The 131,422-nt window shown below is 45.6% G+C and overlaps 4 protein-coding genes and 1 pseudogene across 4 annotated transcripts; all 5 read left to right on the top strand.

The window, feature by feature from the left end:
• Nucleotides 1-47,798: 47,798 nt before the first annotated feature.
• LOC136295351 (IgGFc-binding protein-like) lies at nucleotides 47,799-98,779 on the top strand. Its single transcript, XM_066193851.1, has 67 exons — nucleotides 47,799-47,826; nucleotides 48,095-48,339; nucleotides 49,430-49,713; nucleotides 51,524-51,801; nucleotides 53,707-54,305; nucleotides 54,656-55,220; nucleotides 55,382-55,581; nucleotides 55,688-56,068; nucleotides 56,431-56,717; nucleotides 57,045-57,316; nucleotides 57,883-58,032; nucleotides 58,639-58,756; nucleotides 59,518-59,610; nucleotides 59,731-59,741; nucleotides 59,941-60,088; nucleotides 60,324-60,346; nucleotides 60,460-60,701; nucleotides 60,798-61,081; nucleotides 61,194-61,471; nucleotides 61,767-62,365; nucleotides 62,716-63,280; nucleotides 63,442-63,641; nucleotides 63,748-64,128; nucleotides 64,491-64,777; nucleotides 65,105-65,376; nucleotides 65,943-66,092; nucleotides 66,699-66,816; nucleotides 67,578-67,670; nucleotides 67,791-67,801; nucleotides 68,001-68,106; nucleotides 68,587-68,719; nucleotides 68,816-69,099; nucleotides 69,212-69,489; nucleotides 69,785-70,383; nucleotides 70,734-71,298; nucleotides 71,460-71,659; nucleotides 71,766-72,146; nucleotides 72,509-72,795; nucleotides 73,123-73,394; nucleotides 73,961-74,110; nucleotides 74,717-74,867; nucleotides 75,596-75,688; nucleotides 75,809-75,819; nucleotides 76,019-76,166; nucleotides 76,755-76,807; nucleotides 78,172-78,419; nucleotides 78,686-78,863; nucleotides 79,363-79,469; nucleotides 80,807-80,870; nucleotides 82,780-82,982; nucleotides 83,277-83,421; nucleotides 84,161-84,405; nucleotides 85,040-85,204; nucleotides 85,649-85,773; nucleotides 86,497-86,765; nucleotides 87,508-87,716; nucleotides 88,190-88,331; nucleotides 89,583-89,833; nucleotides 90,432-90,561; nucleotides 91,628-91,793; nucleotides 93,090-93,266; nucleotides 95,021-95,151; nucleotides 96,025-96,224; nucleotides 97,154-97,292; nucleotides 97,593-97,721; nucleotides 98,081-98,192; nucleotides 98,529-98,779. Exons 1-67 carry the CDS (start codon nucleotides 47,799-47,801, stop codon nucleotides 98,680-98,682), a joined length of 14,562 nt encoding a protein of 4,853 aa, XP_066049948.1. The 3' UTR covers nucleotides 98,683-98,779.
• A 2,919-nt stretch (nucleotides 98,780-101,698) lies between these two features.
• Nucleotides 101,699-103,728, top strand: LOC136295077 (phospholipase A and acyltransferase 1-like). Its single transcript, XM_066193340.1, has 4 exons — nucleotides 101,699-101,817; nucleotides 102,225-102,438; nucleotides 102,637-102,905; nucleotides 103,307-103,728. The coding sequence occupies exons 2-4, from the start codon at nucleotides 102,321-102,323 to the stop codon at nucleotides 103,427-103,429; spliced, it is 510 nt and encodes a 169-aa protein (XP_066049437.1). The 5' UTR covers nucleotides 101,699-101,817; nucleotides 102,225-102,320; the 3' UTR covers nucleotides 103,430-103,728.
• A 2,060-nt stretch (nucleotides 103,729-105,788) lies between these two features.
• On the top strand, nucleotides 105,789-108,141 carry LOC136295344 (phospholipase A and acyltransferase 1-like). Its single transcript, XM_066193842.1, has 4 exons — nucleotides 105,789-105,969; nucleotides 106,347-106,503; nucleotides 106,702-106,970; nucleotides 107,353-108,141. The coding sequence occupies exons 2-4, from the start codon at nucleotides 106,389-106,391 to the stop codon at nucleotides 107,404-107,406; spliced, it is 438 nt and encodes a 145-aa protein (XP_066049939.1). The 5' UTR covers nucleotides 105,789-105,969; nucleotides 106,347-106,388; the 3' UTR covers nucleotides 107,407-108,141.
• A 4,500-nt stretch (nucleotides 108,142-112,641) lies between these two features.
• On the top strand, nucleotides 112,642-114,416 carry LOC136295074 (phospholipase A and acyltransferase 1-like). The gene is given in 5 exon segments (XM_066193334.1): nucleotides 112,642-112,667; nucleotides 113,075-113,282; nucleotides 113,478-113,746; nucleotides 114,147-114,205; nucleotides 114,207-114,416. Coding segments are annotated over 4 exon segments (585 nt in total). The 5' UTR covers nucleotides 112,642-112,667; nucleotides 113,075-113,170; the 3' UTR covers nucleotides 114,352-114,416.
• A 2,694-nt stretch (nucleotides 114,417-117,110) lies between these two features.
• On the top strand, nucleotides 117,111-119,274 carry LOC136295073 (phospholipase A and acyltransferase 3-like; annotated as a pseudogene).
• The last annotated feature ends 12,148 nt before the right edge of the window (nucleotides 119,275-131,422 follow it).

Below are 131,422 nucleotides of genomic sequence, written 5' to 3'. Positions count from 1 at the left end.
CCCGCCCGCGCCGCGCCCGCGGCACCGCGGAGCCGCCCGCCCGCCCGCTGCCGCGCCGGGGGGAGCGCCGCGCAGCGCGGCGGGGGCTGCCCGCGCCGGCCGGGGCCGCGGGGGGGCTGCTCCGCTGCCGGCGTCACGGCGGGCGGGTGCTGAGGCTGCAGCCAGAGCGCTGGCTCGGGGTACAATCCTTTTCTCTTTTTTCCTTTCTTTTATTTTTCCTTTCTTTCTTTCTTTCTTTCTTTTTTTTTTTTTTTTTTAATTAAGTTAAATTGATTTTTAAACTTAAGCAAAAGCCTTGTCCTGAAAGCGGATTAATAACTGGCTGTGAACTCTGTTCCTCCCACATGTTCCCAAGGCATTCTGTGTTTATTCCTTTTTAGCTTCTTACACTATATCGAAGGTTGCTCTATATATACATATATGTATATAAATATAAGAAGTGATTTTATGATATGACTTAGTTGAAATAAAGTACAGTTACTCCTGCTCTTGAGACCAACCCTGCCTCGAAGCTCCTGGGAGCCACATAGACAAAGGGTAGGAAGGGAAATGGGATCTCGGAAGACTTGCCTGAGGTCAAGTAGCCTGTGGCAAGGAGCCCAGACCTCTGATCTTCATCCGTTTCTGCCATCGACAAGACTACACCTTTTTCTTCTCTATGTAATTGGAATGCCTTCTAACTTTTCAACCTGCAGTGGTTTTCTCCCTTTAGCCCGATCTTCTGTGCCTTGACCCATCATTCAACATATACAGCGCGATCCATTACATATCTTAGTGCATCCACTGGAAGAACTGTCTTCCTGCCCAGGGAATGTACAAATATATAGTGTTTGTCTTCTGTAGGGCATTTAGATGCTATGCCACTGATGCAAACTGCTTGGATAAGATTCTTGGCAGGAAACAAAGGTTTCAGCTCAGTCTCAGACTATGGTAAAATTTGTGTACCAAAATGGACGTAAGCATTCAGACAAATAATTGGAAGATGAAACTAAGCTCAGTGTGAAGAGGTTACGGGCTGTTTTGCCTGATACATTGTAAATACAGATGCCAGTCTTTAAACCTGAGCTTAGGGGTGTTGCTTTGTTCCTTTGAACCGTCACCTTGATCAGAAGTGGAAGTTCAGCAGAAGGGTGGGTTTGGACCCTGTAACAGAAACCACAAGCCATTCAAGCAGAATCCCTGGAGCCTCTGGCTTTGTCCTGTAGCCACTTACACCGTTTTGGGCACTGATATGCTCATTATCTAAGAAATGATGTCCCAGAGGTACAAGCAGGAGTGCGGTGTGTGTGTGTGTGTGTGTGTGTGTGTGTGTGTGTGTGTGTGTGTGTGTGTGTGCGTGCACATGCCCTCTGCTGGGTACACGGGCCCTGTTGTGTTCAGACACTGCTCACAGCCGACTGACACACATCGACTTCATTCACCATCGGAGCCTTGCTGATCAGCTGCCTTGTCACATGAACCTTTGACTAGCACCTTGCCTGACTTTCACCAAGCATTCTCCTTTCTCTCCCTCCCCAGCAAAGCCTACGGAAAAACAAAACAAAAAAAAAAACCCAATTAACTGATAGCACCAGCGCAATGCAGGACCTGACTTGCAGAAGAGCAATTAGCAGTGTGCGGTGTTGGTGGCCTGCCCTGGGGGCTTAGTTCTGCTAGCCCGGCTCAGCCCGTGCCCTCCCACGCTAGGCTGCTGTGGTCACTGCCCGGCTGAGCACTCGGGACCTTTTTGCCTCCTGCCCCTGCCAGGGTTTGAGAAACGCCTGAAGTGTTTCTGGCCGGGGTGACAATCTCGTACAGGCGGACAGCTCCCTCTTGTGATGATGCTGCTTCGACAGAAGTCACAGTAGCTCCTGAACCCCAACCCACCTCAAGACGTGCCCTGTCCATCTCTGAACACCTCTAAGTCTCCTGTGCGCCTGTCATAGCCATTTTTAGTTGTGTGGGCATCCTTGTTTCCCTTTCATGCAGTGCAAACCACCAGCAGCTCTGCTGCATGCACCACTGGCACCACTTAGGCAAAGCAGATGGATCTTTTTACACCAGTTAGTTTTCAACCCCAATTCTCTTGCCTTATCTTTTCCAAGCTGATGATCTCCACAAGCTTCATGGACCAGATAGCTTTCTTTCCTAACCATATCTTATTTGCTGCATCGTATTTCAGTACTGGAACTTCCAGTCATTTCTTTATGAGCATTTTGTCTCAGATTCAGTCTTTCAGTGGACCTCCAAATACTCCCATCAACTCTCCACCCACATCAACCATAGACTTATGTTATCATTTTCCTCCCTCTTCATTTAACAGATTTAAATCCCATTCAGTGCCAGCTTCATAGCTAGCTTTCATTGCATGAATTCACTAAGCACCTATTGGAAACATGAAGTACTTCAGAAACAGCTAACACCAGAAGCAGTGGCAATTTCAGTTTGTCTCTTTTAATGGCATCTCTGCTTGAAGATGTAATCACCTTCATATTTAGAGAAAATTTTCATTAGATCAGGGTCATAACTGCTCCATGCTTCTTGCTCATCTGAATTTTTTTTATTCCTGGTACCATGCATTTTTCAGAAATTGCTCAGATCCAAAAATTTGCTTCATTACGTGTCTGAGCTCAAACCAAGACTGTTCACCAAGAGCAGCATCAAGCAAGCAGTTTTAATTTTCTTCAAAAGTCTCTGACAGGTACTGCACCTCTCTACCTCACCTCAGTGCTAAGAGAAAAATTGCTTCATGAAAAGCAGTTACACTTGTAAAAGATCCCTCTTACGGCCTTCTCTAGAAGCCTTTGAATGGGCTTGGATTCCTCAGTGGCAAGGGGGATCTGCCTCATCGTCATGTGCTTGTTAACACCCTTGAAACTGCATCAGCTTGCAATTTTACCTCATCACATCAGTGTAATTTAAGATCTCTGAATAAATACACAGTTAATTCAAGTCTTACGTAAATCAAGCACTGGGGATTACTTGAGCAAATAAATGAGAATGAGATTGCAAATAGGGTTGGCCCAGAGTTTTCTACCAAATCTCTTTTCTTTCTGAAATTGAACTCTTCGTGGAAAAAATGCAGCATCCTCAAAGCTCCTCTTGTGAGCATTATTTGGGACCTGGAAGGAACTTATGGCCTCTGTTGTGCCAGCCCCAAGACTTGCCAATGAGGATATTCACCTTATTAAGGAGAGGGATTGAAAACCTGGATTACTAAACTGCTTCTCACCTGCACTAGAATCTGTGCTCTCCCTCTCACATTCACCCTTCCTTTCCCCCATGTATTCTCTCTTTCCTTCCAACAGCCTTCCTCCTTTCCTCATTCAAAATAAGACTTCCTTTTTTCTTGCAGAACAGATACCGTCTTTTCAGTACCATTTCCAGCATTCAGAAATAGAACAGGACACAGAGAAATTATGTGAAAGAGAAGAAATTCTCTGTCCTCACTTCTGTAGCAGGACCTGGGACCTCAAAAAGCTTTTCACACTTGAATAAGCTGTCTCAAAAACTGCTGGATAGCAAGTGAGTGTTAATACCATCATCCTAAGACTGGCAAAACAGTACTGCAGTAGCTATGAAGAGCAATTGGCCCAGGGTACCAAGGGAGAAAGACCAGGCAACTCATGGCCTGATGCTCAGTGTGTTTCATTTAGCTGATGTAAACTGGTAGAGGGAATTAATTGGAGCAAGATCCAGAAATAAGATGGAGCCTGAGACACATCATCTTAGAATATTTCACTGCAGTTGGTAATTAGAGTATGATGCAAAATGAGCTAAATTCATCCCTCATTTCATGGAAATTGTACCCAGTTTTTAAAATTTAAAAGTAGACTCCAGAAAGACCTCCCTTTTCGGTACTTAGCACTGCAGCAGCTGTAGCTCAAAGCTTCATGTGGCATGGGACTTCACCAGGAGCAAAATTGCTGACTGGAAGTGCTCTATTTTCTCCATCTGGTGGCTGCAATTTCTGCTTTGTATTATTGCAGTACCTTCTAAGATGTTCAAGGGTCCTTTGTGCCTTGTGTCACAGAAACCTGGTCCTGCCCAGTAGAACAGACTGTCTGTGCAGACAAGAGTGACAGGCAGGGAAGTGAGCTGCTCACATGGAGAGAGTTGCTCTATGGCAGACCAAGGATCCTGCTGTGCCATCCTCCTCCCTCTCCTTCACTGGCTTTGCACTCAGCTGTGCTCTTCCCATTGATTGCTGAATCCTGGCCAAGATTTCTCCCTTTTCTTCTGCCTGTACACTATCTCTGTGGGACCTCAATTTCCAGGTCTGCACCAGTCCCTGCAGGAAGGAGCCTAGAGAAGCACCAAACCTAGTTCTGCATTAATCAGGACCTCACTTTCATTAGGCTGGTGATATCCTAGTGTCCTTCAGCTGCATCACTGCTCTTCAGGTCTTTCCCTCCACTAGCAGTCCCTAGTTTTGCTCTGTAGCAAGGCATTTTGAGATTCCTGGACAGAACTGGAATGTCACAGAATGCCATGATGTCACCATGGCACTCCCTGTGCTTCTTTTCATCAGGTCTTACCTTCCTTCTGATGCCAGAAACTTTGCCTGTATTTCATACACCCCAAAAATATCTTCAAAACAGCACTTTCAGGTATCAGTCTTCAGGTTCCACACAGCTGGGAATTGCAAAGGCTGGGTTTAGTGCAGACTCAGGGTACACAAAGCCTTTCAGATGAGTCTGGACTCATGATGTTTCCCTGGCTGTACTAGTCAAGTTGCATGCTTCAAAGGGGCAAGACTTGGAGGAACTGCAGTCACAGAACCCCATCACAGCACTTCCAGACTCTGGAGATCAGGAACTGGCAAGGAATTGGGCTCCTGTTTTGTATTCACGGTTCCTTCTTGATTTCCCCCATTTTTTAGGGTAAAATCAACTCAATTCTGACCCATGAACTCCCTTGGTTTCACCACCTGGAACTGTGTCCACATGGGACAGGTGTGGTCACAACTATTAAATTTGCCAGCCAAAACAGCATGGATTATACTTGACTGTGTCCCTCCCTAAACACCTAGTGTCCCCCAGGTGTCTCCCAGAGACAATGACAAGCTCTGCTCCCTCCTTATTCCTCCTCCAGGCACCATAGATTTTGTGTCTGTATCTAAAAATCTGGATGATTTACAGGCACAATCTCAATATACCAAGGATTATGTCAGACCAATAGCATCTAGCACACACCACAATCTTCAGACAGTTTAAAAAGGTGTGTACTGCTTCCTTGACAGACCTAAACTTCTTCTCCATATTAAAAAAAAAAAAAAAAAAAAGCAAGCCTTACCCAGTGAAGAGTTGTGATCTGCATCCTGTCAGTAGAAAACAGCATCAAGACATCCACATGGCAGTGGAGCTGTGCTCATTAAAATTTTTAGAAACAATAACATTGCATCTGTCATAGCCAGCCTCAAAGTACTCATACTCAGAATGCTTAAAACATTTTCTAAAAGAAGAGCAGCTGCTTTCAAGTAAGGTTCTAAGAAGCAAACTCCTGATTCTCAACCAGTTCAGAAAACAACTATTGAAAGTCCCCAGGTGGATAATTTACTATTCTTGCCTCAGTGTCTTTTTTTTTTTCTTTTTTTTTTGTGTGTGTGTGTGTGTGTGTGTGTGTGTCTTCTTTTTGGTGAAAATATACTGGCGATGTGTTTATCTCATTATTGTAAAGTGTCATTAGATTGTAGCCAGGCACCTTTAAAGTTGATCTGATAAACTTCATAGTCTCTAAGTGGGCTGGGTCAGGGCCTCTGTAAGCAATGTTTGTATAGATTATTGCTGCTTATTTCCTGGATTTCTGTAAATTTTCTGTCATTAGATTTATTTTGATATTGGGATTTTCTCAAGCAGTAAAATTTGGATTCATATCTGTGCAGTGCTGAGCACTGCAGTGCTGCACTGGAGTTAATGCTTTGGTACAGGGATATTAAACCAGAACTTTAAATCCCTCATCCATGTGCAAATTTCTCCTACACAGAGAGGATATAGATTTGATGTTTGTGTTTGGTTCCATATGTAATAAATAAATTTTGGTGGGGCAGTTTGGGGAACACAAACAGTTTGACGTGCTCCCTTACACATCTATATGCATTATGTATAGCTTGTCTACTCGTTGTTGTTCATTTGTAGCTAATTGCTTGTATTACAATAATATCAAAAGCCACAAATTATAATCAGGGCCCTATTGTACTGGGAACCAGATATAAACACAATGAAGAAGTGGTCATTAGCACTTCTGCTTCATTTCCTTGTATGCTCAGAGACCTCACTCAACAACTCTCTTCCCATCCAGGAGCTTAAAAACGTTACCAGTGGGTCTGTGCCTGCAGTGAAGTACAGACCCACAAGACCAAATTACACCACTTTTGAGTCACCCCTCTGCTCACAAGGTGACAGCCAGCAGCAGTTTAACTTTCACATTGTATTCTGCAGCTCTGAGCAGATTTCAACACAGCACTTTAAATGCAAACTCAGTAAAATAGCAACTGTGATTTAGATATACCTGCAACCTCTCTGGATCCTTGTAATGTACCAGCGTCAGCATCGCTTCTTACTTCAAATCTCACACTGAGTTCACAGGTGGCTAAGTTCTCCAGGCCACTGTGTAGTGGCCACAGCTGTAAAATGGCTGTAGCCGTAAAAGATGGATATTTTTTTCCGAGCTCGCAAACAAGAAACACTCCAACACCCAGACTCCTTCCTATGAAGAACACACTTCTTACTAGTTGCCATAAAGGTGTGGGAAAATGGAGGTTTGCAGGAAATGCTACAATTCCCTGTGGCAGCATCTACACAAAGAGGAAATAGTCCTTGGTCACATGTTTAAAGCCAATAGTTCCTTTTTTCTGCTTTTCCCAGCATTATGCTTCCTTTTAGAATACCTCAATCTGTAAATGATTTTCAAACCACACTGACTTATATATCAATTTACTTTTCATTAGTATGAAGATCTAAGAGATTTCTTCATGTCTTTCTATAAAAATACATTGGCATAAAATGAAATCCAGGAGGCCTGAGCTCTGTACTGTATTTAACTGCCCTGCTTCACTAAAAACCTCTATGCATCTGGCCACTGCAGACAGATTTTTAAGAGCTCATTTTTTGTATTGCTGAGAAGCAGCTCTCAGCACAGCTTTGGTTGGTGCATGGGTTCATATCTGAGAAAGGGAAAATCTGAGATGGATAAACAAAAAGCAGGAATAATCTTTTGTTATCTATAATAACAAAAAAATTCTCCTGTAATTCTTGTGACAGCCTGAAAATGTGTTAGATAAAACATTTTAGAGATCTATAGTAATGAGTAGGAGTTTTTGTCCTGAACACAGGACTTGTCTGTCTGCCAAGACAGACAATTGCAAACGAAAAATAATGAAAGAATGGGAGGGGAGGGAAGAAAAATGAAGGTAATTGTGCTTTTCATGAAAGGTATTAGTGAGCCAGGACTTGGTCAGAACTACAACACACATGAATGTTTTTTCTAGCTTTAGTTCAACTTACAAATCTAATAACTAACATTATCTGTTTTCTGCTTCCAGTACTGAGCATGCTATTTTCTGCTTTCTGGAATGATCTCTATTTACTCTTAAGTGTTTTGTGTTGGCAGCTGGCATATGAATATCTGCCATATAAGTGGGTCCCTGGAAAATGAAAAGCACCTTTTAGTCTGAGATTATCAAATACATTTTGTCAAGTGGACTTTCAATGCATGGGTGTACAGTGTTGGGATACCTTTGTAACGTTTTCCTAATTTTTCTCAAAAATACCCCTCAGTATCCTTCAGTGCCAAAATCCCTCTGTGACTCCTATGTGAAAGCTTGGCATGTTGTCACATGGAAAGTCACATAAAGTCACTGTGTTTCCTCTTCTATCCTCACCTTTTTTGCAGAAACAAGCAAATTCTGAAGTTGCTGTTGACATCCTTCTTCCATTTTCCCTGATGGGCATTTTTAAGGGGCAATTGAGGATAAATGCCAAGACTTTTTCTGTGACTTCTCTCGTTCCCAGATCTGCAAACACTTGCATGTGGCAGCCTTAGCTGCACTGCTTAAACCCAGGATAACTCTGGCAGCACAGGCCAGAGTCAGGCACCATTCAGCGTGTTTACCATCAGGTGGTGAAATAATAACTCTGTTGAAAAGCACACAACTACACTCAGCAAGGTCTTTTCCTTCAAGACCATAAAAGAACAGAGCAAAAGCAGTTAGCATAAACCAAAAAAGGAACAGAAATGCCCATCAGAAATGGAAAACTCCCAAAGCAGATATTGTGTAGCTCTTACTGCTGGCCAGGGGGATGGAAGAGGAGCTAAAAGCACAAAGCACCTGACAGTGCCCCACCACACTGCCATTGCAAGTATTCCTCAGATGCTTAAGCATGTTAAAAATGAGACCAGGTCTGTGTAGCAAACCACTGCACAACTAAGACCCATTTTTCCCTAGGTTACAGTATCAATGTCTGTGAGGTGGAAGTGAGGGTGCAGGGTTCAGGGAGTCCTTTTCTGTCAGTGCAACAAGTACTATGGGAGGAAGAAACAGGCTATGTATAGCACAGTCTGTTCAGGAGGGAGCTGTGATTGCAGCTGAAAGACCCAACTGCTGCTCAGAGGAAGGAAGCAAACGAGGAATGGATCAATTATTGCTATATTACACATGCAATCATGGATTCTTGCATGCAAGCTTCCAGGGTATGATCACATTCCTCTATCAGCTAACTGTGTTAGTTCATGGAGCTGTTATCCAAAGTAAAGCTCTTTGCAGCTCCCTGAAGCTGCAGAGTTCAGGTGAGAACAAAGGTCTGCCAGCAGTAACTCCATGCAGGATGAAAACCTTAGCTTTTTTTCTGCCTTCCTTGGCTATGTGATGCATTTTCACAGCATTACGAAGATGGTCTTCTGTGATTTCATGCTGTCCTTTTAACCAGAAACCACATCACTGGTCTCTGCTGTCTATTTTTGCTTTTCGTATTCTAATGAGCGTGAATTGTAAACAAAGGTGAACAGCATAATAGAACCCCCTGGAAATATTTGTAAATAAAAGGATTTTAGAAATCTTTTATGAGGAAGCCCTATAGACATTAATAGATAATGAATACTTTTCTAGAGGCATTGTTATTCCACTAGTCTATACAATTCAATAGCGAATTATATTCCTGTTATCAAATCCCAAAGGATGATTCAGAAAACCATTACAAAGGATCTAATTCTCTGTAATTTTCTGCAGTAATTAAGATAAAAGCCTTTCAGGATCTCCTCTATTACAGTGCATGGGATTTTTCCACAGCAAAACAAATGATCAGTTTAAATTCCCCCTGGTTACTTAAGCAAAGTAAAGCCAGTAAATACTGAAGGTTTATTAAGATAGAATTTCCTTGCATTTCTATGGGAAATTCACTTAATTTTGGGAGAAAACGAGGGCCAAGGATTAGGCTCCCTGTATGTGATTTTATAGCAGGACATCAAACTCCACCTTTTGCTAGAGTCAAAGAGTTTCAGTGATTTTGCCACATCTTCCCTTTAGGCTGGCAGGGAAGATGTGCTCTGTGGAGGCATTGCACACAACAGCAGGTGCCATTCCATTAACATTGGGAGGCTCAGTGTAGCAGTGAACTCAGGGCTCTGAGAACCCTGGCACATCTGGGCAGCTGCAGAGTGCTAGTTGAAACACCACTTGTGTTTTCCCCATCACGTGCTTGGGAAACTATCTGAGGACAGAGACAGTGTTTCTAGAATGTAGAACTGAGTTCCTCTGAAACCCATGTGGTTTTTTAGCCCTCCAATGTCTCCACATTTGCTGCCCTAGGAGAGGCACTAATGACCTCTGCAGGGTGCTCAATGCAGAGCCTTAGGAAGAGGTCACACATAGGAGGGAAGAATGAGACATAAAAGCCATGGTGACATATCGAAGAGCTTAAAAGCAAAAATCACTCCAGTGCCATGCTTTGTTGGAGCTCCCTTTGTGAGGCTGTGACCTATACTTTGGACTACATAAAGCTGAGGTCAGACCTGTATGAAATCCTGACCTTGATGAAAACAAGAGCCTTTTCACTGACTTTTCTGGGTTTCTGGTGTGGGAGATTTGTCCATAGCTCTATCATAAGCCTGCTCCAGGAAGTGCCCTCTCTTCCTATCCTAATGGCTTTGCTTCCAGCCTCCTCCACTCCACCCTTCTCGTCCACCAGTCTTTGAGGCTGACTGCCTCAAAGTGTGAACTGCCCACAGTAAAATGACAACACTAATAGCTTCTGTCATGTGGCATTTCTCATTCCCAGATCCTTTCAGAGCCAGATCCTTTAATAGCCCTGGCCTTTTACATGCAGCTTATAGCCAGCTCTTCCTTGGAGAAACCAGAGCCAAAGCTGGGTACAGAATATAGCACTTTGGATTTAGTTGTCTTCACTAAGTCTTATACCAGTATCTTTCCCTATCTCATTACCTGCCTCCCAGACACAGTGTGGAAAGAAGCTATTCCTGTTTCTAGGAGCGATGGCAGGCCCCAACTGATAATACAAAAAGGTCATTAGGGGCTAGTAGGTCTGTGAGAAATCATCCCTTACCTGAGCAAAGAATGAAAGCCTGCAGAAAATGGCTTATCAAAGATGTTCATCACCTCTGTTTCCCAGTGGGCATTTGGAGGTGTTGGATATACGCATCAGTTACAAGACTTCCTGCTGGAATTGCTGCATCAATTAGCCACATGAAAATTGTCATCCTGCTTACTCCACTTCAAACAGATCTTTCCTTTCAGGAAGTGGTACTCACTCACAGAGCCAAGGGAAATATAGGTTGGATAGAAGCAAAATGTTTTTTACAGAAAGAGTGACAAAGTACTGGGATTGTCTGCCTGGGGAGGTGGTGGAGTCACCATCCCTGGATGTGTTTAAAAGAAGACTGGATGTGGCACTCAGTGCCATGGTCTAGTGGAGGTGTTGGGGCATAGTTTGGATTCAGTGATCTTCAAGGTCTCTCCCAACCTACACATTCTGTGATTCTGTGATCAGTGCCAGTAATGCACAAGCAACTGAACCAGAAATCTTCAGAGAACCACTACAGAATGTCACTGTACTACTCCAGAGACCAAAGGAAATTGACCACTCTCTGAATTAGCCGATTCTTCTTTTGATAAATTTAATGGCTTTTGCTTGATATTTTATAAAATTGCTGTAATTCATGAATGGCCCTTCTTCTTCATTTGATACTGTGAGAGTGTGGAAAAGGATGTGACTGAAGAGGTTTTCCTTTCCTCCTGACTAAGTCGTTCTCTGACCTTAAGCAAGCCCCTACAGTGTGAGGGCTTGATCCCCCACTTGCCAAGCAGGAACATTTGTGATGAAGCTGAGTTAAGAGTCACTGACCTTCATTCATAAAGTCCCTTAATAGTCTGCCTATCTTTTGAGTTCTTGTGAAAATCCTGTGGGGAACCTTGGTGTGGCTTTTGACCACGGTGGACTTAAGGGTGCTCTGAACCTCTCTGCTAAACTGGAGGATTCAGACCATCAGAAAATTCAATGTGGCCAAAATCCACCACTAGTAATTTCATCTGTGCATTAATTTTGATTAGGAGTTTGCACAAGGCTACAAAGTCCTTATTTCACAATGAATATTTTTCCATGTTCAGAGTGACAGAAGTCAAAATATACCAGTGTGGTTTTTTCAAGAGTTTTCAGGGGACTTGTTTTATCTAGCTGTACAGATACCCATTCAGCTGTAGCCAAACGGTCATAAATAATTTCCTGCTATTTTTACAGACAGGTATTTTGTTCCTATATGACAGTGAGTCCCCACATTTTCAAAAGCCTTCTGCCCATAAGTGATGTTTGCCTTTGTGCACAGTGGAAGCATTCAAGAGCTCCCTCAGTACTTTTTGATGAGATTTTAGCTGCACAAGACTTGTAGCAGCCCCTTTGTATGAATGAATTTTATACAAACAAAATAGTTTCAAGATTCTGAGCTGAAAAGCACTGTGTAAGTGCCTAGGGTTATTTTCAATTAACAATATCTAATTCCAAGCACATAATGAATCACATTTTTCTTCTCTCTTTAGAGCCAGAATGTTAATCCTTTGAAACAAAAATGGCTGCATTTTAATGAGAGTTTAAAGGGGTGAAAGTTCTGCTCTAGTACACTGAGTATAATAGAATATTTTCATGATGTATATCTTCCATCCACTCACTTTAATTTTCAGAATAATATCTGGAGAGTGGCCTTTTTAACTCTGGGCTCTCCTCATTCACTCCACTTAGCTTACACTGCATGAATCATAGTTTATTTGAAGTTGATATTTGCTTTTCCTTATGGGCACTAGGTTACAATAACACTAAAAAGATTGCATGTGGGTTTCCACAACATATCTCAGAGAAGTATTAAATATAGCTGCGGTTTTACACTCTATTTCCTGGTGTTAGAACATAAGAATTCTTTGTTGGATTAAGTCCTGAGTTGAAGACATGAGATATTAGCACACAAAAGCATTCCAGTGACTTGCACAGACCCCATGTGGGTCTGTAGTAGGTTGGCTCATGTCGGTCCTTCAGTGGTGTCTCGAGTCATGTGATGTAGTTTGGAGAGGAAAGGATAAACTTGTCCACCTGTGAAGCACTGTAAAGCAGCAGGCAACACTACCAGAAAGGGTAGGAAAGAAGTTGCAAGCTAAGAGGGAAATTTCCTATCCCATTCATGCAAAGCAAATACCTTGTCCACAACTCCTTTCTAGTGTGATTTTGTGGCTTTCATAACCTGGTTCTCTGTTGCTTTAACCAGATGAGTTTTTCTTCAAGCTTTATTCAAGCCAGGAGTGTGGGGGAAAACGAGTTGTCTAAAAACACTTCTGTGTGCCCTTTTCCCCCTTTGTGCTCAGCTCTAGAGCTGAGAAGTCCAAGCAGGAGTTTATGTTGCAGATGTGGAGGGGGGAAGTGCTCATGCTGAAGGTTTGTCCAAAGACTTATTTCTTATCCCCAGAGCTCTGAACTAAAGTAGGTGAAGCAGGTGGCTGACACCAGATACTGGCTGTGAGCCCAGTGTGATCAATTCAGTGCAGAGGTTTGTGTTTCCCACTGATGTATGGACAGCTATGATCTGACTTCAAACAGCATTTTGAGCTGGGTAAAACTGGCTTCTTCATTTTATGGGGAAAAGATTTGGGGAAGCCTGTATAACATTACTTCAAGGCTTCAAGAAAAAGCCTACCTTTAGGCAGAAAGTCAAACTGCATGAATTGGGCATCTTACAACTTTCTTTGATTACTCTGATCAGGGCATGTAAACAACATGCTGCTAGCGGAGAAGAAAATAAAGAGTTTAAATAGGAAGAAGAAAGGCTCTAACAGCTGTTCAGGAATGAGTAGAATAGACACAAGAAACCAGCAAAATATTATGGGTAAAACTACAACAAATCATCCTTTCAGCCAACCCAGCCCAGGTACTGAGTTGCCACCCACTGCATTGTCTGTAAGAGACAAGCAGAGGTGGGCAGATCCATAATGCAAAGGTGTTATGGAACTGGATGGACAGCTGGCTGACCATGTTTTGGCTGCAATGCCAAAACACAGTGGCTGGTGTCTCTACCTATCCACGCTCTGCAGGTAATTTAACTCCTAACTCTGCAAGCTACCCTTTCTCAGTTACTGTCAATGGACTGCGACTTTTTAGTTTGCTTTTTTTTTAAGTATATTTATTCAGCTTCCAGCGGGAAGGGTGTAATAGAAGCTGTGTCTGCAGCATGCCAGGAACCTCACATGGTAGACTGTGTATTAAAGTCAAAAGGTTGGTCAGCTAGTCAGTCAGCTTCTGTCCATCTCTTCATACAGTACATTTTATTGTAAAATTTGGAGACCTGTCACCAGTTCTCCCCACATAGATCTCTGCAATGAAAATGTCATGGGTAAGTTAAATTTCATTTTCTTGCTGACAGATTTCCCTAACTACATAAGTTTGCCTTTTCTAATCAGCCTACAATATGTTGGGGCATTCCATGCAGTGTGGCTTCCTCAAACAGATCTATGTGAGCCTGCAAGAGTAAAAAAGTTTTAAAGTTGTTTATCTGTCTGCTTGAGGGTCCTCCATCCCAGAAGGAAACAGTCAGTAACTATGCGTTCTCCAGTGAAAGCAGAGGGCGAAAAGAGGCCTCCAAATTTAAAACACAATTTTGTGTGTGCAAACCCTTGCAAATGCAAGAATTTTTACTTGCCTAGTTACCAAAATTAGGGATAGGATGAACTGTAGCTATAATGATGAAGTAGACCATGACAACACAAGAGAACCTGTCAGTCTTACTCATACCCAGGAGCCGTCAGATATTCTGTAGTTAATGTGAGCATGGGATGTGAGCATGGGATAAGTGGACATATCCTCCATTAACAGTCTGCTGAAATTTTTAGTCCCTTTTGGATTATAGATGAATTTACAGCCTCTTGCATTACAAATGAAACCATAAAAATCACATGCCTTTCTGTAGATTTACAGATGGGCACAGTTGTCTCCTGGACTGGTTCATGGCAGTATCTCCCTGCTTCACTGCTGGGTCAGTACCTCTGCAATTTCCTTCCTCTGCCACATCCACTTGCACTGGCTGCAATCTCTCCAGATGTGACTGTTGTCACTTCTGTCCAAATCAACTCAGGACAGGAGAGAAGCAGTAGACAGAAAAAGAAAATGCTACCAGTGTTAGTATGTTGATTTGTAATGGTGGCTGGATTCTCATGGCTCATTTAGACAAAAGCAAAAGAAAATTAATTTGCTAATAGAAATTAACTCCATAGGCAAAACAGAGAGCTTGCAAGACCTGATCCTGTTATCACTGAAGGATTTCAGATGCAATTTACACTGAGTTCAATAAAATTTCCCTGGTTTTAGCAAGAAAAATCAGGCCTTACTTTCAGCATGATGTTTAAAATATACATGAGAATTTTCCTCTCCATTGTGGCAGAACAAAAACCACTCTCACAACTCTAGCTGGAGAGGCTTTGGGCCAAAATGCATGTTAGCATGTTACCTCAGCTGACTGATTTCTTTGCCGCACAGATGAGCAAACGGAGTCATCAGCTTCAGCACATCGCAGGAATCAGAGCACCTGTCCCCTTGCACTCCGTGCTCTGCATGAGATGAAAGAAAAAGCAAGTAGATCTGTGCTTGTGAAGCAGAGCAGCTAAGTGAGCACTGAAACAGCCTTGCAACAATCCCTGGCCTGGCCTTGCCTGGTTTGGCTTGACCACTCCCTCCAGACCCAGGCTCACATCTCTGCCAGTTCAGGTAATGAGCATCACTTCAGAGCTTCTACTCTCTTCTAACCAGCATCTTCCCTAACACCAGAGACAGCTTGCTCCTAATAAGCAGGCAGGAGATTTTATTACTTTGGTGGAGTGAAAGAGAAACTGGAAGAAAGACAAGAGTCCAAAGCATCACTTCCAGACCATGTTTCAGCGTTTTAAGTGTTTAACAGCCGTGATGGTTCCTATACTCCACCAGTACTACTGCTCATATTGTTTAGTGCTGGTTCACAACAGCTGGTCATGAATTCAAATTTTATCATGTCAGATGCTGTCCAAAAAAAGAAAAAAAACAGGTAGGAGCTCTTCCTCAGAGAGCTCTCACACAGGCATGAGGCTGCGAAGAAACACAGAAACAAGATATTACTGTCCAGCACAACAGATGGAGAGTTCAGCACCCACAATTACCCAGCATCACATTCCTGGTATTGCTGGAAAGGAGACTTTCAAAAAAGCGAAAATTACAGGTTTATTTTATTTTTCTCCTTTAATGTGGAAGGTCTATAGAAATAGGAGGTTTGTATCATCCATCCAGTGTGCTCACTGGCATGGTTTCACTGACCTTCAACATTTCCAAACATTTTGTTGTGAAACTCAAGGCATCAGGGACATGCTAGATATTGTCATGAAGCCTCACCATATTTGAGTCTGATTACCCTTGACCAAGCTGGGTAACTTTGCAGGACCTTTACTCATGTCTTCTCAGTGACAAGTACTGAAAAGTACAGAAACAGAGCCAGGCTTTGTCCACAGACAGTGAAAACATACACATACACACAGAGTGAAAGCCCTAGGAAGTTTTCCAGAGTCACAAAAGGCCAATGCTCACCTTGCCATATTTCTGTCATTAAATTCTCCACTTATATTGTAGAGCAGAAATAACAGTTGAGATTATGGACATTAATGATGTATTTATTCACAGGTCTGTAAACCATAAATAAGTACAACATTTCCATATATTACAGACAACAAACCTCATAGCCAAACTTCTGTTCCTGTGCAAACAAATTCGGACTGACAGTTTCCTGCTCCAAACAAAATGTGTATTTTGAAACTTGGAAACTTGGAGTTATGGCTGCAGTGCCACTAACATCAATCAGCTGAAGGTCTCAGAAAGCTCTGGTGCTTCAGCCACATGCCAAAAAGAGGGTTTAGAAGACTAGCTCTAACCAGAGAAACTTGGAAAAGTTGCCTGTCAAAGTTAAGACACGTGTTATTTAGGAAGAGCCACCAGTACCTTTTGGAGCTGATCCAACACCCACTGAAGATCTCAAGGTAAATTTGTTTATTGACTGCACTCTGCCATGGATGGATTCTCATGATAAAGAGACCAGGATGAAGTAACAGAAGGGGATACACAGGACTCCTGGAAATCACTGCAGGTGGGATAACCTTGAGAAATGGAGCAGCCATTTCTTTCAGCTTTGTGGCAAACAGTTTCACAGGACTTTTCCCTGCTCAGGGTCTTTGCCCTTATTATGGCAGTGATGTGATGTGAAAACTTAGGGCTTGCTGGTCAGTGAAATTTTGAAAGGCAGCCTGCAACACAGTAAGTTGCAGAGTGAAAATGGAAAAGCCATTCTTGATTCACTCAGTGAGGAAGTGCTAGTAATCCAAAAGCAGAATGTTTCCTTCTGAGCAGCCCTGAACCTTATGAAACCAAATCCAAAGTTGTTCATACTTGAATATCTACTTAAATCACCTGAATTTTCAGAGGTGGAGTTCTTATGGACAATCAAAGATTAATGGATGTGGAAAGATAAATATCAGTACATTTTCGATGAGGAGAATTGCCTAGAATCAGACACAGGCTATGGAGAAGTGTAAATTCAGCATTGAATCAATATTTCAGTCCATTAGCCATCAAGACAGCCCCACCTTCTCTTTCTCACTGATTTGACAATGAGGTGAAATGCTGGTATCAAGGGTAGCTGTTATTCACAGCTATATCTTGTGTGTCTTTGCATTCAGAAGCTTTTTTTTTTCATCTGTCAAGAGAAACAGGTCAAGATAAATTTCCAAGTTGTGTGGGAGGATGCAGTCATGAAGCTCACAGCAACAAGGCCCCAGCACAGCAGCCTTGTGCTGGCATAAGCAGATGGCAAATGGGGAGTTGTGAACTGGGGACTAGCTGGAAGGGAGCTCCACTTTTTCCCCTGCACTGAGATCTATGAGAGTCATGCTGCAACACTTACTACAGAAGGTTAATTTTGAGAATTTCCCCTACAAGTCTGACCTAATGAGAGGTAGAAGTGTCTGTGTGAGGCTTCTGCAGCTGCCTTGTCATTAGAGGTGCTCATTTCCTAGGTGGGCATATGATTTCCCATTTCCCTGGATTAGGAAAATAACATAATTATAGTCTGAATTCAAATCCGCTCTGGTTTAGAGAGAAGCAGGGTCTGATATGCATAATTTTTGTATGGATGTCACATTGCCACTGCACAGGAAACAGTATCAATTTCTCTTCTGTGTGAATATTTATTTCAACACATCAAGAGTCACTTTCATTTATACTTCACTTTGAGAATTAGTCAGTGTTAGCACAAACTTTGAAAAAAAAATAAAGGCATCCCCAGTAGAAATTAATAGATAGGTGACCATTTATCTTCCTAACTTCTGTTCAAGGGCTCAGACTAGTTGCACTGGTGACCACAGGAGCACAACTGTAAACTGTCAACAGGTTTTTACTTTTGTGCAGGGTGTTGTTTTTGTTTTGTTTTGTTTTTTTTTCATTTAATTTTCATTTTCTTTTCATTTCTTCGTTTACTCACTTTGTACTTGACTGAAATTTTGCACTGTGGATATCTCATATTTAAAACATAAGTCTGTTATTTTACTGTAAAACCATGCAGAACTCTCTTCTTTCTACAGCTCCCCCATTAAAATTTCACAGATGGGAAATTCAAGCACTAGACTCATGCAGACCTGAGCCATAAACAAACCCTCTGGATTGTAAAGACCCTAATTTTCACAGACACTTTACTCAGAAAGGCTTTGGGCTTAAAATGCTCATAGTTGAGAAATGGAAATTAGGTTGCAAGTTGTTGGTTGGGGATATGCCAGCTTTGTTCTGCTTTGCTTCCAATTTGCTCGGCTAGAAGATCATTGACCCAGTGTGGCCTTGACTTTGGACTGAGAGCTCTCTTCAGCACTTCACTGTGTCCTGCTGCTCATGTGAAAGGGCACCATGTTTTAGGGATGTGTAGTAGTCCATAGCCCAGGCAAAGGTTGAGGATAACCCACTTTTTAGGGAGCAGATCCCGTTTGAGATGGCAGGGGCAGCTTCACAACTTACACTCCTCTCCACATTCTGCTTATATCCCAGCCAAGCTGTTTTGTTTCCTACTCCCTCAGAGCAGCACTCGCTACTTCTCCTATCTCCAGAAAGCAGAGAGTGTCCTCTTTGCAGCAGCACTTCACACTCCTGCCCCATATGGATGTGCAAGGATGTTCTGACCGCCTCCTTCATTAGGAAGAAGTGAAAGTCTCCTCTCTGTGCCCTTGAAACAGTGGGTCCCTGCTGGCCTTACAGACTGCCAGGATACTGAGTGCCATCAGTCCTGCTGGTTCTGTGGGTGACAGAGATCTGCAGACATTCCCTCAGGCTGTCCTCTCCATGCTAATATGTTATCTGGACTTCTCTAGCTGCAAGTGGATCATTTCCTCTCTCATTTGTCTCATCTCATAGAACCCTGGAGGTTTGCTCACATTTATTTTTGGCTCTGGTTTGCCTGTTTCGTTTTGATTTACCTTCATTCACAGAGATTTATATTTTCTCCTTCTTAGAGAGGCCAATATTAAACCAACATGTTCTTACTGGTAGTACTTCTGTTATCAGCATTTTGCTCCTTACTCACAGGGAAGATGGATACCCTGTCTCCATCAGTAACCTACAAGTGGCTGGAGACGTACGCAAACCGTGCAGACACCTCTGCTGTGAAGACAGTCCCCTGTGCAACTCAGGTCTGAATTGTAGGCTCCCACAAAGCTAAAACTGGAGGATGGGTTTCAAGCATCAACAAAGCCAACAGTTCAGCTTTCAAGTAGGGAGCAGACACTGTGGCCACGGGCTGTTTGCCTTGGCACAGAAGGAGTGCCTGGAGAGCCACTGGGGGTTGTTCCCCTGGGAGTAAAGGGTGGTACAGAGGCACACTGCACATAGCACAATTTGAGCACTCCTGCAACTTGATCAGACACAGACATTATCCCTCACCCCATGAGATACATCTGGAGGATCCATGGGCTGGACTGACAAGGATTCTACAAGTTCCTTTTATGGGTAAGTGGCAACACTGCTCCCACAGCTGAAAGGCACAGCTCAGGCCTTCTAGGCAGAAATACTGAGCTGAATATTATTCCCCACATCCAGCTGTAACTTAAAAAGCAAGGGAGAGCTGCTCCCTCCCCTGCCCCATGCTTCAGTACAGGGATTATGGTGTCTAAGGAACCATGAAGGAGAAACTCTCCCAACAGTATTTCTAGTCTTCTCTGCAGCCTATTCTTGCCACTGTCCTGACAAGTGTAAATCATGTCTCAGTGCAAATATACCCAGGACATCTGTCACATCCAGGTGGCAATGTTGGCTATGCTGTTTGTAAATCCACTGAGAATAATGTATTTGTGCCATGGGATGACATTCCGTAATGAGATTGTGATATTCCATGGCCCAAGATTTGGTATTTGTGACAAAGACGGATTTCATGAACAGAAAGGCTGCTGGGAGATCCCCTTGACTTAGGGGACATTCATAAGCTGGGGATCCTTCTAAACTACTCAGCCATAACTCAGATACAAGCGAGATACTTTCTCTAGCTTTTGAAACCAACAAATAAACACCATTAGCTGCATATCTGGCCATATATTTGCATTCAAAACACGACAAAGAACAAAATAATGTAAAAAGGCACAGCCAAGAACTGCATATAGTTACAAGCCAGCCTATCACACTGATCCAATTACACTTAATGTAGCAAGTATAATAGTAAAAAAAATAATTTCCATGTCTAGAACAATTCCTTTTTTTCCCTTAGAGATTAAGAAAATTAATCCTTTTAATAATGAAATTCTGATTTTTTTCTTTGCTTTCAGTTTATTTATTGAAAGCTTAAACAAGTCTTCATCCTTTTTCGTGGAGATACACATATGCCACATCCTTCCCTCCTGTGTAGTGAGCAGAAGTTGTATATATATGTATTTATGCATATGTAGAAATCTACAAGTAAATTCACGTTTCTCTAAGCCTCTTAGCAGTAAAACAACTTATTTCTAAGTTGTTTCCTCTATCTCATTGGGAATTAATTATCCTAGACTTAGTAAAGTAGGTGAATTAATACATTTATTAATAGATTTTATAAAAGCAGCCTTGAAAATGCTGGATTGTTCGAGGCCAGACAGTAAGAGAAAAATTGTTAAAAACACAGCCTCTCTATAGATCTCAGCAGAATTAGGAACTCAGGCTAAGCCTCTTGAGTCGCAATCATATTTCTCTGTCTCTGAGACCAGCTGGCCTGTCTTTATTTAAATTATTAGTCCTTTGAAATTACTATTTTATGCTACTAGATTTCTTGCTCCTTACTTACATCATCACATGTACAAACATGGAATCAAATTCCATGTAAGTTAATAAAATAAAAGAGAAGCCAGGGTATAATGGGAACTCCAAACCCCCTCTCCATGCAGAGCCCAAGGCAAGGGAAGCGCATGGAGCAATGGAATTCCTGGAAGCTGAAGTACTTGCTCAAGTTGGTGTGAAGCTAATGCTGCCAGCTCTAAGAGGATCTGTACCCATTCACTCAGTGTGTGCTCTTAGCCCTAATTTCCCACAGCTGGAGGACAGTCACCCCATTTTACAGGTGGGCAAAAATATGAAAAAGCAAAGTGAAGCAATCTGTCTGTGGCCATACAATATGTCTGTGACCATGCAGAGCAGGTCTCAGTGTCCCACAAGCCTGTCCTGTCAGTCCCTGCAGCTGGAGCTGTGTGGACTCCTCCCATGCTGGGCACTGTATACTCGGATGTATAAGAAAATGTATTTCTGTTAGCTATTTGCTTTGATTCCCACCTCCACATGCCCCTTAGTATAACAGCTGATCAGGGCTGCAGACAGGTAAGAGACATGCTTACACATGAATTCGCACATATTTGAAAGCTGACACTTCCCAGGGCTGATCTGGACGCCTGGGGCCAAAACCAGCACTGGGGGGAGTGGACAGGGTTTCCCTTACGTCATCAGTGTTGTGTCTCCTGAGTCACAGTGCATGCTTGGCTCCCTCTCTATGGCCACAACCAGGCAAAGGGCTTGTAAAGTGATGTAAAAGAAGCATTGATGGGATTTAACATAAAAGGTAGAATCAGGCCACTGAAACTGACCATTTAAATCCAGCAGGTCACTGATTCTTTTGTGTTGATCTGAACTGGAATAATCAAACCTGGCTGGGTTCCCCTTGCAGTCTCTCCCTTACACCATCTGAATTTCCCTGCATTCAGAGAACACTCCCACCCCCTCTGTCCTGCTCTCTGAAGGAACAGCTAGTTTGAATTATAGGTTCCCTTTTTAACAACATTCTCTTAGAAATCTCAAATGCCAAAGACTGCACATCAGCCTGTACAATCTCAGCCATCCACATGTATGCATCAATGATTTGTCCCATCTGTGATATACCAATGCTGTTTACAAAGTAATACTTACATATGTATTTCTTGCCTTTAAAAAGCTGTAGCAGTGTGACTGCAGTGACAGCCCCACATAACTGCAGAGGTCCTATCCTAGATATACTGCTGCCAAGGAGTGAGCTTGCCTGTGAACAAGAGGCTCATGCAGCCCAAGGGTCTAGTTTCTAGCTTGTATTTGCATGAGAAGTCCCATAGGTTTTGTAAAGCAGGTAATGTAAGGGGTTTTTGCCATGTTTTGTGAGCCATATTTCAGGTTTATAATTACAAAAGGACAGAAACCCCTCCTTGCATTGCTAATCTTCAGGAAAATGCACGGCCATCACCACTGAAGATACTAAAACTAAATTTATCACTGGAATCTTGAAAAATGCCATTCCAGTGGCATCCCCATTTCTACCATGCCTGTCATTTTTACCATTTGCCTGGAGCTGGTTCCTGCTGCCCCAGAAGATGCAGTATAGTTGTGCTGGTACACATCAGACAACAGAGATCCTGCACCGAGGCTGGTTCTGCAGAATTTGCCTCAGCCAGTGTTTTGCAAAAGAGAAAAAAACCAGGGGAAAATCTTAGAAAATAATCTTGGAAGACAATTTCCAAAAACATGAGATGCTGCTGAGGAGCTCATAGAGTACTTTAAGCATCTATTTTTCCCAGTCCCTCTGATTTCTACATCTTATCAATGTACCAGCCTCAAAACTTAGTAGCAGCTATCTTTGAAAGCTGGAGGTTTCTCCTCTATAATGTATCACCACAAAGGATGTTTGGAAAAGTCCTTTGATAGGACAAGAGGAAATGGCCTCATGTTGCACCAGGAGAGGTTCAGGTTCAGGCTGGCCATCCAGAAGAATTTCTTCACTGAAGAATATTTATTTATTTATTTTAAATCAAATTTCACTGGTCTCTACCCCATTAATTCAGCTCCGTTTGCTCTGATCTCCATGCTGGTAGCTCAACATGGAGCTGCAGAAGCTGTTCCAGCTGGAGACAGTGGGAACAGTGGGAAGGGAAAGACAATGAGTACTAGCCAGGCTGCCACAGAATTTGGCATTTTGGGATGAGATAGGTAAATAAGCTGGATGGTTCTGTAATGTGATCAGTGGCAAAATGGACTCCTGTGGTAGTAACCGTAGTAACTTGGTTGTGATAAATGGATGTAGATGTCTCAAAACTGGTTTCCCACACTGTTTCTCATATCAGGAAAGTCATTCTTTTATCAACATAGCAATAAAAATATCACTATGTGATAATTTTTTTTTAATCAACATAGTGACATATTTCTGAGGTTTTCCCCACAGCTATGAGTACTTATGATACCTGTAATTAACAGTATCTCTCCCTGCAGAGGAATGTCATGAGGCAAAAAACACTGAAGGATTGTGCTGGTCCTAGAGCAGGGCAGCACTGAATAGACAGGCCTGAGTGTCTCCAAAGGCTGCTGCCAACTGCAGTGGGAGTGGTGCCTGCCTGCATCAGCACTCAATTCACCCAGAAAAAAAAGCCTAATGATGGGCTGGATTTGTTCTTAGTACAACTCTCTTGACTTCAGTGGAGTTTCCCTTGCAGTGAACTTGTTCTGACACACTCACATTGTGCAGTCTAGCAAAGTAGCAGAGCTCTGGCTGGCAGGCCATACACAAATTCCACTTCAAGAAACCCAGGCAGTCTGCTGCCAGGGGTTTGGAGCAAGGACAGAGGCAGTGTGCCAAAACCATCTCCTACAGAACCATGTTCTTCCCTATTATTGAGTTGTACTCATGCTTACAAATGTATTTAAACATAATAGTAGAAAGACTTGGGTTGGAAGTGACCTTAAAGATCATCGAGTTCCAATCCCCCTGCCATAGGCAGGGAAGTCAGCCCCTAGACCAGACTGTTCAGGGCCCCATCAAGCCTGGCCTTGAGCACCACCAGGGATGGGGTATCCACAGCTTCTCTAGGCAGCCTGGGCCAGTACCTCACTGCCCTATGAGTAAAGAATGAAAGAACTTAGTTCTAACATCTAATCTAAATTTCTCCTCTTTTATTATAAAACCATTTCCCCTCCCCAACACTATCTGCCTGTGTAAAAAGACATTCTTCCTCTTTTTAAAAGCCCTCTTCAGGTACTGGAAGGCTGGAATAAGGTCTCCCTGGAACCTTTTCTTCTCCAAGCAGAACTACCCCAGCTCTCTTATCTTGTTTTCATAGAAGAGGTGCTCAAGCCCTACATTTTTTACTCTTCCTGGCTACCTCACCACTGTTCAAAGCTCAGGGTGGCTTCCGATTTAAGTAGCCAGACCACCATCCATGGAGCTCAGCATCCAGTCTCCTGCAGTGTTTGCTCTGATCACGAGCAGCACCAGGACTTTGTGAGAAGGAGTTTGTGCTGGCTCCTCTCCAGGTGCTGTTTGCACCTCTGGCTTTGGGAGGCACTCTCGCTCTCCTCTACAGACACTTCTCTCCTCCCTGCTCCCGCTACTGACTGTGACAGTGCCTGCCTTAGTAATAGGAGGACAAGGCGATTCTGTTCCAGGTTGCCAAGGAGATGCTGAGTAAGATATGCGAAGTCAATTACTTCACCAGAAAATAGCAGCACGAGGAAAAAAACATCAGCTCTTCTGGGATGGGCATGCTTATTTCTCAGAGCATGAGACCAGAATGCTAGAATGACTAGAATCATCAGCCATTTGTACCTCAAATTCCAGTAGGATATTGTTGAGAAGAAATAAATGTACACTGTATTATGCCCTGTGACAGGAAATTTTATGTAGAAAGTGTTTGGAACAGATAGGCACAAGTCTACTGCAGGCCTAGTATGAACTACTCTTTCTTTTAAAATGCTGGAAGAAATCACCTTGCTGTGATTTGTAGGAGCTGAGGGATAAGAGCATTTCCCTTCACACGTTTTCACACAGAAATTCTCTTCAGAATTTCCCAAGAATAAGGTTCTTCCTTTCCTCTAACAAATTGTGATCAACTCTCTCCTTGTCCTTAAGAAAGGGAAGTTGGCTATTGCCAAAGTACTAAATGATGGACCACACTTGTGGATTTCAATGAAAATAAAAGGAATGCTTTTCGTGAGAAAATAAACACTTATATACATCAAAAATATTTGTGGAAGGTTTTACCTTCCTCTGGCCACGGAAGAAGCCCTCCCCTATTGCTTCTCCCTTCCTTGTCCCATTTAGTTCCAATCACAGAACTTGATAGCAAACTACCATGGCATTCTCTTAACAGTCAGAATGATGCCCAAGTTAGAGGAGGCTGACTTAGTTGAGTGAGATTCCTCTTTGATGAAAAAGTGATTTCTTTTTTTCTCTGTTTCCTAGCATAGGTGGACACAGACACTGGTATCTCAATGGTTGATTAGTTCCTGTGACTGCAGAGAGAGTGGGTTTGGTCACTTTGGGGCTCCCTGCACACCAGTGTTTCTTTTTCTGTTGCTGATAAAAAATGAGATTTGGAAAACTGAACCTAAACTTCCATAATTGAAGCAGTGGGTGTCCAAAACCTACTCCTGCATTCTTGGCAACATTCTGCAAATACTGTATCTTGTGTGAATCACGAGTCTTGACTGAGACGCCATTCAGTCTGCTCTGCTAAGTCTGATTTGCATTCAGAATTTTTGTGCTCTGTTTGTTTCTTATGAATGCATCAGAGTAGTCAGTGTGCATCCCAGGGTGGTGTACTGGAGGCTGTATCTTGGAGCCTGTGAGTTAAAAAAAGCCAGCAAAATACTTTTTTTCACTGGACTGAGCTCAGAATCCATTCTGCTCTATAAAAAGGTCCACAATTTTTTTCGAGCATTTTCATTTTTTATTATTATGTAAAATTAAATTTAGCTGTGGCCAAATAGACTGACTTTACAGCTGGTGAAAATGCCACTCTCTAGTATTGCAGGTGCAAAGGTGAAGCTGTAGAGTAGCTTAGTATTAGTGTTATCTTCCAGTTAAATGCAATTGTGATTAACAAGCTTGTAAAACTTGAAAGTTCTTACAAAAAAGGGTTGTTTGTCTGTTGTTGTGGGAGTGGCCTTTCAGAGGATATGAACTGCAGGGCTGCTATTTATCATGGCAACCCCATGGTCCCTGGTTCCCAGTCCCAGCCCAGTCAGCAGGGATTACACACCGTCACCTCCCAGTGCAGCTGAGCAGGCGCCATGGTTTGATTGCTCTTGGGAGTCTGGGGGAAAGACTTCAGTCCATCTTAAATTAAAATCATAGATAGTGGAGGCAAACAAGTACGTGCCAGAACATTAAAATCATCTTGGCTAAATCCCCTTCAGTGGAAAGGTCTTTTATTTGTCTAAAATTAAAATCAGAAGGAGATACGGTAACAGGTTTTGTAGGATAATTAATGTGTTTTGTTGCAGCCTGAGATAAATAAAAATTATTGCATCGGTCACAATCATTAGCACAGAATGGTTGAGATTGGAAGGGGCCATAAGAGGTCATCTAGTCCAACATCCCTGCTCAAGTAGGCTCTCCTGGAACATGCTAATGAGAGCTATATCCAGACAATTTTTTAATACCTCCAGAGAGTGAGACTCCCCAGCTTCACTGTGAAACCTGTGAGCAATCTATCTAGTGAAGGATCTCCCATAACTGGTCTCTGAGCATTATTGCAGGAAAATGTGCTGGCCTGCTACAGTCTGGAAACAGTTTAGACTCCTTCTTTCACCATGCTTCCATCAGCATTTTCAGGAGAAATTCCCACTGGGCCAGTTCAGGATATTGGGAGACCAGAGCCTAGTTGGAAGTGGGCTGAATCCCTTTCACACTATTATTATGAGAATTCATCTTACTTTCTTCTTCTCCTACTCTGAGACTATTCATCTCTACTGATGCAGTACTGATTGCTGGTTCAGTGTATCCCCGCTTCTCTGTGACTGAATGAATCTCACTGGCCTATCCTCTACAGAGTGATTGAGACAGTGCTATCCAACACCATATAACTTTACTGCAGCATCAGCAGGCGCAGCTGAGGCTGGGATAGTCATATGCCTTGTTAATATAGTGGTGTGCTTTTGTTGCCTTGTTATTACATAACAGTCATTAACTGGGAGGTTGTGGAACAGAGGTTGTTTAAGAGAGTTGACGTCTCCCATGAGGGACCCAAGAGAGAGATTTCCTGACTACACGAATGTCTTTAAAAGGCCTACCTCTGTCAAAGGCTTATACAGCCAGTATCTTCTTATGGTCACAAATTTCTTTTAGAGAAAAATATATTCTAAAAAACAGGTCTTAATCCTTGAACTACTGCTACAAAGAAGCCTTAGGATAAGAGTTCCTGCAGTATAACACTTTGGAAATGTATGTGCCAGCAGTGATAAAAGAACTCTTATACTTGGAAAACAAATCTGTTTCAGTTGTGTGCACTCAGACGTCACTTCTGATTTGTTTAACATGAATCTGCTGTCCAGTGCATCTGAAAAAAGACCAACTTAATGAAGCCCAAAGATGTAAGGCTTTTAGATCTTTTCATTATATTGTGGACAAAGGAAGAACAGTGGGGTGGTGATCATCAGACAACAGAAATAACATTGATATGTGTCTTGATTTATTGTAAAGCAGCCATATGGCAAAGTTTTTTGTTTCTGAACAGACAGCAGAATTCTTTCAGAAGCTGCCACACAGGAAATCCCTGAGAAATCCTTACAGCAAAGAGACAGGTGGCCACGAGCTGTCCCACCACACATGTTGCTGTCAGAATGGAAATACAACCATAACAGAGCTACAGCTCTCTGCCCCACAGTTGCAATCAATTCCTGCCTGCCTCATCTGGCATTGCTTTCTTTAGGAAGGAACTGCTCTTTCTGCTGTGCATTCCAGCTCTCTGGTTTGGCATGGCTCCAGGGCAAAGAGGAATTTGTGGAAGCTGGCAGCACCTTCAGCTGCAATCACTGAGTACCTTCCTCATCTTTAGTCAATGAATTCTGCCATCTCCTCCTTTCCTGTTGGCATAATTTCTTGATAGACAGTGGAAATTTCAGTCATCTTGTGGGTAAAACATTTTCCTGTTCATGAAACAAGCTAAACCAAATTTAAATATTAACATTTATTTGGCTGCAAAAATAAGCTCGCCACACCCAATGACCTGTGCTCTATCCCACCCACAGACAGAGGTCTCACCCAAAATATAATTCATATTCATTGTCTTGTCAATGTAGAGAGTCTTGTTTGATCAAGGAAGAATTTGACAGTCAAAGGCAGGGCTCTCAGTTAAATTCCTTTGGCTCCCAAATGGGCGGGTCTAGGGGAGACACTTGGCTTGATCTCTGTTCTGATGACACACTGGCAAATAGACGCTCTGTAAGGCAGAACGGGTCTGGACCTAAATGTTTCTGAGATCAAAGTCAGTGGGAAAACTGCTGGTGCATTTCACTGAGTCATGACAGGATACAGGAAAATTACATTAATTAGACAAGGTTTTACTGCTGCCCGTAGATTGCGTGTCCCTTTTAAGATCAGACTTCACATCAGAAATGGGGTAGTACAAAAGTGCATTGATAGATGGGCAGGGCCTGAAAGACCTAGAGTCCTGACAGATGAAAATGAGAGAAAGAAAGGATTTTTTTTCTCTGCGCTATAGGCTGAAAATGGAGGATCTCTAAAGTGCACACTGCTGCTCAGGGCCCTGAACCAGTGACACTTAGCATTACTAAAATCATAATTTGGACAGGCAGAGGCAGCACCCTTTGACATTACCTTGAGTATGCACACCTCTTCACAGAATCATGGAACAGTCTGAGTTGGAAGGGATTTTAAAGATGATCAAGTTCCAACCCTCCTGCCGTGGGTAGGGACATCTATCACTAGACCAGGTTGCTCAATGCGCCATACAGCCTGGCCTTGAACACTTCCAGGGACAAGGAGTCCACAGCTTCTCTGGGCAAGTTGTTCCAGTGCCTTGCCACCCTCACAGTAAAGAATTTGTTCCTAATATCTTCTCTCAATCTACCCTCTGTCAGTTTTAATTCATTCCCCCTTTTCTTGTCACTACATGGTCTTGTAAAAGTCTCTCTTCAGCTTTGTTGTAGACTCCCTTCAGGTACTGCAATGGCACAATTAGGTCAGCTCTAAGCCTTATCTTTTCCACATGGAGCAGACTTACCAGATCTGTACTCTGTGAGCACAGTTAGATTGTTTCCAGACTAGGCTGGTGATTCCACTCTGGCTCTCCATCTCCCAGGTTTTGTTAATTTCTTGGTATCAGATTTAGCATGGCAAAACCAACATCTGGATGTACACTGGAATATTCACCCTTCTCCATGTGAACAGGCTTCAAGGATTTAACCATGGGTCTTCTGTCCAGTACCTAAGTGCAATATCTAACTGAAAAGAAACTTTCAAGTAAGTAAAGAGCATATATTTCAAAGCTAAAGAGTTGGCAGAGGGCAGCTAGTTGCACACATTACACCATCCACTTGTTGCAGTCTGAGGAAGATTCAGGGCTCCTGCTGGCAATAGCTGGGCAATAAAACTGTGGCATTTCTTAAGTAACCACTGCAGTAACAATAGATAAATAGATTTCATTGCTCAGTGTCCTTCACCACCCCATAAGTCACTCAAAGAATCCTGATGTAGACAGATGATAAAACAACCTTGAAGAAAAAGTTAATTTTCTGTGAAGTTTAAAATGCTTTCAGAAATTTGAGGAAATTTCCTAATTGGCATTTTATAGATTCCTGTTTTACTTCTACAGAGTATTTTGGGTACTGTCTTTCCTCTGTATGTACCTCAGAGTATGTCTCTTCTGTATTGGGACTAATTTTTACTCACAGGTTTCGGGAAGGGTTTTTGATTTGTGGTGCTCCTTTCTAAGGTCCCTTCCTTGTTGTACCCGGAAATGTTAAAAATATTAAGCTGTCTAAGATGCACCATCCATCACTTTCAGATTGGAATGACTATAGGCCCCTGTTCAGCTTCTACTCTGCACCATTAACCTGAGAACCTGCCAACTCCTAAGATTTCGTTTACAGGACAGTCTCAGTCCTCCAATGTCAAAGGGCACCTGTTGGAGTATTCAACTCATCTTCGTACTTTTTACAGCTACAGTCTGAGGCAATTAAAGAACATGACTCAAGACATGTCTACACATGTAGTGCAATGCAGAGATTTTCAGCTACCACTGATTCATCCCATAGTGGAAATTCCTCTGACTCACAGGGGTCATTAAAAACAATGAGATTATGTACACCTTCCAGAGATGAAACTTCTGTTACAAGAGTTTGGATCTTTCAGCGTCTTCAAAGTCCCAGAGATTATGTTAGTTAGCTGTGAAGAGTTAAAATATTTTTATGCGTGGACAAACATTTAAAAGACACACATTTGTAGTTCCAGTAAAAGGTGGCCTTAAAGACCAACAGATAACTGGTAGAAATTGACAATCTTCCGTTTTACCGTGTTGAGTCTTCAGGATACTTCACTTCTCCTGCCTATCTTAATAATACCCTGAAGAAGCTTGGTTTTCAGAGACCATCAGCAACTCAGCAGCTGACAGTCCTGAAATGGAGGGTGTCAGAACAAACACCTACTTTTGAGAATTTGAGCAACTGAAACTAGAACTCTTCTGCTGTCTTTATTTATGAGTGGCATAGCCAAGATGAACAGTTTGGGAGAACCTAAGCCTCAGGTCTGGCTTTTCTGGGGTACTCCAAGCAAAACACCTATCATCTAAAAGTGCCTCCACCAAAATTAGTCAAAAGTTCTATTTGGCTTGTGTTTTAAAATTCTAGTGACCTTTTCCTTGTTAGAGGCTAGTATGTTCTCTCTTTAAAAAGTAATATGAATTTACTTGTAGAGAAGCGTATTTAATAGAACTGTGCTTTTTAACACGACATCTGTTCAACTTCACTACAGTTTTGTCTGATTCTTGCAAATGAATTTCCTCTTCTGGCTGCATTAAGTGCATTTAGCAACCTCCAGACCAGTTGAATGTGAGCAAAGTCTCATTTACCCAGCACCATAGTGCTGCTAAGGATTAAACAGGTTAATTATTAGGAACCAGATCTGGTATCCTCCTTCCTATCAAGCTGTTGCCTCAATACCCCTGGACACAGACATGTAGGAGGATGCCAACAGCCTGGTCAAAGTGACAGGAACAGCAGGGCAGCTCAGGCATATGGAAAATGGGACAAAGTGCTGTGCTCTGCTCCTAGAAAGCAGTGTCCAAAGCAGTGGCAGAACAAATAGACCATCTGCAAATACTAAAACAGTTAAAGTGTGAGGAACTAATAAAATAAAAGCCACTGTTAATGCCATGAGGCAAGAGAGCCAGTGAGTCTCATGTCACTGGTAACTTTAAGGTATCATTACAAAGCTGAGGAAATACTTCTCTTTTTAGGATAATTTACCAAGAGAGGAAATTATGACACACAAGAAAATTATTTCACCACACGCAAAACAGTATTAAAAAAAATCAAAAACAAACCAAGGAAACCTTTATACAACCTATAGAATCCAAGATTAAGTAATTTCATAATGACAGGATTTAAAACTACCCAGGCTGCTTCCTTCACTGTATTCTCATTCTCTGTAGGCATTATACCATTTAAGAACATTTTTGAATATTATTTGTCAAACAATATAATTTTTTCAATATTTTTTGCTTCTTCTACCTGTTCCCTTCCAAATTATTTCAATATTTTCAGCAGATTTCTTGAACCTTTGACTCCAGATTTAAATAGCATGCTTCAAATGAGCAAAAATGTTTAGTTAATTACAGATGCCACAGCTGACTGAGTAATCCCAGCCACAAATCAGATCAGCCCTTCCGTTTATGATATTGAATTCTGCTGATTTTACACCGTGAATATCCAGTCTGTTGGAAAACTTCTTTAGCCTTGTTTACTTCATTGAATTATAGCCTGTGTTTTGGTAACAGAGCTGTGTATTTCCCTTAAGGGAACATCCGTGTGTATTACAAGCACTATATACCTCTGTTGCACCATTCTATAGGTTGCCTTTTCTAATATATCCATAAATGTCTCATCCGAACACCCCATCAGTCATGATTTTATGGTTTCTTCTACATCATTGCTCAGACTATGAAACAGCATACACCCAAGAAATGGGCCTAAGCTCCACACCCAGACTGCAACAATCGCTTGTTTATAGTTACCCACTGGGGTTTAGCAAATAATTCAGCCAGGAAAGAAACTCCTCAAGAATTAAAACATTCTCACAAAAAAAATTATCACAGTGCATTGATTGTGGCTTTTCTAGAGAATTTCATTGACTTCCCACTGTACTGGCTGTCAGGTAGAGACCCTGTAAAAATATTTTTACTTATCAGATTTACTCAGGTATTCATAGCATGTGAATGGCCACACACAGGTATCTTAGATGTCAATTTTTCTCTTTGAAAACATCCTCAGACATCTCTACAGACTAAGGCATCAGCAAGTCTTTAGTTAAAGGACAACAACACAGTTGGTCCACAGCCATGATGTGGAGCACTGGGATTATTCAAGCATTAGTTCAAACTGGCCCTAATGGTTGCCTCCTCCTCAAACTTTTACCCTTGCTTCATTTTAGGCAGCCTTCTCAGTGTCTGGTGGTCTCTGGAGATAGCAGAGATAACAAAAATGAGCAGGAATAGCATCAAACTAGATTGGAGAAATTGCTGCCTTTCTTCTGTTATTGCCCACAATTTTGGTGCCAGGTTGTTTAACTCCATGAATTTTGCTTCAATCTAGTGCAGAGAGAGAATTATTTGTGAAATTCAGCCCTAAAGTTTAGAGGAACAGGAAGAAAGGAATATGCCTAAATATATATGCAAGTGCAGAAAAAAAAAAACGTTTGCCAAACAATGAGGAGGTTTAGCCTCAGTTTCATGGAATTCCAAGTCTGGAGTCTGCAAAATGTCCAAGAAAGCTCAAAAGCATCTGAGGCCTTGGCTAGGCTTACCAAGATCAATTGGGCAAATCATAGGCCTGCCAGAACATGTTCTTAAAACTCTTATTGAACTAGTCTGAAAGATGAATATGATCTTATCCAATCTCAGGAAATGAATCAAAAGCTAAAGGCCATGGTAGCTGGATATTCAACTTAACTAAAAAGCCCAAGGTTTTCACACCTGTGCAAATCTAATACCAACATTAAAATCTGGAGGGATAACTGAAAAACAATTCTTTCCTCATTTTCCTCATTTTTTCTGCAGATATTAAATCAGTTGACAGCTTTTTACAGCCATAAAGACAAAGTGGCTTGCAATTAAGAAGTAATTCCACGGGTCCACAAACAGGAACTGTTGCTGGACCCCAGCCAGTTACGTGCCAGGCTGTGCTGTCACGGTGCACATCAGAGCCCATTCCTTTAACACCTGGTATCGTGAAAATGAAGTTTGGACTCAAGGAAGAAATCAATGCCATCAGCTTACTCAACAATCGAATTTCACACTTATCAAAATTAGACCAGACACGAGAAACCAAACTAAAGAGCAACTCTGGCACGAAGAGAAAGTTGCTCTGGCATTACTGCAGGTGTCCCTAGCCGTGTAAGCCTCACAGGGGACTGTGTAAAAGGTAAAACCATCTCAGCCTGGAAAATTTCTTCCTGTGAGGAGACAGGTGGTGTGACACGCTGGGGACCTGCCCACCATGGCTTCCATCCATGTACTAGACTCTTCCTTTTCCCTGTCAGTGGGAGCACCACGCCACAGCCCCCAGTTGGCTGCAGCACAGGCCCCTCATGCACCAGCTGTGACCCCCGGGCCCAGGGGGGAGAGCCGGGCACAGGGGGGAGAGCTGGACCCAGGGGGGAGAGCTGGGCCTAGGGGGGAGAGCTGGGCCTGGGGGGGAGAGCTGGGCCCAGGGGGGAGAGCTGGGCCCAGGGAGGAGAGCTGGACCCAGGGAGGAGAGCTGGACCCAGGGGGGAGAGCTGGACCCAGGGGGGAGAGCTGGGCCCAGGGGGGAGAGCTGGACCCAGGGGGGAGAGCTGGGCCCAGGGAGGGGAGCCAGGCCCAGGGAGGAGAGCCGGGCCTGGACACAGCTGAGGCTCTGTGGGCAGCCAGGACTCAGCCTACAGCCCGGTAGGGCTGGGTTGCTGCACGGCCAGAGAGTGGCCTCAGACTGGTCTGCTTTTTAGTTCAAGTTTTGAGTACCAAAATCAACTCCTTGCGTCTGTTACCACCTGTAAACATCAGCTTCTGTTACCACATCTCTGGCACGTGTCTCAGCCCACTGGCAGGCAGAGGGGATGTCCTGAGCAAGGCCAGCTGTGCCAGGGGCTTACAGTGGTGGCTCTCAGTGATAGACCATTCTGTCTCCCAAAGCACATCGTCTCCTACCAGAACCAGGGAAGCCTGGCAGTGCCTCAGCCCCTTGCCTTGAGGAAAGAAGCCTCACCCTTCACTGCACTTTTTAATGCAAAGGTTTTTGTTTCCTCGATGGCTATCACAACGCAATTTGGTCGCCTTCATGCCTTAAGAGCTGTAGTCTGCTCGTGCTTCCACAGGCTCCATCTTTGCCACTGTTACACTTTGGTAAAACCTAGATGTTTTACAAATTGTGTGAGTGCTCCAATCTCTGGTAATTTCACTAACATTTTTCTTCTATAGACTTTCTCATTTCCTGTGAAGAATAAAGTGCCCCCAGCCCAGAAATCTAGGCTGACTCACACGGGAAGCAGGAGACCAAGGTACAAGAACTCACCGTGCAGACCAGGTATTTGAGATAAAGGAAAGGCCAGGTTTCCTTTCCAGTCTGTGACGTCTGGCAAGCCCTATCATCTCATACTGTTCCACCCTGAAAAACAGGAACAAAGCAGCACCTCTGACACCTAAGCTTGAGGAAGAAAAAATCAGAAATAAAGAGAAACCCCATGTGGTTTCACTGAGTGAAACCAGCTGCAGTAATTTATTACACCTAGTCCCTTGAGCACAGAGGTTTAGAGACCTGTTTCTGTATGTCAGCATGCAAAGATAGCCCAGAGCAACATTTTAAAGTCCACGGTTTCTTAAAAGATTTTTCTAAGTACATTACCGCATTATTTTCTTAATTTTATTTCTCTTCTGGATTTACATGCTAACATAAAGCAACAGAAGAACTGTGGGATAAAATGAAAGCTATTTTCCATAGTAAAATCCTAACTGATTTGTATGCTTAATTTTTATTTAAGGGGTTTTTTTCCATAAAGCTTTTCTCACAGATTATCCTCTCCTATGCTTCTATAGTAGGCCTGAAATAAAGAGAACCTGCCAGGACTTGAGGGTGTCATGCACTCCATCTCTAAAAGGATTATTAAAAACTACAAGGAAAATTTATGGATTTGCTTTTCTCCGAAGTTGTGTACTACCGACATTGTCGGTGAGAAGGAAATTCTCTTCTCTGCTTCTGTTTTTCAGCTTTACTTGGATGTTTCTCCAAGCTTGCTAATTCTCCCATTTTGATCCTAGTCTTAAGAAATTATTTTCACAAAGTGAAAATTGTGGAATGAAATGAGTGTTTTTGATTTACAGGCGCTGTTTTGCTTAAAAGCAAACAAAACAAAAAACCAAACAAACAAAAAGGGAGAGAATAATTCTAGTTCTTTGAAAATCTGATAATGTAACCCAATGGTGACATGGAAGCTCAGAGCTTCGGGCACTAAAGAAAAAGCAGAGTTGTGAGCTTTATGATTATTAAGCCACAATTACTTCTGAAGCCAAACACAAAATTTGGACGCTTACATTTATAGCACAATGTACTATCCAGGTAAATCTCAGGTCCTCTCTTGTCTGATTCAGCTATCAGAGAAAGGTCTGTCTGCTCTGTAATTTGTCATTCCTCACTAGAGCACATTTATAGACATTTCTGCGTGCATTGCTGAATGCAGGTGTGAAGATAAGCTCATTTCAAGATGGGTATCTACTCCTAATTATATTTTTTAATCTTTGTAATGGGAATGGTTAAACACAGGAATCAGAGAAGGACCCAGATACATTGTGGTATCTCCTTCTTGATTGGACAAGGGCCAGACCAACCTAATATAATTTTGGTGTTACTTAGACTTTAACCAGGGTGTGAACCAGGTAACTTTCAGAGCTTCCTTCTTTTTTTGATAATTCTGCAATTTATATACATTGCCATCGGCCTGCCCAACTGGGCATTACTGATATAATTCCAGATGAATCAAGACACTGCCATAAATATTACTCATACAATTACACACATGGGCATACTACCCTGAAATAAAGGTTTCATATTCTGATACTATTGATCTGCTTTGCAAACTGCAGTATTACTGTTCAATTTTCTTATGCACAAGAAAAGAGAGACAGAAGATTGTGGTAGATATATCTGTTCTCAATGAGGCTTCACTGCAGGTGTCTAGTGAAAGAGTTTTCCAGCTCTACATTTTAAAACATGTGGAATTTGCCTATTTCTATAAGAAGCTTCTAGATTTCTGAGGTCATATATGGTTTTGTTGTAAGGACAATTATTTTATCTTTCTGAATGATGTTAATAGCTGCTTATGTCCTTGCTCTTATAACACAGTGATGCTTATCAAGAACTAGGCGTATAATAAATCACTGGCTTGATTGCCATGGCTTTGGCATCCTTGTTTCCACGAACTATTTGTTTCCTGGGTTTGATGTTCATTTCCCAACCCACATCCTCCATTCAGGCTCTTTCTTTCAGCAGTGAGATGCTACTTTGCCAATCCCTTCTTTTCTGGTTTTTCTCTTGGGTCCATACCCACTGCTTTAGGCACTCTTTCTCCACAGATTATACTGTATTTAAAGGTTGAAAGATAATCTCTTAATCTAGTTCTTAAAAGCAATTTATGTGCTTTTTTTACATCACTAACATTGCAATTTACAGTATCATAGTAGTTGACATTCTTCATCTTTTATCTATATGTTTAATTTTAAGATTCAGTAGCAAACAGAGAAGATTAGAAGAAATGTGTAAAGCTTGAATTTTGACCAGCAGAACCCAAATTGAAACATTTTATCTTGATCAAAACACACCTATGTTATCTAGAACGTCACACTTTGAGTGGACTAAATATGTTAGAAAATGCTATCCAGCTGTCTTTGGTTTCTGAAAATGGAAATCACAGTCATTCACTTAAAAAAAAATCCTTTCCTGAGGTCTGCTATATATCCTAAACTTTGTTCACACAAGTCTTTATGAGCATGCAAACACACCCAGGTGTCACCTGGAGTACTAAATGCCTTGCTGGTAAGGAACCTTGTGTACTTCACGAGACATGAGCCTTGTTTTCCCTCATAGCTCAAATCTCAGGTATTCTTGTGTACATACAGTTCACTCCAAAGCAAACAACAGAATCACTCTGCTCTGAATCCGTCAATGACACAACTGAGTTCCATTTCAATTTTATTCATTTCTGGTGTAGAACTTGCAGAACAAAGTACAAGTAGCAATGCATTTCACAACCTTCATACTTTGCTGGGGTCCAGAGTGGGTTTGGTTCGTGATCTGTGGACAGGGTGAGCAACAGGTTGATTTTCCTGTTTCTCTGATTGTAAAAGTGACAGGAGCTGCTGGACTGAGACTTTTCTTAGCTGAACTCAGGCACCTCTCTGTCTTTCTCTGGAACGTGAGCAGGGAGTTATCTGTGATTTAGGTAATGGAGAGTACTGAATAGCTCCAGTAGTCATGGGAAGTGTAGGATTTAGATCAGAAAAGGCCATATGAATACTTTTTGACAAGTTTCTTAATTTTTAAGTAATTTATAATTTTACATCTCTATAAATTTACATAAAACTGAAATTGTATTAGAATTTTTTGTGAAGCAACTGTAGTAACAAGTAACCGTAGTAACAAGTAACAACATAACTTAATTGCAGGGAGCATTTGATATTCAGAGGGCTGTCTTGCAGAAGGGGCTGTAAGAAGTGACCATACCTTAGGACTGTAACTTGAGAGGAAGCAAATTTATCCAGAAGGAAAGGGATGGGAGAAGTCATCCTTTGTGAAATGACCAAAAAGAGTTAAGAGGCTTGCAGGATTACTCAGTTCATGAGGAGCTGGGTTGGAAGGCAAAGTTCCCAATTCATTTGGGATCTGTTGCAAAAATCATCAAATAGACACAGACAGCTGTTTAGAATCGTGTTCAAGTAAGTGAAAGGCTTGCTGAAGCCAGAGTGCTGAGGACAGGAGAGCTAAATGCAGGCTTCATCAGCACCAAAGCAGTATGCAGAGGTGAGCTGAAAATTCAGACCTCAGTATTCATTTAGCCAAACCTGAGATTGCTAATTTTAGACGCAGCTGCTGCTGAAATACAAGTTATATTTAAAGAATGAGCCATGAGCCCCATTTGTTTAGATCACAATGAACTAGGACCAGCACCACTAACATTAACAGTAGAATACTGAAGCTGAAAGAGTGCAATAGTGGAATCAGACCTCTGTCTCTGTAGGTAACTTGGATTTACAAACCCATGGACAGAAATAAAGAGCAGCCCTCTGCCTCTGAAAGCAAGTATTATTTGGGTATAGTCTCTGCTTACCACATGTTTGTTGTGTACTGTAGATGCAATAATAAATGTAAAATGTATAAACGTGCAGATATGAAATTACTCAACTCCAGTGAACCAGAAACAGTTGCTTAGATTATCATTGAACCAAAAAAACACCCAACCCTATATAAAGAAGGCAGTTAAAGAGATAAATATCATCTATTTCCTCCTGCCAGAGATCTACTCCCAAAACACACATTCAAAATTGTCTTTTAAATCTTACCTATTATTAAGAGACAGACTTGGAAAATTTCTGGGCTTTTATCAACTGATTTAGTAATCTTATGATTGTAAGTGTAGCCCCCCCAAAACTGAGAAGTGTTTTACCTATTACAGTCTTTTCTTTCTTCAAATATCCGCCGGAATACCAGGAAACCCTCTGTATTGCATTAATTGGGAGGAATGTTATGGTCTTTGCCTCAGTATGCTGTAAATAAAATATATTGAGATGTATTTCAGCTGAAAGATAAGAAAGACCATAATAATTACATATTTAATTATACATTATCCATATTATACACATTTTTAAGCACTGAATAAACTCATGAATGTTACTTTGAAAATGCATTTCTTTTAGATCACAGTATGAGAGCACTATTTGCCCTGAGAAATTTTGGCCCTAGGCAGTTGACAACAGAAAATACTATCAAAAAACTGCTATCATTTTATTTCTATTATCTCTGCGTTGTTCAAACCAGAAGAAAGAGAATGAAATTTGAATCTGGCATCTGTACTCTAGTAAGACTGCTATATTTCTTTTCCAAAATTATTAGATTTCAGACCAGGAAAGAGCTTGAATTTCAAATCAAAACTTCACTTTGGCGAGCCAGCAGTTAAAAAAACAGCCTCAGCTTGTGCTCAACAGAACACAAACACTCTACTCATCAAGCAAACATCCAGTTATAACACACATTTTTTTGTGTCTTATCAGCCTATCACCATATATTACTTAACAGTACAAAAGCGAGTTTAGTTACACTTCTATATATCCTGAATTTATCTGTTTATAGATTTATGGGTGCTGACTGTTTGCTTTATAACTCCTTGGTGGACATTTTTCAGAGCGGTGACTTGAGTGTAGCTCCAAGAGGAGTCCAGCATAGGGAGATCTGTAAAGGAATAGAACATCTATCAGTGCCTTCTCATCCATAACGTCAGTAGAGGCAGAATGGAGCCAGAGGTCAGTGAGAATTCCAGAAACAGTGAGAGAGGTAATATAGGCTTCAAAAACTGACTCAGTCATTTGTGAGGACAGAGGAAGAAATTATTAGCTGAATAAAAACAACAGGAAGATCCTTTTACTTACACAAATTGTATCAATTAAACAGAAATTGATGTAAAAAAAAAAACAGTGCAGCTAAATCTGTCCAAAGCCCCATGAGATACAGTTACACTGTCTGAAAACCAGATAAAGACCTTTCGTTTCTATGTGCAAGTTTACAGAACGTAATGTATTCTAAATTAAGGGAATCTGCACACAATTCTGCCATTTAAGAGCAGCCATTTGGTTAATTAATATAATTTTTTTTCTAGATATAGCCTCAGACAGAATAAGTCTTGAGATACACATGCTGGAAGTGCATGCCAACAAGACAGCAGCACCTTATATCAGGCAGTCACCTCTCTGCTTTGTGCTAAGTAGGAGTGTAGCAGCCTCCTATTGTGTCACTGTGAGGCTCAACTGGCCTCAAACTGATGCCTTAGGAGAAAGAGGTTTTGTGTAATTTCCCTCATTCTTTAAGCTTTTCAAACTTCCTAGCTTTCAAGTGATTAAAACACCACAGACTGAGCATTAGCTATACAGTGAATTGCAATTGCTATTCATCAGAGAGCACTTGGATTCAAGAAAATGGGAGGAACCAGATTTAGGTACTTGAGGACAATTACATGTATTGGAGTAACTGTGCAGCAAAAGTTGAACTAGAAGGCACTCACTAGAATGCTAGAATGGGTAAAGTGCTGAGTTTACTTCTTTTATTATTTGATTTATCTTGCTTGGGCTTTTTTTTGGGGGGGGGGGAAGATGTTTATTTTGAGGTTTGGTGGTTTTTTATACGTTGTTTTTGGTTTTGTTTGGTTTGGTTGGGTTTTTTGTTATTATCTTCATTGTGCTGTCCCCCTGCGTGCATATCAAGCTAATTCTGTCTCCTGGGAGACATAAAGTCATGCTACAAAAATTAAGACAGTCTCTTAAAGAGCCTCTTTCTGACCACCAGCCAGAAATAAAGTTGTATGCAGTATTATCTGACTTTTGAGGGTGTTGTATGTCACACTGATCATTGACAAGCCCTTTATGTGGGAAATGTCTTGTATCACCTAAAGGCAAATAGACCCCATGAGCAGCCCCAGTCAACAGGCAGCAGGTGAGGTATCTAATGCCAGCTGCAGATGGAGTGAAATCTGCTGCCAGAATGGGACACAGCAGTACAAAGCACTAGCAAGCCAGTCACAGGCATTAGCAACAGGTGTGCAGCACTTGTATCCTGGATTTAAGGCAGAAGGAGAACATAAACTGTTGGTGAGATTGCCTGCAAATGCCCTTCCTTGGAAACACTTTTAGCCTCACTGTACTAGCAATTAAGAACTGATGTTGTTTTTCTTCCTCAGGTTGCTGGGAAGTCCAGTACAGTGTTTCTATACCAATGGCATTGTCTCCCAGGCACCTTTCAGAACACAAAGCATGCAAGTAGAGGTGAGAAATAGTAGGCCAGTGAAGTGATCAGTTTGACTGTCAGGAGTGTGGGATGCTTTCACATCCCACTGGAATAAAATGACAAGACATTTCCTTGTCATCCTTTCCACATGGAAAAGAGGTTATTAATATTTATCCCTCACAGAAAAGCTTTAATCTGTACTTTAGTTCACCTTTCACAGAATACTTGAGATGGCAGTAAGTTGGAGTGATAGACCACTTTTATGAAAGGCCCACTCCCAGACACATCCTCCTTTTAGATAAAAAAGAGCCATAGTCTGGGATTTCCTGGTAGTGCAAGGAAACACTGTACACTTTATGATACTCCTTTGACTCTCATCACTCATGAAATCCAAATCGAGTAGAAATTTGTCTGCATTTGACCCATTTGTTACAGACTGCAGTGTAAGATATGCTGCAAAAGAACAGAACAGTAGAGGCCCAAGCACCAATGGGAATGATCCACCTGCTTTTTCTGGACTGCCAGCAACAAACAGAGACTTCATGGAAGCCCAGAAAATGAGCCTTTATTTTTAACAAGACTGATATGATATCAGGAATATTTCAGAAAGTTCCTAAATTATGCCCTTGACACCTTGACTGTTGTGAGTAAATTGAAATCTTGTTATCTGCTCTGCTGACTGCTAGTTTCAAAAAGGGAGAAAATTCAGTCAGAATGAGAAATCTCGCTTAGACTAGCAGTAAAAGCTGGGCAGGGGTTTTAAAATGGAAAAAAGTTGTCTTGCTATCCATGTCAGAAAAAAAATCTCTTTAAATTTCCAGACTCCACTAATATAAAGAGCAGAAAGAAAAATTTCCAAAATCACATCAATTTCTCTACCACACAGCTAAGGGTGTCAAAGAAAGTGAAACAGGGTATGAGTATTCAGTTCATAGGTGCCTTTCTCAAGGTAGACAGCCCAGGGAACATGATACATGGTTGGACAGATTTTTATAATCGCCTCCACCCTCTTGTCAATATATTCACCTGCTTCACTGTAAGTCATCCTCATTTTCTCCCTGCTCAGTACAGCTGGTGGATTACTATGCAAACTGCACTACACAGAAGAGTTAACTCTGTCTTCTAGTATGGGAACCCCCTGGCACTTACAATACAGTTTAATTTTACTCTGTATTTCAGTGCTGAATACCACAGGGTAAGTATCACACTACTGAATGTAGCTTAATTCAGGAAGCTTGGATGTTAATGATACATATTCATTCTTCCCTTTTAAAATGTGGACTGTTTCTTCCCTTTTTAAATGTAGAATGTTGTACAATTGAACCATGTCATTTTTTAAAATAAATAATTTAAATTTGTGGTACCTAATTCTGCTCTGGCTTCTGTCTGAGAGAGAAACCTGTAACAAGTGGATTTCTAATGCCTCATCTGAAGAGATCTGGACAAATAACCACAATACATATAAAACTCTCTTGACTCTGAATATACCTACAGTAACCTTTGCTTTAGGATTTGCCTGATGTGTAACTGTTTAAAGATAACACTGAATAGAGGCTGAATGGCAACTTGTCATGGCTTTCTCTTTCTCATGGAAGAAGAAATTCAAGAACAATGAAGAAAACTTTCTTACTTTATCTGTCTTTACATATTCTTTTTTCTCCTTAGCCTGAGCTCAGTCTGTTTTCCAGTTGTTTGCTGAATTTCATGGCATCACTTCACAATAAATTAATTGTGATATTTGCTCCTAATTTCCCTAGTTTTTTACATGTCACTGCTTGGATTTTGAGCAGCGCAGACATTTCTTGTGCTGCATTCCCTCAAGGACAGATTTTCTATATTGTGTCAAGTACAATAAGGATAACTAAAGAGGGAACACTACAGAGTTGGGAACAGAACTTTGCCTCCAGAAACTGGGGACCATCCCTTCCCTATGCAAACCACCCAAAGAGCAGAGCCATTTATGTTGTGATCTGTGGTGGGACTTTGGTCTTGTGTGAACTCATCTCTGCAGGACTTTGTAGCCCACAAGGACTGTGCATTTGTAACTGCTTTTGTTTTGCAGCATTTTCAGGGTAAATTAGAAAAACTGAATGATATAGAACCTAAATCATGAGAGATTTGCAGGGGTTAAAGGAAATATGTAGTCTTCCAACAAGTCACCGAGTTACACAGAGCACTAGGTTACTGAAATTCACATACTTTGCTTAGCAACAATGGGGATAATAACCATAAGCAAGTTCCTGGAAAGTCTTTGCTATTATCCTGATGCTGTCTGAGCTGAGATATAGCCATCCATCCCTCTGCAGCTCTCTGTGCCCAATTGAACTCCTATCATTCCAGTTCAGTAGCATACAGAGCAGAGGATCCTCCTCACCTTTGACTCAGTCTCAGAGCTTTGCCATGAACGAGTAACTTCCATATGGGAAGAGAAATTCAGACATAGGTGAAGCCCTGGGTCTATTCACTTATTCAATGAAACACCCAGAGGCGTAAATTGAGGTCCTAACATTCTTTCTTAAACAGTTTTTTAGTCACTAATTCCACAAGGGCTTCACTCAGTTTTTTTCTTGACAGGATCAAGCAAAGACCAAGAGGAGGCTTGAGGACATGGGATCCTGAAACAGGTAACTGCAAGGCATTCGTGCTGATAACCATCCAAAATAGACTTTGGACATGCTGGCTTCTCTCCCTCACTTTAATGTGTTGTATTTCAGCTTTCCTCACCAGATGTGATTTTAACAATAACTCAAGGCCATTCTGTGACTGGACCCAGCCTTGCAATGTCAACCAGGGAGTGTGGATACGAACCAAGCATGACACTCCAACTGATGGAACAGGTCCTGATGGAGACTATCCTGATGGAAGTAAGTGTTCATTTATGGCCTTTGATTTTCCTTTTCTGAAGGCAGCTGAACTACCTTTATTCTTCTTTCTTTGAAAGAGAAAAGAGATTCATGAAGCCCTTTGAAATGTGCTGGTTTGTCATATGCTGACACCTGACTTCAACTTTTTTTCATATCAGACAGGAGCGAATTAAACTTGCTTGCCCATCATAGATTGGATATCTTTATCAGTGCATGGAAGTAAAAGAAAGCTAATTGTATCATCCTTAAGACCTCATAGAGAATATAATGACATGGAACAGATCATTTTTCAAGAGATGGATTCTGGCCAAATTCCACTGATAACAGTTTATGGCAACGAATGTAATGATTACTCCACTGGTGCTAGATAAAGTTCACACCAGCTAGTTACGAAATCAAGTCTGAAACTTAAGAATATTTTTCAAAAACTCTCATACCTCTGATTTAAAAACTGGAGCCTAACATGGTCACAGTATCAAACAATCCATGGCTCCATCTCTATGTGTTTGAACCACCACCCTTGCCCCAGCAGATCCATTTAGAGAGATCAGTCTGTAGTCAAACGGCTTCTTGTCATTATCCTAATACAAAGGCCAGCTACTGTCAGAGTCAGTAAGCAGATAAGAACAGTTTTAGTTGGGATTGTTGCTAAATAATTTTCTGCATTTTAACTGTTTTGATAATAACAATTAAAATTTCCTGTTGGAAGAAGAAATGAAACATTTTTTATTAGGATAAGCATAAATAATAATGTTTTCCTTTTTGAATTGATACAGACTGTATCACTTTAAATGGGACGTAGATTTTTTTTTTTGCCAATTTAAATCTATGACTAAATGTTAGATGCTACGTGTGGATCCATACTTTACCATACAGAAATGGTCATTCATTTATTTTTGATTCTTTTCCATAGTCTGATGGGAGAGACTTGACTTTAGCTGCAGTGGGGAAAGGTAACTTTGATCTTAGCCCACGTGAAGCAAAAAACTTCAGCCCCAATAAAGCAAAATCTGATTTCATGTTGAACCAACAAGACTAAAGCATTCTAAATCCTAAAGAAGCACGGCAAGTCTCTGAATTTTGAAAAATTTCCTATGTTTTCATAATGTCAAATATATATTTTTTTCAAGGAAATATCAGCGTTGCTTTCTATTTCTTCTATTTTGAGACAAAAAAAAAAATCCTGACAGTTTAGAATTTTCCTTGTGGCAGGGATTCACTCATCTTGAGACCAAAATATTTATGAAAAAAAAATATCCCACAAAAGAAAGTGTGTAGAAGATTGCCTTATTTTCCTTTGGGGAAAGAGGAAAGTGAACATAGATCAGTGAGGCAGTCTGAGGATCAGTCTGGAGGTGCTATCTCTTGAAAGAGTCATACGTCTTTAATTGTGATCCTGAAATAACTGTTCTTGTGAGATGAAATTTATTTGCTTTGCTCTCAGGCTCACATTCTACTTTGTATAACTACACAGGTTAACAATTGCAGTGTGAAGTCCAAACACCCTTTGCTTTGCTTCTTTACACTGATAATGATGCCTTAATTTCTTCCAGATTTGGATTGTACTTCAGTTTTAAATGACACCTAATAAGTTATCAGAAGTTTCAACCATATTTTAATGTTTTTTCACTCTGCAGAAGGTTATTTCATCTACCAAGAAGCGAGTAATCTGATCCCCTTCGACACTAACAGGCTGGAGAGCCCAGATACTGTAGTTTCTGGAAAAATATGCATAGACTTCTGGTACTACATGTTTGGATCAGAAGAGATGAATGAACTGAGAGTGCTTGTCCAAGATGGCACAGGGGAGTCTGTGGTGTGGCAACGGAAGGGAAACCAGAGTTCCTTGTGGAAATATGGTGCCATCACTCACACTTTTCCAACACAGAGAAAGATAAAGGTAATATATTGCAGATTATATTTCTTTGTACAGTCTCAGCATTTGTTCTCCCCTGGCAAGCTGCAAAATGTGCACATAAGCTAGAAAATATAACCAAGATTTGCTTGGTTTATATTTTGTAAATAGAACGGCCTTATGATTTCTGTCAATGACCTAAGAGAAGAAACCACTAACCTCCTAGTTTCACTAGTGCTGTTAGTTAAGGGATAAAATTCCACTTAGTTTTCTTTCTTTTTTCTTCCTTTTTTCCTTAATTTTATCATGAAGTCAAGGACTTTGGATATCATCATTAAATCCGGGTTTGTCTGCTGTGAGTTTCAAGGTTTGAACTTTGGGATGCCAACTGCGTTGGACTCCTCTGAAGAGTCCAGACCACTAATTCTCATAAATCATTTACAAGTCAGTGAAATAGAGGATGATGTTTCCTGCAGTCTTCACCTTATTACAGGATATATATTCCTTAAGATGAAGGAAGCTAAGAGAACCTGTTATAACCTCATCTTACCAATTGCTATTTTTAGCAAAAAAGCAGAGAGATTAGTTTGAAAACATGCTAAGAGAAATGGTCTTGTGTTTGGCTAAACATCTCTGATGCAAGGATCACTTTGTGTCCTGTCTAGGTAATTTTTGAGGCTATCCGAGGACTGACAGAGTATGGGGATACAGCACTGGACAATGTGAGAGTAAGGGATGGACCCTGTGGTAAGTGTGTTTGCAACCAAGTCTGTTCTACTTCCTTCTCCCTGTTTAAGCTGACCACAAATTTTCATTACTCTAATTCATATACAATATAGCAACCCTTCAGAACTTTGAACTGTAAATGAGAAATGGCAAAAACTTTACACCTCACTTCATTTCAGTGTTATGTGTTTTGCTCTAATTTCTTCCTAAATCTTTCCTCATCACCTCCAACATCCAAGACAAGCTATCTCTTTCTCTGCAAATGTGACCTTTTTCACCAGGTCCAGCAAAATTTACCTTCACTTCTAAGTCTGAAGTACATCTCTAAACCCAGACAAGGCTATGCACATTGATCTTGGATTCCAGATTAAATGTTCTAATTGTCATTTTACAGCAAATATCAGTTCATGCAAGCTCATTAAATACACAGTACAACCATATGTCACAAAAAAAAAAAAAAAACAACAAAACAAAACAAAAAAACCGAGTCAATAACACCGAGTTGCACTACCAGCTTTGACTACAAATCAGCAATTTGATCTTGATCTCTGACCCTGTAACAGACCTGCCAAGAATAGCACAAGCTGTGCATGGCTGGGATCCATTTTTACTGACAAGCATGAAATACATACAGAATATGAATTGACCAAGAAATTTGCTGAAAAACTTATAGAAAGTTTCATTAGGTCTTAATAGGCATTGCTCTCTGTGAAATATTACTAAGGTAATGACATAGCATGTTTCAAATTCACACTACCTGTGACAAAGGTTTCCTTTCAGATCCACATCCTCTGATCATATGATTTTATTTAAAATTCTATGAAAAAGGCTTGGGGCCTTTTTTTGTTTGAGGGCTAGGGAGAGCCAGTTCTTTGTTTTTCCAGTTGTATTAGCACATGATTCAGCCACTGGATGGTGCACAAAGGTAACTCCGAGAGATAAGAGTTTCTTTGTTCATCTCACTCTCATACCTGCCAACACTCACTGACAGTAAAACCTTCATGTGTCTTAACACACACCAGAGGGAGTCACAGACCCAACGGTAACTATGCTTCCAGCTCCCGAGAGGACCCCAAGCTCAGCCACTGTGATCTAACTAACAATCCAATGAACTTTCGTAAGAGCTAAAAAGACCCACACATCCCTGATTTTAAACACAGGCAGTTCTACTTGCTTCACTGAAGAACTTCGAACTTTATGCTGGTGAAGAGCAAGTGAAAATTCCTGTATGTTGCTGTGTAGTGTTCACCCTTTAATGTTAAAGCTCATTGTATGGCTTTGTCTTTTTCACTAACAGAAGCAGTCCCTACACCTGTACCACCAACACCTACACCAATGGAACCTACACCACTTCCAGTGACAGGTAATTTTAGCCAATCACACATACTACCAACAGGTTGTAGGACACTTGCATTTTTTACTGGCAGTACTGCTTCTTTGCTTCAGTTAATTTCTGTGGGTATTTGGCTATGACGTTGCTTTATGCCATACAAATCAGCCTTTTCTGTTTCAGTTCTTCCAGGTGTAATCTACAAAATTAGGGTGATTGTGGAGGGGGAGGACAAAATAATATGGGCTTTTGGGATGTGTCTGTGTGTTAATGAGAACATATTCTTTTCTCCTGCCTTCAGAAGCTATTTGCAGTATACATGGGGATCCCCACTACAACACCTTTGACAAGCAGCGTCATGACTTCATGGGCACCTGCACCTACACCCTGTCCAAGCTGTGTGACAGCAACAGCTCCCTGCCTTACTTCAATGTGGAAGCAGCTAATGAGCACAGGGGAGGCAACACCCGTGTGTCCTATGTTCAGTATGTGGATATTGATGTCTATGGCTACAGGATCAACCTTGGTCAAAAAAGAGCTGTTAAGGTATGGTTGGAAGCCACAGTCTATCATTCATAACTCAAAGCATGAATGAAGATATTGTTGTACAGTGACTACAAATTCCCAGCATTTATACGATAATTTTTAGAGGGCACTCAGATATTTAGGAGCAGGAGTAACATGGAGTTCTTAAACATGGGAATTTCAAAACTAAAGCATAGGCTAAAAGTCTGTGCTGTGTTGTTGAAATGTGGGCTTACAACTGATATTTTGGATGGGGTTGGTGAGATGGACTACCTTTCTAACCTGCTCCCCATGCTCTAGTTTAGCATGCAACAGGGAGTACAGAGGCTCTGAATTAGCTGAGTTCATGCTGGTAGTCATTTCCCAATCCTCTGTGGTAGCCTGTAAGACTGAACACTTCTCCCTGACTTCTACTTATTCCCCCTCACTGTTAACTTCACACCTGGCCTTTGCCGTAAAGCAGGGTCAGGTGGCAGTCCTGGAGTGACAATCTGATGACAGTCCTTACACTGATCGTACACTTGGCCAACTATTGCATCCTAGGACTTCTTTATGGATCCTTTCTACAAAGGGCCAAGACAGTAGAAATGGTTGAGCCAACCCCCCAGGATATGAACAGGTCACTTTGTTTTATTATCACCCTGATAGGAAAATACAGAAGTGATTTAAAAGAAGCAGAAGTTTGAAGGTACACTGAAACTTCCACATCTGATCCTAGAGACATAGAGAACTGACATGCCCTCATTTGTCCAACAGCCTCTCTCTTATACCTTTCCCCTCTATTTACTGTTTTTATTATAAAAATGGGTAGGTCTGTAGGCAGTTGCTGCAGTCTTGGACTTTTCCAGCTGTGTCTGGCTCACCAAAACCATACTTGTAAGCTATGTTGTAGCCACACTGTTATGGCCTCAAGCCCTAGATTATGGAAACTTTTGGAGTACTTCTGTAACAAGAACTGGGACTGCATCAGCCATATACACATATACATACATATACTGGCACAGAGTGAGTTCTTACTGCTCACTGTGTCAATATAGGAACCTAAGAGGGTCACCATTAAAAACACTTCTTGTCAAGTGCTTAAAATACCTGTCCTTCTCTGTGCCTGCAGGTCAATGGAGTCAGCCAGGTGGTCCCTGTGACCTTGGTCCCAGGTGTCAGTATTTCCCTCAGCGGGCAGTATGTTGTGGTTACTACTGACTTCGGGCTGCAAGTCAGGTTTGATGGAAATCACAGAGCAGAAATCACTCTTCCCAGTACCTATATGTCTAAAGTCTGTGGAATATGTGGAAATTACAACGGGCTAAAAGCAGACGACTTTCTCAACCCAGATGGAGAGATGGAAGCAAACTCATCCAGCCTTGGCAACAGTTGGCAGGTTTACAACGACTCCAGGTAGGACTCCTACTGGATGTCAGGTCTTACCTGTTGGCTATGCAATGACCAGTTTCATGCAACTCTTCTTTGGAGGCCAAAAATGTCTGACATGTGGGATAAAATCTATCCTTGTCAGAGGTCATACTTTATGCATCTGGGTAAAGTTTCACAGAAAATTTAACTGTGCTTAAAAAGAGAAAATTTCTTAGACTCTTAGAACTGTTTAGGCTGGAAAAGACCTTTAATGTCATTGAGTCCAGCAGTTAATCCAGCACTATATCCACCAACAAACCATGTCCTCAAATGCCACACTTAGGCATCTTCTCAATTCTTCCAGGGATTGTGACTCCACCACTTCCCTGGGCAACCTGTTCCAATGCTCAACAACTCTTTTGGAGAAGAATTTTTTCCTAATATCTAATTTAAACCTCCCCTGGTGCAACTTGAGGCCACTTCCTCTCACCCTGTCACCTGAAAAAGAGACTGTTCCCCATCTCACTACAACCTCCTTTCAGGAAGCTGCAGAGAGTGAGGTGTCCCCTGAGCCTTTCCCCTAACAGCCTCAGTTCCTTCAGCCACTCCTCATAAGACTTGTGCTTCAGACCCTTCACCAGTTCTATTGCCCTTCTCTAGATACAGCCCAGCATCTCTATGTCTTTCTGGTAATGAGAGGCCCAAAACTGAAAATGGGAATCCGGGTGTGGCCTCAACAGTGCCAAGGAGAGGGGAGTTATCCCTTCCTTCTTTCCCCTTCAAATCTTACTCCACATATGCTTTGTGTCCCAAGAGAGTCCATCTGGGCTGGGGAGGAGGGAAGTGTTTTTGTTCTCTCAGATCATGATGATTCCTCAGGTAAAGCTCAGGCTTCTGCTGGGCCCAGGGAGCCAGTACCATCCCTGTAACCTCGTCATGGGGAAGGGCTTGGTCCCTATTGTTGAGGGCTGGATCTTGCCTGGTGCTGGGCACTGCACACACCGCACCCATATCTTCACATTTCATACCCCTGGGGGGACCCCTGGGCCTGAGGTTTGGGGTTAGTTACATATTGGGGTTTTCAGAAACAACAGCTAATTAAATCAGAAGAACATGTGTGTTTTGTAATGTCTCCATAAATGGTCTCTTTAGGCACCCTGATGTAACCCAGGCACACAGCTGCAAGCAAACAACATTCTCATAAAAGAGGCACTGCCTTTCTCATTTGCTTTGCCTTGCTGATAGGAGAGAAAGGCCACAGGGGCTTCTTTTTTCCCCTAGTGCTGTTTGAGCAAACACAAAGAAAGAGTATGTTAAATACAAACACAGGCCAGATAGGGAGAAAGATCTGTGAGTTTTAGCACTGACTTGGCTAAATTCCTTTTGTACATTTAAATGTACAGTTTAGCATTTGAATGAAACACTGAAGCTGCCCACTAAGATTTCAGTTGTTGTTTTGGTTTATGAATGCTAATACTCGAAGACATTATTTCAACTCTTCTGAGACACTTGTTACTTATTATTTCACAGTATGTTATTTAAGGAGAGTAGTTGAACTTTGAATGCTTTCACTTTCTAATTCCCCATCAATGTAAACAGCCTGACTTCCCAGAAACCCAAAAATAAACCTCTGGGTTTCGCCCAAGCCTCTGAAACATTATCAGGTTGAAATCATATTGAAATCTGAATTTCTATCCTAAGAATTTGAAATAGAGGGATTGGAAATACATCATGTTTAGTCTGGGATAAGACCTGTAGTTTTGGTAGATGTGATTTCCAAAGCATCTCAGGTACTAGTGAATCCAAAGTTGATCCAATAATTTTTCCACATCTTTTTTCTTTTTATCCACATTAGGTGCTCACCAGACGATGGCCATACTCCAAACTGCACTGATGACGAAAAACACATGATCCAAAGCAATGCATATTGTGGTGTGATCACAGATCCAAATGGTCCATTCCAGAAGTGCCACTCAGTAGTCGATCCACGGAGCTATTTTGAAGATTGCCAGTATGATCTCTGTGAACTTCACTTGAACAATGCAGCCCTCTGTGAAAGCCTACAGGCTTATGCAGACATGTGCCAAACTGCAGGAGTCCAGCTGGCACTGTGGAGAAATGCAACATTTTGCCGTATGTATCAAAGATTGCTAAAAATTACCACTTGTCAGGAGAATATAATGAGGATTTCCAGAAGACAGTGCCTTACAACCCTGTTTTGAATTCATGTAATGTAACGCTGAGAATCTTGCCTGATCAGGCTAAAGATTTCAGGGTTATATGTAGTTCCTCAGTTCGACTCCTTTGTGAAAATGCTAGTGAAAATAGCTCAGCTGCTTTGAACGAAAGGAAAAAATTCCATCTAATCCATCTTAAAATAGAATTGGAGGCCTTTCCCTTAAATTTCTCTCTGCAAAGAGAGCAGGATGAAGGAGAAACTCTTCTGACAAGCTGTGCAAGAGATCTGGGATAAAGGGAGGAGAGTAAGCACAATTAGTGGTGCAGACTCCAATATGTATAAGAGTAGGGAGTGCTGACTCTTCTTTCCTATAGGATGTGGAGAAAAGCATCAGTGTCCCATGCAGGCATAGTCATTCATGGTTTCAGATGGGAGAGGAGCCAAGAGAAGATAGGCAGCCTGGAATTAAAGACCAGGACTGAAGTCAAAAGTATTTGGAGATTGCAACAATGGAGGTTGTAACAATGGAGATTGTAACAATGCTACAGCATGGAGAAGTAAGGGAGAGTAGGGAAGAGATGGAAGAGACAGAAACACACCGAGGCACAAGACAAAAGGTGTCAAGTATTGAAGTAATAGATGTCTTTGCTAGGGAGTATAGGAATAATGATTTCTTTTTTTTTGTTTGAGTATTGGTAAAGAGTAAATAAAGAACGTTTCTCAAGCATTCAGCCAAGCATTATAGGTAAAACAACCCATATTATTTTTAGAACAGAATTTAAATACAAATTTAATGTCTGAAATGCCTGAACATGTCTGTTCCCACTAGAAACAATAAAAGGAACAGGAAATAGTAATTCAGTGACCCATGTGCCTTCTGGGGTGAAGGAGATGGGGAGACTAAAAAGCTTATCTCAAAACATTGGAATTACTGAAGCCTAATTTCTTGTCTGAATTTGTTTCCCATTTGACTTCAGCCTACATCTGGAGCATTTTCTAGGCCAGCAATGTTACTGAGGCTTTCTTTCCTAGAGGTTCTATGGTTTCTAAGCAGGAGTGAGCCGTCTCTGCATCTCTCTGCTGAAAGACCTTGCAGGATCCACCCTCCCTGCCTTGCACCTATTTCTTTAGTGAACCTGTAAATATTTTTGTCCTCTGCCAGCCTCACCAGCTTATTTGCTGTAGATCACCTGGGTGAAACTAAGTAGGAGGATGGGCAGAGAAAAGTACAAGGTCATTGTATTAACTCTGTCTCTGTAGAAAAGTAGGCAGAGAGAGTAAGAAAATATGTCATTATAAGTTGTCTCATATCAGATAAATATCTGGAAGCTGAAAAAAGATTGCTCAGGAAGCTACAGATCTCAGACCTTCTCGTCAAATTATGAGAGTGTTTAAAACAGCTAATTACAAAGGATAGTTATATGTCATGCATGCAACGAACTATAAAAATAGAATAGACCACATCGACATCCTGACTACTTAACAAATTTTAAAGACCTCTGTGAAGTTAAAAAATAAGAATAATGACATTACAACTTGTCTGGAATTAAATACCAGAATGATTCACTAAATATAGCATGTCTACGATAAATAGCTAACATGACATTGATATCCTGTGTCCAAAGCAAGAATTCAGAAATCATTTTCCAGTCCTTGGAAATGCTCTCTGAGTGACAGTTTACAGAGGCAAAACTCAAAAGAAATTCAAGTGTGGTAAGAAAACAAAGGCATATGAAAATGATAAGAATTCCAAGATGTTCACAAATATTTCAAAAGAGATCAGAATATGATATTAAACAAACATCAACACTTGAGTAATTGAAAAATATTCATACATATCATTATCTCTTCTTACACAGCATTGGCCTGTGAAGCCAACAGTCACTACGAGCCCTGTGCTGCAGCCTGCCCTGCCACCTGTGTTGACCCGGTGGCTCCCGATAGCTGCAGCCTGCCGTGCGTGGAGGGCTGCGTGTGCGACAGCGGGTACCTGCTCTACAACGACCGCTGCGTGCCCAACCAGCAATGCGGCTGCTGGCACAACGGGCAGCACTACCCCGTGGGCTCCGAGTTCTGGACGGACAACACCTGCTCCTCCAAGTGCACGTGTCCCGCACGGGGAAGCAAAGTCCAGTGCTTCAACGCCTCCTGCCCTGCGGGCCAGTACTGCGGGGTGCAGAACGGGAAACCTGTGTGCCTCGAACACTCCTACGGCATCTGCCACGTCCACGGTGACCCCCACTACCAAACCTTTGACAAGGTGACGCACAACTTCATGGGCAACTGCACCTACACCCTGGCCAAAGTGTGCTCCAACACCACCTCCCTGCCCTACTTCAACGTGGAGGCCAAGAACGAGCACCGCGGCAACACCCGAGTGTCCTACGTGCGCGAAGTCGCGGTTGAGGTGTACGGACAGCGCATTGTCATCCTCAAGCAGCAGACGAGCCATGTGCTGGTAGGCAGTGGGGCTGGAATGAGCATGGGGTGCGGCTGCAAGGTGGGACTGGCCATGTGCTGGGAGAGCCTGGCACGTACCAGCTGGGGGATGGTTCTGCTGAAGTCACTGGGTCACTTGCTTTTCCCTTTTGGGGGGGGCTGGAGGAGGAAGAGGCAAAAGGGGAACACGGGCCATGTCGAGCACGGTGCAGAACAGCACACAGCTGTGTCAGCCCCAGGACTGTTGGGCTCTGAGGACATCCCAGGCAGCTGTTTGTCACGCCCAGGCTGGCAGCTGCCTTCCCTGGGCAGGAGCAGCCAGGGTGGCCGGGGACAGACCCAAGGCCCACTGTGGTGTGTGTGCCGTAGGTGAACAACGTGCGGCAGACATTGCCGGTGAGTGCAGCGGGAGGGGCCATCACGGTGAGCAAGAGTGGTCGCTACATCATCCTGGACACAGACTTCAACCTCAGAGTGTCCTACGACGCTGACCACTCGGTGGAGGTGAAGGTGCCCACCACCTACTTCAACCTGACCTGTGGCATGTGTGGCAACTTCAACAACCGCAGAGACGACGAGTACATGATGCCCAATGGGCAGCAAGCCGCAGACTCCAATGCGCTGGGGGAGAGCTGGCAGGTCCCAGACAGTGACCCCTCCTGCGGTGTCCCCGACCCCTCCCCACCCTGCAGTGCAGAAGAGGAGAAGCTCTACCAGTCCGACCAGTTCTGTGGCATACTGACCACCAGGCCTAGCTCTTTTGAGAGGTGCCACGGCGTGATCAACCCCCAGGACTACTTTGACACCTGCTTGTATGACCTGTGTGCCCTGAACGGTGGCCAGGAGTTCCTGTGTGCTGCTCTGGAGGCCTACGCTGATGCGTGCCAGGCAGCTGGTGTGACTCTTCTTCCCTGGAGGAATGCTACCTTCTGCCGTGAGTACCCGCTTTGCCATTGCCACAAAGGGAAATGGGACACATCCCCTCTGCTCTGAACCGCTGGCCAAAGCGAGTCTTGAGTCTTTCCATTCCCATAAGGCTGTCCATGGTTGAAGTCTTGCACAATTAGGGTTCTAATTTTCCCCTTCCCATTGCAGCCCTGCAGTGTCCCCCCAACAGCTCCTATGACTCCTGCATGACCGGCTGTCCTGCCACCTGTGTTGATCCACAAGCCCCACAGAACTGCTCCAAGCCTTGTGTGGAGGGCTGCGCCTGTAGCTCTGGCTTCCTCCTGAGTGGAGACACCTGTGTGCCCGAGGCCAACTGCGGCTGCCTCTTTGAGGGCAACTACTACACTGTGAGTGAAAACCCTGCCCTGGTTTGCATCCCTGCCAGGCCGCTCCTCTGCCTGTACTTTCCTGACTGTACTCTTACACTGAGGTTTGGTGTTTCCCTGCCTGCAGGAAGGCGAATCCTCCGTGAATGAGAACTGCACTCGCCGGTGCCAGTGTGAAGCCAACGGCGAGATGGTTTGCTCTGCCCTGGCCTGTGGCGAGGACGAGGTCTGCAAGGTCCAGGACGGCCAGAGGGGCTGTTACCCAGCCAGCACTGCCATCTGCCACATCTACGGTGACCCGCACTACAGCACCTTTGATGGGAAGCTCCACCACTTCCAGGGCTCCTGCAACTACACCGTGGTGACGGGCTGTGACAGCTCCTCTGTTGGGTTCAGTGTCACCACCCGCAACGAACATCGCGGCAGCCAGAGCTGGACAGCTCTGAACTCTGTGGCACTGTCCCTCAACGGCCTCCACATTGCACTGCGCCAGCACAAGGCAGTTTACGTAAGCCTCTCCTTTTTATACCTGGGAACAACAGACAGCCCTGGACACCCTTAAAACACCCGACTGTCCCCAGGGAGAGCTTGCGACTCCCTGAGCCTGCTGCATGCTTGTGGAAGAGCATGGCAGGGCCCTGAGTGGGGCCATATATGACTGTTCATGCAGACACAGATTCTTGGTTACTTTCCTGAGCTTTCAGTGTCCCGTTGGTAAAGTTGCTGCTGCTCTCATAGGCCTGGGCAGGGATTCTCATGCCAGCAGTGCTTCTGGATCACTGACACCGGCCCTAGCCTAGTGAGGAACAGTGACCTCTTAGTGGAGCGCACCTCCTTATGCTTCTGTCTCTGTGTGTTCCCCTTCTCCAGATCAACGGTGCCCTGGTCTCCCTGCCTGCCTCTCCTGCCCCCGGTGTGACCGTTTCCCTGAGCGGCTCCTACGTGCGGGTTTCTACCGAGCTGGGCCTGCAGCTGCAGTTCAATGGGGACCATGAGCTGCTGGTGAAGGTGTCTGAGAAGTACAAGGGCAAACTCTGTGGGCTGTGTGGGACGTACACTGGCAGCCAGCAGGACGACTTCATGCGACCCGATGGCGTGGTTGTACCCGACTTCAACGACTTTGGAGCCAGCTGGATGGTGCCGGATGATGAGTGGCCGTGAGTCCTTGTTCCACCATGCAGAGGAAGGACAGAAGGGAGTGTGGGAGTGGGGAGCTCTGAGAGACATCCTGGGCAGGATGCTTTTCCGAAGCTCTTTGGATCGCAACTGCCTCGCTTGTTTGTTTCTGTGCACCCTTAACCAGGGAGGGCAATGGTGCCTCTGGGCCATGTGTTCCACCCTTCCAAGTGACAGCTGTGGGTGCCTGTCTTAGTGAGGGACCTGGAGTGCAGAAGCTGAGGTTATGGCTGGGGAGGAGGTCAGGAAATGCAGAGGCTGCTGGCCACAGGCTGCAGGGAACTCAGGGCTGCGTGTCTGCTTTGTAGGTGTGACCCAGCCATCAGCCCACCTGCATCCTGCTCCCCTGCTGAAGAGGAGGCAGCTAACAAACAGTGTTCAATCCTCACACACCTCGGTGGCCCCTTCCAGCCATGCCATGCAGTTCTGCCACCCAAGACATACTTTGAGAGCTGTGTCTATGACCAGTGTGCCACGGGTGGCAGCACGGAGCAGCTCTGCAATGACCTGGGGGCCTATGCTGCAGCCTGTGCTGAGGCGGGCATTGCTCTGGGAGACTGGAGTGCTGGCACTGTCTGTGGTAAGTCTCCTGTCGACTTCCTTTGATTTCTTTGACTCTCAGAGACAAGGGATGGGGCAGTTCTGGGGGCAGTACTTGGGGCAGAGATTTCCCCACGTAGCACATAACTAGCCACGCTGGTGGGCCAGCCCTTGCAGGAAGAGGCTTTTCCGGACAGGTGGAATCCCCGTCCTACATTTTGTTTGCAATGGTGTGCGGGTGTTTGGGAAGTGTGCAACATCGCCATTTGGGAACATATTATCTGTTATCACACATACCTTCTCCACTTCTGTTTCACTCTGTTTCATTCACCAGCTCCTACAGCCCTGCCCCCCTTGCCGGGCACTACTACACGGCCTCTACCTACAACAACATCACCATCACCTGGGACAAGCACAGGTACTGTTGTCTCTTATCCGTGATTTTTAGTGGCTGTGCTTAGCACTTCCCCTTGGCTGGCCACCCTCACCTGTCCACGGGCATCCCATGGATGTACATGGATGTGCCTGAGCCCTGCTGGACATGGGGGAAAAGGTGGCCCCAGCCTCACTCTACAACCTCTGCTTTCCTTTCTGCACCATGTTCAGCTCCACCAGCAGACTGCAATTTTGCCTGCACATTTGACAACGACTTCTGTGGCTGGGTCCAGGAAGATTACAGCAGCATTGACTGGATAAGGAACAAAGGCCCAACGCCCACGCCAAATACGGGCCCGTCCTCTGACCACACAACAGGAGGTAGGAACAGCAATCAGGACACAGGCAGAAGGTTGTCCCCACAAAGATGGCAACAAACATCTACCAGCCAACACAGAATAGGTCTTTCCCGGCCTTCCTCCAGAGCAGTTTGTCCAGTGTCCCTGAGGGCCAGAGGATTCCCTTGGAGGATTTCCAGCCCTGACAAAAAGTAGTTTGTGCTACCCCCAGAGCAGGCAGGGACCTGCCATGCAGGGGAGAATGTAATGCCCATCTTGATGACCTGTCAGTCTCTGGGGAAGACAAATGGGTCTGTGACTCTGTTACGAGATCCTGACTTTTCCAGAAGCCAAAGATGAGAGTTGTCCAAATCTGCGGAGCCATGTGCGGACTGTGGCAATGCTTTGGAGGCGTTGCCATGTCCCCAGTCCAAAGCATACATCTGCCGCGGCCCTGAGAGCACATTCATAGAGGCACTCGGGTCTGGGGAGGGTTGTGGCTTGTGAAGGAACTGTGTTTCCTCTCCCCTCCTTTTGCCTGCCTGAAACTGCAGCCCAGGTGCTCCCATGGTTGGGAGCTTGGGTTGTCTCTGGCTGCTTTGGGTAGCTCAGCTGCATCTGTGACAGTGTGACTCGTGCTTTGTTTCAGATGGCTACTACATCTTCCTGCAAGGGGATGAGGATACTCTCCCCGGCTTTGTGGCTCACCTGGTCAGTCCGGAGTGCAGCTGGGAAGGAACACTCTGCTTCCGCTTCTGGTACCACATGTACGGAACTGCTGAAACAATGGCCCTGCGGGTGTACGTGCGGAAGGATGATGGGGTGCTGCTGCTCTGGGAAGAACTGGGGAACCACGGGGACAGGTGGCACTTGGGAGAGGTGACGGTGAACACCACAGGAAACATGCAGGTAAGGCCGCAGGCTCTCACTGTCACCTCAGAGGAACCGTGCTTTCTAATGGCTCTTCACGCATGCAGCTGGAGCTAATGCTGGGAACCATTCCTTCCCTTAGATTTTGCTGGAGGGAGAATGGGGTGAGGATGTGCGGAGCAACGTAGCATTGGATGACTTCTCCGTTGTGAAGGGATCCTGTGCAGGTACAAGGCTTGGCTTAGGGAAGGGCAGCTTCCCAGAGACGTGTCACTGACTGAGGTGGCAGGCTGTGCTAGAGGCGGGAGCACAGGTCGTCTTTGGGCACGGATGCAGCCCGTGCCCAAGCAAACTCTCCCCTGGGAGGCTGGAGCATTGGCAATGCCTGCAGTCACTCTTTTAGTTCACATGTTACAAGGTCCACAGGCACGACACTGACCACAGGTACAGAAGTGCCTTATCTGCTGTTGTCACCCAGCTAAGCTGGTGGCAGAGCCCTTGAGTGGGACAGCTCTGCCTGAGATGACAGAGCTCTTCAACCCCTGTCCTGGGTATGCCTGGTCATGGTGTTGGGTACTTCAGAAGGGTGAGGGAACCAGCTGTCTGCAACAGAACTCCCCTGTTGGGCCACATCTCCTCTAACTCTCTCTTGTGCTAGGTCCATCGACACCAACACCCACGGTCCCCTTGCCAGGTACCACAACGCAGCCTGTGCTCACCACCTCACCAACCAGACCCACACCCAGCTCAGGTACTGCCACCTGCCATCCTCTTCTGATTCAGCTTGTTGGAACATTTTGCTTCCTCCAAGGCCCATGACATGCAATGGAGTGTCCGTAGTGAAGAGGGTGTGTCTCCTCCTGTCTCCCAGCTCTGCTGCTGGTGGGAGTGTTTTCGCAGAGACACAACAGCGCCACCCCTGCCCTGCGTCTCACGGATCAGCGTGTCGGGTTTTTCAGGAAGGCTGGGTTAGCTGCTTACAACAAAGGCCCATGTGGACACTTGCCACTTCTTCCTCTTTCCTTCCATAGGTCCACTTCCTACTACACCCCCTACTGCACTGCCTAACGTTACAACACAGACAACGCCAAGACCACCAACACTGACACCAAGACCACCAACACTGACACCAAGACCACCAACAACAACACCAAGACCACCAACACTGACACCAAGACCACCAACAACAACACCAAGACCACCAACAACACCACCTGGGATGACCTCAGGTACTGCTATTATTCGTGGACTTTTGAGTCCTCTTTAAAACCCATACTGGGAACCTGGTGCATTCTTGTCTAAGGGCTGTTATTTGATTTATTTCAGTCTCCCTCAATAATAAGACATGCGTTGAATCCTCCTTCCTTTCTAAGGGTTTCTGTGGGACAGCCGTGCTTCTAGAATTAGGGCGTTGGAGTAGCTTTGAACTGTATGTCTGTAAAAATTAATACTCTCACGATATAGATCTATAGTAACTCTGCTTGTGTGTAAAGCCAATAGACCAGTCGTGCCCTAGATACTGTTTGAGCAAAGTGAGCTGGGGAGAAGAGGCAGTAGGACGTGCGCAAGTGAAAGTTTTCTCTGGTCTTTCCACTGTCAGGCACCTGCGTGGTGGAAGGAGACCCTCACTACCACACATTTGACAAGCAGTTACACCATTTCATGGGCACCTGCACCTATACCCTGTCCAAGCTGTGTGACGACAACAGCTCCCTGCCCTACTTCAACGTGGAAGCGGCCAATGAGCACAGGGGAGGCAACACCCGTGTGTCCTATGTGCGATACGTGGATGTCGATGTGGCCGACCAGCGGATAAGGCTGGCACAGGGTGGAGTGGTGACGGTGAGCTGGACGGGGACATTCTGTGGGACTGTGTGAGAGGAGGGAAACTGTGCCAAATGGACTGCTCCAATTGTGTCTCGGTTCCTGTCCTTCCAGGTCAATGGAGTGGAAGAGATCCTGCCTTGCAGTCCATCCTCAGGCGTGCAGGTCTTGTCCAGCGGGTTCTACACCATGGTCATGACAGACTTTGGCTTGAGAGTCAAGTTTGATGGCAAGCATCGGGTGGAGGTGACACTTCCAGGCACTTTTGGCCAGAAGGTTTGTGGCATGTGTGGGAACTACAACGGGATTGCAGCAGATGACTTCCAGAACCCAGAAGGGGCAATGGAGCCAGACTCCACCAGCCTGGGCAACAGCTGGGAGGTGTCCAACAACAGCAGGTGGGTACGGTCCCCCAGCAGCCCTGGGGACGCACTGGGCAAGGGAAGGAGGAGGAGGCGCCGGGAGAAGTCCACAAATGACCCAGGGGCCTTTCTGCCTGTCTTCCCACAGCTGCTCAGTCGGACCTCTGCCCACCCCAGCCTGCAATGAGACCGACAAGCAACTCATCGGCAGCAGCCACTTCTGCGGGCTCCTCACTGACACCAGCGGCCCGTTTCAGGTGTGCCACGCTGTGCTGAGCCCCAGCAGCTACTTTGACACCTGCTCCTATGACCTGTGTGAGCTGGGGCTGGACCGCGAGACCCTGTGCAAGAGCTTGCAGTCCTACGCAGATGCCTGCCAGTCGCTCGGTGTCCAGATACCTGTGTGGAGGAACGCAACCTTCTGCCGTAAGTCCAGACATGGTACCACGGGCCGGTGCTCTCAGGAAAACACAGGAGAGGATTGGAAGAGTGAGCTGGGGAATAAGAACTGTTCTCCCTATGGGCTGTAGGGATATACAGGTAGCTAGCAGTATTAGAGGCACCGTTTTCTGTTTTGCTTTGATCGGGTAGGACTGTGAATACAAGCAGAGCCAAAGAGACTGCAGAGAAAATAGAGACAGTCAGGTTTTCAAAGGGGGATATTCAGCAGCAAGGTGTGTTCCAATCTCCAAGTAATTTGCCGGGTCGTCTGTCTTGGCAGCGATCGCTTGTCCAGCCAACAGTCACTACGAGCCCTGTGCTGCAGCCTGCCCTGCCACCTGTGTTGACCCGGTGGCTCCCGATAGCTGCAGCCTGCCGTGCGTGGAGGGCTGCGTGTGCGACAGCGGGTACCTGCTCTACAACGACCGCTGCGTGCCCAACCAGCAATGCGGCTGCTGGCACAACGGGCAGCACTACCCCGTGGGCTCCGAGTTCTGGACGGACAACACCTGCTCCTCCAAGTGCACGTGTCCCGCACGGGGAAGCAAAGTCCAGTGCTTCAACGCCTCCTGCCCTGCGGGCCAGTACTGCGGGGTGCAGAACGGGAAACCTGTGTGCCTCGAACACTCCTACGGCATCTGCCACGTCCACGGTGACCCCCACTACCAAACCTTTGACAAGGTGACGCACAACTTCATGGGCAACTGCACCTACACCCTGGCCAAAGTGTGCTCCAACACCACCTCCCTGCCCTACTTCAACGTGGAGGCCAAGAACGAGCACCGCGGCAACACCCGAGTGTCCTACGTGCGCGAAGTCGCGGTTGAGGTGTACGGACAGCGCATTGTCATCCTCAAGCAGCAGACGAGCCATGTGCTGGTAGGCAGTGGGGCTGGAATGAGCATGGGGTGCGGCTGCAAGGTGGGACTGGCCATGTGCTGGGAGAGCCTGGCACGTACCAGCTGGGGGATGGTTCTGCTGAAGTCACTGGGTCACTTGCTTTTCCCTTTTGGGGGGGGCTGGAGGAGGAAGAGGCAAAAGGGGAACACGGGCCATGTCGAGCACGGTGCAGAACAGCACACAGCTGTGTCAGCCCCAGGACTGTTGGGCTCTGAGGACATCCCAGGCAGCTGTTTGTCACGCCCAGGCTGGCAGCTGCCTTCCCTGGGCAGGAGCAGCCAGGGTGGCCGGGGACAGACCCAAGGCCCACTGTGGTGTGTGTGCCGTAGGTGAACAACGTGCGGCAGACATTGCCGGTGAGTGCAGCGGGAGGGGCCATCACGGTGAGCAAGAGTGGTCGCTACATCATCCTGGACACAGACTTCAACCTCAGAGTGTCCTACGACGCTGACCACTCGGTGGAGGTGAAGGTGCCCACCACCTACTTCAACCTGACCTGTGGCATGTGTGGCAACTTCAACAACCGCAGAGACGACGAGTACATGATGCCCAATGGGCAGCAAGCCGCAGACTCCAATGCGCTGGGGGAGAGCTGGCAGGTCCCAGACAGTGACCCCTCCTGCGGTGTCCCCGACCCCTCCCCACCCTGCAGTGCAGAAGAGGAGAAGCTCTACCAGTCCGACCAGTTCTGTGGCATACTGACCACCAGGCCTAGCTCTTTTGAGAGGTGCCACGGCGTGATCAACCCCCAGGACTACTTTGACACCTGCTTGTATGACCTGTGTGCCCTGAACGGTGGCCAGGAGTTCCTGTGTGCTGCTCTGGAGGCCTACGCTGATGCGTGCCAGGCAGCTGGTGTGACTCTTCTTCCCTGGAGGAATGCTACCTTCTGCCGTGAGTACCCGCTTTGCCATTGCCACAAAGGGAAATGGGACACATCCCCTCTGCTCTGAACCGCTGGCCAAAGCGAGTCTTGAGTCTTTCCATTCCCATAAGGCTGTCCATGGTTGAAGTCTTGCACAATTAGGGTTCTAATTTTCCCCTTCCCATTGCAGCCCTGCAGTGTCCCCCCAACAGCTCCTATGACTCCTGCATGACCGGCTGTCCTGCCACCTGTGTTGATCCACAAGCCCCACAGAACTGCTCCAAGCCTTGTGTGGAGGGCTGCGCCTGTAGCTCTGGCTTCCTCCTGAGTGGAGACACCTGTGTGCCCGAGGCCAACTGCGGCTGCCTCTTTGAGGGCAACTACTACACTGTGAGTGAAAACCCTGCCCTGGTTTGCATCCCTGCCAGGCCGCTCCTCTGCCTGTACTTTCCTGACTGTACTCTTACACTGAGGTTTGGTGTTTCCCTGCCTGCAGGAAGGCGAATCCTCCGTGAATGAGAACTGCACTCGCCGGTGCCAGTGTGAAGCCAACGGCGAGATGGTTTGCTCTGCCCTGGCCTGTGGCGAGGACGAGGTCTGCAAGGTCCAGGACGGCCAGAGGGGCTGTTACCCAGCCAGCACTGCCATCTGCCACATCTACGGTGACCCGCACTACAGCACCTTTGATGGGAAGCTCCACCACTTCCAGGGCTCCTGCAACTACACCGTGGTGACGGGCTGTGACAGCTCCTCTGTTGGGTTCAGTGTCACCACCCGCAACGAACATCGCGGCAGCCAGAGCTGGACAGCTCTGAACTCTGTGGCACTGTCCCTCAACGGCCTCCACATTGCACTGCGCCAGCACAAGGCAGTTTACGTAAGCCTCTCCTTTTTATACCTGGGAACAACAGACAGCCCTGGACACCCTTAAAACACCCGACTGTCCCCAGGGAGAGCTTGCGACTCCCTGAGCCTGCTGCATGCTTGTGGAAGAGCATGGCAGGGCCCTGAGTGGGGCCATATATGACTGTTCATGCAGACACAGATTCTTGGTTACTTTCCTGAGCTTTCAGTGTCCCGTTGGTAAAGTTGCTGCTGCTCTCATAGGCCTGGGCAGGGATTCTCATGCCAGCAGTGCTTCTGGTTCACTGACACCGGCCCTAGCCTAGTGAGGAACAGTGACCTCTTAGTGGAGCGCACCTCCTTATGCTTCTGTCTCTGTGTGTTCCCCTTCTCCAGATCAACGGTGCCCTGGTCTCCCTGCCTGCCTCTCCTGCCCCCGGTGTGACCGTTTCCCTGAGCGGCTCCTACGTGCGGGTTTCTACCGAGCTGGGCCTGCAGCTGCAGTTCAATGGGGACCATGAGCTGCTGGTGAAGGTGTCTGAGAAGTACAAGGGCAAACTCTGTGGGCTGTGTGGGACGTACACTGGCAGCCAGCAGGACGACTTCATGAGACCCGATGGCGTGGTTGTACCCGACTTCAACGACTTTGGAGCCAGCTGGATGGTGCCGGATGATGAGTGGCCGTGAGTCCTTGTTCCACCATGCAGAGGAAGGACAGATGGGAGTGTGGGAGTGGGGAGCTCTGAGGGACATCCTGGGCAGGATGCTTTTCCGAAGCTCTTTGGATCGCAACTGCCTCGCTTGTTTGTTTCTGTGCACCCTTAACCAGGGAGGGCAATGGTGCCTCTGGGCCATGTGTTCCACCCTTCCAAGTGACAGCTGTGGGTGCCTGTCTTAGTGAGGGACCTGGAGTGCAGAAGCTGAGGTTATGGCTGGGGAGGAGGTCAGGAAATGCAGAGGCTGCTGGCCACAGGCTGCAGGGAACTCAGGGCTGCGTGTCTGCTTTGTAGGTGTGACCCAGCCATCAGCCCACCTGCATCCTGCTCCCCTGCTGAAGAGGAGGCAGCTAACAAACAGTGTTCAATCCTCACACACCTCGGTGGCCCCTTCCAGCCATGCCATGCAGTTCTGCCACCCAAGACATACTTTGAGAGCTGTGTCTATGACCAGTGTGCCACGGGTGGCAGCACGGAGCAGCTCTGCAATGACCTGGGGGCCTATGCTGCAGCCTGTGCTGAGGCGGGCATTGCTCTGGGAGACTGGAGTGCTGGCACTGTCTGTGGTAAGTCTCCTGTCGACCTCCTTTGATTTCCTTGACTCTCAGAGACAAGGGAGGGGGCAGTTCTGGGGGCAGTACTTGGGGCAGAGATTTCCCCACGTAGCACATAACTAGCCACGCTGGTGGGCCAGCCCTTGCAGGAAGAGGCTTTTCCGGACAGGTGGAATCCCCATCCTACATTTTGTTTGCAATGGTGTGCGGGTGTTTGGGAAGTGTGCAACATCCCCATTTGGGAACATATTATCTGTTATCACACATACCTTCTCCACTTCTGTTTCACTCTGTTTCATTCACCAGCTCCTACAGCCCTGCCCCCCTTGCCGGGCACTACTACACGGCCTCTACCTACAACAACATCACCATCACCTGGGACAAGCACAGGTACTGTTGTCTCTTATCCATGATTTTTAGTGGCTGTGCTTAGCACTTCCCCTTGGCTGGCCACCCTCACCTGTCCACGGGCATCCCATGGATGTACATGGATGTGCCTGAGCCCTGCTGGACATGGGGGAAAAGGTGGCCCCAGCCTCACTCTACAACCTCTGCTTTCCTTTCTGCACCATGTTCAGCTCCACCAGCAGACTGCAATTTTGCCTGCGCATTTGACAACGACTTCTGTGGCTGGGTCCAGGAAGATTACAGCAGCATTGACTGGATAAGGAACAAAGGCCCAACGCCCACGCCAAATACGGGCCCGTCCTCTGACCACACAACAGGAGGTAGGAACAGCAATCAGGACACAGGCAGAAGGTTGTCCCCACAAAGATGGCAACAAACATCTATCAGCCAACACAGAATAGGTCTTTCCCGGCCTTCCTCCAGAGCAGTTTGTCCAGTGTCCCTGAGGGCCAGAGGATTCCCTTGGAGGATTTCCAGCCCTGACAAAAAGTAGTTTGTGCTACCCCCAGAGCAGGCAGGGACCTGCCATGCAGGGGAGAATGTAATGCCCATCTTGATGACCTGTCAGTCTCTGGGGAAGACAAATGGGTCTGTGACTCTGTTACGAGATCCTGACTTTTCCAGAAGCCAAAGATGAGAGTTGTCCAAATCTGCGGAGCCATGTGCGGACTGTGGCAATGCTTTGGAGGCGTTGCCATGTCCCCAGTCCAAAGCATACATCTGCCGCGGCCCCGAGAGCACATTCATAGAGGCACTCGGGTCTGGGGAGGGTTGTGGCTTGTGAAGGAACTGTGTTTCCTCTCCCCTCCTTTTGCCTGCCTGAAACTGCAGCCCAGGTGCTCCCATGGTTGGGAGCTTGGGTTGTCTCTGGCTGCTTTGGGTAGCTCAGCTGCATCTGTGACAGTGTGACTCGTGCTTTGTTTCAGATGGCTACTACATCTTCCTGCAAGGGGATGAGGATACTCTCCCCGGCTTTGTGGCTCACCTGGTCAGTCCGGAGTGCAGCTGGGAAGGAACACTCTGCTTCCGCTTCTGGTACCACATGTACGGAACTGCTGAAACAATGGCCCTGCGGGTGTACGTGCGGAAGGATGATGGGGTGCTGCTGCTCTGGGAAGAACTGGGGAACCACGGGGACAGGTGGCACTTGGGAGAGGTGACGGTGAACACCACAGGAAACATGCAGGTAAGGCCGCAGGCTCTCACTGTCACCTCAGAGGAACCGTGCTTTCTAATGGCTCTTCACGCATGCAGCTGGAGCTAATGCTGGGAACCATTCCTTCCCTTAGATTTTGCTGGAGGGAGAATGGGGTGAGGATGTGCGGAGCAACGTAGCATTGGATGACTTCTCCGTTGTGAAGGGATCCTGTGCAGGTACAAGGCTTGGCTTAGGGAAGGGCAGCTTCCCAGAGACGTGTCACTGACTGAGGTGGCAGGCTGTGCTAGAGGCGGGAGCACAGGTCGTCTTTGGGCACGGATGCAGCCCGTGCCCAAGCAAACTCTCCCCTGGGAGGCTGGAGCATTGGCAATGCCTGCAGTCACTCTTTTAGTTCACATGTTACAAGGTCCACAGGCATGACACTGACCACAGGTACAGAAGTGCCTTATCTGCTGTTGTCACCCAGCTAAGCTGGTGGCAGAGCCCTTGAGTGGGACAGCTCTGCCTGAGATGACAGAGCTCTTCAACCCTTGTCCTGGGTATGCCTGATCATGGTGTTGGGTACTTCAGAAGGGTGAGGGAACCAGCTGTCTGCAACAGAACTCCCCCGTTGGGCCACATCTCCTCTAACTCTCTCTTGTGCTAGGTCCATCGACACCAACACCCACGGTCCCCTTGCCAGGTACCACAACGCAGCCTGTGCTCACCACCTCACCAACCAGACCCACACCCAGCTCAGGTACTGCCACCTGCCATCCTCTTCTGATTCAGCTTGTTGGAACATTTTGCTTCCTCCAAGGCCCATGACATGCAATGGAGTGTCCGTAGTGAAGAGGGTGTGTCTCCTCCTGTCTCCCAGCTCTGCTGCTGGTGGGAGTGTTTTCGCAGAGACACAACAGCGCCACCCCTGCCCTGCGTCTCACGGATCAGCGTGTCGGGTTTTTCAGGAAGGCTGGGTTAGCTGCTTACAACAAAGGCCCATGTGGACACTTGCCACTTCTTCCTCTTTCCTTCCATAGGTCCACTTCCTACTACACCCCCTACTGCACTGCCTAACGTTACAACACAGACAACGCCAAGACCACCAACACTGACACCAAGACCACCAACACTGACACCAAGACCACCAACAACAACACCAAGACCACCAACAACACCACCTGGGATGACCTCAGGTACTGCTATTATTCGTGGACTTTTGAGTCCTCTTTAAAACCCATACTGGGAACCTGGTGCATTCTTGTCTAAGGGCTGTTATTTGATTTATTTCAGTCTCCCTCAATAATAAGACATGCGTTGAATCCTCCTCCCTTTCTAAGGGTTTCTGTGGGACAGCCGTGCTTCTAGCATTAGGGCGTTGGAGTAGCTTTGAACTGTATGTCTGTAAAAATTAATACTCTCACGATATAGATCTATAGTAACTCTGCTTGTGTGTAAAGCCAATAGACCAGTCGTGCCCTAGATACTGTTTGAGCAAAGTGAGCTGGGGAGAAGAGGCAGTAGGACGTGCGCAAGTGAAAGTTTTCTCTGGTCTTTCCACTGTCAGGCACCTGCGTGGTGGAAGGAGACCCTCACTACCACACATTTGACAAGCAGTTACACCATTTCATGGGCACCTGCACCTATACCCTGTCCAAGCTGTGTGACGGCAACAGCTCCCTGCCCTACTTCAACGTGGAAGCGGCCAATGAGCACAGGGGAGGCAACACCCGTGTGTCCTATGTGCGATACGTGGATGTCGATGTGGCCGACCAGCGGATAAGGCTGGCACAGGGTGGAGTGGTGACGGTGAGCTGGACGGGGACATTCTGTGGGACTGTGTGAGAGGAGGGAAACTGTGCCAAATGGACTGCTCCAATTGTGTCTCGGTTCCTGTCCTTCCAGGTCAATGGAGTGGAAGAGATCCTGCCTTGCAGTCCATCCTCAGGCGTGCAGGTCTTGTCCAGCGGGTTCTACACCATGGTCATGACAGACTTTGGCTTGAGAGTCAAGTTTGATGGCAAGCATCGGGTGGAGGTGACACTTCCAGGCACTTTTGGCCAGAAGGTTTGTGGCATGTGTGGGAACTACAACGGGATTGCAGCAGATGACTTCCAGAACCCAGAAGGGGCAATGGAGCCAGACTCCACCAGCCTGGGCAACAGCTGGGAGGTGTCCAACAACAGCAGGTGGGTACGGTCCCCCAGCAGCCCTGGGGACGCACTGGGCAAGGGAAGGAGGAGGAGGCGCCGGGAGAAGTCCACAAATGACCCAGGGGCCTTTCTGCCTGTCTTCCCACAGCTGCTCAGTCGGACCTCTGCCCACCCCAGCCTGCAATGAGACCGACAAGCAACTCATCGGCAGCAGCCACTTCTGCGGGCTCCTCACTGACACCAGCGGCCCGTTTCAGGTGTGCCACGCTGTGCTGAGCCCCAGCAGCTACTTTGACACCTGCTCCTATGACCTGTGTGAGCTGGGGCTGGACCGCGAGACCCTGTGCAAGAGCTTGCAGTCCTACGCAGATGCCTGCCAGTCGCTCGGTGTCCAGATACCTGTGTGGAGGAACGCAACCTTCTGCCGTAAGTCCAGACATGGTACCACGGGCCGGTGCTCTCAGGAAAACACAGGAGAGGATTGGAAGAGTGAGCTGGGGAATAAGAACTGTTCTCCCTATGGGCTGTAGGGATATACAGGTAGCTAGCAGTATTAGAGGCACCGTTTTCTGTTTTGCTTTGATCGGGTAGGACTGTGAATACAAGCAGAGCCAAAGAGACTGCAGAGAAAATAGAGACAGTCAGGTTTTCAAAGGGGGATATTCAGCAGCAAGGTGTGTTCCAATCTCCAAGTAATTTGCCGGGTCGTCTGTCTTGGCAGCGATCGCTTGTCCAGCCAACAGTCACTACGAGCCCTGTGCTGCAGCCTGCCCTGCCACCTGTGTTGACCCGGTGGCTCCCGATAGCTGCAGCCTGCCGTGCGTGGAGGGCTGCGTGTGCGACAGCGGGTACCTGCTCTACAACGACCGCTGCGTGCCCAACCAGCAATGCGGCTGCTGGCACAACGGGCAGCACTACCCCGTGGGCTCCGAGTTCTGGACGGACAACACCTGCTCCTCCAAGTGCACGTGTCCCGCACGGGGAAGCAAAGTCCAGTGCTTCAACGCCTCCTGCCCTGCGGGCCAGTACTGCGGGGTGCAGAACGGGAAACCTGTGTGCCTCGAACACTCCTACGGCATCTGCCACGTCCACGGTGACCCCCACTACCAAACCTTTGACAAGGTGACGCACAACTTCATGGGCAACTGCACCTACACCCTGGCCAAAGTGTGCTCCAACACCACCTCCCTGCCCTACTTCAACGTGGAGGCCAAGAACGAGCACCGCGGCAACACCCGAGTGTCCTACGTGCGCGAAGTCGCGGTTGAGGTGTACGGACAGCGCATTGTCATCCTCAAGCAGCAGACGAGCCATGTGCTGGTAGGCAGTGGGGCTGGAATGAGCATGGGGTGCGGCTGCAAGGTGGGACTGGCCATGTGCTGGGAGAGCCTGGCACGTACCAGCTGGGGGATGGTTCTGCTGAAGTCACTGGGTCACTTGCTTTTCCCTTTTGGGGGGGGCTGGAGGAGGAAGAGGCAAAAGGGGAACACGGGCCATGTCGAGCACGGTGCAGAACAGCACACAGCTGTGTCAGCCCCAGGACTGTTGGGCTCTGAGGACATCCCAGGCAGCTGTTTGTCACGCCCAGGCTGGCAGCTGCCTTCCCTGGGCAGGAGCAGCCAGGGTGGCCGGGGACAGACCCAAGGCCCACTGTGGTGTGTGTGCCGTAGGTGAACAACGTGCGGCAGACATTGCCGGTGAGTGCAGCGGGAGGGGCCATCACGGTGAGCAAGAGTGGTCGCTACATCATCCTGGACACAGACTTCAACCTCAGAGTGTCCTACGACGCTGACCACTCGGTGGAGGTGAAGGTGCCCACCACCTACTTCAACCTGACCTGTGGCATGTGTGGCAACTTCAACAACCGCAGAGACGACGAGTACATGATGCCCAATGGGCAGCAAGCCGCAGACTCCAATGCGCTGGGGGAGAGCTGGCAGGTCCCAGACAGTGACCCCTCCTGCGGTGTCCCCGACCCCTCCCCACCCTGCAGTGCAGAAGAGGAGAAGCTCTACCAGTCCGACCAGTTCTGTGGCATACTGACCACCAGGCCTAGCTCTTTTGAGAGGTGCCACGGCGTGATCAACCCCCAGGACTACTTTGACACCTGCTTGTATGACCTGTGTGCCCTGAACGGTGGCCAGGAGTTCCTGTGTGCTGCTCTGGAGGCCTACGCTGATGCGTGCCAGGCAGCTGGTGTGACTCTTCTTCCCTGGAGGAATGCTACCTTCTGCCGTGAGTACCCGCTTTGCCATTGCCACAAAGGGAAATGGGACACATCCCCTCTGCTCTGAACCGCTGGCCAAAGCGAGTCTTGAGTCTTTCCATTCCCATAAGGCTGTCCATGGTTGAAGTCTTGCACAATTAGGGTTCTAATTTTCCCCTTCCCATTGCAGCCCTGCAGTGTCCCCCCAACAGCTCCTATGACTCCTGCATGACCGGCTGTCCTGCCACCTGTGTTGATCCACAAGCCCCACAGAACTGCTCCAAGCCTTGTGTGGAGGGCTGCGCCTGTAGCTCTGGCTTCCTCCTGAGTGGAGACACCTGTGTGCCCGAGGCCAACTGCGGCTGCCTCTTTGAGGGCAACTACTACACTGTGAGTGAAAACCCTGCCCTGGTTTGCATCCCTGCCAGGCCGCTCCTCTGCCTGTACTTTCCTGACTGTACTCTTACACTGAGGTTTGGTGTTTCCCTGCCTGCAGGAAGGCGAATCCTCCGTGAATGAGAACTGCACTCGCCGGTGCCAGTGTGAAGCCAACGGCGAGATGGTTTGCTCTGCCCTGGCCTGTGGCGAGGACGAGGTCTGCAAGGTCCAGGACGGCCAGAGGGGCTGTTACCCAGCCAGCACTGCCATCTGCCACATCTACGGTGACCCGCACTACAGCACCTTTGATGAGAAGCTCCACCACTTCCAGGGCTCCTGCAACTACACCGTGGTGACGGGCTGTGACAGCTCCTCTGTTGGGTTCAGTGTCACCACCCGCAACGAACATCGCGGCAGCCAGAGCTGGACAGCTCTGAACTCTGTGGCACTGTCCCTCAACGGCCTCCACATTGCACTACGCCAGCACAAGGCAGTTTACGTAAGCCTCTCCTTTTTATACCTGGGAACAACAGACAGCCCTGGACACCCTTAAAACACCCGACTGTCCCCAGGGAGAGCTTGCGACTCCCTGAGCCTGCTGCATGCTTGTGGAAGAGCATGGCAGAGCCCTGAGTGGGGCCATATATGACTGTTCATGCAGACACAGATTCTTGGTTACTTTCCTGAGCTTTCAGTGTCCCGTTGGTAAAGTTGCTGCTGCTCTCATAGGCCTGGGCAGGGATTTTCATGCCAGCAGTGCTTCTGGATCACTGACACCGGCCCTAGCCTAGTGAGGAACAGTGACCTCTTAGTGGAGCGCACCTCCTTATGCTTCTGTCTCTGTGTGTTCCCCTTCTCCAGATCAACGGTGCCCTGGTCTCCCTGCCTGCCTCTCCTGCCCCCGGTGTGACCGTTTCCCTGAGCGGCTCCTACGTGCGAGTTTCTACCGAGCTGGGCCTGCAGCTGCAGTTCAATGGGGACCATGAGCTGCTGGTGAAGGTGTCTGAGAAGTACAAGGGCAAACTCTGTGGGCTGTGTGGGACGTACACTGGCAGCCAGCAGGACGACTTCATGCGACCCGATGGCGTGGTTGTACCCGACTTCAACGACTTTGGAGCCAGCTGGATGGTGCCGGATGATGAGTGGCCGTGAGTCCTCGTTCCACCATGCAGAGGAAGGACAGAAGGGAGTGTGGGAGTGGGGAGCTCTGAGGGACATCCTGGGCAGGATGCTTTTCCGAAGCTCTTTGGATCGCAACTGCCTCGCTTGTTTGTTTCTGTGCACCCTTAACCAGGGAGGGCAATGGTGCCTCTGGGCCATGTGTTCCACCCTTCCAAGTGACAGCTGTGGGTGCCTGTCTTAGTGAGGGACCTGGAGTGCAGAAGCTGAGGTTATGGCTGGGGAGGAGGTCAGGAAATGCAGAGGCTGCTGGCCACAGGCTGCAGGGAACTCAGGGCTGCGTGTCTGCTTTGTAGGTGTGACCCAGCCATCAGCCCACCTGCATCCTGCTCCCCTGCTGAAGAGGAGGCAGCTAACAAACAGTGTTCAATCCTCACACACCTCGGTGGCCCCTTCCAGCCATGCCATGCAGTTCTGCCACCCAAGACATACTTTGAGAGCTGTGTCTATGACCAGTGTGCCACGGGTGGCAGCACGGAGCAGCTCTGCAATGACCTGGGGGCCTATGCTGCAGCCTGTGCTGAGGCGGGCATTGCTCTGGGAGACTGGAGTGCTGGCACTGTCTGTGGTAAGTCTCCTGTCGACCTCCTTTGATTTCCTTGACTCTCAGAGACAAGGGATGGGGCAGTTCTGGGGGCAGTACTTGGGGCAGAGATTTCCCCACGTAGCACATAACTAGCCACGCTGGTGGGCCAGCCCTTGCAGGAAGAGGCTTTTCCGGACAGGTGGAATCCCCGTCCTACATTTTGTTTGCAATGGTGTGCGGGTGTTTGGGAAGTGTGCAACATCGCCATTTGGGAACATATTATCTGTTATCACACACACCTTCTCCACTTCTGTTTCACTCTGTTTCATTCACCAGCTCCTACAGCCCTGCCCCCCTTGCCGGGCACTACTACACGGCCTCTACCTACAACAACATCACCATCACCTGGGACAAGCACAGGTACTGTTGTCTCTTATCCGTGATTTTTAGTGGCTGTGCTTAGCACTTCCCCTTGGCTGGCCACCCTCACCTGTCCACGGGCATCCCATGGATGTACATGGATGTGCCTGAGCCCTGCTGGACATGGGGGAAAAGGTGGCCCCAGCCTCACTCTACAACCTCTGCTTTCCTTTCTGCACCATGTTCAGCTCCACCAGCAGACTGCAATTTTGCCTGCGCATTTGACAACGACTTCTGTGGCTGGGTCCAGGAAGATTACAGCAGCATTGACTGGATAAGGAACAAAGGCCCAACGCCCACGCCAAATACGGGCCCGTCCTCTGACCACACAACAGGAGGTAGGAACAGCAATCAGGACACAGGCAGAAGGTCGTCCCCACAAAGATGGCAACAAACATCTACCAGCCAACACAGAATAGGTCTTTCCCGGCCTTCCTCCAGAGCAGTTTGTCCAGTGTCCCTGAGGGCCAGAGGATTCCCTTGGAGGATTTCCAGCCCTGACAAAAAGTAGTTTGTGCTACCCCCAGAGCAGGCAGGGACCTGCCATGCAGGGGAGAATGTAATGCCCATCTTGATGACCTGTCAGTCTCTGGGGAAGACAAATGGGTCTGTGACTCTGTTACGAGATCCTGACTTTTCCAGAAGCCAAAGATGAGAGTTGTCCAAATCTGCGGAGCCATGTGCGGACTGTGGCAATGCTTTGGAGGCGTTGCCATGTCCCCAGTCCAAAGCATACATCTGCCGCGGCCCCGAGAGCACATTCATAGAGGCACTCGGGTCTGGGGAGGGTTGTGGCTTGTGAAGGAACTGTGTTTCCTCTCCCCTCCTTTTGCCTGCCTGAAACTGCAGCCCAGGTGCTCCCATGGTTGGGAGCTTGGGTTGTCTCTGGCTGCTTTGGGTAGCTCAGCTGCATCTGTGACAGTGTGACTCGTGCTTTGTTTCAGATGGCTACTACATCTTCCTGCAAGGGGATGAGGATACTCTCCCCGGCTTTGTGGCTCACCTGGTCAGTCCGGAGTGCAGCTGGGAAGGAACACTCTGCTTCCGCTTCTGGTACCACATGTACGGAACTGCTGAAACAATGGCCCTGCGGGTGTACGTGCGGAAGGATGATGAGGTGCTGCTGCTCTGGGAAGAACTGGGGAACCACGGGGACAGGTGGCACTTGGGAGAGGTGACGGTGAACACCACAGGAAACATGCAGGTAAGGCCGCAGGCTCTCACTGTCACCTCAGAGGAACCGTGCTTTCTAATGGCTCTTCACGCATGCAGCTGGAGCTAATGCTGGGAACCATTCCTTCCCTTAGATTTTGCTGGAGGGAGAATGGGGTGAGGATGTGCGGAGCAACGTAGCATTGGATGACTTCTCCGTTGTGAAGGGATCCTGTGCAGGTACAAGGCTTGGCTTAGGGAAGGGCAGCTTCCCAGAGACGTGTCACTGACTGAGGTGGCAGGCTGTGCTAGAGGCGGGAGCACAGGTCGTCTTTGGGCACGGATGCAGCCCGTGCCCAAGCAAACTCTCCCCTGGGAGGCTGGAGCATTGGCAATGCCTGCAGTCACTCTTTTAGTTCACATGTTACAAGGTCCACAGGCACGACACTGACCACAGGTACAGAAGTGCCTTATCTGCTGTTGTCACCCAGCTAAGCTGGTGGCAGAGCCCTTGAGTGGGACAGCTCTGCCTGCGATGACAGAGCTCTTCAACCCCTGTCCTGGGTATGCCTGGTCATGGTGTTGGGTACTTCAGAAGGGTGAGGGAACCAGCTGTCTGCAACAGAACTCCCCTGTTGGGCCACATCTCCTCTAACTCTCTCTTGTGCTAGGTCCATCGACACCAACACCCACGGTCCCCTTGCCAGGTACCACAACGCAGCCTGTGCTCACCACCTCACCAACCAGACCCACACCCAGCTCAGGTACTGCCACCTGCCATCCTCTTCTGATTCAGCTTGTTGGAACATTTTGCTTCCTCCAAGGCCCATGACATGCAATGGAGTGTCCGTAGTGAAGAGGGTGTGTCTCCTCCTGTCTCCCAGCTCTGCTGCTGGTGGGAGTGTTTTCGCAGAGACACAACAGCGCCACCCCTGCCCTGCGTCTCACGGATCAGCGTGTCGGGTTTTTCAGGAAGGCTGGGTTAGCTGCTTACAACAAAGGCCCATGTGGACACTTGCCACTTCTTCCTCTTTCCTTCCATAGGTCCACTTCCTACTACACCCCCTACTGCACTGCCTAACGTTACAACACAGACAACGCCAAGACCACCAACACTGACACCAAGACCACCAACACTGACACCAAGACCACCAACAACAACACCAAGACCACCAACACTGACACCAAGACCACCAACAACAACACCAAGACCACCAACAACACCACCTGGGACGACCTCAGGTACTGCTATTATTCGTGGACTTTTGAGTCCTCTTTAAAACCCATACTGGGAACCTGGTGCATTCTTGTCTAAGGGCTGTTATTTGATTTATTTCAGTCTCCCTCAATAATAAGACATGCGTTGAATCCTCCTTCCTTTCTAAGGGTTTCTGTGGGACAGCCGTGCTTCTAGCATTAGGGCGTTGGAGTAGCTTTGAACTGTATGTCTGTAAAAATTAATACTCTCACGATATAGATCTATAGTAACTCTGCTTGTGCGTAAAACCAATAGACCAGTCGTGCCCTAGATACTGTTTGAGCAAAGTGGGCTGGGGAGAAGAGGCAGTAGGACGTGCGCAAGTGAAAGTTTTCTCTGGTCTTTCTGGGTTTTTGGGAAGTGTGCCACATCCCCATTTGAGAACAAATCTCCATTATCACACAGACTTTCTAGGGTATGTCTTTTTGATAAGAAGTCACTGTCCTATCCCTGTCCTGGCCATCCTGAGCCTTCCTGGTCATGATTTTGGTTTTTTTCTGGGGAGTGGACAGGGTACCTGGAATAAAACTCCCCTGTTGGTGCACATCTCCTCTAACTCTCTCTTGTTCTAGGTCCACCAACACCAACACCTACACGCCCTGTGCCAAGTACCACAACACAGCCTGTACTCACCACCTCACCAACCAGACCCACACCCAGCTCAGGTACTGTTGTCTCCAATCTTCTTCTCTTGCTGCATTTTAGCACTTCCCTGTTTTATGAATCCAGGTCCCATAGCCATCTGACAGTGATTTTATTCTTGATGGTCAGAGCTTTTCCTTGCTAGTCACACTTTTGGAATATTTCTGCTCTTCTTGGAGTCTTTCTGTCTTCCAACTCTATACATCTTCCAATAGGTCTCTTTTGCCACTGTGCTGTTGTTTCTGTAAGAGTAGACCAGACTTGTGATTGTTACCTCACATACTCTTTATTGCCATGTACATAAATATTTAAATTACTCTATTGTATTGCAAATTTTCACCTGGGTTACAGATGTTATTGACTACGTATTTTAAAATTTAATTTAATTTCCAGATTTTGTTTCAGATATTATCCAATTATATTTTCTTGGAAAAGACTACTTTATTTTATAGGATATGTACTAAAATATCAGTTTAGATAACTTTTAATTGCTTGTTTCCTCCAATTTTAATCACTAATGTCTACATGTATCTGCTTGTTTAAGTTCAAGAGAGTCCTGGCTCACCTACTCAGTTTAGATTTCTTCTGCTTTTCTTGGTAATAGTTAAGTATGTCTTTCCTTGTAAGGAGCTGAGGTTGTCATGTAGACACAATCCTAAATGTAGCTATATTTTAACATGGCATTGAAAAGGAAAGATGTTCTCTCAAGAACCTCCCCTCATGTTGTTTGTAAACACCATGAAGCACCCTAAGGCTCAACTCTGACAAGAGGTGATGGGAAGTTTTTTCCTTTAAAATCAGAAGTTTTTATCCGCATTCAAAATCTTACACAGGTCTCACACATAGATGCATACACATTGTACCTCCATTTGAACATATTATCACTGGCTATTTAATTTTAATATATTTTTAAGTGTGCAAAGAATATCTTGTGAAAGCAATACTCAATTTAAGTTCTACAGATGATGAGTACCAAACCCCATACATCTGATAGTGCAGCTGGCTAACCAGCCCTGTAAAATTTTTGAGTAAATTCATCCTATTTAGTCAGGAAGAGCTTTTGAGATCTGGACACTAAAACCTCAGTGCTCCGTTTTATATAATGATGTCTTAATAATGCCTTTTACCCAACTTTCTTCATCAACCTCTAGCACAGATTTCTGATACACAGGAGTAGATTCTTTGTGGGTCCAAAGACAGAAGGCTGGCTTGGCCTTTGGAGTGCTATTGATTGATGTCATCACTGTTGCATCAGAGTAACAAATACAACATAAAACAAACAAACTGGGAACCAAGCAGCTGCAAAAGTCTGGTGAAGCCTCAGAGGGATTTTTTCTTTCTTCACAGGTCGTGCTTCCTGCAGCGCCTCTGGGGACCCACATTACAACACTTTTGACCACAAAGTCCATAATTTCATGGGAAATTGCACTTACACCCTCTCCAAAGTGTGCACTGCCTCTGAGAGTCTTCCATTCTTTGATGTGTCCACAACAAACGAGCACAGGGGAGCCAACACCAAAGTCTCTTATGTGAAGTCAGTGCACGTGGAAGTCTATGACAATCAGATTTCTCTGCTGAAAAACAAGAAAGTGAATGTAAGAAAATACCTATTTAAAAGACATACATCATTTTTAAGTGACATGCAGAAAATTAACTCTGTAGAGTTTATAATGAAACTTTATCTTTTTGTTAATTATATCTACCTCTATTAATGAGATCTCCAACAAACTTGCTCAGATGTTCTTTAATCAGTTCCAGTTTCCCGGTCCACGAGATCCTATCTTTCAGCAATCTGTACTAGCTGCTGGTAGTTGTAGGAGTCCCAACAGCCTTATACTTACTTTCACAACTTGCTGTACAGGTGAATGGTCACAGAATGAATTTGCCTGTATTTATTGAAAAGAAGATCAGTATTCAAAGCAGTGGTGGATATGTTCTCTTGGAAACTGACTTTGGACTGTGGGTGAGATATGATGGAAATCATTACGCAGAAGTCTCTGTGCCCTCTAATTACAGTGGTCTGCTCTGTGGCCTCTGTGGTAAGTAGTAGCTGGTGATTACTTAACTTTTTTTTTCTCAGCATGTAGAAATTACAAGAGTAGTTTGACTTGTGAGTTTCCGATTATTCTCTGGTTTGGATCATCTGGAGTTTTCTAGTTCACTTATCTCTTCATGGGTTTTTCACACTTTCAGTGTAGGAAATCTACCTAGGAATATAATGGTACAAATAGCACTGTTTAATATTTAGTCCAGCATTCTACATGTAGGATGCAAGAAAAAGAGCAGGGTTATTTAGATAAGTTTTTTCTTGGATTCCATGTAATCTAGTTACATAGGAGCTTACAGACTTCCTGCTTGAAATGTCTGAGAAGCAGCTGTTGTCAGTAATCAAAATACAATTCTGCTCTTATTTTGCCCAGTACAGATTGATGCTATGTATATATTCTCCCTATCTCATTTTAATTTATTTTACAGCTTGAAACCTAGGCTTTTTCTACAGGTTTAATGTGTCCCATAAATCTCTTTTTATCCTCACAGGTAACTATAATGGTGATCCAAATGATGACAATATCAAGCCCAATGGTGACATTGCGAGTGGTTCCACTGATCTTGGAGAAAGCTGGCTGGTCCCTGAGAATAACACCGTGTATGTTAAATCATTTCATCATGTGGCATTTGCTGAGAAAACTCTTAGAATCAAATATTCATCTGCTTGTTGGCTTTTATCCAGTAACATTCTACATCTTCTAACTGCCCATTAGAAGAAGGGAGCTGAACTTTCACATAAACTAGTGAATGATAAGAGGGCTTGTGTCCTTTAAGTCTCTTTTTCCAAAGCAGGATTTGAGTGTGAGGGGGGATGGTACATCAGTCCAGTTCCCTTATTGGAAACCATAGCTGTTTGGATCCCATAACCCTTTTTTTTTTTTTTTTTTTTTTTTTTTTTTCCCCAGCTAAGAATTAGCCTTTGAATCACCCAGAAGGGATCAAAAAAGGAGTCTATTCAGTGAGAGGGCTGACATCAGCTTTTCAAAGAAGCTGGATAAAGTCTTGTGACAGAAATAAAATGCATTCTTTTGTGCAGGGTTGTCGTGTATTAATTTTCCACTGAAAATCTGATAGTGAAAGATGTAAAACACGTGTTTGATTTGCTTGCTTTCCCCAGATGCTCCAATGGTGGGACAGAAGAGCAATGTGATCCTGTGTTGGAGAGTGAAGCAAAGAAAAACACAGCATGTGGCATGATCACAGACCCAACAGGTAGTGTGTTGTAGATTCTGTGAGCCAGGTGATGGAGCATGGTCTAACTTGTTTTGTCCCTTCTCTATGGCCTCTTTTTCTGAGCTTATATCGGAAGCATATAAAGCCTCCAGTGTGAATGGCCAATGTAAAACCCATAGGTCTCTGTCCAGAATATCTCATCTGTGCAGACAATGCCAATGTGTCCATGAATTTTATCTGAGAACATGTGCAGGAAACCATAGCTGCTCTTTGTGCTATAGTGACTTGTACTCTGTATGCTAAAAGAAATAGTGCAGACAGACTGTTGGTGTGTGTATTTCAGATCCTTTATCTGAAATTCTGTCCATGTTCCCTGTAGTTGTCTAGAATTAGTGGTTTTCCTAGGCAGCAATGCCTAATTTATGTAAATTATGTTGTATCAATCATGCAAAAACAAGAAAATTTGATCCAGGGAGCCCATTCTCATATTGTGCATTGTGTATCCATTTCAAGTACTGGATTAATTTAGTTAACATAACCTGCAACACCCACAATGTGTTTGCTGTGACAGAAAATATGTGGTGGTCAGTCTTAACATTACAGTGGGTTTTTTCCATCCCTCCATATATCTTCTTTGATTTACACAGGAATCTTCAAGGACTGTCACACCAAGGTGCCTCCACAGAATTTCTTTGAAAACTGTGTTTATGACATGTGTTTCACTGGGGGACAGGCAACATCCTTATGCTATGGACTGCAGGCCTATGCTGAGTCGTGTGTCAATGCTGGGACATGCATAGAGTGGAGGAATGCTACTCTTTGCCGTGAGTGTTTTGATATAAATATCTATTCTAAATTTTAACTTCATTGTCCTCTACCTTTCCCATGCATGTTATTTCATTCTGTGTAATGTTCTGAGTATATTCTGTCTTTTTTCTTGAGCTGCTTCAGATTCAGAATCATTCCTGAATTTGTATAAACCACTGATTTTGAGAACATTAGGATACATGCAGGTTAAATCCTCAAAGTTTTATAATATTTATAATTTGCTATTAGTTTCTTGAAAAAGTCTGATTACATTCAACTGTGTCTTATGTGAGCTTCTGCACTGAAGAAATAAGTTCCTTTGCTTCAGTGAAAATCTACCATCTTCAGTGTAAGTGGAGCTGGTAGTGCTCCATAAAACATGCTTATCAATGGCCTTTGGTTAAAGAAATAAGAAGCCTTGAAAAGCATCTGTTTCTAGGAAGTGCTCTATTTCTCTCTATAGTAAAGAAATAGAGTACTGTCACATCTCAATTAATTATCTTCAGAATTACCTTCTGGCAAATTTAATATAATGAACTCATATTTTTTAGAATAAAACTTTCCAAGGGTTCCACTGGTACTGATTCTAAGCAACACTGGACAGCTTTCTGCCTGTCAGACATACAATCATAGAATCATAGAATGGTTTGGTTGGAAAGGACCTTAAATATGTCCAACCCTCCTGCCATGGGCAGGAATGTCCTCCATTAAAACAGCTTTCTCAAAGCCCCATCCAACCCAGTCTTGAACAAATCCAGGAAAGAGGCATCCACAACTTCGCTGGGCAGCATTTTCTAAAGGACGTATAAGTCCACAAACTACACACCTGGAGAGAAAAAAAGTTCTCTCAAGGTCATCAATACCTAAGTAAGCCTAATTGTTCTCTATCCCTTTTTGTCTTACACTAATTTTTATTATACCAGTTACCACTGGATTACCTTTTGCAGATCTGCACCTTTTTTTCTTTTCCTTTTCTTTTTTTTTATGTGATCAACAATTATCCCTGCATTTAAACTAAACCATAAAAAAAAGGATAGCTTCTAGGAGCTGGTCAGTTTGGAAAAAGAATTGGCTGATGTAGGACCCAGTAATTCAGCCCTGAGAGGACAGAGCACAGAGAATTTTTATACAAAAATAAGATAGAACAAGAAATGAGTGTTTAATGCTCCAAATCAAGTTAAAGCTGTGGACATACAGACTCCATAGTCTGAGGCTATAGGCCAGGACATATCTCTGGCTTCATTGTAGTAATAGAGAAAAGTCAGTAACATTAGAAAGATTGACTCTCAAGTGCTCTCTTCCTCAGTGGTTCAAATAAAAACACAATTAAGGTCCTGACCAAGGGAAGGAAGTCTGGCTAGATGACTGGAGATGTGGGCTGTAATTGTCCAACAGGACTAAGAGATCCTGTTGTAGGGACAGAAATAAACGAGAATCATATGTAGTGATTTATAACATAATCCAGCCAAACCCATGTTTTTCTATGTTTTTTTCAGATGACAGAAATGGACAAATGCTTTGGGATTTCTGTAAAATGTAATGTCATCCCTGGAGACCATGTTTGAGTGATAGAAGTGCAGTTCTGCTATAAGCAGGAGGGGTGTGAAAGTATGTTGCTCTGAAGGAGTCTCAGTGAAAGACAAGAGTGTGTTTTTTAGTTCTATTTTGGAATATAGAGCAGATGCTCAAATAGTAACTACAGTAATGGGGACATATCAGCTGGTATGGGAAAAGATTCTTCTATTCCCATAACTGGGTCACTTTATGCCTTTAAATCAGCAGAAAAAGGTTTGTACTGAGCACTCTCCTGTCAGACTTTCTAAGAGCCATTTTGTATATTTTCAGGAGCAAATAGTGAGAGCATCAGGAAAACCTTTATTATGACTTTGCCGTTTTGAGTGTTCTTATTTTTTTTTCTTTATTTAGCAATGTCCTGTCCTGGAGGCAGCATCTACAAGAGCTGTGGTACTAGGTGTCCCTCTACCTGTTTGAACATCTCAGCAGTTGATTCCTGCAGTTCTTTGCCAGTGGAAGGTTGCTTTTGTAAGGAAGGCTATGTTTTGAGTGGAGACAAATGTGTACCAGAGAGCAACTGTGGTTGTGTGGATGAAAAGAACCAGTATCACCAGGCAAGTCACATCAGATATTTAAAGAATAATAGGAAAAAGCCTAAAACAGGGGATCTTTATCACAGTGAGGGGAAAACCATGTTTAAAAAACTACACAATTCATATTTACACCATTCTTAATTTCAAAATAGACTTACATTGCCGGCTTTTTTGATCCATAAACTGCATGGCTACAATTGCCCAAAAGATCATATATCATGCGCATTCAAATACTAATAATTTGATTTTCCCTTATGGTTTTACCTTCCCTTTTATCTTACAATATATACTTCTACACTCTTTTTTCCCATGTAGCTGAACGAAAGTTGGTTCACCCATTACTCCTGCACTGAGCGCTGCACCTGCAAGGCAAATAACATCATTGAGTGCAAAGCCTGGGAGTGTGGAGCCCAAGAGGAGTGCAGTATTCAGGATGGTGTGCTGGGCTGTCATTCCAATGGTGAGTCCTGCCTGAAAATAACCCCGATGTCAATTCCATAATTAGATCCTTTTCTTCTCCTAGCTTTATTATAAATATCTTTCCATATGGGATAATAAAGAATCCCCAGCTGACTGCTGCCAGTGCAAAGAGATGAAAACACATGATGTTCTGTCTTGCAAGCACAGCTCCCCCCCTGTTGTAGTGGATATCAGCAAAAACTGATGCTGCCCAAAAGATTGCAAGGTTGCTTGGATTCTATTTGTCCTGATAATGAAAATTCAAGTCCCACATCACCAGTGCAACAAGCTTTGAAATTGGTTGCATTTCTGTGAGAACTGTATTTCTGTGGGCCTGCACAATGACAAGTGCATTATGTGTTGATTTATATAGATGCAATTTTATTTGCTTTTATGTTTACATGTATATTTGTACAGTTAATTATGTATTTTTATATCGATAAGTAGAAAAGCATTGTATTACTCTCAACTATACTATAAATCACAGCTACAACAGCATATAGAACTGTATACAAAAGTTTATTTTCTATATAATTTGCAAACTAAATTTAGGAGATATTTTCTGGAAACTTCTTGTTCACGAATAAATGTCATTGGCATGAACCTGAGATGCCTCTCTGAAAGTTTGCCCACAGACTAAAGACCAGGATGAGGTTGCTACACTAATGCAAACTGCTTTGGCTAGCTGAGTCCATGGTGGAATCCAGTACAAAATTCTTAGATCATTTTTTCGCCTTCAGGTCAAGCAACATGTCAAGTGCTAGGAGATCCCCATTATTTCACTTTTGATGGAATGAAGTACACTTTTGTGGGAACCTGCACCTACACTTTGGTTGAGGTTGTCAACACTGCCACCAATGTCATTCCTATTACCATACTTGGCAAGAATGAAGACAGAGGACTAAGAGGGGCCACATACCTGAAAGAAGTCTACATAGATGTGCATGGTGTACGAATCACCCTGCAGAAAAACCAAGGAATCCTGGTAAGTGGTGGTGCTCTTTTTTCTGGCAAGTATCTTAAAATTAACTCACTTAGAATAGCTGTAGGAAAAAGGATCTTCGTGTTTCCTAAGGAACATATATGCACATGCTTAACACTTGTGGGCACCCCCATTAGGTGGATGTCATGAGGAAATATAATTTCTCACTAGTTCCCAAGGCTTCTGGTTTGGGTTTGCTGTTCTATTGCCCATATCTTAGAGATTAAACCCAGGGCCTCTATATTGGGGAATTGTTGCCTGAATTAAAATACGGGACTCCCCACTTCAATAGCTTTTATCAACACAATCACCTACAACAAGCAAGGCATAATGTATCAGCCAAGAATAACGTGGGGAGCCATGGCAGTACTGGAGGCAGAGTATCTGCCCCATGGGTGAGAAAAAGCTTGCCCACTACCAGGGGTCTTTCCAGCTCTCTGTTAAAAGCACAGGATACAAATCCTGCCCAGCTGTCCTCAGCTAAAAGGCTGATTCCTGCAACCCATAGCTGGAATATGCAATAGTGGAAGTGTAAAGAGCTAAAACTGGCACAGAGAAATCTTCAGCACTGCTAGGAATATAAATTGTGAGCTTTCATGGAGGAATGTCCACACTGACAAATGACATGTCTCTCCAGCTGAACAATGAGAGAGTCTACACTCCAGTGCAGAACCGACTGCAAGGCGTGTCCATTGGAAATGTTGGCAGATTTATAGTAGTGGAAACGGACTTTGGTGTGATAGTGAAATATGATGGCAATCACCATCTGGAAATCACCCTCCCACGCTCTTACTTCTCACAGGTAAGATTTAGTATACAAACATCTGGTGTTGTTTCAAAACTGCTGCTTTGTGCATTTACTTCTAGTTCCTTTTATTCCTGTGTTTTGCTGTTGCATCTTTCTTTTTAGCTGTATTGTACCACATGTGGTTTTTTTCCTTTCTATTTTTTCTTTTCACAACCCTTTCTTTGTGTTCCAAGGGGGTAGTTAAAGAAAATTACCTGTCTAGGGGAATACTTCTAAACTTAGAGAAATAAACAGCTTGAAGCCTTAGGGAATCACAGATTTACTGTAATTTCTGTTCTGTTTCTCTGTGGATGCAGTCAGAATGTCTGAAATTTCTGGTACAGTATTGTCTGTTGGTGGTGATTTAGCCACATTATTTCACAGGCAATGAATAAGAAGTTATTTAGGAAGTTGATGCAAAGAGGTCATGCTTAGATCATGATTCTTTTTCATCCGCAGGTGCATGGTATGTGTGGCAATTTCAATGGTAATCATGAAGATGATCTGTCCTTGACCAATGGCACAGTCGTCCCAGCCCCACAGTTTGGAAATAGCTGGGAAGTGGAACAAGACAGTGATAAAGGGTAAATTTTAAATAATTTTCATACCTCCCATCTTGGTTCAGGAACACAGTGAATTGTTTTCAATTGTTTTGACTGCCTGTTACTTTGTTACATATAAGCACTGTATACCAGACTTTTCTCTTCTGGAATTTGTAGCTCAGAAAACAGCCATCCCCACAGGAAACCACTGCACAGGCCAGAGGAAAACCACAGCTGTTCTATCAATCCACATATACAGGATTGATAGAATGGGTCTTCGGGCAGTCCACAGCGTGGACTTCTTTTACACTGATAACACCCAGAGCAAGCTGATGGTGCTGGGGAATGGTGAGGGCTAGCTGCTCCCTGGCAGACAGGGAGCCGTATGTGACAACACAGCTGAGAAAACTGTGGCCTCACCAGTCAGGGTTCATCCCATTCTACCTGAGCAATGCAACCAGGGAAGCCCCACAGATGGAAGCCAAGGTCAGCCTGGCTCCGTTCAGGTCACCACACAGAAATTTGCAGCGATGAGACAGATCCAAGGCCAAGCTGTGGAGACAATCCTCTAGTCAGGGTCAAGTTCAATGAGAGGAACAGGTGTCAGACACACCATGGTGGTTGTCAGGCAGGTCCACTTCTGCCCAGTCTTTCATCCATTGACAGAAGGAAGTCATAGTCCACAGCCTTCTCTACTTTTCAGTGGAAAGACACTTTTCAGTTTCAGTCTGTCTTATAGCAGCCTGTGTCTGTGCTTTCTTGCAGTTGTTTGCCAGATTTAAGAGAAGATGAAGATCCTCCTTGCACTGCTGAGAATAAACAAGTCATAGAAAGACAGTGCAATGTTCTAAAATCAGACAAATTCAAAGTATGTCATAGTCTGGTCAACCCCGATGACTTCATAGAGATCTGCATCTATGATATGTGCCAGTATGATGGTATGAAGTCTGCTCTCTGCGACATAGTTCAAGTCTATGTGGACACCTGCAAAAATCATGGAATCACAATTAAATGGAGGAATAGCACATTCTGTCGTAAGTACACAAGTGAAAGAACTGAAACCTGAATGACTGACAGCATGCAAAAATTAGCAGAATCAGGTGAACAAGTTATGTAAAAGAAAATTAAATCTAAATTCTTACAAAATGCAGTTCTACTATCATGATCCCAAAGCTGCACTGAATTGTGTTCACATTCAGAAAAACCCTCAGAACTAGACAAATTATGGATATTAATGTGGAGTTAGAATGACATTTGTAGCCAAATGACATATTGTCATGTTACACTGTTTCTTGAACTGTCCCCTTATGCATGTCTAGTCATCAGCATAAATAGGGTTTAGAGCTAGATGAACCTGCAGTCTGACAATGCATATCTGCTGCTCTTGCATGTTTGTAGTTAAACTAAATTTACTCCCAGTTTGCATCAATGGAGGGTTGAATATTTTAAGGAATTGTCCTTTGAGAGTCTCATTTCTAGCAGTGCCCAAAGAAGCCTTTGCAGAAGAACTGAATACTGAATCTGAATAATCTGATGACAGGTGGTTCAGTCATATCTGTAAAAAAAAAAGAATAAGCAGTTCCAGAGAGCATTCTTTGTTTTGTTTTTTGTTGTTTTGATTTTTTTAAGTAAAATACAAAAATAAAAACCAGCTGATGATCAAAATCAGCTATTAAAGTTCTGTACTACCATTCCATAGGCCAAGGTGTAGCTCTCAGTGTTTGCAGTGTACTGTGTAAGTGTCTTTAATAAAGCTGGCTCTGTTCTCTCACACAGCATTGCCCTGCCCATCCCGGAGCCACTACAAAGACTGTGTCTCTGCCTGCCCATCAACGTGCAGTGACATTTTTGCCTCTTCCCTTTGTGAGAAGACAGAAGAGTGCACAGAGGGCTGTGAATGTGATGATAATTATGTGCTCAGCAATGGCAACTGTGTGCCTCTCAGCAGTTGTGGCTGCAGGGATGATGACAACAATTACTACAGTGTAAGTAGTTTGTGCAGCAAATCTCTGACTTCAAAACTTGTAGAAAATTGGTCTCCTGTCCATCTTAATATGAAAGAGAGAGAGAGATCAAAGACTTCAGGATCTACCTCTTAAATACTTTTCATCTGATTAGTAAAAGCTGCTGCATTGGGTATTAGAAGATACAGAAGCTTACTTGGTACTTTGCACCTGAGGCCAAAACTGAGACCTATTTTAAAACAGTCAGAATTATTCAGGCAGTCTACGCTAGTCCAGTTTTGTGTTCAAATTCTCATGTTGAAGACAGTAAGATAAATGGACTGAGATCCCCTCTCACAGGCTCTTGGTGAGACTACACTTAATCAAGCAGTTTTGGAATTGCCAACTGGACAAAGTTGCACCTAGCTAGTGCCCACACCCGTGGCTATTGAACTTCCATTGCACTGCAAAGCTGAGCACCTTGATAACATATTATTAACACAACTTGTGTCCAGGCTGGGGAGACATGGATAACTCCACACTGCGCCCAAAGATGCCAGTGCCAGAAGAATGGTGTCATCAGTTGCAAGAGCTATAGCTGTGATTCCAGAGAAACCTGCGTGATCAAAGATGGGAAACACAAGTGCAATCCAACAGGTATGTGCAAGCAGGTCTCCACTTGGGGTTCACTTGAGGGCTGCAGAAGGAGAGGCTGTGGGTGTGCATACTGTCTTTCATGGCAATTCCGTTCTTTCACAGGGAAAAAAGGAAACTCTGACTGTTGTGTTGACAACATTTTATTGAATACAAAAAAGCCTCAGTTGTCATAACAGAAGGTTCCTATTCCATGCAGAGAATTTGTGGAGGAAAATGGATACCTGGGTATAATTTACTTATATCAAGAAATTTGACAGTTCAGTCTGACTAGTTTGAATAAAATTTCTTTCAAAAAAATCCCACTGCATCTACTGAACCCAAAACTCAGTTTGTGAATCCTATCACAATGACCCTGTTTTTTCCATTGTATGTTGATTTGAGAACAGGGAAAAAAAAACCAACTAACCAATAAGCAAAACCAGGACAGAGCAGATCAAGACAGATATATGACAGGCCAGTCAGAGTACTTTGGTGCTTTTCAATCAACATTTGTGTTGGCTAGGCAAAGTTAATCCCATATTTTGTGGGTAGGTTGGGTTGATAAGGAGAGAGCCTGTTGCATAGTGTCCCTACACTTCAAGTTTAAAGAATAGCACAGCATCAGTCCTACTGTATTGAGGATCAGTACAAAAGCATAAGGCAAACCCAGTGTCCCCCTGCTACATTTTGGCAAAATACCTGAGCAGAGGCACCCCAGTAGTTTTAAGGATAGCCTTCCTGTGCCTTGCGCCTGGCATAATGATTTACTCTGTGCTCAGTGATCAAGGAGAATACATAGATGATAGTCATTGTATCTGATTGTTAGGTCTGGTAAACCCAATAATCAGTTTAGAAATCAGTGACAGCACTGAGTCAGCCAAAATTAAACATTGCTTTTCAATTTTGTAACAACACATGGCAGAGGTTATGAAAACAAAATCTCTTAGGAGGCTACTTCTAGCCCCACTTGTGTCAGAGTCATTCCTCTTCAGAGGGCCAATGTGCACAACTTAGTCTCAATAAATTTTATAAACCCTAATGTTCTGCTTCAGCTCAGTTGGCTCACAGTGGTTCTCAGCAGAGGAATGAGTTTCTCTGTCCATCTCCCCGTTTGAGTGTCCATTCACTAGAGTGAAGCCTGAGCACTCATCATTACTTTCAGACCTGCATGCTAGCAGCAATCATTTTTTTCCAACACTTTGGACCAATCCAGGCATGGCATCTGGCACATGCACATTTAGACTGGAGAGTAATGAAACTCTTCCCTTGCAGGTTTTGGGAAATGCCAGGTCATAGGCGACCCACACTACATCACCTTTGATGGACTGGTGCACCACTTTCAAGGGAAATACACATATATTCTGGCTCAGACCATCCCTAACCTGCCTGACACTCTGGCAGAATTCAGCATTGAGGGCATGAACTATCCTCTACATAGAAGTCGACACATTACTTACCTGAAAGAGATGCTCATCAATGTTTACAATCACACAGTGCGATTCAGGCAGAACAAGCAGGTTCTGGTAAGTCCCTCCCCGACTGCAGAGCACAGAGGAAGACACTCCCTTGGAGGAAAACACTTTTGAGTAATGGACATTCTTTTTGAAGAATTAAAGTATTAAAGTGAACTGTATTATTACAGCAGTGCTGTGAGGCAACCGCAAATGAGATTTTCAGTTGTGTGGTCTTTTTTCTCCATAGCTATGAAAGATACAATTCTACATCAAACAAAGAAATCAATAGATATAGTTTTAGCAATGAAATCCCAAATATCCCAAGGTTTACAATAAAGCCACACCAATTTTTACCAATGGAAAGGTTTGTTTTATGCTAGGATAATTTAATTTCCTTCCTTCTTTATTGGTGTAAAAGCATACATAGCTGCTATATTACATTTTTAGCTCAATAATAGAAATTTCTTTTAATGATATGAAAGTATTGTGTTCAGATCACTTTCCTCAATACATGATTTTGTTAACTTAAAAAATAAATGCTGTTAAATTGTCTGATATATTTATCATAAAACCAGGGAAGTATTGGATTGTAGCATTGACCTGAACTGAAATCAGATTTTAGTTTGTCTTATATATAATGAATTTAAATTTTTTCATTCCTTGTTAGTTGGATGGTGTGAGGGTGTGGCCCCCTGTTCGACCTCATGAAGGTATTCATATATATCAGAGAACAACAAGAATTTACCTGGAGACAGATTTTGGCTTATACGTGAGCTTTGATGGCAATCAAAATGCAGGTAAGTGATACTAAAAAACTCTGCAGAAATATTTATGCTCTGCCCCCAAAAATGTTCTCATTCCACAGGAGGTCTAAACCCAAGACAAAATTTGAAATCTTCACCCTTTGTGCTTATGGTCCTTTGTGATATAAAATACCAGAAAATAACAGAAAGAAGTGTTTCCCAGGAACCAGAAAAAAGCCCATAAAACTGGCATTTCTCTATTTGGATCCCACTGAAATTAGGAGAAATGAGATGTAGAGTCAAACTGTCAGACTTTTTTTTAATGTTAAGTAAGGTCTGAATGATAAAAACAAAAGCAAATCACTTTAAAATGTTAATTGGGATGATGGGACAAAATCAGGATCTGCCCTTTTGCCAGCTGAACCCAGTCACAGGAGTTGAAGGACTGAGATCCTCAAGCTATACACCGTGAGTGTATCATTTTGCCTCCTCTCAAGCCCACTCCTGGTAACCGCATTCTTTACTGTTTGCCAGGACTTTCACGTGGCATATACACAAGTCACTCATGTAAGCTGGACACATGATACCTCCTCTGTTCAAAAGCAGAGTTACTCTTGATTTACAACATCATATAGCTGGAGTATTTCTGAGTGCATGGTGAAAGTGCCAGGCTATTTATTTACATGGCCATCATTCCAAACCCTGAAATTCCAACAGAAATTCCATTGCAGAAAGCAAATACCTGTCTGTGGAAATTCTATTTCTTAGTGATCAAGTGGATTGTAAGTGAAGGGCAAAAAGTGGGTGATGCATTCAGTTTGTTGCAAAGTAGTAAACAGCATGCACTAAGAGCACCCAGGCAGTGAGATCATGTTACATAAAATCTTGTGAAAAATTACTTTTTAATGATCCATGTTGCAGTGCACAGAAACTGTGAATCCATGTATGAATAAATATATCCAGGGCTGTGCTCTTATGCTATGTATTAAGCCCATGTCACATTACCACCTGCAATCTGAATCCTGACACGTGGCACTTGGAATTGATTTCCACATCTTCCATATACTCAGTGGCAACAATTTCTGTGTAACAGCTTTTTTTTCCTTCTGATTTTGCCTAGATATAAAGCTGGCTACCACCTACGGAAGCAGAGTGGAAGGTTTGTGTGGTGACTTTGATGGGAGATACAGAAACGACTTCACAAATCCAGATGGTGTTTGGGTGAGGAACGTGAATACATTTGGTGAAAGCTGGAAAGTTCCTCTGCAAAGAAGGTCTCGTCTCAGGTACTTGATTTTCTATTTAATATCCACAGCAAGCACTGCCACAAGAAGTGAGTGAATTAAGTCATAGTTAACATCTAGGAATAACTACACTGTCTTATTTCTGTTTTATCTTTCTTCTTCCCTTTGTTTGTGTGCAGGGAATTTTCCTGCTCATCACTAGGGTGATAGGGTGAACTATCAGTGCCCTTCCATCTGGCCAGAAGAGGCCTGAACTGTCAGTGCATGACTCCAGCTCTGTATCTCTCTTTGGAGTCACAGCCATTACAACTGTTAGGGCACAGGGATGAATAACATCTTTGCCAAGCTCATGGTTCCTGGCAAAGATAAATACATGTGGTGGATGGGTCTGAGTGAGTGAAAATCCTGATTCGGTGTCACTCTTTCCTCTGGAACATGAAGGTAGCTTTGAAATCCATCAAAATAAATTTACAGTTCCTCCCAGAAAAGGTTCTTGAAGAGTCTGATTTTCTTGCTTTCATGGCTATTTTTTTTTCTGCTGGTACACAGAAAGTAAGGACATTCTTTTGACCATACATGAGCATGATATTTGTGATCAGCAAAATTATGAGCTAATTAGTCCATACAAAACATCGAAAAAGATTTTTCTTGTTTCCTTGAGGTTTCCTGTCTTCCTGGTCCTGCCTTTTTTCCTGTTGCTTTGAAAGCCTGTGGAAATTGCTTAGCCATAAACACATTGCTTTTTCAGAAAGTAAATGGAATCACATTAGCTATCTGGATACATTTTGGCTGCAAAAATCTGCCTGCCAGAAAACAGTATATGGGGCAGTGTTGAGCATAAAGGGGCTCTGGAGGCTGTGCCCATAGGAAAATTCTGGCATTTCAGGCATGCAGCCTGAAATGTTCAGTGAACATTTCATATATGTTCAGTGAAAGTGAACATATATCCAAGAAACTGGGCTTTATTCCAGCTGCATCATTCTGACTAACATTAAACTTTTGTTGAATAGATTGGAGGAGGAGGCAATGGATAAGACATGTACAATGCAGAATTTCCAAAGAGATAACTACAGATATCCTGTTTACTTTAAATATCCATAAATCTCTGACATGGTAGGAAGTGTTTCAGTACATCTTTGATTTGCTACATCTCCTTCCCATTTAGGAAATATGGGGGGAAAAAGAAATTTACATGTACATTTAACATTTACATTTACAAAAAACATTTACATTTACACCACAAGGCAGAAGTATTCTTGCAGTGTTACTCAGAGAGGAGTACCATGAATGCTGGATGTACACAGAACACTGATGATTTCATAATGACTTCATTTACAGACGAGATGTCAGCTCAGAAAATGAGTCTGAGGAGGAACCAGATCCAGGGCTTTTCCAAGGTTGCAATGAAAATCAGCTGGAGCAGCAAAACACAACTTCAAAGTGTCAAATCCTGACTGACTTGAATGGTCCTTTTGCCACGTGTCATTCTGCAGTCCAACCAGATTTCTATTTCACGTAAGTGTCTACTGCAGATAGTTGTTCTCCCCATCTGCAAAATCATTTTGGCAATAGTTTCTGACAAGAACTATCTTCAGTCATCTAGAGTCTCCAGGGTATTAATAGGAGCTAAGGACAGTTAGTGTCTGTAGAATTGGACTCAGTGATTCCATTATTGACATATTTACATCTCCTTATTTATTTTTAAAGAGCTGTGATTATTTTTCTCTCATCTCTTCAGTATTTCACTTCTCTGCTGGCTCTACAAAGCAGCTTTCCTCTTTTCCCACACAGATAAAGCAGCAGTGTTAAGCATTATCCCTGCAGCCTGGAACTTCCAATGTGCTTACAGCTCTCATCCACATTCAGTGAGAATTTAGCACCTGATTCTATTGGGTAGCAGTTCTAGCTTCATAAAAATTGCATTGTGCCATAACCAAAGGCTGAAGCTGTCGGTGACACTTCTTGAATTTTTCATGGAGAAGTACAAAATCCAGATTAGTGAAGAGTAATTAACCTGGTATCTTCAAGAAAGTTCCTTCTGCTATGTTTCAAGATTGCTCTGCTTTTTACACACACAATTTAAACATACCTGATTCTGAGCTGTATTCATCCCCACGTTCATCTTTCATCCTTCAAACATCATAAGTCACAAATTTGCAAAGTAGCTGCCAGTTTTCTTTAGTTACATAGTTATGCTTAACGTTTAAAGACACATAATGCCCACCCCAAAGACCCTCTTATCTGTGAGAAGGATGTTAGCAGTATCTTAAGCCAAAAGAAGTGGACCATTCACTTCAATGTGTATCTATATCTATATCTATATCTATATCTATATCTATATCTATATCTATATCTATATCTATATCTATATCTATATCTATATCATATATATATATGATGTAAGATATATTATATCTTATTATATCTTATATATTATATATAATATCTTATATATATAGGAGATATATATATATAACAGATACAGATATAGACATGTAGATGTAGATATAGATACATCTCCTGATTCTTAACATATGCCTACTTTTCTCCTCACTCTAGAATTTGGTTGGGCAGCCTGTTCTACCTGCTTAGTGATTGCCCTGATTTTTCTGAGGTGCTGCATATTTGCAGATTCCATTCATCTTGGATCTCAATGCCTCTGAAAATCATGAGGCCATGAATACTCAAATGATAAGCAAAACTGAGAGGGTAGCACTGGCAAACAAACACTAGATAAAACAGAATTCTGTGTCAACATTCAAGGCACACGGACATGGGGAGGGTATTCATTTATTGAAAGAAGTGTGAAGTTCAGCTGTAACACTTAGCAGCATGAAAAAGTGCTTTATAAGCAAGATATTCCCAAAACAGAAGCAGAGAGCAAAATACTTACTGTGTTAAGTCAGGTAACTCTTTATTGCTTGGTCCAAGAGAGGCTTAGATTGCTTATGAGCAAAATTTTCTATTTAGGACCATAGTTTAGTGGTAAACCTGGTAGACTTAGATTAAAGGTTGGGGTTGATGATCTTAGAGGCCTTTTCCAGCTTTAATGATGCTATGATCCTATATGGCCACCTCACACAGCAGCAGCAGCTGCACAACAAATGACCTGATCTTCCCAATCACGTGCTTGGGGTGTCTTTTATTCCTCTGTTTCCTGTCAGACAGATACTGGAAAACAAAACTAACTCAGAGTCAGGCAGAAAAGCAGAAGAAAACAACCAATAACAAATGTACTGGGAATTAACATTTTCTCATGTTGCACATAGGAGCTGCCTGTTTGATATGTGTGTGGAAGGAGATGAGGTTGCTACCTTGTGTCGCAGTCTGGAGGAATATGTGCTGGCTTGTCAGCAGCAAGGAGTCAGCATGGACGGCTGGAGGCAGCAAACAGACTGTGGTAAGCCTAGGAAAAAACAGAAAGTAGGGGTTCTACCTAAAGGACTCTTAAAATCTGAAGTTTAAGCTTTTTCCTAAATCAAGTCTTCTCACCGAGAAAAAACATGTTGATTTACACTTCACTCAGTCTTCACAGTTGAGCCCACATTTCCTGACCTCTCTTCTGAGAGTGTCCTATGCTGACTTTTGCACTTAAACTCCATCTTAGGAATTCAGAGCTGTCAGCTCCCTGTCATCAGAAGTTTTGTGAGTGAAAAGATGACCCCATTCCCAACGGGACAAAAAGTTTAAATTTTGGAGACCATCACAAGCTACAAATCTGGAGGCAAAGCATTTAATTTCAAACTCTTTTTAAATCTACAAAATAAACTAATTATCTTTTTTGCCTGTAAAATTTCAAGACTAAAAAAGAAAGATTCAACTGAAAACTCAAAACTTTTCAGACTAAAAAAATGCTTAAATAAGACTTAAAATCATCTCAAACATATTTTTCCTCATCTTTTTAAAGTTTGGAAATTCATCAAACCATATTTTCCCTATGTCTGCTATGGTTAGGAAATTGTATTTCTGGTGAAACACAGCTCCTAAAGCTGTGGAACAGCTCTGGCACTTCAGGGATGGTAATCCTGAACATATGAGAAGTTGTTTTGAGATCAGTGTATAGCAGGAATGAGAGCACAGCATACAAATAGCTTTGATGATGCATTTCCTGACTTTGGAGTGCTTTACTTACAACTTCAGTACTATTACATATGCATGCACATCTCTGTGTGTGTATTTATCATATTGCCCCCTACAAAATGGATCAGAAAGGGAATTCTGTAAGTAACTAACACACAGCAGCCTGGTATAACTGGACTCCTTATTTTTACAGGCATATCATGTCCTGCCAACAGCAAGTATAGCTCATGCATGTCTGCATGTCCAGCATCCTGCAACGACTTGACCAGCCCCTCTGAGTGTGAATCACCCTGTGTTGAAGGCTGTGAATGTCTCCCTGGTTATGTTCTTAGTGGCTTTGACTGTGTGCCTTACAAACAGTGTGGCTGCACATACCTTAACAAATACTATGAGGTACAGTCTCTCTGTGGGTCAGACAGCTCCCACAGCACTAAATAGTATTTTCTCTTGTTAGTTATTTTGACCATCTCCTCATAATCCTCAGCACGTAATTTGGCAGTAGAAACATTAGAAACAAAGAGCAATTGTTTAATAAAATTCTGGTTTCTGGAGAAAGGGAAGAGAGGTCAAGATCTCTTGGTTTCCCTCTGAAACTCTGCCTGCCAGTCCAAGGCAGACACTTGGAGAAATTATGTGATTAAATTCATGTTAATTCTTGACCTTTATTACACTAAAGTTTACAACACACCAGTTACAGAAAAATTCTGTGTGTCACTGTGGCCTCTCTCCTCTCAGTGGAGAGTGGTATAGGCAGGGTTGGGAGTCTGAGTCTGGAGAGTTGGATAGGACATGAAGAGAGCCCTGAGCAAAGCTGAATTCTGAGGAGGATCCTCCATTGTCACTGCAGGATAGAAAAGCTCCATTGTCTCACAGGTTTCTGGTTAACCAGAGATTTGGTACAAAGAAAGGCCTAAGCCAGTAATGATGTACTATTAACAGGCGGCACTTTTAAGAAAAATGGCAGATAGCACTGTCACATTGCCTTGGAGGTATGATGTGATTCATCTGCCACTCATCTCCAGCAACAGTTCCCCATTTTTGGTTACACAGGTACCCTGCCTGGGGCTAGGATCTCGTGTCCCAAACTCTTCTTTTGCTTTCTTTCTTGGGCCATCCTCGAGTTTCAAAGAGCCCCATTAGTTAGCTGCTTGCTTTCTTTTTGGTTTACAAACTACTTTAAAAAAACCCAATCTGCCCTATTGCTGATCATCAAGAAAGCATTGGAGAGAGTATAATGAGGGTTCCAGTGCTACATTCATGCCTTTTCTGGCTGATTTCATTTGATTTTTTTAACATCTAACATCTAACTTCTGGTCTTCCAGATTGGAGAAATATTCACCACTGATGACTGCTCTCAGAAATGCCAGTGCACAGAAAGCTCCACTGTTTTCTGCTTTGATGAAGTGTGTGGGTCTGGTGAAATCTGTGGCATTTCAAACTACAGTCGTGGATGCTACAGGAGTGAGTTAACCAATATCACATTGTCTTTGATGCTGTGAAGTCTTGACTAACTTTAAAGGGCAGCACTGGGTTAAGGATAGTTGCAAGAGAGAGTGTACAGAAGAAAACCATGCAAGGGATCTTGCTCTGATGTTTCACTGGAGAAAAAGTGTTTCCTTCCCTTATTTGTGCTGTCAGATATAAGAGACATACTAAAATACAGGGGATGTGCAGCATTAGGAGTCGGCCTAATCTAAGCAAGAACAGTTCTCTTCAGGGTTAAATTATCTGAGAGTCAAGTGTTTCTCCTTTTTTTCCCAGGTGGTCCATGTATGCCAAATCCTTGTAAGAATGATGGCATTTGCTCTGAAACTTCCAACAGCACCTCCTTCCACTCCTGTGAATGTTCAGAACTCTACACAGGACCAAACTGTGAAGCTGAAAGAATAGGTAATAAAACTATTCTGGATTTCCCTGTCTGCATCATTTTCAAAAATGGATGTTATTATGGAGAAGACTGGGCTTGCTCTTCATTTTAATGATGTAGATTAGTAACCCAGTGGGTGAGAGTCCGTGGTGATCCAAGCAGAGAGAAGGGTCAGAAATCCAGTGGAGAGGTACCAGAAAGCAGAACAGCAGGCCTTGGTGCAGGACAGCAGGCCTTGGTGCAGCACACAGGACTTGGGTTTGACACCACTCCAGGAAGCCACAGAGAACACAATACAAACAGACAAGCAAGGGTGGAGAAAAAATATTTCTGTTCACAGCACAGTTAGCTTTCAGTGAAAGGGCTCTTGTTTGTTTTTCAGATGACAACCCTGACACAGAGGATTCGGACCACACAATTGCCATCGTCATCGGAGTTGTGGCAGGTGTAGCTGTTATTGTCATTCTCATCTCCTCCACAGTGTACCTGTTCAGGTAAGGCTTCTCCCAGCTTTGCTACATTCAGCAAAGACACCTCTTTCAGTACCTGTAAACCTCAAAACTCCCATCAGTCACACACCTGCAAGACTAGAAAGGAGCCACAGCATTGGGCATCTCTTCTGATGAATGCGAGGGAAAAAATACCTTTTTTTTAATCAGGAATGAACATAGGCCATTTCATTTACACTGGGCATATGTATCACTTACCATAAAACTCTGTCTTCTCCAAAACCCGGTCCAATTCATGCTCACAGCATTATTTGATCTCTCACTATAAATAAGAATGGAAATGAAAATAGGTTATTCCTTTTTTTTTTTTTCATTGTACAGAAGGAAGAGAAAGACGGATACAGTTACAATATCAAGGGATTCTTCTTTGAAATGGTCCAGGGACAATCTGGATGCCAGAGTACGTGAGCAAGATTATGGCTGCATCGTGAACAGTGCATTTGATCAAAATGAATCCCCAAATACACATCTATAGTTAACAATATTATTCCTATTTTTCATACTTTTTACTCTTGTATTTTAATCATACTTCTAATATTTGAGAAGAAATAATAATAAATATATCATTGCATTTATTGAAAACCTTTGAAATTGTTCATTTAAAAGATCTCTCAGATCTCACATTGTAGGCCCAAATTAAAATATGTTCTAACTGACAGAAGAGACTCTGTTGTCTTCAAAGGATGTTTGAAAAACACAAATTCCAGACAGACCTTGATGGCACAAGGGTGCTGCACAACATCACACACACACCTCTGAGAGAAGTGCAAACCATAGCTGATGTGGTCTGAATTCAAAGAGAGTAGATTAAGGTTAGATATCAGACAGGAGGTTTAGGTTAGATTTTAGAAAGAAATTCCTTACTATGAGGGTGGTGAGGCACTGGAATGGGCTATCCAGAGAAGTTGTGGATGCCCTGCCCCTGAAAGTGTTCAGGGCCAGGTTGGACAGAGCTTTGAGCAATCTGTTCTAATGAAAGGTGTCCCTGCCCACGATAGGGGATTGGAACTGAATGATCTTTAAGTTCCTTCCAACCCAAACGATCCTATGATTCTATGAACTAGTTATAGCATCCCAGGCAGGTCTTCATGGGATCTCACCCAAATCCTTCCATGGGGAGGAGATTAGTTGACTGGCACGGACACAGTTCTTTACCCCTTTTCTGGCAAGACATGTCCACCTGGGGAGAGAAAGAAACAAGACACTAAACTCACCTGAGGACAGATGAAATAAAAAAGGATGACCCCCATTATCGCCTTACAGTGGAGGGGACAAGAAGCAGGCTTGTCATCAGTCCCCAGCCTGTGGGGGCTAAGCAAGAGCATAACTTAACAAAAACTTCCTGAAGAATGAGTTTGTGTCATAAACTCTCCTTGGGGGTTTTTGCAAAATCAGAAGCTGCCCTGATGAATGTGAGAGGAGCTCTGCATCAACTCAGTCCCAGACCATACTAAGGACTCCACTACAGCAGGAGACCAAAGGTATTTGCAGCAATGCCTAGTTACATGCTGTGAGACCCACCCCATGACAGACCACTCACAAAGATCAGGGACTGAAGCATTGCCTGAGCCTTGTCCAAGCCCTGAATGGATTAGCAGGGCTATGAGTGAAGCTTTGAGATGTAAAGCATCATGAATTTTTTTTCCGGTGCCTTTCCAGTTTGTTGGAGGTTACTTTCTGATTGTTGAGGAAGACATATCGTGCAGGTAGCTCAGTGTGCAGCTGCAGTGTGAGATGCAGACTGAGCTCTGGGTGGCAAAGCCTGACTGAACTGGTGCCAACACTTCACATAACAAAGGGCAGGGGACCTGTGACACGGGCACATGAACAGACAATCAGAGATACAGCAGGAGCTAGGGACCCCAGACTGTGAGCATACAAAATCCACACGGTTTCTTTCGTTTGGGGTTCCTCCTCAGAGGCATCCAGCTCAAGCTGTTGTTTTGCTGTTGCACCATGATTAATTTATTTTAAGGATTCAGATGTTTGAGACTCTGCTATGGGAAACCTGGGGCCGAGCAGGTAATGTGTGAATGTGAGGTGTGCAGGGAGTGAAGGCGGACACCTCAAAGGGGCTCTGATGGGGCCTCAGTCCCAGCTTAAGTGCAGCAAAGTGTGACTGCCAGAGGATGGTCGGACAGGAGGGTTTCCTTAAAAGGGCTTGCTGTTGTTTCTGTTGTAATGCTGGTTATTATTTACTTACCCTTTCTCCTTTCCTTTTTATCCATAAACCCATGTGTACTGTTAGCCAGAGAAGTTTTTACAGTCTCCGTGGTGAGTTAGGTTATTCTGGTCCATTCAAGAACACACCAGCTGTCCATACACCGAGGCCACATCTATTTTGGAAAGGGTATGAATAGAAAGGGCCTTTCAACCTCATTACACAATGAAAATGAATTAGCGAGAGAGACCTACTCGTGCACAAATGAACTGTCAACTTTCTGCTGGAATTTCACTGTGTTTACAATACCATCTTTGCTCCCTGTCCAGTGCCAGTTTCTGTTGCACTCTCGAGCATGCCACAGCGTGATTCAGCGGCTGCCGAGCAGTGCTGACCACACCTCCCTTTGCACTGGGTGGGAGCACAGGCCAGTCCCTGCCCTGCAGGATCCCAGCTCAGGCTCCCCAGGCCACAGGACCCTGCTGTGCCCCGGTAAAGCAGATATCTGGGTTTCCATATATATGCTTTTTTTTTCTCCGTACCACAAGAATTGCCTTGGTGGTTCCATTTCCACTGCAAAGCTTTGCAAATAGACTTAGAGAAGAGGATGATACAAAAAACAGAACTGCTGTTCAATGCTACTCTGAATTAACAATTTCATGCCACTGGAAGGCAGAAAGATGACAAATCTTCCACTGCTCTCATCTTTTAAATCAACCAGCTTGCTCACCTGACTTCTGAAATGCAAGGCATTAAATACACTGCTTAGTTCAACTCACCCAGAGGACAGTTTTCTCACTAGTTTTGGCACACTGTGCCAGCCCCAGTAAAGGAGACAGCTGTACAGGCTCAGCTGTGCTCATTTCTTGGACTCGGATCCTTGCTGGACACAATCATGAGATTCCTCTGATGTCCCAAAGGAAATGCCCAGGCCACATCATAAAAACACATCCTAAAAATCCCTTTGCCCTAAAATTATTTCGCTCAGAGAGCCACTTCTTTTGTTTCTCATCACGGTGAAGAACTAGAAAGGCAGCATTCCATTTTTCTCTAGAAAGGTTTTCTGGTGAGGGATCCTCTCTCACCGCTCGGCCGAGCGGGACCGGAGCCCCTCCGCGGCTGGAGGGGCTCGAGGAGCTGCGTGAATCTCCGGGAACATGGCAATGGCACGTCCTCCTCCGGGATAGAATTGGATTTAGCACTAAACAAGTGATGTTGGCAACAATCTCGGGAACGGAGCGTGCGCATGGGACGTGCGGTGGGAGGGGGAAGGCGGGGGCGGTGGGACGGGACGGGATGGGATGGAGGGGAAGGGGACGGGCAGGACAGCCCCCGGACAGCGTCGCCAGTGAGCCCGGCAGGATCGACGCAAGCGCCATTTTCTTGTTATTTATAGCGAGAGCAGCTGACCGGGAGCGCGGCGACGGCAATAGCGGGACAGGCGCCGGGGTGAGCGGAGCTCGGGGGATGCGAGCGGGCGTTTGCCAGCAGGATGCGGCCCCTCCAGGCTGTCGGCGGCGGGCGCGGCTGTGCCGGGCGGCCCGAGGTGCCCCAGAGCCTGGGCACGGGCTCGGCCCCGCGGGCACCCCCGGACAGCCCCGGCCCGGCCCCGGCAGCAGCGGAGCCCCGAACGGGTCAGGAGCGCGGGCAGCGCGGGCGGGCGGGGGCAGCCGGGGACGGCGGCAGCAGCCGGACACCGCCCGGCCCGGCCCGGCCTCGGGCGGATGCGCTGGCGGGGAGCCGGGCGCTTCGGTGCCTCGCCCTGCGCCGGCGGGCGGCGGAGCGGGGCCGCCGCTCCGGCAGCCGCTGCCCTCGGCGCCCGCCACTGACACCCTCCGTGCCTGCGCTCCCGCCAGCTGCCCGTGCACAGCCCTCGCCTCCCCGCTGCGCTCTGCCCTGCGCTCAGCCCGCCCGGCTACAGGTGCTGCACGTCCTCACTGCACGCTCCGGAGATGGCAGATGGCAGGCGCCACCCCCAGCCTGGGGACCTGATCGAGATCGACCGGAAAGTTTACCAGCACTGGGCCCTATACGTGGGGGATGGATATGTCATCAACGTGACACCTGTAGGTAAGGCTGATGCAGCCTGGCAGGGTGCTGAGAGGCTGTTGGGATGCCCCAAGAGCTCTGTCTCCCTCCACGGACTGGTGCTGGTGGACCCTGTGTGTGTAGCTGGCTTTTCCAGTAGTAGTCAGACACCCATCTGAGATCCTGGAGTGGCCCGAGTGGGTCTGCCAGCCTGCCTTATCTACTCCTTGGCTTCCGCAGATGAAGGAGCCCCATCTCTGTCGGTGAGCACCACATCAATATTCACCAGAAAGGCCAAGGTGAAGAAGCAGCTCCTGAAGGAGGTGGTGGGAAATAATAAATGGTGTGTCAACAACAAGTATGATCGCTCCCGCACTCCTCTCCCTGTGAAGGAGATAATCCGACGTGCTGAGCGCTGGATTGACAGGGAGGTGCCGTATGATGTGCTTGGCAGCAACTGTGAACATTTTGTGACAGAGCTCCGCTACGGAGAGGGAGTCTCTGACCAGGTGAGTGGCACGGGGTGAGCCCCTGGGTGCCTCCCAGAGCAGCTTCTGGCTGTGAGCTGTGAGCCAGGACTGGGACACAGCCTGCAGCCTGCATGGGGACAGCCAAGTCCTAGGTGTGGGCTCCAAACCAGCGCTGCTTCTGGCCTCCCCAGAGCCTCTGGACCTGCAGGGCTACTGTGGTCTGTGCACTGTGGTCTGTCTGCACCCTGACAGTGCCCTGTCACTGAGTGCCACCTCCTGGGGTACAAACCTGGTTGCTGCAATTTCTGCTAATGGGGCACACGTCTCTCCCTGATTTATTTACACTGAACATCCCTGCCGTTGCTACATTATCATGCTGGGGGGCAGTAAGTACAAGTGCTCATCATATTTCCAGCCAGTGTTTTACTTTCCCTTTATAGGTCACAAAAGCAGTTATTGGTACTACAGCAGCCGTAGGAGGTATCCTTCTTGTTGGTCTTGCCACTGCTGTTGTGAAGAGCTTGTGTGGGGACTCATCCAGGAGAGAGAGAAACTACTACTGATGGGCTGTCTGGAAGAGCTCAGACCAAGGCAGGAAGAGCCCTTGGCAACAGCGGCCGCTGGTCAGCTTTTGCTACACCTGACACCAAGGCTGATTAGCAACTGTGTCACCCTTGCTGTAAACATTAAAGAAGCCTTAATAAAATATCAGAAACCCAAACGTTAATTGCCCCAAAATCCTCTGTTATCTGTGTATAACTTTGCATCCAAGTTCCACTGTTGAGACTGCTTTTCTCTGCTATCTCATTAAGAAATAAAAAGTCAAGATTGGCACCATTGAAGGTGACCTCAAGCAGCATTAGCCCGTTTGCCATATCTGCTTTTATTTCATTGCCTGTGATGGTTTTTGTGATTGTCTGGGTGAATTTGCACTGGTGCAGGCTTTTCATCCATTTTCATCAATTGGTTCCTGAAGGTTTTTTCTGTATATCCATTATTTCAACCTCAACTTTTTGAAAAACTCTAAGAAAGTACTGCTGAGGGTTTTCCAGCTGAGTCTCTATGTAGGTGGGAAAGCCATGGCTACAATGTCTGCAGAGGAGCAAGCAGAGCATGTGCAGTGTCTTTGAGTCGTGCTTCTGCTTCCTAAAATCAGAAACTCTTGGGAGGTCGCAGGGTAGTGCAGGTCTTATAATCTGTATCCCTCAGAGTTTTACAGGAGTGCTCTCATTTTGGCATGATGGTGTTTTGCTCAATTTTTCCCTGACTGAAAAGTGTCTCCCAATGTACTGAGCTACGCTGTCTCCTTGTAACAAAGCTGATATGTGTGGATTGCCTGGGAAGAAAACTGTGCAGGGGAAGTGTGATTTATTGTCCTTTACCTGGAGTCCCTGCCTTAAGTGTTTGGAACCTGGTTACCTGCATCCCACCTGTGGCACACACAGTCCTCAGTTGCTTTTCTTACAGACAACTGCCTGGACTGCAGGGAGAGGTGAGAGCAGAAGAGCTGTCTGTGAGAGGCTGGCTGGTTTTGTGTGCTCTGAACAGGTTGTCCAGGATTGACCCCAGCCAGCAAGAAGGCACCAGGCAGCCACTCACTCTCTGCCCTGCCAGCCCCATCAGGGAGGGAATCAGAAGAGTGAAAAAACCTGTGGTTGGAGAAAAATTTGGTTTAGTAGGTAACTGAAAGCTGTGCAAGCAAGCAAAGCAAAACAAAGAGTTTTTTTAAGTGTCAGGTTAAAAGTGTTTGATGCAACCAAGTCAAGATTTGCAGTTGTATGCTGTACTGCCCTTTGTTGTTAGTATGAGTAAAGTTCTTAGCTTTGATACAGGAAAACACATCATAATCAAACTGAAACTGAGAAATCATTTTAAATTAATGGAAATCGAATAAAAATTTCTTTCATGGCTAAGCTATTGAAGTGGTTGTACAGCAATCTGTGAGATTTAACTTCTCTGCACTCAGACCATTCTCGCTGCAACCTGTAGAAAGAGAGTATGTATGGAACAGTGTATGGAACTGACATCCTAAGGGTCCTGTAAAGGAGGAATACTGGAATTACTTCATTTGTGGAATTGTCTTGTTCTTCTAACCTGCAACATTTTACTGCATGTGACAGTTTGCAATTGTAGTGTACTTCTCTTTGCACTCAGGCTGATGTTGCTCATTATAGGGCTGCCTTTCCATGGAGCCTGGTGGGTGCATTGGCAGGATTTGGTGGAACACTGCCTGAAGCATAAGCTGAGAGTGTGAGGAGGAGAAGCAGAATCCATCCATCACTTGCTGTATTCAGCACTTATGAGCCTTTCTAGGAAATGTTGGCAGGGCCTGAGATGTGCTTGAGTTGCCATGCAGTAGAGTCAAGGCTGTTGTTTTCTCAACAGTTGAGAGAACAATCCTTGACTGTGCTGTGGGACACACCTGGCACAGGCACAGTGTATCCATAAACGGAAGGACTTTGTTAGGGACTTCAAGCATCTGAATGCAGTGCACATGAGAAGATGAAAACCTGGGGTGATTCAGTGCAATCTAGGGAAGCCCCAGTATTGTGCAGCCCCGAGCCTGGCTCAAGGGCCTCACCTGGTCCTCTTCACTGTGTTTGTAAGTGGGGTTATATAAATCTAATCCATCATGGTTTTGCTGCAAAAATCTTTTGAATTTACACAAGACTGTTTGCACTGGACATTTACATCCCCTGCTGGGTTTGGTACTGACTGACTGGTACACAAGCCTGATTTTAAATGTGATCCAAAGGTTGTTGTTTTAAAAGATGCTATCCTGCCATGTGTATGGGAGCAGTGTCAGGATTGTTGCCCATCCCTGAACAGGAGGGACCCCTTGGAGGTAGGGGCTCCTGACAAAGAGGCAGTGACCTAACTTCCATGGTGGCAGGACCAGATTTTGCACCCAGCGGTTGTTTCGGCAACAACCTCGGGAGTAGAACATCCCCGGGGCAGGTGATGGGTGTGCCCCGATGGGCGGCTCCGGGGCAGTGACGGCAGTGAGCCCGGCAGGTTACACACAAGAGCCTGGTTCGCCCTATTTACAGCGTTTAGACGGGACTTTGAGACCGGCCACGGCAACAGCGGGACAGGCGCTGAGGTGAGCGGGACTCGGGGGATGCGAGCGGGCGTTTGCCAGCAGGATGCGGCCCCTCCAGGCTGCCGGCGGCGGGCGCGGCTGTGCCGGGCGGCCTGAGGTGCCCCAGAGCCTGGGCACGGGCTCGGCCCCGCGGGCACCCCCGGACAGCCGCGGCCCGGCCCCGGCAGCAGCGGAGCCCCGAACGGAGCGCGGCCGGGACGGGAGCTCGGATACCGCGGGCAGCGCGGGCGGGCGGGGGCAGCCGGGGACGGCGGCAGCAGCCGGACACCGCCCGGCCCGGCCCGGCCTCGGGCGGATGCGCTGGCGGGGAGCGGGGCCGTTCACTGCCCGTGCACAGCCCTCGCTTCCCCTCTGAGCTCTGCCCTGCGCTGGGCCAGCCCAGCTACAGGTGCTGCACGTCCTCACTGCACGCTCCGGAGATGGCAGATGGCAGGGGCCATCCGCAGCCTGGGGACCTGATCGAGATCGACCGGAAAGTTTACCAGCACTGGGTTCTCTACGTGGGGGATGGATATGTCATCCATGTCACGGACGGTAAGGCTTGCACCGCCTGGCAGGGTGCTGGGTGGGTGTTAGTATGCCCCAAGAGCTCTGTCTCCCTCCATGGGCTGGTGCTGGTGGACCCTGTGTGTGTAGCTGACTTTTCCAGGAGTAGTCAGACACCCATCTGAGATCTTGGAGGAGCCAGAGAGTGTCTGCCAGCCTGCCTTATCTACTCTTTGGCTTCCCCAGATGAAGGAGCCCCATCCTTTTTGGGTAGCAGCTCATCAGTGTCCGCCGCTATGGCCAAGGTGAAGAAGCAACTTTTGAAGGAGGTGGCCGGAAATCATAAATGGCGTGTCAACAACAAGTATGATCGTTTCTGTACTCCTCGCCCCGTGGAGGAGATCATCCGGCGTGCTGAGCGCTGGGTTGACATGGAGGTGCCTTATGGTCTGCTTACAAACAACTGTGAACACTTTGTGACAATGCTTCGCTACAAAGTGGGAGTCTCTCAGCAGGTGAGTGACACGGGGTGAGCCCCTGGGTGCCTCCCAGAGCAGCTCCTGGCTGTGAGCTGTGAGCCAGGACTGGGACACAGCCTGTAGCCTGCATGGGGACAGCCAAGTCCCAGGTGTGGGCTCCAAACCAGCGCTGCTTCTGGCCTCCCCAGAGCCTCTGGACCTGCAGGGTGGTCTGTCTGTAACCTGACAGTGCCCTGTCACTGAGTGCCACCTCCTGGTGGTACAAACCTGGGTGTTACCCCATCTGCTAATGGGGCACATGTCTCTCCCTGATTTATTTAACCCGACTATCCCTGCATTTTGTTCATTATCATGCTGGGGGGAGTAAATATAAGTGCTCTTCATGTTTCCAAGCTATGTTTTGCTTTCCCTTTTATAGGTCTTAAAAGCACTAACTGTTGCAGCAGGGGCACTGTTGCTGCTCTTGCTGTGACAACATTATCCAAGGGCTCATCCAGGAGATAGATGGGCTGTGAGGAGGAGCTCAGAGCAAGGCAAGGGGATCTACTGGCCATTGCAGTGACTGATGTGATAAATGGATATGCTTCATGCCAATTAAGTTGTAACTATATCAATATGTTAGAAAATAATTGTTACAAAGTAATACAGGTGATTTGTGTCAAGGAGCGGATGTGCCCCTTTTGCAGATGTTACATGTAAAAATAGGATACACGATGTAGTTTTGGAATAAGTATTGTACCAAGGCCTTGGGATGGACAAACTGGGAAAAACATCTGAAGCTATGGTTTCATCTATGAAATACAAGGTTAATTTCTTGGAATATAAAGCTACTTATATAACACAATGCCTAGTACGCACGTGCAACCTGTAAGGTTAACTAGAGGAAAAAATGAGGAAGAGTGTGAGCTTCATCAAAGACCATCGAAAGAGGACAGAAGACCATCTGGCAACAAGTGAGGCATGCGCCATGAAGTATAAATGACATATATTTTAGGATGGGAAATAAGAGGGAATTTACAGGAAATATTAATGAATATGTATTAGCCTATGGTGTATAAGTATAGTTTGAAATGTATTCTATGCATGTGAGGAGGGAGAAAATCCCCCCTGTACTCCGATCAGTTTTGCTTATGCTTATCAGAACCTCAATTATATTTAATCACTGCCAAATGTATTTCATCTCAATTAAAATGCTGCTAAAATTTAACTTCGTTGTTTATTGAATTGGACATATAGAATTTCATGTATAACACTGGTCAGCTTTTGCTACACATACTTCCAAGGCTGACTAGTCACTGTGTACCCTTGGTGCAAATGTTACATAAGCCACAAGAAAATTTTTGAAAACCAAACTCATATTTCCCTAAAATCCTTTTTATCTGTGTATAGCTTTATGTGCAAACGATTTAACAATTCAGCCTTGCTTCTCCCTGCCATCCCATTAAGATATGATAAATCAGGAACATCATTATTCAAGACGATCCCCAGCAGCTCTAGTCTGGTCGGCACGTGTGTTTTTATTTCATTGTCTGGGATGATTGTTGTGGTAGTCTGGGAGCAATTGCAAGCAAGTTATCCACTCCCTTCCCCACACCTCCCCTCCAGTGCTTTGCTGAGGACTGATGCAGACTTTTCTTCCTGTTTTGATCAGCTAGCTCCTGGAGGCTCTTTCTTTGTTTCTGACACGAGCTGGAGAACCCAGCTAGCTCTGACCCCGGCTGCATGCCAAGGTGGTTGTTCCCGAATCTGCCAGCAGTCCGGGTCATGGTACAAAACAAAGCTGTTCTTCAATGGCAGCAGATGTTGTAGTGTCTAGGCTCGAAGCAAGGATTTAGAGATTCCTTCTCGTGTGAACTCTCAGAGACCTTTATTTCCCCAAGAGGGGTGATGAAAAAAGGTCGAAACAAACCCCGCGCCCACTTTTAAAATGGGGGAGGAGGGGGAAAGATAAAATTCTTTAACCAATCAGGGATACAGCGGGGAGGGTAGTGAGGAGGGACTCACGATCTAACACCCCATAGGAAAGGCAAGGGGAGTGGAAAGGGTTCGGTGGACCAAGGGGACATGGAAGAACAGGGGATTTCCCAGACGGAGATTTAGGACGGACAGGGAATCCTCTGGAACACGGGGTAAGAATCAGGGGGGATTGATATAATGTAAATGAGGCAAAAGGTCTGTCTAGGAAGTGAATGACAGCAGGATTAGGGAGAGGAGAACCTGGGATCAAACCACACATTTCAGGGGGTAACAGGAACAAACCACAGGGAGAATTACTTAACAATAACTTAACAATAACTAAAAAACCCACCACCACAGTATCACTGAAATAAAAGTGCCACTGAAGGTTTACTGTATTTTCAAACTAAAGCCCGGTGTGTGGGGGTGTTTTGTTGAAAACGACACAAGTCTACCAAGGAATGCGGGAACCTTCCTGGAAGAGAAAGGAGACCCCTCCCTCCAGATGATTATGACTTCGAAACGACGAGGCTTTGAGGCAAAGATGTGGAAGGAGGAATATGAGTCCTGTAGTACAAGATGTGTAGAACAGAGCGGCCAAGACCTCGGCAGCTCCCGACCCGCGGAGCAGCGCTGTGCCTCGCGGCCGGCAGGGCCTGCAGTGCCCGCCTGCGGCCAGCAGGGGCGCTGCGAGGGGCTCAGGCGGAGCAGCCGCGGGGAGCGCGCCCGGGAGCGGCGGCACGGGAGGGCAGGGCGGCCACAGAAACACCGTGCTGCTGACCTACAGTGCAGCCTCCGAGACACCGTGCTGCCAGCTTACACTGCAGCCACAGACACACCGTGCTGCCAGCTTGCAGTGCAGCCACAGACACACCGTGCTGCCAGCTTACACTGCAGCCACAGACACACCGTGCTGCCAGCTTGCAGTGCAGCCACAGACACACCGTGCTGCCAGCTTACAGCGCATCCACAGAAACACCGTGCTGCTGACCTACAGTGCGGCCACAGACACACCGTGCTGCCAGCTTACAGCGCATCCGCAGAAACACCGTGCTGCTGACCTACAGTGCAGCCACAGACACACCGTGCTGCCAGCTTACGCTGCAGCCACAGACACACCGTGCTGCCAGCTTACAGCGCATCCACAGAAACACCGTGCTGCCAGCTTACAGTCCAGCCACAGACACACGGTGCTGCTGACCTACAGTGCAGCCACAGACACACCGTGCTGCCAGCTTACAGCGCATCCACAGAAACACCGTGCTGCTGACCTACAGTGCAGCCACCGAGACACCGTGCTGCCAGCTTGCAGTGCAGCCACAGACACACCGTGCTGCCAGCTTGCAGTGCAGCCACAGTCACATCCTGCTGCCGACCGACAGCGCAGCCAAGTCCCAGCACAGAACGCACCACTGCCCGCCGCACCCCGCGACGGCTCCGCATTCCCCCAAGCACCAGAGAGCACCACCAGCTACAAAACCGCCAAGCCCCCATTCCCCTCCCCAAACGACCCCGTTGGCGTGCCGGGGCTATCAGCCACTTCCTTTGTAGGACTCATTCACTCGCCGTGCGACTCCAGGCTGTCACCCTCTCCTACTCCCAGCGTCTTCACGATAACAATGGGGGAAAAATTCACTACGAAGCCTAAACCTGTAAGAGTGGGAAAGCCCTGGCAGTCAGGTCTGCAAAACGACAGCCAGGGCATGTGCCATGTCCTGAAATATAAGGCAGCTTGTGCTGCCTAAAGTGAGCAGCTCCTGGGAGGTTGGGAAGTAGGAGGGAAGGGCAGGTCGTACAGGCTGTATCCTTCAATATTTTACAGGGTGACTCTGATTTTGGTGCGATGGTGTTTTGCTCACTTTTTTTTCCAGCCTACAAAGTGTTCCTCTCCCTGGCTCTACTGACTGTCGTTGGCAACAGCAGCCCCCCAGTGCGGTGAGGTCTGACAGAAAAACCGCAGCTGCCTTTACCTCTGTCAGTGCTTTGTTTCACTGTGCCATCAAAATTCTCCACTTCGCCCCTGTATATGCAGTGGTTGCTGGTCTTGAACCTGAACAAGCCTGACAGACGATTTTTATGATCCCTTCTAACTCTCAAACCATTCTAGAATTCTACTCTTTGAGCTGCCTGAACACAGAGGGGGCTTAAAGAATTACAAAGGCGGCCAGGAGACTTTGACTCACAGAGCTGGGGCCATTCTCACTTCAATGACCAAATGTTGATTCTAAAGCGTTCATAGTCCCAGCACCAGCTCAATCTTCCCCCAGACAGCAGGAAGGCAAAGCCAGGGTCTCTGCAGAGCTGCGGGTGAGGGATGTGAAGAATGAGCTGTGAGGCACCTATGTTTCATCTCCCAGTGTACTGAGCCACGCTGTTTCCTTGTCACAAAGTTGATGTGTGGATTGTCTTGGAAGAAAACTGTGCAGGGGAAGTGTGATTTATTGTCCTTTACCTGGAGTCCCTGCCTTAAGTGTTTGGAACCTGGTTACCTGCATCCCACCTGTGACACACACAATCCTCAGTTGCTTTTCTTACACGCAACTGCCTGGACTGCAGGGAGAGGTGAGAGCAGAAGAGCTGTCTGTGAGAGGCTGGCTGGTTTTGTGTGCTCTGAACAGGTTGTCCGGGTTTAACCCCAGCCAGCAAGAAATCACCAGGCAGCCGCTCACTCCCTCCCCTGCCAGCCCCATCAGGGTAGGAATCTGAGGAGTTGAAGTGAAAAACTTGTTGCTTGAGAACAAGCTGGTTTAGTAGGTTAAACCAAATCTGTGCAAGCAAGAGGAAAAAAAAAAAAAAAACAAACCCAAAACCGGAAGGAATTAGTTCATTGCTTTTTTGAACCTTAGTTTTTCAATGTTTGAAATAAACAACACAGAATTTCTATTGTTTTTCTGCTGTCCTGTGTTATTACATCCCCCCCCAAAATTTAGCTTTTTCCAGGAAAATGTTATAATCGAAATGAAACTGAAACTCCTTCTTGGATTCCTGGAAATGGATTCAAAACTTTTTTCACAGCTAAACCAATTAGGTGATTTTATAGTTCACCCTGAGTATAGTCAAGGCCGTTTTTTTCCCAAAAGCTGAGAAAAATATCCTTGTATGTGCTCTGAGGCACAGCCAGGACGAGCACAGCCCGTCCCTACACGGAACGACTTTCGTAGGGATTTCAGTCATGTGGATCTGGTTCACATCAGAGGATCAAAACTTGGGCTGAAGCCCCAACATCGTGCAGCCCTGAGCTCAGCTGCAGGGTGTCAGATCACTCTCTTTACTTTGTTTGCAGATGGGTTAACATCAATCTAATCCATGCTTTTTGCTGCAAAGTCTTCTGCATTTTGCACAAGGCCATTTCAAATCCCTCTGCACCATCCTCTGCCATTTGTGGTACAGACTGTTTGACTGGTGCCCAAGGCAGGTTTTAATCAGCATCCAGAGGTTGTTGTTGAGCAAGGCAATGTCCTGTGGATTGACAGGTTTAGTGCGGTTGCCGATCACTGGACAGGAGGATCAGCTGGGGACAGAGGCTCACTGCAACGAGGCGGCAGCTCGACTTCCTCGGGGGCAAGAAGAAAGTTTTCTAATCAACAGGTCGTCTTGGCACGACGACTGGAAGCACAGTCTTCTTTGGAGTGGGGGTCGAGTGTGACGGGACGGGCCGGCTCAGGGGCGGCTCTGGCAGTGAGCCCGGCAGGATTCAGGCGATTTCCTCTTCCATGAGCTTTATAAAGGGTGCACCGGGCCGTGAGAGACCGCGGCAGCCGCGGGACAGGAGCCGAGGTGAGCGGAGCTCAGGGGATGCGAGCGGGCGTTTGCCAGCAGGATGCGGCCCCTCCAGGCTGCCGGCGGCGGGCGCGGCTGTGCCGGGCGGCCCGAGGTGCCCCAGAGCCTGGGCACGGGCTCGGCCCCGCGGGCACCCCCGGACAGCCGCGGCCCGGCCCCGGCAGCAGCGGAGCCCCGAACGGGTCAGGAGCGCGGGCAGCGCGGGCGGGCGGGGGCAGCCGGGGACGGCGGCAGCAGCCGGACACCGCCCGGCCCGGCCCGGCCTCGGGCGGATGCGCTGGCGGGGAGCCGGGCGCTTCGGTGCCTCGCCCTGCGCCGGCGGGCGGCGGAGCGGGGCCGCCGCTCCGGCAGCCGCTGCCCTCGGCGCCCGCCACTGACACCCTCCGTGCCTGCGCTCCCGCCAGCTGCCCGTGCACAGCCCTCGCCTCCCCGCTGCGCTCTGCCCTGCGCTCAGCCCGCCCGGCTACAGGTGCTGCACGTCCTCACTGCACGCTCCGGAGATGGCAGATGGCAGGCGCCACCCCCAGCCTGGGGACCTGATCGAGATCGACCGGCCACTTTACCAGCACTGGGCCCTATACGTGGGGGATGGATATGTCATCCATATAACAGGTAAGGCTGATGCAGCCTGGCAGGGTGCCGCGAGGTTGTTGGGATGCCCCAAGAGCTCTGTTTCCCTCCATGAGCTGGTGCTGGACCCTGTGTGTGTAGTTGGCTTTTCCAGTAGTAGTCAGACACCCATCTGAGATCCTGGAGACGCCAGTGAGGGTCTGCCAGCCTGCCTTATCTACTCCTTGGCTTCCCCAGATGAAGGAGCCCGATCCAGTTTGGGTAGCAGTTCATCAGTATCCGCCACAAGGGCCAAGGTGAAGAAGCAGCTCCTGAGGGAGGTGATCGGAAATGATAACTGGCGTGTCAACAACAAGTATGATCGCTCCCGCACTCCTCGCCCCGTGAGGGAGATCATCCGGAGTGCTGAGCGCTGGATTGACAGGGAGGTGCCATATAATGTTCTTAGCAGCAACTGTGAACACTTTGTGACAAGGCTTCGCTATGGAGAAGAATTCAGTGACCAGGTGAGTAACACAGGGTGAGCCCCTGGGTGCCTCCCAGAGCAGCTGCTGTCTGTGAGCTGTGAGCTGGGGACTGGGACACAGCCTGCAGCCTGCATGGGGACAGCCAAGTCCCAGGTGTGGGCTCCAAACCAGCGCTGCTTCTGGCCTCCCCAGCGCCCCTGGACCTGCAGGGTCGCTGTGGTCTGTGCACTGTGGTCTGTCCGCACCCTGACAGTGCCCTGTCACTGAGTGCCACCTCCTGGGGGACACACCTGGGTGTTACCCCTTCTGCTAATGGGGCACATGTCTCTCCCTGATTTATTTACCCTGATTATCCCTGTCTTTTTTACATTATCCTGTTGGGGGGTGTAAATATAAGTGCTCCTCATGTTTCCAACCTGTTTTGCTTTCCCTTTTATAGGCCACAAATGCAGTTGTTGGCGGTACTGCAGCAGCAGCAGCAGTAAGTATTCTTGGTGCTGTTGCTGCTGTTGTTGGGACGGCATTGTCCAGAAGATAGCGCTACTGATGTGCTGTCCGGAAGAGCTCAGACCAAGGCAGTGGGAGCCCCTGGCCACAGCTGTCACTGGTCAGCTTTTGCTACACCTGCCAGCAAGCCTGACTAGCAACAGTGCCACCCTCTAAACATTAAAACAGCCTTAATAAAATGTCTGAAATCCAAACTCATGTTTCCCTAAAATCCTCTTTTATCTGTGTATAGCTTTACGAGTAAGTTTAACAATTCAGCCTTGCTTCTTTCTGCCGTCCCATTAAGAGATGATATATCAGGAATGTTTTCACAAGGAACATCACTGTTGAAGATGATCCCCAACACCTCTAGCCTGGGCAGCCGCGGGGAATGCGTCCAGCAGCAGCGGCACGGGCGGGCACTGCAGCCACAGACACACCGTGCTGCCAACTTACAGTGCAGCCACAGTCACATCCTGCTGCCGACCGACAGCGCAGCCAAGTCCCAGCACAGAACGCACCACTGCCCGCCGCACCCCGCGACGGCTCCGCATTCCCCCGAGCACCAGAGAGCACCACCAGCTACAAAACTGCCAAGCCCCCATTCCCCTCCCCAAACGACCCCGTAGGTGTGCCGGGGCTATCAGCCACTTCCTTTGTAGGACTCATTCACTCGCCGTGCGACTCCAGGCTGTCACCCTCTCCTACTCCCAGCGTCTTCACGATAACAATGGGGGAAAAATCACTAAGATTCACTTAATCACTAAGTGGGAAAGCCCTGGCTGCCAGGTCTGCAAAAGGATAGGTAGGGCGTGTGCCATGTCCTAAAACCTTAGGCAGCTTGTGCTGCCTAAAGTGAGCAGCTCCTGGGAGGTTGGGAAGTAGGAGGGAAGGGCAGGTCGTACAGGCTGTATCCTTCAATATTTTACAGGGTGACTCTGATTTTGGTGCGATGGTGTTTTGCTCACTTTTTTTTCCAGCCTACAAAGTGTTCCTCTCCCTGGCTCTACTGACTGTCGTTGGCAACAGCAGCCCCCCAGTGCGGTGAGGTCTGACAGAAAAACCGCAGCTGCCTTTACCTCTGTCAGTGCTTTGTTTCACTGTGCCATCAAAATTCTCCACTTCGCCCCTGTATGTGCAGTGGTTGCTGGTCTTGAACCTGAACAAGCCTGACAGACGATTTTTATGATCCCTTCTAACTCTCAAACCATTCTAGAATTCTACTCTTTGAGCTGCCTGAACACAGAGGGGGCTTAAAGAATTACAAAGGCGGCCAGGAGACTTTGACTCACAGAGCTGGGGCCATTCTCACTTCAATGACCAAATGTTGATTCTAAAGCGTTCATAGTCCCAGCACCAGCTCAATCTTTCCCCAGACAGCAGGAAGGCAAAGCCAGGGTCTCTGCAGAGCTGCGGGTGAGGGATGTGAAGAATGAGCTGTGAGGCACCTATGTTTCATCTCCCAGTGTACTGAGCCACGCTGTTTCCTTGTCACAAAGCTGATGTGTGGATTGTCTTGGAAGAAAACTGTGCAGGGGAAGTGTGATTTATTGTCCTTTACCTGGAGTCCCTGCCTTAAGTGTTTGGAACCTGGTTACCTGCATCCCACCTGTGACACACACAATCCTCAGTTGCTTTTCTTACACGCAACTGCCTGGACTGCAGGGAGAGGTGAGAGCAGAAGAGCTGTCTGTGAGAGGCTGGCTGGTTTTGTGTGCTCTGAACAGGTTGTCCGGGTTTAACCCCAGCCAGCAAGAAATCACCAGGCAGCCGCTCACTCCCTCCCCTGCCAGCCCCATCAGGGTAGGAATCTGAGGAGTTGAAGTGAAAAACTTGTTGCTTGAGAACAAGTTGGTTTAGTAGGTTAAACCAAAGCTGTGCAAGCAAGAGGAAAAAAAAAAACCCAAAAAAAAAAAAACAAACCCAAAACCGGAAGGAATTAGTTAATTGCTTTTTTAAACCTTAGTTTTTCAATGTTTGAAACAATCAACACAGAATTTCTATTGTTTTTCTGCTGTCCTGTGTTATTACATCCCCCCCCAAAATTTAGCTTTTTCCAGGAAAATGTTATAATCAAAATGAAACTGAAACTCCTTCTTGGATTCCTGGAAATGGATTCAAAACTTTTTTCACAGCTAAACCACTTAGGTGATTTTATAGTTCACCCTGAGTATAGTCAAGGCCGTTTTTTTCCCAAAAGCTGAGAAAAATATCCTTGTATGAGCTCTGAGGCACAGCCAGGACGAGCACAGCCCGTCCCTACACGGAACGACTTTCGTAGGGATTTCAGTCATGTGGATCTGGTTCACATCAGAGGATCAAAACTTGGGCTGAAGCCCCAACATCGTGCAGCCCTGAGCTCAGCTGCAGGGTCTCAGATCACTCTCTTTACTTTGTTTGCAGATGGGTTAACATCAATCTAATCCATGCTTTTTGCTGCAGTCTTTTGCATTTACACGAGGCCATTTCAAAACCCTGCAGCATCCTCTGCCATTTGTGGTACAGACTGTTTGACTGGTGCCCAAGGCAGGTTTTAATCAGCATCCAGAGGTTGTTGTTGAGCAAGGCAATGTCCTGTGGATTGACAGGTTTAGTGCGGTTGCCGATCACTGGACAGGAGGATCAGCTGGGGACAGAGGCTCACTGCAACGAGGCGGCAGCTCGACTTCCTCGGGGGCAAGAAGAAAGTTTTCTAATCAACAGGTCGTCTTGGCACGACGACTGGAAGCACAGTCTTCTTTGGAGTGGGGGTCGAGTGTGACGGGACGGGACGGGCCGGCTCCGGAGAGGCGCTGGCAGTGAGCCCGGCAGGATTCAGGCGATTTCCTCTTCCATGAGCTTTACAGCGGGAGCAGCGGGCCGGGAGGCGGGGCGCTCTGGAAGCGGGACAGAAGCCGGGATGGGCGGAGCTCGGGGATGGAGCCGGCGTTTCCCAGCGGATACGGCCCCTCCAGGCTGCCGGCGGTGGGCGCGCAGTTTTGCTGGGCTGCCGGAGATGCTCGCTGCCCTCGGCGCCCGCCACTGACACCCTCCGTGCCTGCGCTCCCGCCCGCTGCCCGTGCACAGCCCTCGCCTCCCCGCTGCGCTCTGCCCTGCGCTCAGCCCGCCCGGCTACAGGTGCTGCACGTCCTCACTGCACGCTCCGGAGATGGAACAGGACAATTGTCACTCCCCCCAGCCTGGGGACCTCATCGAGATCTACCGGCCAGTTTACCAGCACTGGGCTCTCTACGTGGGGGATGGATATGTCATCCATGTGACAGGTAAGGCTTGTGCCACCTGGCAGGGTGCTGGGTGGGTGGGTGTTGGGATGCCCCAACAATATCTCCCTCTGTTGTAACCGACTGAAAACCCAGGCAGGAATGAGTAAATAAAATTTATTTAGAACTCATTAAAATTACACAGCAAAGGGGGGAACAGTGCTGGAAGCTTGATGGCACTCCTGCCCACCAGAGTCTTCGGGTGACAAAATAGATTGTGATTGCATCAGCCTTGTTAGCATTAATGATCAATACGTTGTTTTGGCACCCCCCACGGCCCATATCTTTGCCCATATTTGTGTACTTGGTTCCTCCCAGGGCCTGTCAATCAGTCCTTCAGTGTCTGTTATTGGTGGAGTCATTCTTGTATCCTGTTTGGAGTGCGATATCGGTCTTGTATCCTGATTGTTGGTTTTGATACCGTTCTTGTACCCCGATTGGTGGTGTGATGTTACCCTCCCAGGCTTCCCAGCACCAAGCGTTTCCCTCTCCCTCCCACCTCTCGCACGGGGCAAGTAGAAGTCCTCCCCCACATGTTTTTACAGTCCTGTCGGCCAGAGCTGCCAGGCAGTAACCACAGAAGTGGAGGGGAGGATTGAAGAGAGAACAGAAAAGGTTTCAAAACTATACTGGAACAACAAAAGTACAGGTCAAAAGAACTGTAAACCTCAACAAAACTTCTCCCCACCATACTCAACAACTTTTCCTCATTTGCATGAGCCAATTACCACACCTAATTCATAACACCTCCATGGGCTGCTGGTGGACTCTGTGTGTGGCTGGCTTTTCCAGGAACAGTCAGAAACCCATCTGGGGTCCTGGAGGGGCCAGAGAGGATCTGCCTGCCTGTCTTATCTCCTTCTTGGCTTACACAGATGATGAAACCCAATCCGTTTTGGGTAGCAGCTCATCAATGTCTGCCACAAGGGCCAAGGTGAAGATGGAGCTCCTGAAGAAGGTGGTCAAAAATGATAAATGGCGTGTCAACAACAAGCGTGATCGCTCCCGCAGTCCTCGCCCCGTGAAGGAGATCATCCGGTGTGCTGAGAGCTGGATTGACAAGGAGGTGTCTTATAATGTGATTACCAAAAACTGTGAGCACTTTGTGACAGAGCTCCGTTACGGAGAAAGACGCTCTACGCAGGTGAGTGACACGGGGTGAGCCCCTGGGTGCCTCCCAGAGCAGCTGCTGTCTGTGAGCTGTGAGTCGGGGACTGGGACACAGCCTGCAGCCTGCATGGGGACAGCCAAGTCCCAGGTGTGGGCTCCAAACCAGAGCTGCCTCTGGCCTCCCCAGAGCCTCTGGATCTGCAGGGTCGCTGTGGTCTGTGCACTGTGGTCTGTCTGCACCCTGACAGTGCCCTCTCACTGAATGCCACCTCCTGGGGGACACACCTGGGTGTTACCCCTTCTGCTAATGGGGCACATGTCTCTCCCTGATTTATTTAACCTGACTATCCCTGCATTTTGTACATTATCCTGTTGGGGGGTGTAAATACAAGTGCTCTTCATGTTTCCAGCCTGTGTTTTGCTTTCCCTTTTATAGGCCGAAAAAGCAGTTGTTGGTTTTTTTGCAACACTGGAAGGTATCCTTTTGTCTGTAGCCCTTGGTGTTGGCATCGCATTGTGCAAGGCCTTATCCAAGGAATAATACTACTGATGTACTGTCCGGAAGAGCTCAGAGCAAGGCAGTGGGAGTCCCTGGCCACAGCTGTCACTGGTCAGTTTTTGCTCCACCTGCCATCAAGGCTGACTAGCCGCTGTGTACACTTGGTGTAAACATTAAATAAGCCATAATAAAATGTCAGAAATCCAAACTCATATTGCCTAAAATCCTCTTTTTTCTATTTGAGGATAGCTTTGTGGGCAAGTTTGGCCTTGCTTCTGCCTGCCATCCCACTAGAAATAATAAGTCAGGGATGTCACCATTCAAGGTGATCCCTGGCAGCACTAGCCTGGTTGCCACCTCTCCTTTTATTTCACTGTCTGCGATGATTTTTGTGGTAGTCCACAAGCACTTGCAAGCAAATTTTCCATTCCTTCCCCTCTCGCCCCTCCCCACACACTTCCCCTTCAGTGCTTTTCTGAGGACTGGTGCAGGCTTTCTACCCATGTCCTGGTTTTATCAGCTACATCCTACAGGCTCTTTTTGTGAATCATTGATATTAGCCTTAGCTTTATGAAAAGGTAAATATTGCTGTGGGCCTGAGCAGGTGGAAAAGTCCTGGTTGCCAGGACTGCAAAAGGACAAGTAAGGCATGTGCAGTGTCTTGGAGTCCCTGCCTGTGGTACCTAAATTGAGTGGCTCCTGTGAGGTGGAAAGAAGGGAGATGAGCATCCTAAACCTTGCTGACAGGGTGCGTCAACAGCTGCCAGGGGCTTCCTGGCAAATTCCTGACGCTGGGGAGAAAAGGAAGCAGAACTAAATGGGTGCTAAAACCAAGGGAATTGCCCTTTGCCTTCTCCTAAGGGTGTTTGCAAAACAAGGATAAAACAGAGAAACATGTGCAGATTTCCCAGCTGATAAATTCTCTGTCCCATCTTAGCCTGGCTGCTTGCAGCTTCTTGCTGGTCTTACCTGTCTTCTGTAGGGGATCAGTGCTCTGTGAAATGGGCTTGGGACCTGCCTTTTAACAAAACTCCTATAAAAGTCAACTCTGCTAAGATTAATCAAAGTCCTGCCCGCTCATCCAGGGGCAAAAAGCTGCAATTTCAAGAGGGGTCTCAGTCAACTGAGGGGTAGGCAGGCTAAATCATCTCTGCAGGACTCAAACAGGAAAGGGGAGAGAGGTTTTTAAAAGTGGTATCATCACAGCCTTTTCTCCTCTAGGAATGGAAGTCAGGCAAGGTAAGGCTGCGAATCTCAGAGGAATTCTTTATGATGTGTGTATTTGAAAATAAATACATCTGACCCTCATATGCTCTGTGCTCACAATAATACATTCTTCTGCACTAAATCCACCACACCATCTTATGGAGGCACACATTTTTGAAACCAAGCCACAGTCTCCCTTTTCAGCTCTGCTTTCTTCTTTCTCAAGGAGGAGGTACACCAGCAGAGAATTTTGAAGTGGAGAGGGAGGAGTTTGTGAAGACCAGAAATTATTTTACATGCCAGTGGCTGCTGTGGGTACAGAAAAATCCACAGCATCCCCTCCCTAGCAGCCTCTCTAGCCAGGGTTATTTTGAGGATTCTGCAGAGTATACATGCCACTCCAGCTCACAGTTGGTGTAGATGGGCTTCTAGAAGAGCATTCCCTTGGAAAAAACACAGGTCACAATGATGCAGATGACAGAAGATAGTAGTCACAGCTGCAGTGTCTTTACTACAGTAGTGTTTCCCACTGGGCTGCTGAGGGGCACATTGGTTTCCTGGAAAGCACTGTCTGAAAGGTAATTTCAGACAGCACTTTGTTCCTGCCCTCTCCAGGAAAAGGGAACTGCAAACAGTCATACCCTCTTCTTTCCAGCCCAGCCTGCTTTAATTAGGTATCAATTACAGGGGTGAAAGGCATACATTAAAGAAAAAAAAACCCAAAAAACCAAAACCAAAAATCCCAGACAATACAAAACGAAAAAATTATTTTCTTAGTTTTTTGGTCAGTGCCAAAATCTTTCCTCTCAGGTGGACAATGGCCTCAGTGCTTGAAAGACACAGCTATGAAGATGTGTGCTGCAGCTGCCTGCACTAGCACACTTGCCCTGTGATGCATCCATGCAGAGGCAGGGAAACAGCCCTGGCTGAGTCCTGGCATCTGGGAACATCCCCATTGAAATGCCTCTCTGGGCCTCCTGCCCTGCTGTTTCATTTCTGTGTGATGATATGCTACTCATTTTTGTGTGCGTATATATATATATACACATATGTGTATGTAAATATATATATATATGTGAATAATACACAATAGAGTTTGGCTCTAGAATATAGGGAGAGTCTTTTTGCTTTTGACTAAAATGGGAACAAGCCAGCTTCTGATATCAGAGATATTTTTCAAGCAAAGTTGAATTCCGGAAAAACCAGGCCAGAGGCTGTTTTATTCCCTGGTGGAGCTGTGTGGCCAGACCTTGGAGAGGGCAGCAAGGTGGGACAGAGGGGGCTGGGGATGGGCACAAGCACTGCCAGTTGTCCTGCATTTTCAGACAGGCAACACCCTGCCTGCTTCATAGCAGGTATTTGGAAAACTCACGTGTGTTGACCCTCGGGTTTTGGCAATAGAAACTGTGCATCCAATGGTACTTCGGAACATCTTACCACCACCAGCAGCCTCACAGCCATGGTGCAACCCCGGAATAGGAGGAATAGGAATCCCAGTTTACCAGCTGGATCCCACTGAAGACCTTGCTAATTCACAGAACTTGTGGGTTAATGTGGCATTTGAATGTTTTTCCACCCTTCTCCCTGCAGATCCCAGTGTCCCTTGAAACACTGAGGTCAGATGATGCACTCCCAGCACACAGTACTAGCAGTGACAGGCAGACTTTCCCTTCATGCCAGGTTGAAACGTCTTTGGGTAGTGGGGACACGGACAAAGTTGGTGCCCCCGGACTACTGGCTGGGGAAGCTGTCCCCACATGGTGACCCACCAGTGGACCCTGTTGGCCACCAGCCCTGGTATGAACCTTGCAAATTTACAGCATCTCACTTTGCCCTCTGCCCTTCACCCTCTGTGGGTCTGTGCCCCCAAGACGGGCATGGACTGGGGCAAGGGAGAGAGCTCAGAGTAAATCATACACAAATTTCCTTCACTCTTTCTTTTAATGTATCAAGTTTCTAGGGGACCATCACATACTGGTGATACACAGTGGTAATTTCTCCTCAACTACCCTCCTTCACCTGCCTGAGACACTGACTTCTTTCTCAAGGGTTTGTTTTGGGTTTTTCCCCCAGCTCTCCCAAAGCCCCATTTTACAGAAAGTTCTCTTCCTGGGCCTCCACCAGCCAGCTAGGCAGCACTTCAGACCCTTCTAGCTCCCTTTCTTCTTTTGGAAGAGATGAAGTTGTATCGTGGGGCTTTCTCCCAACTCTCAGGGTACCTGCAGTCAATCCACACCCTGACTGTAATTATACAGCTTTTCAGATCTTTGTTAAACTTGAAGCCCTGTGTGTCCTTTCTCCCCTGCTGAGTGATACCAATAAAGATAAAAACCTGTGGTAGGAACCATGTACTGATAAACAATGGGGATGCAACACTGACCCAAAACACCACAATGGTACCAGGCCCTAAATGGTCAGGTGTTCACAGCAAAGGCAGCAGCTCAACCACAAAACATAAAATACAAATCCTACTTACAGCTTCAGTACTGTGGGTTTAGTGCTGCAGATGGTTTCTGTGTTCAGGATCTATGTTTAGGCTCCCTCAGAAGAGTAGAAAACAGTTCAAATTCCATAGACAAATATTTTTGCCTTAAGGTTTTGCAGAGTTATTTAACTACCCTTCATCTGCAGCAGTTTGTTCTTTTGTTTTATTCTGCAGCTACAATTTTAATACCCAGATTAAGCTGTTGTTGTTTTACATTACTAATTTGCTCAACAGTTCTGGGAATCAAGCACATTTCTACACAAACAGGTAATTATCTTCACATACATTTGGTTAGAAGGCATTGTTAGTCCACGACTGTCTGCAGCATCTGGAGCTGAAATTTTTTTTAAGTAATGGCAGGCAAATCTATCCCATGCTCACCATTATATTTTGCCTTTTCACGTGATTCCACTCCTTTACCTCATCCAGAAATATTACCTACCAAGCACAAACCTCTCCTAACATCCTAAAAAGTCCTCCCAGCACTGAAATTTGAGGGTCAAACCTAATTCAAGCCCCCATTCTTCTATATTTTTTACAGTTCCTGAGGAATAAAGTTTGGTTTATCAGCACCTGTGAGAGCTGTGCACTCCCACTCACAACCCCATTCACCAAGCTCAGAGCAGGCAGCAGTGCCCCGTGAGCAAACTCACCTGTTCAGCTCCAGCAGACACTGGAGGTTGGGGACTTGGGAGGTGAAAGATGTGGTCACAGACACCTCCTGTTCTAACGGTGATATCACTGCGTGGATCACTTTCAAAGCCTGAAATCCGTGGCAGTCACAAGATGGAAAAAATATCCTTCCACCTCATAATTAGTAAATAATGAACGGTTGCTTTTTCAGAAAGGTGTCATGTCTTGTTTATGCTTAAAATGCAACATCCATAATTAGTGAGAATCATGTCTGGGGGACAAAGCTTTCCTTTGGGGAACCTGGTTTGACCTTTGGGGTCAAACCCCCAAACTATGCCGAGTTGTTTTCAGCTCTGCTGGGCTGACGGACGTCACCAGCCACTGTGCAGGAGTTGCTGGAGTTGGGGCTATTTGTAAACGTGGGGGTCTGCCTTGGTGTTTTTCTCTCAGCCTCATTAAGTGCTGCCTTCTGTGCTGCGCTGGAGAGAGGCTCTGAGTGAGGGATGCTGGTACTCCAGATGCAGAGGGATGCCTGTTAAGGAACTGGCAGAAAAGCAGCTGCAAAGGATGCAAAGGGGGATTGCTTGGGAAGAAAGGGAGGGTGGGAAAGATCAACCTGGAGCAGCACTAGATGGGACAATCACACTTCAAGAAAACACATTATTGATTTGGTTACAGAAGAAAACAAAAGGGAACTTTACTTGAGTTCTGAAACCCTTCAACAAGGCTCGACTTCTGGCCAGGAGACATCCTGCCAAAGGTAGGCACATTCACCATTATCTGCAAGAAAAAGCAAAGGGTTGCCTTGGCAGTATTTGTGTTTCCATTGCTCCACTGAAGCAAGGCAGGACTAGACCTCCCTGGTGGGTCCCTGACACTTGTAAAATGCTCTAATATCAATTCATAAACCTTGACATGGTTTTGTTCCCCTTAGGGTTTAGGTGTCCTCTAACTTCTTATTTATCCTGCTGTTTTCTGCCTTGCCTGATCTGTCAGAAGTGCTGAGAAGCCAGTGATCACCACATGGTCTGCAGCAGCCTTTAGGGCAGTCAGGCACTGTAAGGGCTTCCCAAGTGCAGAACAGATGGTTGATGACAGCAGCAATAACACTGCTCAGCCTGAGGATTCTTCTACCTGAAAATCTGGCTAGAGAGTAGAAAATCTTAGAATCTGTCCTAGCACCAGCTATTTAATGGACTGAGTGATAGGAGTTGAAGATGCCTGCTGCTAGAGCTGGTTATTTCACATTCCTGATGGCCCTGCTGAGCAAGGCCATTTCTAGCTCTGGAAGTAGCACGTGGAGTTGGTGTTTTTAATTAAACTGGAATTGAGAAGGTGACCATGAAGTAACTCCCCTGTGCAGCTGCTCACATAACCACAGTCACCTCTGTCATCTGAGGTGTTACAAGATGCTGAAAGCAAGCTGTTCAGGTTAAACCTGAGGCTAGGTGGAATCTTGCCTGGAGTTGTCAAAATGTGAAGTAATGTTACAGCTGCTGACAGAAAAAACACTTTCTCCCAACAAAACACCACTGACATGAAGTAAAATATGGGGACAAGCAATTGCATTGTTTTCTCTGAACCTACTTTTGGCAGCAAGCTGTAGAAGTGCTTGATGATAATCTGAGAGGACTTTCCATTCATTGCAAAATGGTTTCAGGCTTCTTTCCAAGGTGATCTCTACCTCAGTATGAGCATATACCTACTAGAAATAAGACAATCTTTAGTTTCAGGCTGAGGTCTTAACATGCCATTTCACTTCCACCTTCTTAGCCTCCCTCCAGGAAACCAGGGACACAGCCTTCTGCAACATCCCTTTGTAAAACTTTCACCTGGAAATACTTGATTCTTTCCACATTTTCACACATACCAGCCTGCTGTTAGCCACAGGCTGCTAGCTCAGACACTGAAATTTGGTCCAGCAAATTGTCACACACACAAGTGTGTTTAACTGAATTAATTCTGCACATTTCAAGCATGACTGAGGTGCCCACTGCATCTGCAAAGCCTTGGCAGGTATTTGTGTAGTAATGTCACAAATCCTGAGGAAAGAACCACACTACTAATAATTTTTCCTCAAGGGATGCATAGTCCTCACCATGCTTCCATATACCCTGGGTTAGATACAAACTTGTCCCCAGGTTTCCTCTGTTCCTCAGAGCTACTTCTGAATCCTCAGCAAGGAGAGAGTTATTAGGCATTATAAGCATTTAATTCCCCTGGCACTCAAAAGCAGCCATCACTGGCTGTGCTTACATAGGGAGCAGCTGTGTTTGCCTTGCGTTTTCCTGCCAATCACAAGGCAATGGAAGCTGGAATGAAACCGTCCAGTTTGTCTGCATCAATGAGCCTGACTTTGCTGCCTGTTAGTAGTAAATCACATGACTGAAGAATTTGCTTTTATGCTTATGTGTTAATGTAAGAATTCTTTTAAATACTAAATTTTCGATTTTCTGGTCTTTCCTGTGATTCTAAAAGCAAAGAGTTCCTTGTAACTCTGCAGCATTTTTTGCATATAGTTTCTACTACACACTGAAATCACAGCTTTACAGTGCAGTACCTAATGATTCATTAAGTTGCAATCAATAGAGGAACAATCTAGATAGGATAAGAGGAGCTATTGAGAAACCTAGGGAAGTAGTACATAATTCTGAAGACATATTTCTTGCTGCTGTTGGCGTGTTTGGAGGCTTGTGTCATTAGATCTTATGTGGCTCTAAATGAAATCTTTCTATTGTCTGTTAAAACTGTTTTCAAAGAATCACAGAATTGATAGGGTTGGAAGGGAGTCTAGAGATCATTCAGTTCAACCCCGCTCCCAGTCAGGGTTATCTGGAGCAGGTGAAACAGAAACAACCCTTGTGTGTTGTGAACATCTCCAGAGAAAGAGAACTCCATGACCTCCCTGGGCAGCTCTTCCAGTGCTCTGCTGTCCTCAATAGAAAGAAGTTCTCCCTCATATTGGGGTGGAACTGTCTGTGTTTTAGTTTGTGGCCACTACTCCTGTCACTGGGCACCACTGAAAAGAGTGTGGCACCTTCCTCTTGATACCCACCTTTGAGATATTTAAAATAATAATTAATGAGATTTCTTCTCACTTTTCCCCGGACTAAACAAGCCCAGCTCCCACAGTTTCTCCTCCTAAGAGAGACGCTCCAGACCCTAAATCATCTTTGTGGCCTTTTCTGGACCACAAGGAGCTCAGGTAGCTCCTTGTCTTTCTTGCACTGAGGAGACTTTCACCTTTTTGCAAGTCAGTGACACCTGAAATAACAAACCAAAGAGTCACAGATCATTGGTTCTGTGTTTGCTTGGAATTATTTTGAGGTATTAAGTGAATCATAGGAGTGACCTGAGTTTCAAATTTGCAGACAAATTTGAGTACAAGCCTATAATATTCTTGATAGACAAAAAAGAAACCCCCGTGCTTATTTGCAGCAAGAGGAGAGAAGCTTTGGCTGAAGTATTAATATCAATTATCCTTAATAACAGTAATTTGCATGTCCACAGTGAGTTGTGCACTGCTAAGATTTAAAGCCTTTACAAGCTGGGTCAGTAACTCAATGCTGAATTTACACGGCAATAAATTAGGAGGGAATTTAAGAACTTGTACAGCACAACACACTTGATGAGACACATGCAATTACCGTGATCCTGTATCTGCCCTGGATATTTTGACATATCAATATTAATTATGCACTAAATCTTCAGCAGATGCAAGTCAGCTGAGAGATAAAGAGCATCTGAACTTCAGGCTGTGCATCTCTCTAGTTCTTGGGCTCTGTGCATCTTGAACTTACAAGCAATGAAAACTTGTTTGTAGCATTAACTAATGACACTTAATGAGCCCAAGGCTTGTTTGGAGGAGGAGTCCTGTACATGCAGTTGCAGTGGGGCCAGTGGAAATCCTTTTAGGATTTCAGCCCCAACGCAAGCTCTGATTAAAGTTTGGGGGTTTTTTTAAGATCAAAAACACCATAAAGTTTCTCCCTTTATATGAGTATAGAAATTCCACATGAGTGTCTTGTCTGCAAAAGCTGGGCAATATTTCTGGTGGTACTTTCATGTACGTGTTGTACTGTTCCTCCAGGATCTTCTGTGAAACAACGACTATTCTCCAAAGCCCAGAAGAAAATGGGAATTGAGGTAGGATTGTTATTCCTTCCACAGGAGCCCAGAAGAGGTCAGAAAAGTGATATTATCTGGGTCATCCATTACCCAAACCAATTCCATCCTGAACTTTGTATCTTTCTTGATAAAGTGATTTATTAATAACAGGTGACTGTTTTGCTTTTGACAATTTCACATTCTGTCTTCTGACTGTATAATCAGACCAACCACCGGTTTCAAGTTTATGAACCATCATCTCAACAACTGTCATCTCAGCATACTTCCCAGGAATCTTGGTGTTTTTCTGTATATTTCACTTGTTTCCCAGTGTTTGTCCCAGCCTTTTTTTTTTTTTTTTTTTTTTTTTTTTTTTTTTTTTTTTTTTTTTAATAAATACACATATTAATGCAATATTCCTGAATCTACAATCCTGGAAAACTGGAAACTGAAATGTGATGAGTTACAGTGACATTGTTATGGAAACAGAGCAGCCTTTGAAACAAGATGGATTTCATCGTTGCCGTAGCACCGTCTTCCTGGTGTTGTTACAAGAAATCCTGCTCCTTCCTGGAAGAAGCTGGTCTATGTTTTCAGCTGTCAGAACACAGAGCTTCTCAGGGGCCTTTGAAGATTAAGTCCATGGTGTGGTCTGATCATCTCCTTTCAGCAAGCAGCTCTCCCTCCCCTGCCTTGCACTCCAGTGTTTCTAAAATTAGGAGAGAAAATGCAGGCAGCCCTGAGTCACTCAAAACCTTTTCAGATCCAGGGGATTTCCCTGAATCTCCTCATCCAGGTCAACCAGTGGATGACAAGTATCCAGGCCTTCACAAATAGTTCTCTAGAAAAATGATGGAAACCTAGGGATTTTCTGAAACTTGATTATTGAAACTGTAATTGTTAGTGGGACTGCTTTTAAGAGGACCAAAAAGTGCTCAATGATTAATTCTCTCATGAGTTCAGCTTGATGTGAAGTAACTGAGATGGGAAAACATTCTGATGGGCTGGGACAGGTGTCCTATTTAACAGTTGCTGCTTGAGCAGAAACAGCCCTATTGGAGAGGAATCAACTCACAGCAGAGATCTAAAAAATCCTGGCAAAGTGCCCTTGGAGAAGGGTTGTGAGGCTGCAGCATGGAAAGGGAGTGCATCTGGTCGGGCTGGTGCTGCTCACTCACAGGGCTGGAGCAGCACTGTTGGCCTGATCCCAGTGACCCTGGGAGCAATTTGAAAGCCACAAGGAGCCCCAGTTTCACTTCCAGCTGTAGATTTTATATCTGCATAGCCACAGGCACCTTGTCCCTCCCACCTTGTTATTAAAAATGGGTAAATTGGTTAGCCCCTATTGACACCATGCCTCTGCATAACACAAAGATTCATGTCCCAGTTTCTTTTTATGAAAGAAACTTCTTTCTGTTTCTTTCTTTTCTCTTTCAGCCCAGCCTTGAGGTTTATTCCCTCCTGGGCATACAGTTCAGACTGAAGACATGCAAGGCTGGTCTGGGTGAAGGCACTGTAATTTCATCGTGGAAGTTATTTATCAGAGTCCTCTCTTTTCATACACACACATTCCCCATAAGAAACTGCTGGCTGACAAGGTGTGTCTGAAAGACCACAACATGACCCATCACCATTTAGTCTGGCCTGTTAAGGAGAAATTTCAATAGATATATTTATCTTTGATCACCACTAGCATCCCCTGTTACTAGCACAGGCACAATGAAATTAATCTGGAAGCAAGCAGCTCTATTAAAAAGCACAATGAATCCAGACCTTTTGTGCCTCTGGGCCATCAAAGCTGCTTCTGTCTCCAGCACATTGTACCTTGTTCTCAGCCTGATCATAATTGGCTTATTAATTAATTAATACTTCAGAGACACCGTGAAGCTGCTAAACATCACATAAAACCAACAAATATTTTTATCTTATTAAACATAAAATAGGCTATTTTGTAAGTAGAATTAAATTCCTTTACTGCCTCACAGTTTTGAGCATAGCTGACAGCTAGTCTTACAATACATTTAAAAATGTGAACATTTAGAAAAGAGTAATTATGCAAACAGACTAATGAGACCCGTGCACACAGCAGTAGCTCCTCCTCGTGTTCTTGGCAAGAGGTCACTAGCACATTCCAAGTTGGATGCACATTGGAAACGTCTGCAAAAAGGGCTTTACGCTGTGGTACCTTACAGAGGATATTTTTAATTATATGAATTTCTTCTGACACATGGATCCAGTTTTGTTCTGCTGCTTATTAGAGACACTGCCTGCAAAAGTATCTTGGTGAAAATCACTCTGGCACTGCTGGAACTGCCTTTTGGTGGGCTGTGAGCCTGTTCAACATGCACCTCCTCAGTGGGGCTTCCCCAGAGCACTGGAGGAGAGCCAAGAAGAGATTGTACTACGTGCCTGCAGTCTGGTTCCACTGGAGGAATATTTTATTGGTTGTCACTTATTAATTTCATCTCATTAATTTGAATCAGATAGTAATTTCCTCTCTGCTTTCTTAAGAAGTATTGGGAATGTGATTATTCTCCTCTTGCAATGAATTTCTTCTTTCATTCATTATGGCATAATTATCTCTGTGGTGTTGAAGTATCTGGTGTACTAATTACTACTAATTATACTGAGAGTTGATATGGGGTGTATGATTTGTCCAGGCCACTGGAAAGGATTAACATTTTGAGTTTGGCATCACATGCACTGAAGTGCTGAAGTCTGTTATTGTATTTTGCAATACAAATTAAATATTTTGAATAATAATAAATAAAATTTAATAATTTTGAATATAACCAATTTTCATGTTTATATGGTTATTCGTTTAGGATTTCAATGGTCTTTAGGCTTGGAATTGAGATGTAGCCTGCCAGGGTTTAGGGAAGTCCCTAAAGACACTTTGCATCTCTGATCTGTGGTCTCATGGATTTTGCAGACGGTAGGTGATATTTGACAAGCACAAAAATCAGCAAGACTTAATTTCAACAGAAGGAACATTATCCTAACATTTACAAGATGAAAGGTTTATTGACTAGATGAAGAATATTTATTAACTGTGCTGAGAATGACATAATTGAATAGCCCTGTGCATATTCTCCTAACGCCCTCAGGGTAATTAAAAGCACTCAGGCTGCTGCTGAGTTCTGTTTGCCTTGAATTAGCAGCCTCCTTTGTGGCTACACCTGCCACAGCAGTGCCCAGGTGTCTTTCTCAGAGGGACAGAGCTGAGCAGGAAGCAGGGACACCCATTGCACTCTGCCTCTCCAAACACACCTGGGTATCTCTCTTGAGAAAAAGGTTGACAAGGAAGGAGAAAAAATGACAAGGTAGTTAACTGCAGAGATCCAGAATCACTCCAGGCCAGGACATGGCAGAGAGAAGAGCAGTTCCTTTTCTTCTCTTGCCTACTCCCACCCATGGTATGGTAGGTTTTTCTGAACATTATATGTGAGGAGGTTGGGTCACATTTTGTCCCTGAACCAAGTTTATGCCTTGCAGTGTCTTCTTGTTTAGGGCTAACACTGGCATCTCTGCTCTGTGTGCTCTGCTGCAACATCAGAATCCAAAAACTAAAAAAATACATATTCAGTGTATTTCAGTGTTTTCACTTGCTACTCCTAACAATATATTAATGCTACTTGTTTTAAATGTGGATAAGAAAGGCATCTTACACAATGGCAGTGTCCAAAAGCTTAAGACTGTCAATTATTCAAGCCACAGATTGTCTCCCTCCTGCTGCAAACTACACTAATAAATAGCAAATAATTTGCTGACAGAACAGATAGAGACACCTCTATTTCAGAGAACCTTAGCATTCCTATTTCCAATGCTGCACCTGAGAACATCCCTTCATTCACAATGCAGCTTCCATCAATCAGGACAGCATCACAGGGGAGACAGAACCTTTTTCCACTTGAAAGAAATGTGTCTCT

Source organism: Chamaea fasciata, unplaced genomic scaffold (genome assembly GCF_029207755.1).
Source record: "Chamaea fasciata isolate MVZ Bird 193981 ecotype frontalis unplaced genomic scaffold, bChaFas1.0.hap1 SCAF_11, whole genome shotgun sequence".
Lineage (NCBI taxonomy): Eukaryota > Metazoa > Chordata > Aves > Passeriformes > Sylviidae > Chamaea > Chamaea fasciata.
This window is presented reverse-complemented; position numbering and strand designations above follow the sequence as displayed.

Excerpts from the sequence above, each read along its gene's own strand:
- LOC136295351 (XM_066193851.1), top strand. The coding sequence starts at position 47,799 with ATGGAACCTACACCACTTCCAGTGACAG. Across the intron at positions 47,827-48,094 it reads TACACCACTTCCAGTGACAG|AAGCTATTTGCAGTATACAT; the intron begins GTAATTTTAGCC and ends TCCTGCCTTCAG. Across the intron at positions 65,377-65,942 it reads GAGTGCTGGCACTGTCTGTG|CTCCACCAGCAGACTGCAAT; the intron begins GTAAGTCTCCTG and ends CACCATGTTCAG.
- LOC136295344 (XM_066193842.1), top strand. The coding sequence starts at position 106,389 with ATGGCAGATGGCAGGGGCCATCCGCAGCCTGGGGACCTGATCGAGATC. Across the intron at positions 106,504-106,701 it reads TGTCATCCATGTCACGGACG|ATGAAGGAGCCCCATCCTTT; the intron begins GTAAGGCTTGCA and ends TGGCTTCCCCAG. Across the intron at positions 106,971-107,352 it reads AAGTGGGAGTCTCTCAGCAG|GTCTTAAAAGCACTAACTGT; the intron begins GTGAGTGACACG and ends TCCCTTTTATAG.
- LOC136295077 (XM_066193340.1), top strand. The coding sequence starts at position 102,321 with ATGGCAGATGGCAGGCGCCACCCCCAGCCTGGGGACCTGATCGAGATC. Across the intron at positions 102,439-102,636 it reads CATCAACGTGACACCTGTAG|ATGAAGGAGCCCCATCTCTG; the intron begins GTAAGGCTGATG and ends TGGCTTCCGCAG. Across the intron at positions 102,906-103,306 it reads GAGAGGGAGTCTCTGACCAG|GTCACAAAAGCAGTTATTGG; the intron begins GTGAGTGGCACG and ends TTCCCTTTATAG.